This window comes from Haliotis rufescens, unplaced genomic scaffold, assembly GCF_023055435.1.
Source record: "Haliotis rufescens isolate VD_foot unplaced genomic scaffold, xgHalRufe1.0.p SCAF_10, whole genome shotgun sequence".
Taxonomy (NCBI): domain Eukaryota; kingdom Metazoa; phylum Mollusca; class Gastropoda; order Lepetellida; family Haliotidae; genus Haliotis; species Haliotis rufescens.
The window spans coordinates 30,794,507-30,938,685 of record NW_025963780.1 but is presented as its reverse complement, the minus strand read 5'-3'; the positions used below and the strand labels follow the sequence as shown (position 1 = coordinate 30,938,685).

Here is a 144,179-nt window from a genome sequence, read left to right as displayed (position 1 = left end):
AGGTTAAAGTACCGTAAAATTATTGTCCCCCTGTGTGACACGTAATTCTTACCATAATCGATGTAACTATCATCAACCAGTGTTTGTTTAATATTGGCTAGTACTGTGCACAACAACCAGTGGTTAAAGTGATGACGTAAATCCGGCTTGGGTATTGTACAGGACGCTGAGGTACCGTAAGTCAACATGATTTCCCAATAATACCGCCTAGTTTTGGTTGCTGGTGGCTAATAGCCCGTGTTTTAAACAGTTGTAAATGATATTGTTTTTCAAAAATAATTTTGATAAATTTGCATTTAAATATCACTTTGTATTCATGACGAATTTGTATATATATCAACTTGTTCTCGTCGCTATATGGACGGAATAATCCCAATTCGACGTTAGAATTTAACCCACTCACTAAAAAAGTGAAACAAACACATGCAAAGGCAAGTCCATTATTCACTAAAATACACGGGAACATATGTTACAAGACAAAATAGGGAAATGTATCAGACATCATGCTTGTCACTGATTTGGAGCCTTATATTCAATATTAGGATATAAAATAGGGAGAGTAGTTTGAGCCTGATACTCAAGAATCGGATATAGGATAGGGGGAGTAGTTTGAGCCTGATATTAAAGAATCGGATGTAGAATTGGGGGAGTAGTTTGGGCCTCATACCCAAGAATCGGATATAGAATAAGGGGCGTAGTTTGAGCCTGATACTCAAGAATTTCATATAGAATAGAGGTATTAGTATGAGCCTGATTTCAAAGAATTTCATATAGAATAGGGGGAGTAGTTTGAGCCTGATATTAAAGAATCGGTTATAGAATAGGGGGAGTAGTTTAAGCCTGATATTGAAGAATCGGATGTAGAACAGGGAGAGTAGGTTGAGCCTGATATCAAATAATTGGATATAGAATAGGGGAGAAGTTTGAGCCTGGTACTCAAGAATGGGATATAGATATAAGCTGCAAAAACTTATTGAACGCCCCTCGTACCAAGCGTCACATTTTTCAAAAACCTTAAGCCATTCAGGTTTACATGTGACTGATTAATAATTACACCATTTTATGAAAATGGCTTTCAATCTTCCTTTATATTGGCAATGAAAAACAACACAGCACATATCAAGCATATTTTAATAAGAATAAGTAATCATTCAATAATAATGGTACGAAACCTAACATGAATTTTCTGTAGACCATGTCACAATTATATATATATACTGGAATCGGACTCCGTGAAGATCCGGGTAAGCGTTGGTCTTCAGGAACCATTGTTTGTCGCAAGAGGCGACTAACAGGATCGGGTGGTAAGGCTCGCTGACTTGGTTGATGCAATCATCGTATTGTGTAGAACCATCCTTATGATGTCAATCACTGGATTGTCTGGTCCAGACTCGTTTATTTCCATCATGTAGGTGGGATATAGGGTGCGGCATTAGACATCAAACAAACAATTAAAAAAACACCTGGACTTTGTTTCTCAGTTATGATGTACATGTACGGTTAGGCATTACAAGGCTTTTTCGCAGATGAATGATTGTTCCGAATCACAGCCTTGCTCCTTGAACACCAGCCCATCCCTGTATTTGATTTCCAAACATTCGGCATTGTCATCTTCTATGTCCGTAGCCCAGGAAATAGATGAATTGTCGTTGACCCATCTCCATGAGCCAATACCATTGTAGTCCACACCGCCAAGGAACCAGTCATTATTCCTATCACCTGGCAAACATACGGTTGAATTAAGAATTAAGTTTCACTTTGTGTGAGTTCACTGGAGTATGAACTTTCATAAAGCGAGGGCTTACGACAACGTTCATACAATGTTTGGCCCTCACTCTGTGAAGGTTCATACTCCAATGAACTCACACAAAGTGAAAGTCAATTCTTATAATTTTTTATAGGAATATTTGTTACCGCAAAGGATGTAGGCCTAGATCTATACACTATTTAGTACGTGTGACTTCATGTTTACACTGACAGCCATACAACAACCAGATGTATCGCGGAATAAAATTATATCACCATTACATGAGAAAAGTCTGTTTAGAGCTACCTCAGAAAGTCAGTCACAGTGACAACTCGTCATAATACATTTACATCAACTAAAAGACGTCAAAATTCAAAACGTGATGGGAGAGATTTCCGAAGTTGTTAATGAACCTGTGGCGGTTACATGTTACAGTCACTATTGATCAGTTGGACGATCATTGATAGGTGATTAAATATGCGTCAAATAGACACAAAGGTAAATTCATAGATTGCTGTAGACGGTCACTGTCTGTCTAGACACGGATCGAGTCGACACTACGATAGTTTTGATATGTATTGTTTTCGTTTTGTTCACTCGAATGGGTCGTAGCGAGGATATCCGTGATCAATCATGCAGCCAAACTCTCTGACGTTTCTCACTGTATACTAAATATTGAAGATTCAAGGGTCTAAATGATCATAAAGAGACGACTGTATGTTTTCGTGCTTGGGAATTCCCAGGGTTTTCCCCAGGAATGTGAAAGCAGTCCGTCCGTGTTTACGTCATTTTAAGAACACGGTCTCGTTAAAAACGTATGAACGTCAAAATATGTCGTTCATACACTTATGAACGTCAATTTCGTGGTCATGTGACCGACCTCTCGTTCAATGGAAAAGCCGAATATCGTGTAAAATTAAAATTAAAAAAATATTTTAAAATGAAGAATGAACCACAACTATAACCTCCCGTCAATATTCAACGAGTGACTGTTGTTTGACGGCACGGTGAATACTATAAAAGCCTATCCAGCGTTACAGTCCAGGAGTACGTTCCACAAAGATATCTTTGCGATAAGATGATCGTAAGTCCTATACTTTAACATGGGCTTAGGATAAAATCGCTTTGTGGAACAGGATCCTAAAACCCTTTTGCATAGAGCAATAATAGCGCTGATAATACGAGTAAAACTTATTTCAAGAACACAGTAAACCTACAATCAGAATTAAATTTACAATTTGACCTAACCAATTTTAAGTAGCTAAGATAATTGTAGTACCTTATGATATGGACAAAGTGGTGTGCTTTAGAAGAAAAAGACTCACATCTAAAACATTATGTTTAAGTTTTTTACACTGCGTAATGCATATGGGACCTTTGAACACACGCAAAACGAATTACACTCAACTGAGAAATATCAATCAGTGCAATAGTGACACAGACAAGACTGAAGTAGAATCGATTGCAAAGGTATATTTGGATGCCAAAGGTAGTGTAAATACCTTATCGTTAATTTGGAAAGATAAAATACTAAAAGTGTCTGTAAGCTATCGTAATGATCGTTACCTGTTTAGTTGCTCTGGGACAGCTACGTGTATTTGTCATCTGAATCCCAGGTGACCTGGGTTAGAATGCCTTCCCAGGGATCTTCAATAAGGCAAGGGAGTTCACTTACTATAAAAGTCCAGTTTCCACCCTTGCCGAACTAGGCAACAATTATGGTGTTATATTTTGGCTGGACAAACGAGTCCAATCAAATGTGCATAGTCTAATCAAAATCGCTTTTCGAAATCGACATTCGATTTCGTAAACGACATGGATTTCAAGATACAGATTTCGGGCGAGTTTTCCCGCCCCTTTTAGCACTATTCCAGCAATATCACGGCGAGTGACACCAGAAATGGGATTCACACATTGTACAAACGTGGGGAATATAAATCCAGGATTTCGGCGTGATGAACGATCACTTTAACCACCAGGCTACGACACCGCCCGTACGTTTTAAAAGGACGTCTACAAAATGGATACGGTGGCTATGATAATGCATTTGACAGGAAAAGACGCATGATGAGGCATTTGAATTTGATGAAATGAATATAGTTTAGCTCTAACAGAGATCATATAAGTTGTAGGCTTATCAACGAGGGGAATACGGGTTGATGTAAACTCTTCGTTATCATATACCCCGAGCCGACAGAGGGTAGAGTAAAACTTATAAACCCATGTTTCATGGTGGCTAAAAATGAAACAAAGAAATGATGTAGCGATGGTAATGTGTTGATTCTGGTATCATAATTGACCTTACGTTTGCACTGTTTCGGCGACTTTTTGAGACTTTGCAACGCTTTGATAATGTTTCTAATTGTTTGGTCAAACCCAATTTTCTAGTCGTATACATGTACTTTCTATTGCCAGGCAGTTTCTATCAACCCATGGTGTTGATATTTTGATATAATGAATTCGATTTATGGATATGACAAACTCTGGATTATGGTATTAGTAGGTATATTCTCACAGACCCATTGATCAAATTACTTTGTGATATTAATAATTCATTTATCAATGTAAAAAAATGCTGATAGATATCTTAAGATAAGGATTACATAGTTAAACGGCACCTCATTGTAAAGAAACGTACATCGACTTAATGGTAGAACTACTCTGACGGTTTGAGGGTTAATTTGCTTAAAGGAGAACTTAATAAGTATTACTCATTACTTCCTATTACTTCCTCTATAGTCAAGAAGGATGGAACTTTTTCAAGGGACGGAATATTCGTAATACTAGATCATGCTGACTTCTATCCAGGACGATCTTTCACGTGTCAGAAGTAGTATGAGAACAGAAGATGATGAAGGTCAGTCAACAACCACATTGTCGGCTCTGGAGGTCCTGTGCTATGTAAGCAGGTAGCAAGGACAGAGATTGTGAGGCTTTACAGAAGGAGGAGGACGATACTGTTATGGTCAATCATATTGAGATATTAATTGCCGTGTATTGTACTCGGTTCAACCAGAATCCTCAATTTATCTTACCATATTTATCTATTAAACTGACAGTGAGTAGTTTGGAACTGAATGTACCTGCCAGCTAGAAACAAACTTTCAATGGCGTTCTTCTTTGCGGCTGTTTCCAGGGTTCCGAGTTCAGCGTTCTCGCTGTGACAAACGTCACGAGCGTCATTCCAGTTCTGCCCCTCCGTATGGACCTTGTAGCACAGATGGGCAGCCCTGAACATGACATACCCATCTGTACCTCTACATCCTGTGGGATCTGAAATACATGTAATACATGTCCCACGCATCAATTCGTCTAACACTGTTTCCCTAATCAAATACAAAGGACATTTCCTATCCCGTAATTTATAAATACACCATGCGCACTTAAAACGTGCACTTATAAAACCTTTTAAAAAAGTCTAGTCAATAGTCAATACTTGTTTTCTAAATGTATAGCAAGGGTCAGTTTATGAAATCATCCCTATTTTCTGTACTTTTTGTGAGATATTTGATAGTGCATCAGTTCATTTTGTAGGCTCCGGTTGTAATTGAAACGATGGGTAAAAGCTGTGCAAGGGCTTTAAGGGAGTTTGTACCCCTTTCTCATGCGTTTTCAAGCAAGGGAGCCGAAGACACGAAGAATGAAAATAAACGCATAATTCGGGGTATTCTTGTTGATTTTAATGCGTTCACATTTTCAGTTGCAGTTATTTTCCACACACAAAAACAACGAGGAGCACTGCGAAGTGGTTTGATGTCGAATATTACATTAAGGTTGAGGTAACTGTCATAGACATAACGAAAGCCACAAACATTCTCATCAAAAGCCATCAAAAGTTTTTGCAGCAAGCAAGTTTTGAAGCAGAAATGTTTTTTTCGAGGACAAGAATTTATGTTTTCGATACATGGTCAGATGGTCGGTCCCTTACCTGGCACATCATACCCGATCCAGTCGGTATGACCATCAGCCTTCTCGCAAACAACAGACAATCCTGTATGATGTAGCCGACACTCCCTGGTGATGAGGTTGAAGAAGAAGCAGGCACAGTTCCACAAGCGCGCACAGGAAGATGCACAGTCCGCAAGGTCATCAGAGGCATTATCCCGAATAAGGCTTTCTTCTGTAGTCTCACAGTCAAGCTCTGGGAACTTCAGTGTAACGTTTTGACACATGGAATTTGACAGAATCATCTGTGGTAATAGCAGACATATGAACACAGCGGAAAACACCATGGCTATCTTCAGTGAGGTACAATTGCCGAATGAATGCATATTAACTTCTCGCATGTGTTACTGGTACCATGTGATCCATCTCTTATTTTGACATGACAAACAAGGCCTCAACAGTTTTTAATTTGGTTTTCGGAATAGCAATATGAATACATTCTTTGATGACAAAAACTTGTTCATATTTATTTATTATTTATAGATCAACTACATGGCGTACCTTGAGTAACATTGAGTGGCATAACACGAATTGGGCTCTTAACGCATAACAGGAATAACACAATCACAGATTCAATACGTTGTAACATTGATCAATGAATAAGCAATCAAGTGAAGAATTTGTTACATCAGATTAGAAAAAAATATTTTCTTTAGTTATCGCATGAAATTTGTAGATTATGTTTACGTTCCATTTCTAGTAAATATGAATCATAAATAAGAAACAAATGATTGATTTGTTGTGACATTATTTGATTTTGGCGTAACTACGATACTATATTTACCTGGTCGTGTATCTTCTTGATGTTTTGTTTGGGTTATACGGTTTTTACAAAGGATCATTTCTTGTAAGGATTTGCTGCATTCAACCAACACAGAGTGTTCAGTTTCTACATAAATAGTGACCAGCCTTGTTTGGAGGACATGTTGAGCGTTAAGTGTTCATTCGCTTCCTCGTAGATCTGATCAACTAATATTAGTTTGCACGCGGTAGAAGCTTATCAATAGTGTCAGAGGACCTACTTAAGTCGATTTCAAGTTATTTCAAGCATACGCGATGCTTGATAAGCATTGAAAATATGACGAAGTCCAGGCGAGAACAGTTTCTGTACATATATACACTTTGAAAACGCATAATCGATTTTTTGTATTATATGACAAAATGGCAAGAAAATTCAAATTAAATTGTTCTGTGTGAAAGAATCAAACAGAACAATGCCATTTTGTCCCACAGTCGTCATTCCGTGTCATGCGAATAAATATTTTCTGCTAAAATCATTTTCTGCTCCCTCGACGTTGTGTAATAGAACATGTGCTCACCTTCTCGCGATCACCTGATATCATCACTGATCATGATGGATAGTGATTCACACACACATGCCTGTACATCGTACTTGGCTTTTAGTAGAGATTAATTCTCATGATTATGGAAATGGTTCAATATGAAATATGATTATCCAAGGTGTTCACGAAAAGGTGTGCGCGTCCTCCTTCATCGGTGGCACCTTTAACAAACAAGCCGAAATACGGAATTGCCTCAGACATAATTGTTTTCACTGTATCAAATTTGGAAATGTCCTCCGCATGCTTACCACAAGCTTTAATGATCAAATAACCTTTAAGCAAGAGTCGTATGAAGCTCTTTGAAATCAAGGTATAAAGAACCTGCCTGCTTTTACCCCAAAAGTTGGAAATGTTAGACACCAATGGCTGGAGCTGCTTGAATTTTGTTCAACATAAAGCCGAAACCAATAATGGCAGTTCTTTCGGGGTACGCTACGCTACTTTGTAAATAAAGACCCAGGTGTTCGCGAAAAGGTGTGCGCGTCCTCCTTCATCGCAGGCACCTTTCATAAACAAGCCGAAATACGGAAGTGCCTCAGACATAATTGTTTTCACTGTATCAAATTTGGATATATTCTCCGCATACTTACCACAAGCTTTACTGATCAAATAACCTTTGAGCAAGAGTAGTATGAAGCTCTTTGAAATCAACGTATAAAGAACCTACCTGCTTTAACCCAAACTATTGGGAGCTGCTTGAATTTTGTTCAACATAACCAATAATGGCAGTACTTTCGGGGTACGCTACGCTACTTTGTAAGTAAGGCAACGAAACCCTTTCCATTTAACGATTCTGACTACACCAAAAGTAGACGAGTAGGCTATTACATGCACGGCTCTCATAGTCAGCTCATATGCTTGACCAGATATATATGTGGAGATATTTACAGTGTACGTCAGAAAAAAAATCAATAACACATCCCGCATTATGGTTTGATCATATGTGTGTATGTTTGTGTGCGTTTGTGTCTATGGTATGTGTGTGTGTGTGTGTGTGTGTGTGTGTGTGTGTGTGTGTGTGTGTGTGTGTGTGTGTGTGTGTGTGTGTGTGTGTGTGTGTGTGTGTGTGTGTGTGTGTATGTGTGTGTATGTGTGTGTGTGTGTGTGTGTGTTCATGAGTGCGTGTGCATATAAACATTTCCAAATGGTGTCCGAATTATATGTACATTGCTTTATAGATTTATGTAAACATTTCAATATGTTGTCCTAACCAGATGTACATGTTTGGACGTTACATTACATGTGCATGTATACATTTCAATATGTTGTCCTTAACAGATGTACATGTATGGACGTTACATTACATGTGCGTGTATACATTTCAATATGTTGTCCTAACCAGATGTACATGTTTGGACGTTACATTACATGTGCATGTATACATTTCAATATGTTGTCCTTAACAGATGTACATGTTTGGACGTTACATTACATGTGCATGTATACATTTCAATATGTTGTCCTTAACAGATGTACATGTATGGACGTTACATTACATGTGCGTGTATACATTTCAATATGTTGTCCTAACCAGATGTACATGTTTGGACGTTACATTACATGTGCATGTATACATTTCAATATGTTGTCCTTAACAGATGTACATGTATGGACGTTACATTACATGTGCGTGTATACATTTCAATATGTTGTCCTAACCAGATGTACATGTTTGGACGTTACATTACATGTGCATGTATACATTTCAATATGTTGTCCTTAACAGATGCACATGTATGGACGTTACATTACATGTGCGTGTATACATTTCAATATGTTGTCCTAACCAGATGTACATGTTTGGACGTTACATTACATGTGCATGTATACATTTCAATATGTTGTCCTTAACAGATGTACATGTTTGGACGTTACATTACATGTGCATGTAAACATTTCAATATGTTGTCCTTAACAGATGTACATGTATGGACGTTACATTACATGTGCGTGTATACATTTCAATATGTTGTCCTAACCAGATGTACATGTTTGGACGTTACATTACATGTGCATGTATACATTTCAATATGTTGTCCTAACCAGATGTACATGTTTGGACGTTACATTACATGTGCATGTATACATTTCAATATGTTGTCCTAACCAGATGTACATGTTTGGACGTTACATTACATGTGCATGTATACATTTCAATATGTTGTCCTTAACAGATGCACATGTATGGACGTTACATCACATGTGCATGTATACATTTCAATATGTTTTCCTAACCAGATGTACATGTTTGGACGTTACATTACATGTGCATGCATACCTTTCAATATGTTGTCCTGATCAGATGTACATGTGTACGCGTTTCATTACAGATGCATGTATACATACATGTACGTGATCATACACTTGTACTTGACAAGAGTTTCAGGAGATAACGATGCGTGTACATTATGGCAGGGTTGTCAGTGTGGTTTGATCCGAATCTATTGGAAAACACTCTGGGACAGCCCGTAAGCCAAAATCAAGATCGTTTATTGGCAGCAGCACATCGATACGGTTACCGCCGCTGGATCACAAAACAGTTGCTGTATTTGTCTGTATTATAAATATGTTTAACCTTTGTGTGATTCTTTTGAAGGCCCTGTCAAGGAGGTTAAAGTACCGTAAAATTATTGTCCCCCTATGTGACACGTAATTCTTATCATAATCGATGTATCTATCATCAACCAGTGTTATAAGCCAATAGTTAATATTGGCTAGTACTGTGCACAACAACCAGGGGGGTATCATGCAGAAAGCAGAGGCACCATATGTTACAAGTAAAAATTGGGAAGTGTATGAGACATCATTCTTGTCACTGATGCGTCATGCCGGCTTGAATAGAGTGCCGGATTAGACAGTGTCCTATGTACGTAATTATTTCTTGTTGATAACATTGGAGATAACTCTTACAAACATCATACTACAAACATAGTGGGCTGGTTCAGTACAAAAAAAGAGGTAAAACTACCTAAATATTTACCATTGCAGTGACCTTGGCCTTCAATAAAGGTCAGTCGCAACCTTACCACTTCAATGGCCAATCATACGGATATTTCTTACAATTATGAATATAAAATATACGTGTATGACCTTGAGAGTGCTAAAAATATGATGCCCGACGTGGCCGAGAAAATATGGCAACTGAAAGTAGGTTATATAGGTATATGAAAGTAGGTCATCGTGATCGAGGAAATATAGCATATGAAAGTAGGTCATCTTGATCGAGCAAATATAGCATATGAAAGTAGGTCATCTTGATCGAGCAAATATAGCATATGAAAGTAGGATATCGTGACCGAGCAAATATAGCATATGAAAGTAGGTTATCGTGACCGAGCAAATATAGCATATGAAAGTAGGATATCGTGACCGAGCAAATATAGCATATGAGAGTAGGTCATCGTGACCTAGAAAATATAGCATATGAAAGTAGGTTATCATGACCGAGCAAATATAGCATATGAAAGTAGGTTATCGTGACCGAGCAAATAAAGCATATGAAAGTAGGTTATCGTGACCGAGCAAATATAGCATATGAAAGTAGGATATCGTGACCGAGCAAATATAGCATATGAAAGTAGGTTATCGTGACCGAGGAAATATAGCATATGAAAGTAGGTTATCGTGACCAAGGAAATATAGCATATGAAAGTAGGTTATCGTGATCGAGGAAATATAGCATATGAAAGTAGGTTATCGTGACCGAGGAAATATAGCATATGAAAGTAGGTTATCGTGACCGAGCAAATATAGCATATGAAAGTAGGTTATCGTGACCGAGCAAATATAGCATATGAAAGTAGGTTATCGTGACTGAGCAAATATAGCATATGAAAGTAGGTTATCGTGACCGAGGAAACATAGCATATGAAAGTAGGTTATCGTGACCGAGGAAATATAGCATATGAAAGTAGGTTATCGTGACCGAGGAAATATAGCATATGAAAGTAGGTTATCGTGACCCAGAAAATATAGCATATTAAAGTAGGTTATCATGACCGAGGAAATATAGCATATGAAAGTAGGTTATCGTGACGGAAGAAATATAGCATATTGAAGTAGGTTATCATGACCGAGCAAATATAGCATATGAAAGTAGGTTATCCCGACGGAAGAAATATAGCATATGAAAGTAGGTTATCGTGACCGAGACTGTCATCAGTTGTCAAACATAAGTATTAGATGATTATAATGCAAAATATTTAAAGCAAACTGCAGAAATAGTCTTCACAGTGACCGTCACGTCACGCCTCGGTCACTTACGACTTTTCCCGATCTCGGCCTCGACCAAAGAATGACATGTTTCAAATTTAATTTACATACACTAAATCCATCTCGGCGATAGACACAGTTTTGTTCAGGTTGTGACTTTAAGGATGAACTATACTTTTGACATGGTTGATCAATGTGTCAAAGAATGTCCCTATTCCAATGAAAGAGATACACGCGATAGGATACCCTACGATTAAAAAACGAAGGACATAGGTACCAAGGTTCACATTTTTCAAAAAACCTTAAGCCATTCCGATTAACATGTGACTGCTTAATAATTACACCATTTTATGAAAATGGCTTTCAATCTTCCTTTAGATTGGCAATAAAAAACAACACAGCGCATATCAAGCATATTTTAATAAGAATAATTAATCATTCAATAATAATGGTACGAAACCTAACATGAATTTTTTGTAGACCATGTCACAATTTTATACTGGAATCGGACTCCGTGAAGATCCGGGTAAGAGTTGGTCTTCAGAAACCAATGTTTGTCGTAAGAGGCGACTAACAGGATCGGGTGGTTAGGCTCGCTGACTTGGTTGATGCATGTCATCATATTGCGTAGAACTATCATCATGATGTCAATCACTGGATCGTCTGGTCTAGACTCGTTTATTTCCATCATATAGCTGGAAATATTGCTGTGTGTGGCGTTACACATAACAAAACCAAAACACCCCCCAACGTTTCTCAGTTATACATTACAAGGCTTTTTCGCAGATGAATGATTGTTCCGAATCACAGTCTTCCTCCTCGTACACCAGGCCACCCGGTTCATCCCTGAATATGATTTCCAAACAATGGGCATTGTCATCTTCAATGTCCGGTGCCCAGGAAATAGATGAATTGTCACTGACCCATCTCCACGAGCCAATACCATTGTAGTCCACACCGCCAAGGAACCAGCCATTATCCTCATCGCCTGGCAAACATACGGTTTAATTTATTTTTAAAATATTTTAAAATGAAGAATTAACCACAACTATAACCTCCCGTCAATATTAAGCGAGTGAATGTTGTTTGACGGCACAGCGAATACTGTTACAGCCTGTCTAAGCGTTACAGTCCAGGAGTCCGTTCTACAAAGACATCTTTGCGATAAGATGATGGCAAGTCCAATACTTTAACATGGACTTACGATAGGCGTAGCGCTAAGATCGCTTTGTGGAACAGGATCCTAAAACCCTTTTGCATTGAGAAGTATTAGTGCTGAGAATACTGTACGTCAATGCCACGAGTAAAACCTATGTCAAGAACACAGTAAACCTACAATCAGAATTAAATTTACAATTTGTCTTGACAAAATTAGCTGAGATAATTGTAGTACCTTATGATATGGACAAGATAGCGTGCTTTAGAAGAAAAAGACTCACATCTAAAACATCTAAACATCTAAAATACCTTATCGTTAATTTGGAAAGATAAAATACTAAAAGTGTCTGTAAGCTATCTTAATGATCGTTACCTGTTTAGCAATTATGGAGTTATATTTTGGCTGGACCAACGTGTCTATGCATAGTCCAATCAAAATTCCCTTTTGAAATCGACATACGGTTCGTAAACAACATGGACGTACAGATTTCGGTCGACTGCGGGATTTGCAAAGGATATGTACCGTCAACTTGGCGTCAACTGATATTTTTCATCAAGATGCTGACGTGATTTGATGTACCTCGCGAAATAACACCCGTTTTATCACAATATGTACCTTGATCATCGATCAGATCGTCTTGACTGGGCGCAGCCATTTTGTTTGAAATAAATGCATGTGATATTAGAGGTGGAATCTGATTGGTGAATAGGAGGGACATAGAAGGGACATAACTCGTAATAGCCACTGGTGGCGCTACGATCGTGCCCAGAAATTCCGGCAAGGGTTGAAACTGGACTTTTAGAGTCAGTGAAGTCACTTGCCTCGGGAAGATGAACGATCTGTCCTTGTGAGTAAGGGAGTGAGTGAAGGAGGGAGCTAGTGAGCAAGCTTTCCCGCCAATTTTAGCACTATTCTAGCAATATCACGGCGGGTGACACCAGAAATGGGATTCACACATTGTACAAACGTGGGGAATCGAACCCAGGACTTCGGCGTGATGTGCGATCACTTTAACCACCAGGCTACGACACCGCCCGTACGTTTTAAAAGGACGTCTACAGAATGGATGGGGTGGCTATGATAATGCATTTGACAGGAATAGACACATGATGAGGCATTTGAATTTGATGAAATGAATATAGTTTAGCTCTAACAGAGATCATATAAGTTGTAGGCTTATCAACGAGGGGAATACGGGTTGATGTAAACTCTGCGTTAACGTGTACCCCGAGCCAACAGAGGGTAGGGGAAAACTTATGTTTCATGGTGGCTAAAAATGAAACAAACAAGAAATGATGATGCGATGGTAATGTGTTGATCCTCGTATCATAATTGTGTTTTGGACCTTAAGTTTGCACTGTTTCGGTGACTTTTTGAGGCCTTGCAACGTTTTCATAACGTTTCTAATTGTTTGGTCAAACCCAATTTTCTAGTGTATACATGTACTTTCTATTGCCAGGCAGTTTCTATCAACCCACGGATATAATGAATTCGATTTATTGATATGGCAAACTCTAGATTATGATATTAATATATATATATATATATATATTCTCGCGCACACATTGAACAAATTATTTTGTGACATTAATAATTCATCTATCGATGTCATCAAAATGCTGCTTGCTATCTGACGATATTACATAGTTAAACGGCACCTCATTGTTAAGAACCGTACATCGACTTGATGGAAGAACTACATGTACATAATCTGACGGCTGAGTTATACTTGTCGGTTTGTGATGCAAGAATTGGGGTAGGGTTGAGGGTTCATTTGCTTAAAAGACTTAATCATTACTACTCGTTACTTCTTATTACTTCCTCTATAGTCACGATGGATGGGAGCGGGGGGGGGGGGGGGGGGATATTCATCATTCTTGACTGAACGTCCGGCTAGCTAGACCATGCTGACTTCTATCCAGGACGATTTATCACCTGTCAGAAGTAGTATGAGAATAGAAGACCATGGCCTAGATTTTCGAAACGATCGTAGCCCTAAAATTATCGTAAAGTTATGGTAAGAAAATCGTAGGCAATCGTTGCCCATTTTCGAAACTATCGTAGCCTTAAGATATTGTAAGATTGTCATAAATCTAAGACAGCCCCACACCTGTCGTAAGGTCATTTTATCTTCTTCCAAGATGGCGGCATACTTTGCCATAGATATTTTCAAACAAATAATCTGCCTTACGTTCAAACATTGACATTTCATTTTGTAAAATTGTGTGATTCAAACAGACACTTCGAAAACACGAAGAACGCATAAAAGATTTCACGTCAGATATGTTCTTAATCGCAACAGCGATCCACATAACTATTGAGTCGATAGCTTACAATATATTTCTATCCGAGTCCATGCTGAAAAAGTGTGAAACAACATACCTTTTCGATAATTTTGGGAAGGATAAAAAGGGAAGGTGTCGGCAGGATATAGTTCTGACCGTGACCTTATTGATTAGTCTGTGGCAGTTAATCTTAGTTCATACTCTAACTGAGAGTGGTTTCCCTTTCTATTCGTCCCGCGAGACTTTGCTCAATGTTACAGTTTTCATAAAGCCGGTTCATCTGTTATATTTTCTGTAGTGTGGTATTTATTTATTTAACAAGGAAATACATGCGATCAAATATGTGTATATAGTATATTTGCATAAAGAGTCTATAAAAAGTAATTGTATTTTGTTTCGTTTTAAAAACAACACCTAGGTTATCTATATTATTGAAAGAAAAATATTTGATAACAAGTGACTAAATATTGTCTGTTGCATAATTGCATTCTTTAAAAACATGTGATTAACGGCGTAGATGTATTACATTAAATAGAGCAATTTATTGATCATTTGACAGCAAACGTTAAGCACATATTTTTGTATCCTATTTTCGAGATTGGCGATTTGAAAAATCAAGTAACAACTGGGTTCCCTTGGTCGTTTGGGTTTAAAATGACGTCAAAAAGTAACATACATTAACCTTCGGTTATAACGAACACGCTTATAACGAACTGACGGATATAACGAACTTACTCTTTAGTCCCGATTATTTGCTGTAGTTATGCTGTATATATGCTTATAACGAACTACGGTTATAACGAACTAAAAATAGTAGTCCCTTTGAGTTTGTTATAACCGTAGTTTACTGTAAATTCCTTTTCCAGTATATTTTTGCAAAAAACATTCATTGAATGAAATTTACTGTTCTATTTAAAATAGACATTTGCATTCAATGAACCGATTATTAAAAAATTGTGTACATTTCCCCGTATTATTATTTTTTTTAAATTAGATACTTGACAATAAAATTATTGTAAAGAATAGGGTCACCGGACAAATACTTTCAAATGACCCTCAGCAATACTGTAAGACAAGCCTAACGTCATCGAACTACGTTCGGTAATAGATTTCACACATTTACAATGTAGATATTTCGCTCCTCAGCCAGATTAAATTCAAATCAGACTAACCAGTTTATCAGCTCTACTTAGTTTAAAAGGATAGAAAAGGACAAAATGTTACGTATGTTCACGTTAACTTGTGGCGTGTTTCATGAGACAACACAACTTGACAATTCCTAAGTTATTTCCCCTTGTGAACGAAAATTAGTGTTACTTTCAAATTTTAAAAATAATTATGGATGTAGATAGATAAAAAAATACATCTAGCTTGATATCGTATTTGAGTCCTTGGTTTATTCGTGAAAGATATTAGATATATAAATAACAAACAAAATTAAGCTTACATTGTCATTACAACTCGCTCGTGTATGCGCTGCTTCTTGAACAATATTTATTTTGAGTGTTTCCAGGTATAATGTTGGTTTTTCTATGTAAACTTTTGACGTTTGACATAAACACAAAAGAGCAACCAGTATTGTGAAACTGACCCAGTATACATCACATAACAACAGACTTGAACACGCATCTTTAATGCTGAACGCCTACTGTTCGATCATAGGTCTCGGCATTGCCATTTAGAATAACGTCCGTTACTTTCGTCCTTGATTTTGTACGCGATGTGGTTAAATAATGTTCTGCGCGCTCGCGAGAGGATCATTTTAAGGGAAATATAGTGAAGTATCTTTTTTGCACGTTATTTCAATTCTAATAACTATATTGTGGTAACACTACACTTATTGATTATAACATTCATTGGGTTTGAACGCTATTTGTGTTCGGGTTGTCATCTTTTATCATAAGAACGAAACATCTACATGTAGGACATATAAAGGATTGTACGGAATGTCACTCAAATAGGTGCGTGTTAAACAGTGTGACCTGACAATATGATCATGAATTCCGTGTCACTACTCCATGTTGTTATTGCTAGCGGCTGGCAAATCCCCGAGACGTCACTGGGAAACACCCCGCTTTTTCAATCTCTAACAAAAATGAGATCTCTGTCAGAGCTACGATAGGTATCGTAGCTCTGTACGATCTGAGACAGGTACCTTCGAAAATCTACCTTATCTTAAACTTAAGATATCTTATCTTTGAACGTAAGTTGTTAAGATTAATCGTAGCTAAGATCGTTTCGGAATTCTAGGCCCAGGTGATGAAGGTCAGTCAACAACCACATTGTCGGCTCTGGAGGTCCTGTACTATGAAAGCAGGTGGCATGGACAGAGATTGTGAGGCTTTACAGAAGGAGGAGGACGATACTGTAATGGTCAATTATATTGAGATATTAATTGCCGTGTATTGTACTCCGTTCAACCAGAATCCTCAATGTATCTCACCATTTTTATGTATTAAACTGAAAGTGAGCACTTTGGAACTGAATGTACTTACCAGCTAGAAACAAACTTTCAATGGCGTTCTTCTTTGCGGCTGTTTCCAGGGTAACGAGTTCAGCGTTCTCGCTGTGACAAACGTCACGAGCGTCATTCCAGTTCTGCCCCTCCGTATGGACCTTGTAGCACAGATGGGCAGCCCTGAACATGACATACCCATCTGTACCTCTACATCCTGTGGGATCTGAAATACATGTAATACATGTCCCACGCATCAATTCGTCTAACACTGTTTCCCTAATCAAATACATTCCTATCCTGTAATTTATAAATACACCATGCGCGGTTAAAACGTGCACGAATAAGCTTTTTTAAAAAGTCGAGTCAATATTCAATATATGTTTACTAAATGTATAGCAAGGGTGATCAGTTTATAAAATCCTCTCTATTTTCAGTACTTTTTGTGAGATATTTTATAGTGCATCAGTTCATTTTGTAGGCTCCGGTTGTAATTGAAACGATGGGTAAAAGCTGTGCAAGGGCTTTAAGGGGGTTTGTACCCCTTTCTCATGCATTTTCAAGCAAGGGAGCCGAAGACACGAAGAATGAAAATAAACGCACATAATTCGGGGTATTCTTGTTGATTTTAATGCGTTCACATTTTCAGTTGCAGTTATTTTCCACACAAAAACAACATGGAGCACTACGAAGTGGTTTGATGTCGAATATTACATTAAGGTTGAGGAAACTGTCATGGACATAACGAAAGCCACAAACATTCTCATCAAAATCCATCAAAAGTTTATGCAGCAAGCAAGTTTTGAAGCAGAAATGTTTTTTCGAGGACAACAATTTATTTTTTCGATACAATCAAAATCCACCCCCGGCCCCATCAAATGGTCGATCCCTTACCTGGCACATCATACCCGATCCAGTCGGTATGATCATCAGCCTTTTCGCAAACTACAGACAATCCTGTATAATGTAGCCGACACTCCCTGGTGATGAGGTGGAAGAAGAAGCAGGCACAGTTCCACGAGCGCACACAGGCAGATGCACAGTCCGCAAGGTCATCAGAGGCATAATCCTGTATAAGGCTTTCTTCTGAAGTCTCACAGTCAAGCTCTGGTAACTTCAGTGTAACGTTTTGACACATGGAATTTGACAGAATCATCTGTGGTAAAAGCAGACATATAAACGCAGCGGAAAAGTCCATGGTATTCTTCATTGAGTCCGGACAAAATAACGAGGTTCACGGTACACTCCCGTATGATTGCGCGTTAACTAGTGTACTACGATGTGATCCACCCCTTATTATGACATGACAAACAAGGCCTCAACAGTTTTTATTTTGGTTTTCAGAATAGCAATATGTTCACATTCTGTGATAAAACAAACTGTTCATATTTATATATTTATTTATAGATCAACTAAAAGACGTGCCTTGAGTAAAAATGGGCGGCATAACACGAATTGGGCTCTTAACGCATAAAAAGAATAACACAATCACAGATTCAATACTTTGTAATATTAGCAATTAATGAAAAAGCAAGTGAAGAATTTGTTACATTGGACTTAAAATAAATATTTTTTAAGTTATCGCGTGTAATTTGTAGATTATGTTTATGTTCACTTTCAAGTAAATAAGAATGATAAATAATAAATAAATGATTAATTTGTTGTGACATTATTTGACTTAGTCGTAACTAAGATACTATATTGACCTGGTCGTGTATCGTCTTGATGTTTTATTTGGGTTATACGGTTTCCACCAAGGATCATTTCTTGTAACGATTTGCTGCATTTATAACCAACACAGTATGTTTAGTTTCTACATAAATACTAACCAGCCTGGTTTGGAGGATATGTTGAGCGTTAAGTGTTCATTTGCTTCATCGTAGATCTAATCAACTAATATTGGTTTGCACGCGGTTGAAGCTGATCTAAAGTCTCAGAGGACCTACTCAAGTCGATTTCAAGTTATTTCAAGCATACTTGATAAGCACTGAAAATATTTCGAAGCCCGGGCGGGGTAAGGATAAACAAATATATAGTTTCAAACTGTTTCTGTATATATATATATATCAAAGTGTTTCTGTATATATATACGAGAGTCGTATGACGCTCTTTGAAATCTTCGTACAAAGAACTTGCCTTGGTTTACCACAAAAGTTGTGAAATGTAGACACTAAAGGCTGAAGCTGCTTGAATTTTGTTCAAGGTAAAGCCTAAACCAATAATGGCAATACTTACGGAGTACGGTACGCTACTTTGTAAATTAAGGCAAAAAAGCATTTCCATTTAACGATTCCGACTACATCATGACTAGAACAGTAGGCTATTACACGCACGGCTCTCATAGTCAGCTATTATGCTTGACTAGATATATATGTGGAGATATTTACAGTGTTCATCAGGAAAATCAATAACACATCCCGCGTTACGGTTTGATCGTGTGTGCATATGTATATATGTGTGTGTGTCTATGTTATGTGTATGTGTGTGTGTGTCTATGTTATGTGTATGTGTGTGTGTGTCTATGTTATGTGTATGTGTGTGTGTCTATGTTATGTATATATGTGTGTGTCTATGTTATGTATATATGTGTGTCTATGTTATGTATATATGTGTGTGTGTGTGTGTGTGTCTATGTTATGTATATATGTGTGTGTCTATGTTATGTATATATGTGTGTCTATGTTATGTATATGTGTGTGTGTGTGTCTATGTTATGTGTATGTGTGTGTATCTGTGAATGTTTGTGTATATATGTGTGTGTGTGTGTGTGTGTGTATGTATCTGTGAATGTTTGTGTATATATGTGTGTGTGTGTCTATGTTATGTGTATGTGTGTATCTGTGAATGTTTGTGTATATGTGTGTGTGTGTACCTGTGAATGTTTGTGTATATATGTGTGTGTGTCTATGTTATGTGTATGTGTGTGTGTATCTGTGAATGTTTGTGTATATATGTGTTTGTTCATGTATGTGTGTGCGTGCGTGTGTAAGGAGGTGTGTGTGTGTGATGGGGTGTGTCCATGCGTGCGTGTGCATATATACATTTCAAATTGGTGTCCTAATCAGATGTGCCTGTATTAACGTTGCATTATAGATTGATGTATACATTTGAATATGTTGTCCTAATCAGATGTACATATGTACACGTTTAATTATAGATGCATGTATGCATGATATCAAAATGTCCTAAACCGATGTACCTGTATACACGTTTCATTATTTAAGAATTGACTTTCACATTTCTTCGTTTGTTCATAAGGATAGGCCGTAGCGAGGATATTCGTGAACAATAATGCAGTCAGGCTCTCTGACATTTCTCAATGTATACTGAAACGCTGCGACCAAGAATAAAGGTTCTAAATGATCAGAAAGAACGCTTATGTATGTTTTCGTGATGGGGAATTCCCAGGGATTTCCGTAGGATTGTGGAAGTAGTCCGTCAGTGTTTTACGTCATTTCAAGACCACGGTCTCGTGAAAAACGTATGAACGTCAGATTGTGTCGTTCATACACTTATGACCTCTCGTCCAATGGAAAAGCCGTATATCGTGTAAACTTCAAATTAAAAAATTATATAATTTTATGCATGTATACCTTGTTCAATCATTCACATGGATGCAGAACGGAAAGGAATAAGTGATATGTTTTGCCGTACTTCAAAGCTCTATAAAGCTTCTATCAAGTTTCCAAGCAACCATTGCTGTTCTGGTACATCGTAGAACATAATACATGTTGGTTGGTTGGTTGGTTGGTTGGTTTGCTCTTTTACGCCGCACTCAGCAATATTCCAGCCATATGACGGCGGTCTGTAAATAATCGAGTCTGAACCAGACAATCCATTGATTGACATCATGAGCATCATAATAGATGTATAGTAATTAAGTGTGCATATTCACTTCGCACATACTAATCAACTATCAAGTGAAACGTGTTATTGCAGAATATTTATAACAATATCAAGGTCACTTACTCAGAAGCAACTAGAAAGGTGATTGAACACAGACTGACCTACCCCTTCCTTCACCCGAATGCTAAAGTGATGACGTAAATCCTGCTGGGGTATCATGCAGGAAGCAGAGGTACTGTAAGTCCCCATGATCCCCAGCGAGGTGGCCTAGCTTTGGTTACTTGTGGCCTATAGCCCGTGTTTTAAAACTGTATATATAATATTGTTATGCTCAAATATGTTTCATAAATTGTTTCATAAGTTGTTTTTAAATAAAACTTTGCATAAAAAAACTAAATTGTAAATATATTAACTTAGTCTCGTCGCTATATGGCTGAAATAATGCCGATGCGACGTTAAATTTTAACTCACTCACTCCGAATACAACCAAATTACCATCAGCAACCATTTTGTCTTTGCAAATCAGGTGACAGCAGTCCTCGCGAGTACATGTCTTTCAAAACGAAGGCTGATAACATCTCCGGTTTAATATGATGAATACAACCAATGCAGTATATCTTTAAAACAGGAAGTTGCAATATAGTTTTTATTAATAATAAAGGTTTTCGCAATATAGAACACTGGATTGTCTGGTCCAGACTCGATTATTTACACGCCGACGCCATATAGCTGGAGAATTGCCGAGTACGGCAAAAACAACAACCCCAAAACCCGAAACAAATATGCACTTACGGTATTAATAGCGTCCCTTCATGTATCTGTGTAACAATACTCATTGTAGCCCCCCAAAAAAATTTTAAACAAAGGTATAAACACTTTCGGTTGGATAACATTACTTCCGGTTCGGGAAAGCATATGCCCTATAAAGTGCATGATCTACCACGAACATTTCAAACTGAAAGCATATGTGGTGTTACAAATGTAAAATCACTGTACACATAGCTAGTATATTGTAAATACAAATATTGTGAGAGACGACTAACGGGATCGGGTGGTCAGGCTCGCTGGTTTGGTTGATGCATGTCATCGATCCCAATTGCGTAGATCGATGCTCATGATGTCAATCACTGGATTGTATGGTCCAGACTCGATTATTTACAGACCGCCGTCATATAGCTGGACTATTGCTGAGTGCGGCGTTAAACAAAAAAAATAAAAAATGTAAATACATATATAATTGTAATACAAACAAGGAGCAGCCTTATCCCCAACTTTTCCTGTATCCCCCAAAACATTTGCACAATAAATTTATATCATGAACCATATAAACTGCCAAACGCAGTACAACAGTCCTGTGCTCATATGACCCTAACATACTCATGGTTTAAAGGCATTACTAAGTATACCGGCTAGGGAAAACATATGATCAGTGCGAGATAAATTATTGAAAAAGGTTCTAACTATCTAAATCAGAAATATTTATTTGCATATGCGGTTAAATGGCATTGTCCCTTAATTTCAGACTATCACATATCTTATTATGTCTCGTTACAAACAGGGTTTGGTTCAGTACACCCCAAAAACCCAGACCTACATTAAGAATGACAATTCCAGTGATCTTGACCTTCCATGATGACCGGTGTAAATCTTACCATTTCAGTGCCCAAAACATGATATGACCCAAATGTTATCCAAATGAACACTTCTTGAGTAACTGTGAACACAAATGTATTTAAGAATTGAACGTCAGTTTGGATGGGTTCATTGAAGTGTGAACGATTGAAAAGCGATGGTTAAACTGTGTGAACCTCCGAGCTTGCGAACATGATGTCCCTGGATGGAATTCAAAGTAACAACGGGGGGCACGGGTGGCCCAGTCGTATAAGGCGCCGCGATTCGCTGTGCAGAGTTGCGTCCCTTGAATATGCCAGAAACCTATGATTGTGGGTTCGAATCCCCAATTATGTTTCTAGGTTTGTCAGCACCATACCCGTGCTCGTGGATTTCACCGAAGTGGTAAACGTCTTAGACCTGCTTCGGGCTTTCCTCCCACATTAAGCTGACACACCGTTATATAACTGGAATAATGTTAAAACCGGCGTTAAACCCAACTCACTCACTCACTCACTCAAAGTAACAACGCAAATAGCATACGTTACTTATGGAAAGTAGGTCACTGTGGCCCGTCATACACATGAATTCAAATAACATAACTCCGTGCAAAAGCATGATAAAGCGTGTGCAAATCTGCACAAATAGTAATTTTGATAAAAATGGCAAACATTGTTTGGCGAATGACCTTCACCGAGACCTCGACCTTTTGCATAATTATACTCACTATCTTTGCCGGTCTCAGCCCGCCCTAACGGAGATGTGTACAAAGGTTTATAGACCTACAGTATTTACTTCTCGAGTTAGGCGGTAATACCCCAAGGATGACCATGATACTTGCCATGACACATTACAAAAATTGAACATACTTCACGAAGGAATTTCACTTGACCTTGATTTGCAGATCAGATCTCCTAAGGAAGACATGTAATTTTGTTTCATTGACTTACAGTTAATCCTTTTCGACGTTCTTTCAGGTGATTGTCTTGATATGACTTATCACAGTTGGCTATTATGAAGATATACATGAGATGATATCCTTTGGATGCCGAATAACAGCGACATAACCCTTTCCATATTCATAAAAAACGACTCATAAGTCGATTGTACGATTCCGGCTATATATTAAGCATGTCTTCATGACTCGCTCTCATATTGGGGGCACGGGTGGCCCAGTCGTCTAAGGCGACGCGATTCGCTGTGCGGAGTGGCGTCCCTTGGGCACGCCTGAAACCTATGATTGTAGATTCGAATCCCGGTTCGCCCCGATTATATTTCTAGGTTTGTCAGCACCATACCCGTGCTCGTGGGTTTCACCGAAGTGGTAAACGTCTTAGACCTGCTTCGGGCTTTCCTCCCACATTAAGCTGACACACCGTTATATAACTGGAATAATGTTAAAACCGGCGTTAAACCCAACTCACTCACTCACTCACTCAAAGTAACAACGCAAATAGCATACGTTACTTATGGAAAGTAGGTCACTGTGGCCCGTCATACACATGAATTCAAATAACATAACTCCGTGCAAAAGCATGATAAAGCGTGTGCAAATCTGCACAAATAGTAATTTTGATAAAAATGGCAAACATTGTTTGGCGAATGACCTTCACCGAGACCTCGACCTTTTGCATAATTATACTCACTATCTTTGCCGGTCTCAGCCCGCCCTAACGGAGATGTGTACAAAGGTTTATAGACCTACAGTATTTACTTCTCGAGTTAGGCGGTAATACCCCAAGGATGACCATGATACTTGCCATGACACATTACAAAAATTGAACATACTTCACGAAGGAATTTCACTTGACCTTGATTTGCAGATCAGATCTCCTAAGGAAGACATGTAATTTTGTTTCATTGACTTACAGTTAATCCTTTTCGACGTTCTTTCAGGTGATTGTCTTGATATGACTTATCACAGTTGGCTATTATGAAGATATACATGAGATGATATCCTTTGGATGCCGAATAACAGCGACATAACCCTTTCCATATTCATAAAAAACGACTCATAAGTCGATTGTACGATTCCGGCTATATATTAAGCATGTCTTCATGACTCGCTCTCATATTGGGGGCACGGGTGGCCCAGTCGTCTAAGGCGACGCGATTCGCTGTGCGGAGTGGCGTCCCTTGGGCACGCCTGAAACCTATGATTGTAGATTCGAATCCCGGTTCGCCCCGATTATATTTCTAGGTTTGTCAGCACCATACCCGTGCTCGTGGGTTTCACCGATGTGGTAAACGTCTGAGACCTGCATCACTTCGGGCTTTCCTCCCACATTGAGCTGACACTCCGTGATATAACTGGAATTCTGTTAAAAGCGGCGTTAAATCCAACTCACTCACTCTCATATTGTCATGAAACCAGGTGTTAGGGGATAGGTGAGCCTACAGGTGGCACCCGTCACAAACACATGCAAAGTCAATGTTGAAGAAAGACAAGTTCTATGGATGAACAACTTCTTTATTACAATTAGTGCGTCGTTTCGGTGTAGATCCTAACACCTTTATAAAGCAAGTGATGGATAGTGCTGAACAACAAAGGTGTATATACTTATTAACATCAATGTTTATACAGTGATTGATGGACACAGAGAGCGGATTAAGATAATTGGAAGCCAGTGAATGACTAATGGGATAGGGTAAACAACCACGGAAGCTGATAGAGATGATGGAAGCCAGTGGATTAATTGGATGGACATAGGGATTTAGCAATTAGGTGATGGTAAGCAGGCGGGATGTAGTAGCCTTGATCTCTATTCATTGCTGGCTTGATCCTTTTGATGTAGATGGCTTCTAGGAGTTTTCTGAATATTTATAAATATAAATATAAAACAGACGAGATGCCTTACTGGCTCAAACTGGGGGGCCTCCAAAGACACCCTCCTCTCACTCTATATATCACTAATTAGATCTAAAATAGACTACGGATGTGCCATATACGACACCCTAAACCAATCCCTAAGCAAAAAACTAGACTCAATCCAATATCAGGCTCTAAAACTAATAACACGCACTCAACATGGCACCTCCTACACTTCACTCCAGGCCTTAACAGGAGAAATGCCACTAAGTCTACGTAGGGAACAATTAACCCTAAATTGCTGGGCCGCGTCTCAATCCAACCCCCTAATTCAAAGCCTAATAAACAAAGATATAAGCCCAAAAAACCAAGCCCTAGCTCGAAAACACCATCTACTTACTCCAATATCCCAAAGAATAACCAATTACTTAAATGAACACCAAAAAACAATCTTAAACAAAACTGTAAAAAATCAAATATCTTCACCCCAAAACTTAAAACACCCAAAATAAACATAACACTAGCTAGCACAATCAATAAACAAACCGACCCAAACATAGCCAAAACCACCACACTAGCATACATACATGAAAATTGGCCAAACTGGTGTCACATTTACACAGACGGATCCTCAGATCCGATCTCCAAACACACAGGTTTCGGAGTCCACATCACACAACCAACTAAAGCCACACAATCCTACCGACTCCCAAACAATCAATCAATATTCACGGCCGAACTAATGGGCATGGCCTCAGCCCTTCATAATCAACAATCTAAAAAACAACAAAAAAAACAACTCGCTCAGTGGACTACAAGCCCTCCAAAATAAAAACACCAAAAACCGCCCTGAACTAGTAAATCAGATACTAAAAAGCTCAAACGATTTAACTAAGGCAGGCAAACAAATAGTATTCATTTGGATCCCCGCCCACGTAGGAATATACGGCAAAGAAAACGCCGAAAAAGCAGCTAAACTATCCCTTAAAATCCCAGAAATAAGCTTAAACCTACCCAACTCCAAATCAGAAATTAAAAGTGTTAACAAACAAAAAATCACCAAAAAATTGCATAACCTATATCAAAACTCAAATAGCCAAATCAAAAAGGTTCTAAAAAAAACCTAACCAAACCAAAAATTCTACATCCTTCTTACTCTAGAAGCAATCCTAAACCCACAAAATAAAATAGAAAAATTCAAAGCCTTAGGCGTATACTTAATCAAAACAGGACTAATAAATCGCATTTAAAACCCCAATAAACTACCAAAACCAGACCACATAATCAAACTAACAAACTTCCATACTCAGGTCCCTTAGTTCGTCCCCCAAACCCTCTTGGCATTTTTTCAAAATTTCAAAATTTCCAAAATTCTATATAAGCAACCACTAAAACACCCCTACTGGATTGCCAAACAACTTTTTCCCCTTTTCGGAAACTCATTAAATGGCTTGGCCGGGCCCGTGTGCGAAATACGCTGCAGTCGGAATGCGCACGTAAAATCTCCAATATAAGTAAGTAAGCAAGACGAGGTGGTCTCACTGCTGTCTTTCATTTCTGGTTCAGGTGGGTAAATCGCAGAGTAGGTCTTCAGCAGCCCATGTTTGCTGTAAAAGGCGACTATATATGCTTGTCGTAGTAGGCGACTGACGGGATCATGTAGTCTGGTTCGCTGACTTGGTTGATGCATGCCATCGTATCCCAATTGCGTGGGTCGATGCTCATGTTGTCAATCACTGGATTGTCTGCTTCTGACTCGATTAGTCAGCTGGAATATTGATGAGTGCGGCGTTAAACAACCAACCAAACTATAAAGTCTTCTTGCAGGGCAGCCAGGCTTAGGGGCTGTATACTGTTCTCATATACGGTTTCTAAAAGTCCTTAATTGGGCGAAAATACTTAAACATTGATTATTTTAAGAATAAAACATCAGACTCTGATGATGCAATTTGTATTCCTCATTAATGCCGTATTCATGATACGGAAACACACACAGCTATAATCTATTTATTGCAAACAAAGGTGGTGTTCCAAATCTGAAGCTTTTGATAAAATGTGATCTTGAACTGGTTCCTATTGTACCAGCTACAACATAACTGCACTGTTAAAGTTGCTCACGCTGACTGTAAAGACTCATCGTACAGCAAACCTGACAGAAACAGAAAAATATCATTAAACATGAATATGAGTTTATGTTTGTTGGTTAGTTGTTTAACGCCGCACTCAGCAATATTCCAGCTATATGACGGCGGTCTGTAAATAATCGAGTCTGGATCAGACAATCCAGTGACTAATATCACGAGCATCGATCCACGCAATTGGGATCGATGACATGCATCAACCAAGTCAGCGAGCCTGACCACGCGATCCCGTTAGTCGCCTTTTACGACAAGTATAGTCGCCTTTTACGACAAGCATAGTCGCCTTTTACGGCAAGCATGGGTTGGGATACGATGATATGCATCAACCAAATACCGTGAGTCGCCTCTTACGACAAGCATAGTCACCTGTTATGGCAAGCATGTGTTGCTGTAGATCTATTCTAACCCGGAATAAACATGAATGAGTGAATATGGTTTTAAGTCGCATTTAGCAATTTTCCAAACATATGACAGCGGGGGAAAACTATAAATGGGCTTCAGGCAATGTACCACTGTGGGGAATCGAACGCTTTAACCACTATATAAACATGGATTGTCTGGTCCAGACTCGATTATTTACAGACCGCCGTCATGTAGCTGGAATATTGCTGAATGCGGCGTTAAACAACAAGCAAACAAACAACATAAACATGGCCAAATCTCTTTAAATACAAATTGAAAACAAATTTCAATTGATTATACTGACGTTGAGGTTAAAACTTTCGCTCCTCCCGCCGAAGTCTCAAGTTCAAGTTAGATACAGGGATTCAATGTGTCAAGCCCGTTTATGGTGCCACTGCTGCACGCACTCGCAGACTCACTGTAAGAGCTGTTCTATAACATCAAGACACTTCGAGCAGCTTCCCAGGGCGTCGCCATTCGATGTGTGACACACACACACACACACACACACCCACACACACACCCACACCCCTCACCCCATCCCCCCATCCCCCAACGTGCCAGGACACTTTGGTAGTGGGTTCGAATCCCAGATTCGTGGGCTTGTGGGTTGCACCAAATATAAACGTCTTACATTTGTTCGGGCTTTTCTAAGACGTGGTGATACAACTGATATACTGTTTAAACAGTAAACTCACTCACTCACTCTTTAACTCATTCACTCACTCATTACGACTCAAATAGCCGTAAGCGGAAGGATGTAGATATCGTTTGCTTTTCAGACATTGAAAACAATTGTGTAGAAGTTTGAAGCCAAATCATTCGTTTATTCAATCCATTAATGGTACCGAAAATAGACAGAAACCTCACTCACATATTTCACCCACTTCCACTTGCTCACCTGCGATGCATGCTGTCATAAAACAGGCCATCTGCCCAGTCACGTTCGCCCTCAGTACATATTTGGTGATAGTTGTCCTCCGTTTGGGGCAAAGCGCGATCAACGTTCCTATGGCAACACCAATAGCTCCTATATGGTTGAGTCCACATAAGGCATATGTACCAAGCACCTCAGAACGTCTCTGAAACAAAATGATGGAATTATCGCGTATGACTAAAATATACGAATATATAAATATCAACTGATTCACGTCTCATACGACAGGGGGACCAATCAGAATGCGTAATTCTTGATCGTCAAAAATGGCATTATCAAAAGTCTGTCTCATGTGTCAACATTTCACAACTTTTGAGATACAACTGAGCATGCTCTTTCCACGAAGATTCCAAAGACCGTCATGCGTCTTTTGCTCAAAAGCTGTTCGATTAAGGTTACAAGCCTTTTCTAGTAGACATGTGGAGGTCGTTTCTCATTTTACTCATCAGTGGTTGGTTGGTTGGTTGGTTGGTTTGTTGTTTAACGCCGCACTCAGCAATATTCCAGCTATATGACGGCAGTCTGTAAATAATAGAGTCTTGACCAGACAATCCAGTGATTTACATCACGAGCATCGATCCACGCCATCGGGATACGATGACTTGCATCAACCAAGTCAGCGAGACTGAACACCGGATCCCGTCAGTCGCCTCATACGACAAACATAGTCGCCCTTTTACGGCAAGCATGGGTAGCTGAAGACATATTCTACCCCGGATCTCATCCGTGACATATATTGCCGTGTTTTTGTCAGCTGAACAATTGACTTGACTTTGCATGTGTTTGTGATGGGTGCCACAGGTGGGACAGGGTACGCTCACCATTTTATTACCACCGTTTTACCACCGTTTTACCGTGATTCACAAACACGTGCTAATGATATGGTCGGAATCGTACAATCGAAAGAGATTTCATATGAATATAGAAAGGGTTTTGTCGGTATGTAATTACAAAACAAACAACAGAACTGAACAAGAACATTGCTTCCTTACAGTCTGATATGTTCCAGTCTAACACAAGGACGGGTATGAGAAAAAACGTTTTTTTACTGAAAAAAATTTCATATGCCCAATGCATAAAAAATAATGTATGGCACAGTTCATAGGTTCAAATAGAATGACACCTACGCTTATTAATGCTAAATCGCCTACAGATTATGAGAGACTGTAATGGCTTGACAGGATTTTACAGGCCATGATAGTGATTAGTTTAATATCACCGGAAGATTGATTGATTGTTTGTTGTTTAACGCCGCACTAAGCAAAATTACAGCTATATGACGGCGGTCTGTAAATAATCGAGTCGGGACAAGACAATCCAGTGTTTGACATCATGAGCATAGATCCACGCAATTTGGACATTTGATATGTATCAACCAAGTCAGCGAGCCTGTCACCGGAAGATGATAATCTCCTATCTGAAAAAAGGTGATGATCTCCTATATGAATCCTTTAACAATATTTATGTTACAATTGTACAATACCAACTTTGTTGTTTACACAAATATTATATAAAGGTCAGTTTCCACTTGATTGACTGGTGCTTTTATTGTACCGTTACATAGAGAGCAGGTGTCAATGAACCTAGCTACTCACGAGATATTTCATTGCTGAATACTATATTTGGTTGGTTTGGTTGGTTTGTAGTTTAACGCCGCACTCAGCAATATTCCAGCTATATGACGGCGGTCTGTAAATAATCGAGTCTGGACCAGACAATCCAGTGATTGATATCATGAACATCGATCCACGCAACCAAGTCAGCGAGTCTGACCACCCGATCCCGTTAGTCGCCTAGCTTTACGACAAGCCTAGTCACCTTTTACGGCAAGCATGGGTTGCTGAAGACCTACATGTATTTACCCCGGGAATCTTCACGGGTCGCTGAATACTATAAGTAATTAACTTCTATTTTATGCAAGAGAATTGAATATGTAAATGAAAGCTCTAATTTTATTGGTGGGTACCAAAGTAAATTTAGAAAACACCACTCTACATTAGAGATAACAAACTTGTGGTCCCTTTGAGCTCCTTGTCTTCTGTAATAGATTCATATTAGAGTCTATGATTTAATAACACACCACTCGGAAGAAAGGTAAACGTTACTGCGCTTTCGTAGATTTTTAGAAAGCATTCGACATTGTTAATAGGAATAAGTTGTTTTATCTTCTTTTGGAGAACGATTTTCAAGGTACTTCAAAGTCTGTATGATAATGGTAAATCTGCTGTTGTCATTGAGCAGGGAAGATGTGCGTGTCACACTATTTTGAATTACATTTAGCCTTATCGTTTCCTCAACACGTATCAAAGGAGTGCTTGAATCTATGAACGCATGTACAAATGAAGGAATCTGATGCTATGTATAATATTCCAGCACTCTTGTTTGCGGATGAGGTAATATTAGTTCCAGACATACCCGCAGAGACAGTTCCACTTTCTCCATGGTTACGTTATTAAATGGGGTATGGAGGCACATCTACAAGACAGCCCTACAAACTAACCTGAAGAATTCCACCGACCAATGTTACATTGGTTGCGTCCAAAATAACGTTGCCATCTTGCCAGTGCCAGGTGCCATTGTGAACCAGCTGGTACTGCTCGAGATCCTTTCTGTTAAGGACCAGCCTGCCAAACTCCATAAATCCAACAAAAGAATTGGCGAAGATTTTGATGCCCATCAGTTCCCCTATCTTGAAGAGGTCGACCTTGGGGAAGCCCATTATATAGGCCAGAGGATAGAACATATAGGAACAGAGGAGCTGCGGAGGAGAGAACATGGACACGTTTCAATGGAAACATGAATGGGTGTAGCCGCAACACATTCGTAACGCATTGTGAAACTATTTCTGGATGTTTACTTCACAATTGTGAAATTGTTCAAAATTACCGACCTTGCCTACGAGCAACATTCCTGAGGCAAGTGACTTCCTTTCCAATAATATTTAGCTGTTTAGCTCAGACACAAAATCAATAGTGTGCAACAACAAAAAATACTGTGACGTGTTTTTCGACTCAATGCACGACACTAACGTCGACGCACACTCCTTGCAAACGGGAAAACAACGGGTCTCAGTATATTGTCCTGATAGTTCTGTCCACAATATGGAGTGGGGATCGGTCAGTTGGAACCATGTGTTCTAACCCTAAGGAGTTTTGTTTTGTTTGTTTGTTGTTTTATAGCACACAAAGAGACAATACATTATTAACATCATGCGCATCAATCTTCGCAACTTGGAGACGGTGATATCAACCAAGTCACAGAGCCTGACCTGCCAATCCTGTCAGTCGTCTCTTACAACAAACATAAGGCAAACTCATTTAAATCAGATCTAAGTTCTCGCTACCGCTAAACAATGATCTGAAGACATCCCATTAGGGGTCACGTCAGAACGACCTTCATCCGACCAATCAGTGCGTCGCTTACCGGACTATGAAAGTGACAGTCGGAATGTGATTTCTAATCGTGCAATCTCGAAAACTTTAACATTGGGTATTCCGAACGATCGTTATGGGTTTAACGACTGAATCCTTACAATCCAAACCGTCTATTAGCCATTCCATGATGTTTTTTGTTCAGGTTTCAAATTTGTAATCGAGAATTTGATGAAATATGTTTCGAAGCGTAGTTGCCAATTTGAAATTTGTGCCGTAAAGCACGAGAAAGCTGCCTTCTGATTGGTCATTCCATTGGTCGGTCAAAGTTCGCGCAAGGTCGGTCTGACGTGACCCGTAATGGGATGTCCTCAGATCTTTGTTTAGCGGTAGCGAGAACTTAGATCTGATTTTAATGAGATTGAACATAAGGTAAACTAGGCTAGGTGAGACGCCTCAGCGATTTGCCAGGGAACGTCAATGCACTACATCAACCAGCTTTACTATTTCCCCACAATAGACATACCGAAAATGTCACGTGATGCATCCCAACCCTGTCACCAAACCATTGAAGTCCTGTGTCTATAAATTCAATGGCAGCGATGAAGACGATCTGGTTGACAACGACGGTGGACGCCAATGTGATGCCGTCAACTGCGCCGACAGATATAGCTTCTAATACGCTCTGAAATTTTCTGGAAGATGAGTAAGTTCATATCAAAACCCGCTTAGTGACAAAATAGAAGACAGAGTCTTGATTTTGGTCCAGTTTTCAGGTTATTTGTTGAACCTTGCAGGCAATAGGGTTCCAAAGAGGCCTGCATTCATTACATCAGGTGACTATTCGTCCCAGATACACAGTAGACACGTGTATTTACAATTTACTTAGATTTGTGTGCATGAATTTTGGGGTAACATGTTCCTTATGTGGGTTTACAATATATTGTGCCTGACAGTTGATGACATTATGCAATCATGTAAAAACTGAAAATATCCACTTTGTCAGGACACTCGATGGGATAAACAGATTGGGTGACAAATAAATACATCCTCTACTTTATTTACCACACCTTGTGTGTATGCATGGACACTACAGCACATTCCTTATTGCAACTCACGCCATTCTTATATTGTAAGCATCCTCTGGTTGGACCCTTGTCCTTCTTGTCTCCGGCATGGTCAGTTTGGCCATGGCAAGGGCGGCGGGGGCAGACATCACAGACGCTGTGAGAAGGTGGTTGGCCGGGGCCTGCAAGGGAATACTCATAACAGGAAACACAACACAAGAAACCTTTCTGAGCAAGTGATTGAGTGAATATGATTGTTACGCTGCTTTTAGCAATATTCAAGCTGTATCCCTGAGGGGGACACAATAATTGGACTTGTACCCATGTGGGGAATTGAACCCAGGTACTCTGAGGGACACACAACAATTGGACTTTGTACCCATGTGGGGAACTGAACCCGGGTACTTGGCGCAAAGATCGAAGGCCTAAATCACTGGGCTACCCGACCCATTCTGAGCGGTACAACCAATAAACATCAAGGTAGATATTCAGTACATGTCTTTGAACAACCATATCATGTATGTCAAGTTTTGAGGACAACAGGGCTGTTCAGCCTATTTGAGGAATGGGTAATATTCGTGATGTCACTGTGATGATATTTGTTTTGCTTATCAAACAATAGGCAAGCTGAATTAAATTATGTACACAATACATCAATCAATATGTTTTACACAAACAAAACAATGAGGAAGCAACATACACGCAGAAGAGCAAAAGATTAAAGCGGTGATGTCACATCCTGTGAGCTTTCCCATGACATCGAATTTAAAAGTTACTTTCGCTCACGACTGACATAACTGACACAGAAAGTTAATATTACTGTCCAAGATAGCAGTATTGTATTGCACACGCTACTTCTAATCAAGGAACGTAATACACACTGAAAATTGCCAGCGATAGCGACAAGATAGGGAGTCAGACTAGATAGGGGTCTACCAGATGGGAGTGTCAGATTAGATGGAGTAGACTAGAGAGGGGTCTAAGACTAAATGGGGTAGGTCCACCGACAAGGTACGTCATTATCTTCTGTCTAATAAATTATGAAGGCTTGCTCTAATTATATGTATATAGAGAGATAAAGAGATGGATATGGGCATATTACTTACTCCAAAGTTCACAAGCATTCCAAAAACACTTCCAGAAATACTGGCGAATGTTGCCACCATGATGGCATGCATCTCGGATGCAGTCAGTAGTGGCAGGAAGGGTTTAATAGCCATTGGAGCCTCGGACTGAAGTGGGAACATGACAAGAATCACGTAATACATCACTACGTGGTCAACATGTACAAGTGATCATAATGATGACATTTACTGTTAATATAATATATTTTTATCTTCACTTAGTTGAGATCATTTTCATGTGAGTCCACCTACAATGAGGGTTAAGCTGCAGGAAAACGTTAAATGTTGATATACAAGGAGTGCTTGAAAATGGGTAGTTGAAAACTATCACACAATCACACTAGAGTTCGTTGCTACTTAGTTTTCAACATAATTATCCGCAAGGTCCATACATATCTGCCAATGACACCATCTCCGCGTGGATGGCTGTAGAAGTTGGCTCTTTCAATTTGAGATATTTGGTCATCATGATACCAATTTTGTCCATTTTCATCAACAGTTACTGTAGTTTGACCGCCTCCGTGGTCTAGTGGTTAGTCGTCCGCCCGAAAAGTCTGAGATTACATCCCTGGCCGTGTCATACCATAATACGTTAGATGGTACTTGTTGTTACGCTGTCTGGCGCTCGCCATTAAGGGTCTAAAAGAAGGACTGGTCGTCTCGAGTCAGTATACTGTTTCTTTGCAGGATATTCATGTTCAGCTGTGACATGGTATCCCAGTGGGCTAGCACTACAAAATCGGCATTAGTCCGGACCAGTACGAGCGCACACACACGCCCACACACACACACACACACACACACATACGTGGCACGTCGCTATATAAGTGAAATAATCTTGGACGCAACGTGAAAGACCATTTCATTTCACTTCACCTCCTTTCTAGTTAGGCTAAGAACTAGCCACCACGTACAAGGAAGGTTGATGCAGGTTATGCAGGTTATAACCCCCATTCCACTAGGCGACACTCTTCTGCGCTCTACGCGCTCTTAGGGAGCGCCATGGGTCTCCTCATTTTTCGGCTGTCTAGGGGCACTTATGATCTGATGACGATCAGATAGCGCTCCTGTTGCGATCAAATAGCGACTTGAAGACCCTTGATCGTAACCAAACAACCAAAAATGTGGCGATCTTACACGATCAGTTCCCACTCCTTTTTCGATCCATGGCGATCAGGATGCGATCCAATGACGCTCTATTTGCGCTCCGATGGCTATCGTTTCGATCTAATGCGATTTACTTCGATCCGAGAGCGATCGAGGCGACCTATGGAGATCCATTGATACTCAATTAGCGTGTGACCCGATCGCCGAATTTTGGGTCTGATCCTACACAAACTCGTAGGGTTCTGAGTCGGTCATCAGTTCTACGCTTGGTAGTAGAGGGGTAGGTCCTAGTCTTTCGTGGCGATTGGCGGCGCTCTGAGGTGATACGATAGCGCTTTGATTACGACCTTGGCGATCACGTAGCGCTCTGATTACGACCTTGGCGATCACATAGCGCTCTGGTTACGACCTTGGCGATCAAGTAGCGCTCCGATGGCGATCTCGGCGATCAAGTAACGATCTGACAGCATTCTGTGCAGAGTGCCATGGATCTTTGTGCAGGGAAGTCGACAGGCGGCGACCTTGACGATCATGGAGATCAGTTAGAGATCAGATAGCGATCCATTAACACTTTTGGAGATCTTAGAGCTCTATATGGCGATCTATGGCGATGTGTAGAAGTGCCACAAAGCGCCGCTTAGTGGAATGGCGGTATTACCACCTGCAGCAATTACTTACCCATGGTTCAAGGTCATCCGATCGTTTCTAACTTCATTATCAGTTTATTATTAGTTCAAGGGTAAACCTATTATGCCTACAGAACTTAGGACCATGTTAATCCCAACCTTAAAGACATAAAATCGTACGGTTTGGCATTATAGAATGGCGACTGGTTACGTTTCGTGTGATGGTATGCATTGTGTGTACTCACGGGTCCAAGGAACATGTTGAAGGCAGCGTTCACAGATTCAATAGCGCTCGTACCCATACAGAAGTAGAGGAACTTCCCGAAGTTCTTGACGAAAGCTTGGAGCACCCCATAGTGGTACAGCATGTTGACTGTGGAACTCATGAAAATAATCAGTGGCATTGTCTGAAATGATAAAACAATTTTAAAGCGGTGTCACCATTACACTGCTTTTTTTTTTGGGGGGGGGGGGGGGGGGGGATGATGTACATGTAGAATATTTACCATAGGTGCGTGGCAAGAATATGCGATAAATTAGCCTCAGCTTACAGCGTTGTTCATTTAGTTCAGAGATGTCAATGGTGAACCAAGTTTTCTGTCATGATTCACGTTGTTTGAATTTTGAAATGATCATTTGCGTTTCAACGTGTTAAGACGTCTGCCTTTGCAAAAAAAACATTGCTGTTAAGTTCGTTTCATATAGTCGTGTCTTGACGTTAGGACGAGAGTAGTCATCGACAAACAGATGGTCATCGCCACATTGATGTGCAGAAATTGGTCGAAGTGAGTGATGAGTGAGTGAGTTGGGTTAATGGCGCTTTTAACAGTATTCCAGTTATATCACGTCGTGTCAGCTTAATGTTGGAGGAAAGCCCGAAGTGATGCAGTTCTCAGACGTTTACCAGTTCGGTGAAACCAACGAGCACGGGTATGGTGCTGACAAACCTAGAAACATAATCGGGGCGAACCGGGATTCGAACCCACAATCATAGGTTTCTGGCGTGACCAAGGGATGCAACTCTGCACAGCGAATCGCGGCGCCTTGGACGACTGGGCCACCCGTGCCCCCAGGAAGTGATCGGAATGGCTACTGTCCACTACATGTACAGTACATTATTATAATGATGCCATACACCGGCCACCTCGAGGTGCACGTGTCTACAGGAAGAGATGGGGATGGCTGATGTCAGCACAAAGACAAACGCACCACAAATACAAACTGGTGATCTCTGAAGCTGTCCCCAAACACAAATTGAGAGCCTTTGTCTGTGTGCCTCATGTACTCTTCGAGTCTCGCCCCCAGCCAGTTGAAAACACTGTATCCAAATCTGGACCTGAGGATGAACAGCGCAAACAGGAACTGTGTGGTAATCCCCCAAAACACTGCATGCCAGTTTACCTGTAGGAAATGAGAGATTTCTCAATACAGATTGGGATTGCTTTCTGAAATTGCGATTTTAAGTGGTTTGTGCATTTAGATATATTAGCTGATGATCCATTATTAAGTTTGTTAATGAGTGAGGTTTTGGTTATAGAGGTGAATACAATTAAAAATGCATACGACTTCAAACATTTATATAACTGAATTTGATCATGAAGTCTTCATGACTGCTGAGTGAGCTGTGTTTAAAGCTTCAGTTATGTCACGGTGTATCAGCTTAATGCCCCAAAATACCCAAAGTTTAATAGGTCCTAAACGGTTATCAATTATGCGATAAACACGATCATGAGTATGGTGCTGACAAACCAAGAATTATATCATGGCGGATGCAAGATTCGAATCACGATCCTTGGATTCTGGCACGGCTGGGGCAACTATGCACATAGTGTTGTGACGCACTAGAAGACTAGGCCAAACCTCTTTAGGTTTATTAAATGATGTCATTGACATAATTTAATGTATAACCTTATTACCAACTCTCCCCTTGAAGATCAGGGTTAGAAATGGTCTTCAGCAACCCATGCATGTCGTAAGAAGCGACAAATGTGATCGTCTGGTCAGGCTCGCTGACGTGATTGAAGCATGTCATCGTATCCCAGTTGCAAAGATCGAATGTTCATGATGACCGCCGTCATATAGCTGGAATAATATTCAGTGCAGCGTTAAACAACAAACAAATATTACCAGGTCTGGGTGTTTGGAGAACATGTAACCGATACTTATGAAGAAGACCAGTCCTGCGAGGGAGAGGAAGTTCTCTGGACTTGTTTGTAGAATAGTTAGACACAGGTAAGCGATAATAAACCCAAGTATGGACAGGTAAAGGAACCTGAAACAAAAGCACACAAGGGTAGGAAAATCGGATATAACAGATGTAATACAGCTTCTTATCACATAATAATGTAATAATTAAACAGCAAATCACTTCAGGCGCTATTGTTCCATGAGAACCAATTGTCTTTTTGAGTATTAGGTAGATGAGATTTTTTTTTTAAATATAGGATGAATAAGTGTGTGGCTTTATTCATCTCAAAACAATAATAGAGAGTTATCATTTCAAACAGAATTAAAATATTGGGATATGTATAAAAAGGAAAGAATATAAATGTGTTGCACTAAAATAAGAAGTTCCAATAAAATACACTTATAACAAAAAAGTGTATAATTTCCTCTACAAATACGGTATAAATCTCACCATCTTATTCCCTTCCTAACCACGGGCCTTCTCAGCGTCCGGCATCTGCAAACACCTCCAATCTTTTTGAAGATTTTCTCGCTGAAGTTGCTGTACCCAATAATAAACAAAACAAAACACGTCCCCCAGACAAGCCGGATTGAGCCTTCATCTCCAAATGCGTAGTCCATGCAGAACCCAAGGTACACAAGATAGACTATTAATATAACTGACCCTACAACGCGACCGATAATCGTTTTGTGTTGACTCAATTTGTGTAAGATTGCGGCTCTCGTTTTAGCCACCCTTCCTCCACATTTCAAGTAGTACTCTCGAAACTCCTCCTCATCTTCTCTCTCTTCTTCTCTTTCCTCCTCCTCGACCGACAGGTCATCCAAATGTGTCAGAAGTCCATTTTCCTCGAAGTCCGCTTTGTCCCTCTTTATCATTTACAAATGGAGAAATGGATTATGATATAATAGTTGATAAATGTTTTGCTCATGTGGGGAAAATGGTTATTTACCGTTCCATGTTCTTTATTAATAAACCAGCAATATGTTTCTTGTATATACAATATTTTGTAAACCCTGTGTTTGAGTGTTGACAGAATGAATAAAATTGGCAGACCTCCGTTAACAATTTTATTTGCAATACAATGGCATAGATTAATATCCAACAAAAAGAAAGTCGTTAATTTCCATTATGTCGAATTACACACTGTAGACAAATTGAATGTGAACCAATAGTCTTCCGTGAACAGACGAGCCCTGAGGTCCGCTCCAAACAGCGATCATAGCTCTGAGGCGATGATCATAACTCCCACACTTTAACATCGACTTATGACTCTCGGAGTGCTACAGTCTCTTTGTGCAACGAATCCTGATCTGGGTCCACTTGCACAAAGCGATCGTAGCGCTTAGATGATCTTAACTCCCACACTTTAACATCGACTTATGACTCTCGGAGTGCTACAGTCTCTTTGTGCAACGAATCCTGATGTGGGTCCACTTGCACAAAGCGATCGTAGCGCTGAGATGATCTTAACTCCCATACTTTAACATCGACTTATGCCTCTCGGAGTGCTACAGTCTCTTTGTGCAACGAATCCTGATCTGGGTCCACTTGCATAAAGCGATCGTAGCGCTAAGATGATCTTAACTCCCACACTTTAACATCGACTTATGACTCTCGGAGTGCTACAGTCTCTTTGTGCAACGAACCCTGATCTGGGTCCACTTGCACAAAGCGATCTTAGCGCTAGGATGATCTTAACTCCCATACTTTAACATAGGCTTACACTATTCGTAGCGCTAAGATCGCTTTGTGCAAGTGGGCCCTGAACTAACTGAACTTTCATCTTTGAAACATATGACTCTACTCACATCTGACTTTCCAGTCTCTAAAAGAGCAAACACCCCGGTGTCGTCTTTGATTAGTTCCTTCTCACCTGACATCATTCATGCAACGGAACCTGTGACAAAAAAACGACCATAAACCAAAAGAAGTACGACATATCTCTATTTCCTCGTAGAAGTATTCAACCGTCAGATAAAGCAGCTAGATAAGAGGTGTGAATTGGGTTTAATATGGTATACGAGTGTGGCATGGTGTGGGGGAAACAATGGTCTTTGTTTGATGGTCATTTAGAACAATTAAAATATGATCACATAAGAGAACATAATTTGCTGAATCGATAACAGAAGACACCATTCTCCCCCACAAACTAGTTGAGTCTTTAATCTAGCTCTTGTATTAACGCTTCCAAACAGAACCTGCAGATGGAATCGGGCATTTTATGAGGATCAGTCAGTAAATGAGCATCAACTTCAGTTATATTTTGCAAGTAAACGCATTATAAGTTGTGATTACATCTTTTAGGGCAAACTTGAGTCCCTTATAACCTTTGCAGAACACTGTGATGCGCATATTAACGAATGAGTGCGTGAGGTTTAACGCCGTTTTGAACAGTATTGCGGTTCTATAAGGGCGTATCAGCTTGATGTGGGAGGAAACTCAGAGTGTGAATTAGAATTTACCATCACATCGTCAATAGTTCCGCAATATAACGATGAGAACAAGTTAATACGTATACAATTGAGTCTGGAATTGAAAGTTGTATCTAAAAACAAAATTGTCAGACACAATCAATCATAACAATATTTTTTACAACTGTTCAAAACGGGTTATAAGCAAAAGCTATGCCACTTCGCTTGGGATCATGGGGACTTACAGTGTCTCAGCTTTCTGCACAATACCCCATCAAGAATTACTTCATCACTTTAGCTACTGGTGGTTGTGCACAATACTAGCCAATATTAAAAAATTCTAAGCAATGAGTAGACTTAAAACACTGGTTGATGACAGTAAGGGCCAAGTAACAGATTCAGGATGTTTACTGCCGTTCTTGATAGGACCATTCCCGATTAAAGTTTGTCAAAAGTCTGATCAAGATCCTGTGATTCGTGGCGAGAAATTCACAAATCAGATATTGTTCAGGAAGCGTCCCGATTCAGCCGTTTCCAGCCGAATTCGTCCCGATTCTCCCGTTCTCAGTCCGAATCTGATCCGATTTGTATCTTCCGCATGGAAAAAAAGACCGAATCTGTCCCGACAGCGTCACGATTCTCCCGAATGGAATCCGACAAAGATCCGACAGTGACCGGACAGTGAACCGACAAAGACGGTTCGCATTCGGCAACAGTTTGTTGACAAGGGATTCTTTAAAAAATCATTCTAAACGCACCAAATGGTCCATGGTACTTGCTGGATGTCACCGAGTTGAATATTGGTCTCCAAGTACTAGACTAATCGATTGTTGAACATACGCTCCATGGTTTTACAAACTAGTTAATTATATTGGACGGTAATTGGATGGTTCAGTATGATACCAGCCACAGCTTGGTATAGAAATTATGATGGCATTATGCCACGAAGGAGGGAAAATCAAATATATTGAGCAGTGTTTTAGGAGTTTATAATGAATGGTGTAGTGCCATGACCGAGGACAGTATGTAATTCATGGAGTGAAAACATGGATGGAACAAGGTTTTTGTTGATGCCCTGCCTCACCAGGATAGAACAATCTCCTGAAGCCTTATCGAGTGGTAAGAACTGTTTCTTGGAGACAAAAAGCATACGCTTTTAAATATTGAAACATGTGTATTTCATTAAAATTCTTCTTAAGGCCTCTGCAATTCCATTGTGTAATGTTTTGTGGATTTACGGTACCTCGACATGAGATACATCAGGCGAATGCGAGGAAGACTTTGCATCACTCCTATTTGGGTCATGTTGAGATGGAGTCCAGAGGACCAAAGGTGAGATCGCCTTCCTAAAATACCAGCGATACCGTTGGAGATTGCAAACGAATTCAGTTTGATGGGTTTCCTGTCACAAGCTTCAAAAATACAAAACGTGGCCAATAGTGAGATTAGTTGGGGGTAGTTTCGTCAGATGTCCATATGTCTTCATTTCGAGACGACCGCCTCCGTGGTCTTGTGGTAGAGCGTCCGCCCGGAGAGCGGAAGGTCCGGGGTTCGATCCCCGGCCGCGTCACACCAAAAGACGTTAAAAGATGGTACTTGTTGTTACCCTGTCTGGCGCTCGGCATTAAGTGGCTAAAACAAGGACTGGTCGGCTCGGAGTCAGTATACTGTGTCTGAGTGGGGTATTCATGTTGAACTGCGGCATGGTATCTCAGTGAGCTAGCACTATAAATCGGCATCAGTCCGGACTAGTACAAGCAGCCACACAAACACATACACGTACATGCACGTCGCTATATAAGTGCAATAACCTTGGACGCGACGTTAAACCCAATTTCACCTCACCTCACCTCATTTCGAGACAGGGTGTTGGGAAGGCATGTCGCAAAGAGAAAGATTCAGCACCCCTTTTTCCCACCCACCTTTGAGTGTCAAACAAGGACATTTATATGCTGCAGCGGATCTCCAAGCTGCAAAAATAAGAATAAAGGGGTGTCCAGTAAATTTGACAAATTTGAAAACTTAGAGCTATCTACCGATGAAAAGTCAGGCTGGCCCATGACAGTCAGTTGGAGACGTACATAATTCGGAGGTCAGCATCACCAGATTGGCGCATGAGCCTTCTGGGCATAGGGCTCTAAACGAGTTTATAGATTGATACATATAAAATAGACATTTAGAATGAATGAGTTTTAGAAAATCCAAACATGTATGCACACGGCCTGACATGACCAGCCGATTGATAGAATCGGGCCCCTTCTACCACTCGTCTGGGCAAAGCGGTGTATTGGACAAAGGAACATCCGGCCGCGTCATACAAAAAGACGTTATAAATGGTGCTTGTTGTTACCTTCGGCATTAAGGGTCTAAAACAAGGACTATTCGGCTTGGAGTCAGCATACTGTGTCTGAGTGTCAGCATTAACCCTCCGGACTAGTACAAGCAGCCACACACACACACACACGTTCGGGGAAAGATATTAAATGCTTATGGATATTGGTTGTCGCTTATAATTACTTCATCTTCATGGAGTCAGAACGTATGAAGCATCATATCGTTTGTATGTGCCAGTACATTTACACAGAGAAATATCAATTGAAAAATGATGATATGTATACTTGTACAACGCGAAAATATTATTGTGCAGCCTCCTTAACAAATAGTTTTGCTGTCACCCATTCATCACTCCGGCTTTGCATACCCATTTTACTTCCTTGGTAGACCCGTGAAGATTCCGGGGTAGAATAGGTCTTCAGCAACCCATACTTGCCGTAAAAGGCGGCTATGCTTGTCGTAAAAGGCGACTAACGGGATCGAGTGTTCAGGCTCGCTGACTTGGTTGATACATGTCATCGATCCCAATTGCGTAGATCTATGTTCATAATATTAATCACTAGAATGTCTGGCCCAGACTCGATTATTTACAGACCGCCGTCATATAGCTGGAATATTGCTGATTGCGGCGTTAAACAACAAACCAACCAACTATTATCAGACCCATCTTCTACTAAAACATTACATTATGCCGTTGTCTTTAAACACATATACAAAATAAGTATAGTACGTTTTATATACATTTCTAAACAAGTATGGTCTCCTCCGAATTACTGTCAATGAGTGAGTGAGTGAGTGAGTGAGTTGGGTTTAACGCCGCTTTTAACAGTTTTCCAGGTATATCACGGCTTGTCAGCTTAAGTGGGAGGAAAGCCCGAAGTCATGGAGGTCTCAGTCGTTTACCTACGAGCACGGGTATTGTGCTGACAAACCCAGAAACATAATCGGGGCGAACCGGGAATCGAACCCACAGACATAGGTTTCTGGCATGCCCAAGGGACGCAACTCTGCACAGCAAATTGCGGCGCCTTAATCATGTCGGGAATCGAACCCGGGTCTCGGCGTGGCGAGCGAACGCTTTAACCACTAGGCTATCCGACCGCCCCATCAGTTAAAGAAATAGCGTAAAGTATGCAATACACAATTAAGCCAGATTAATTAACCTACCTGAGGTACACATCCTTGCAGGGGGACAGTAACCAGCTGCACGGCGATGATCACTTATAATCTGCTGATCACACGTCATTCCTACTCGACGTGCATCTAATGACGTGGGTGACTAATGGGATAATACAGAATAAGGCACATGTGATGCGGGGCAGTCACACTACTCAATTGGTAGGCGTTAGCACAAAAAACAAACTGTTCAAATGTGTCTCTGCATGTATATACTATGTTATTCATATACACGAATCCTCTGTTATCCATTTACATGAAGCGTTGCAATTAAGGGACACATTCTCACTGGATCATGTTGCTAAATGTTTTGGTTGGGTTAGGGTCCTGTTTTAGGACTGGGAATTATCAACAAGATTGAATTGTCCTCCCACATCATACTTGTTTGTTGTAAACGCCGCAATATTTCAGCTATATGATGGCGGCCTCTAAATAATTGATTCTTGAGACTTTAAAATATGGTACTTTTTGTGACCCTACCTGTCTGTTATGTCTCTTCTTTGCGTGGGATCTGGTGTCCCCTGCCGTGATATTGCTAAAACCATACTCAGTCTTTTTGTGGGTAGAACCGGCGCTTTTTCTAACATAGTATTAAATAAAGCAGGGTTCGTTTCCTGATCATGATTTACAAGTGTGTGTACATACACCAGTATTTTGTTGAAAGGGACTTGTGCTATTTAAGATATTTAAAACATCCTTTTTGGTTTCGAAGCAATTGGTGCTTGTCGAAAGAGGTTTGGTTCATTTCCGGAGCATGATTCATCAGCTGTTTCCTTATGAAAATATATAAAAATGAGTTAAATTTTGCGTCATGATACTAGAAAGAAATACATTTATGTATTTGCGAAACAAAAACATGAGTTTTGAGCAAAGGAAAATATTCTCGCCCATGGGCCAGACCTTTTTCTCGCCCATTTGCGAAATATTTCAATATCGATATAAAATAGTTGAATTAAGTTAAAATGACGAGAAAGACACAATTTTATGGATAACAACTTCTTTAATACTGTGAAAAGCGACGTTTCGGTATAGATCCTTATACCGTTGTCAAGCAGGACTGAATGAGGGACATAGTGCAGAATATATATAGTAGGTGGAGGATTAACAGTAGAGGATAAACAGTAACAACAAAAAGCATACATGAGTGACAGGTGATTATTGTTTGATGAGTTCATAATAGGCGGGTGGAATGAAATAGCCTTAATCTCTGTTGATTGATGGCTTGTGGCGGCGAATGTGGACTGCTTCTGTTAGTTTTCTTTTCGTGAAAAGCCGTAACACAGCCGGAGCAAGATTCAGACGATGACCAAGACGAGCAGCCCCTCCAACCCACTACAGTCACTCACAAGCAAGCTTGTGCTTGTGAAGAGACCTTGATTACATATTACGAGAACACAGGCTATCTGGACAATTTGGAATTATTGTTTAATTCAAACCTAAAAATGTGGTAAAGTTCAAACTTCCATGACAGATTTTTTGAAACGTGTATGTCTTGAATAAAGATTGAGTGGATGTATCTGTTTGCTCTGTCATCTGTCATGAGTTGCATAATTGAAGGGAAGTAACTCTTCCAGTAAGAAGCTGGTTTCAATTATACGGAAATTCGTTTATACGGACGAATTGTGAAATGACGCAAGTGTCCGTATAAACGAGGCACGACTGTATATCATCTGCATACTAGCTGTAGACACAGCAGAGCATTGTATTTTAACTTTGCTGCAATTTTTTAGAGCATGAAACAATAGCTTGTCATTCTATATCATAGAGAAAAACCGAGAAGAGCAGAGGTTATAATGGGGACACTGCAATTATTCTTTATTTATATTGAAAAAAATATTATAAGAACAGATTATTTGGACAATGAAAGTGATGAGTCAAGTGCTAAGATCGCCAATCTGTTGTAACCGTTTAGTGTTGTTTTAACGAAAGCTCGTGCACCACGTGCAACAGCATGCGTATCGGTGCAGTTATTAACAATTTTAAAAGTTGTAATTGTCAGACAATGTTACACAGACCAGTGTCCTTCTGTGCATCTAATATAACAATTAATGTTTAGTGTGATGCAATTTATGTCCATGTTCGTTTGAAATGACAAAGTGACTTATCAGTGCTTGACACCGACTTCTTTCAAGGAAGTCTCTAATTGACGTAATACATATCAAGTCACGTGTGTGTTTCAACTGACTGGTTTCAGGTTGCCTTTGAAAGTTTCTTCAATAAAAATGTACACCCACTGTCTCCCAGTTTTACCTTCGTGCAGTGATTTGCATACGAACGAGACAATCATTTGCATACGAACGAGACAATCATTTGCATACCAACGAGACAATCATTTGCATACCAACGAGACAATCATTTGCATACCAACGAGACAATCATTTGCATACCAACGAGACAATCATTTGCATACCAACGAGACAATCATTTGCATACCAACGAGACAATCATTTGCATACGAACGAGACAATCATTTGCATACGAACGAGACAATCATTTGCATACCAACGAGACAATCATTTGCATACCAACGAGACAATCATTTGCGTGAGTGAGTGTGTTTATGCTTTACGTCACATCGGCAACAATCATTTGCATACAAATGAGACGACTGTCTGGAAGAACCAGTGGCAGAATTTTGAAGGACAATTAGCTTATTACCACAGACAAATTTGATAGGAAATCACTTTTGGGGGGACTATTAATTTGAGATAAATAAACGAATTACCTTCTCACGCTGAAGAGTAATATAAGAAACGCCTGGTCGTTGCCGTGCTTTTACGTAAAATGACCTGCAGTTCCGAAGTGTCCACCCCTCCTTCCATCGAATGCGTCTTCTAGATTTGGTTCCAGGACAAAAACAGAATTGTGGCAAAAAAGTTCAAAATAACCAGGCAAACTTAAAATTACGAGAGACAAAAAATCGAAAATTAGGAGGAAATAATCGAAGTGACGAGAATTTTTTTCTGGAAATATAGAGTTTTTGAAATAAAGTTGAAATAACTTGTACCATGACATTGTGTTCCCGTGTTTTTTTCAGGTGAACAATTGACTTGCCTTTGCATGTGTTTTGTGGTTCTCTGTTTTTTAACGCCGCACTCACCAATATTCCAGCTATATGACGGGGGTCTGTAAATAATACTTGACCGAAGTATTTCTCGTTCTTCAAAATTTCCATAACGAATGGATTGACATAACTGTGGAAAGAGTGCCAAATTTTTTTTTTAAATATTGAGAATCAATATTTTAGCTAGTTCAAACGTAATCACTGTCAATTTGTTAAACAGCTTCCATCTCTCTCAGAGCGATTTCTTACCCCAGTCTTAGATACTTAACTACTAATCTTAGTCCACCTGTTGAAACAGGCCGCTTGCATGCGGTACCGAGAAAACTTAGAACTTATACATCATGTAAATTACCAGCTATTGTCGACGAATTCCGTTAATTTTTTCTTTGTGAGGTATTCATCATCAAGACAGAAATTTGTACATATGTAAATATACTCGAAATATGTAATACATTGCTGTTATGGAGAAATAAAAAGTTCAAAATTCAAATTAAGGGTCACGGTTTAGGGAGGTGGAGGTGTGCGTGCGTTTGTGCTGGTGACTAATTGAGATTAATTGTGTTTTCAGTGGATCGAGGAAAGAAGGCAACATAACACGTTTTTCAACATCCTATTAATAATAAAACCGCAAAACTGGCCATATCCTTGTTGTCAGAAGACATTTGGCGTGTAAACGTTTTAAAGACATCATTTATATAACCGCAAATGAAAGTAACTTTTGTTTCACATTTACAAGCACAAAATTCACATATGTGTCTCTGTTTAGTGTGCGATAATATTATATTCACTGGAATGTCTATTTCCCATTTCGCAACTATGTTCAGAAAACAAGAATATCATTGTTAAAACTTTCGAGAGGAAACATAATAAACTCTTATAATATCGCTCAAACGCTCAGGTACAGCTGTCAGTCAAACCGTCAGTAGTGTGCAATAACCATTCATACAGCGAGGAAGCGACGCGGTGATTTGTTCCGCAACCCTTTCGTGACGTCAAAGGCCGCGGATTCACAAGATAAATCATATAGTACATAGACGCTTTTACCAAGTCTTTATATCAGCCATTGAAACATTTTCACGTTCCCTCCTGCGTTGCGCCGATAGCTTTAGGCTACGTCCCCGATCACACAGTCTCCGTAGATTACAGCACTTTCACTTGGACATTTAAATAAAGCGACAAAACCCTTTCCATATCCAATAGAAATCTGGATTGTACGATTCCAACTATCTCATGAGCATGTGTTTATGAATCAATGTTAAAGAGTAGTGACACCAGGTGTTCCCCAAAAGGTGAGAGTATCCTGTCCCACCGGTGGCACCTGTCACAAACACATGCAAAGGCAAGTCAAATGTTCACTTAAAAAAACACGGGAACATATGGTACAAGTAAAAAATAGGGAATTGCATCGGACGTCATTTTTGGATATGTCGCCCACATGCCGACCATAAAACGAATGTAATGATCTTTGGAGAAATAACTTCCAAAAAAGCTATATCCCAGGACTCACATTTGACCAACACTTAACTCGGTCACCCCATTTTAATAATTGGTCAATTCTCGTCAAAAAGACCTTTACCTCATAATCCATAAGCGGCTCTGATTGGGAGCCGACAAAGACTTCTGAACATATACAAAACACTTATCCAATTTAAACTGGATTATGTTGCTCCGGTATTAAACTCCATTGCAAATTATGCAGAACTTAACTCCATCCAATATAAAGCATTAAAAATAGACCTTAGGACAAGACCTTGCACCACCCTTAATAACCTCTCAAAGAAATACTATCAGGCATAACATCCATCCCATTTGGCAGACAGCAAATCAATCTCAACTGCTGGGCTGGGACACAGCATAACCCCATGAAACAAACAATCTAAAAATAATACCACAACATTAATAAATTATTACTATACACATTCAGCACTAACCCCTCATAAGCCTCATTTCTAACGCACCTCTCAAAGCTTATACACGAACATAACTAGACAATATAACACATGCGCTACGACCAGACAAATACACACAAGAACAAAACAACACCAGAAGCAGACACGTCGTTCCAGACTACTCTCCAAACAAACTCAAAACTAACAAAAGTAGAAAAATCATCACTGACACTCAATTACATTCAACCCGTGATGATCCTGGGTAGAATAGGTCTTCAGCAACCCATGCTTGTCGTAAGAGGCGACTTACGGGATCGGGTGGTCAGGCTCGCTGACTTAGTTGATGCATGTAATCGATCCCAATTGCGTGGATTGATGCTCATGAGGTCAATGGCTGGATTGTCTGGTCCAGACTCGATTATTTACAGACCGCCGTCATATACATGTAGCTGGAACATTGCGGCGTTAAACTACAAACAAACAAATAAACAAACAACCAAACTGGCCCAATCACACCCCACACATGTACATGTATATACACCCGTGAAGATCCGGGGTAGAATAGCTCTTCAGCAACCCATGCTTGTTGTAAAAGGCGACTATGCATGTCGTAAGAGGCGACTTACGGGATCGGGTGGTTTGAGGCATGTCATCGATCGAAGGTGCGCAGATCGATGCTCATGATATCAATCACTGGATTGTCTGGTCCAGACTCGATTATTTACAGACCACCGTCATATAGCTGTAACATTGCGGAGTGTGGCGTAAAACAACCAACCAACCAACCAACCAACCAACCAACATGTATATACAGATTCATGTGTGAACACAAACAAAACAACAGGGCTACGTATGCATGTTACCCAACCAAAATCAGTCCCAAATAAGTCAATTATATAAAGTTTAACTATACACATACTAATACGGCGAAACTTTTGGCAATATCTACTGCCCTTCATCTTATGCAAAAGTCTTAATCACAAAAATGTTCTCATCATTTCGTATTCTTTTATAGGCTGTATCCAACAAAGTTTTAAAAAACCTATTCAAAACCCGCTCGGACCTAATAGATAATATTACTCACTTTTAACTAATTTAATCATCAGATAAAACAACAACTATATGATGGCTATATACACATCCTTGGAAATAACTCAGCTGACTTGGTTGCCAAACAAGCATCCTTAATTCCTCCCACCAACTTAAATTTAGTACCAGCAAGACCGAAATAAAAACTCTAATAAAAAAAAGAACATCAAAATTCGATTTTATTTTTTTTAAATTGTAAATCTTTATGGATAAAATCACATTATGAAAAAAGTTACAAAGTGACAAAATTTCTCCACCTCGACCCGATGAGACAAAATACTTACCCGAATTCATAGAGGCGCCCCAAATTAAATTCCTATGCACCGCAAACACGATAACGTCGTTGCTTTCCGTATATGGTCATTAGACCAAAAATGACGTTTTCTGGACGCTTTCTAACCATTGGTTTTCCATCCAAATAACGTCGTAATTTGACTTCGACGGAGCGATGTTATAATGCTAATCCCGTTTCTTGAGTGACATTGTCAGTCTAGCAGCAGCCTCTACCGTTATTTCTATTTCTCCGCTTTCATTGGTCAGCTCTCGCATTCAGGCTGGAGTTTGGTGCGGTGCTCGTGGTTCTCAGCGGAGAGCTAACTATTACCGTTCTACGCATGCGGATTGTTTTATACCTTGCTCATTTTTTTCCATTCTGTGCATTCCCGATTTCGTGGAGTGTTTAATTTACAGCACGTAGTTGTAACAATTCGCAACTGCTGAAGGCTGTTATGCGCATTTCGCATCAAATAACGTACTGGTAATTTTACTCAAAATTATGAAATTGCAATGCTCAGGAAAGATTAAAGTATAGAAAATAGATATCAATTTTGCAGTGAAATACATCCAACAAATATGCGCACTTATAGATAAGTAATCAACTATAAATTACGTTTTGAATGTGGTATGTAGCCATTATGCAGGGCCATTACGTAAGCCCCACTCGAACACGAGCTTTTATATATATAATTTTTCTTAGCATTTTCTGTTTAGTTTGTTTTCGTATGATAGATATGTTATTAGCTCTTACATTACCCATGAAGGGAGCTTAGATTCTTTCGGCATCTGAAGAAATTATGTGACCTTACGCTATTTGATAATTTACTTGACACTTCTATCAATTGACTTCATCAATCGTTTTCATGTTTACTTTTCGTTTGAAGGACAATAAAGCTCTCCGAAACTGAATAATGTGTAACTGTGTTTAGTGTATTTCAAGGAGTACATTATCGGAATATTATTGCACTACACGGGACTCAGATGACAAATCTCCTGGACCAGAGCATTTATTAGTCGGCCTCACAGTCCCTCAACCACACTAGACCCCTTTCCGCCCAGCCTTAACTGTAATGTTATAACTCTAAACGAAACAAGTCTAGATTTTCTACGGTTCTGAATCTCCAACCCCGATCGCAGTAAAACCTGTTTCAAAACCCAAATTCCTCGACAAAACTGAAGAGAAGTGAAAGCTATATATATATATACATGTTTAAACTAACAAAGCAAATTTTAGTTAAACACAAACCCTTAGGGTAGATCTTTCATCTTTCTCATCATTCTATGATATTTCGAGAAAGGAAAATTAATTTGCAAAGTTGTAATATACGTGAACAGCTTAAATAGTGCTAATTTAAGCGTAAATATAAACTCTCAGGATCGACCGATTTATATACGTTGTGCTGTACAGAACTAACGGGATACTGTGACAACGTATTTTATAATTGAAATAGCTGAATAATGCATGTTTACATAATACACCTGTTTTGTATACAGTTGTAACGAAGTTAGGGCAACCTGACACACCTGAACACAATATGTGCCTCCACTAAATGAAAGCCAAGGTTGAACTCAGTCATGTGTGACACAAAGACGTCTAGACATCTGAACAACTTCCTTGTCGAATCGCATTATTAAAGTCCACGAGGCAGCATATACATTCATATATATTTGTTGAGCACAAAACCATGAAGCGTAGCCCGGACAATCATGGGCGGCCATGTAGCTTCAACAACTCAATTAGTTTTATCACTGGACATCGGTCAATGCTTTTTGTTAGTAAACAAAGATCTGGGCAGACAGAGGGCTGCAATTCGTTCATCGAACACACACTACGCTGATCACAGTTGGTGACTTTCTAATCTCTGTTGCAACACTGCAGATGTTAGGCCTATTAAGGAACTAACACTTGTTTGGCAGGTAGGTTTCGTTAAAAAGTGTTATCTCGTCTCTTGCTACACTCTCTCCTTCCTTATTCACAAGTCAACACCTAAATGGCCTATTGGGATTTAACATTGTCAGCTACTTTAGACCCTCTATTTCTGAATGTAAATGGGCACATATTCTGTAATGTTTACATATCTCATAAGAATAAGTCATCAATATAGTCGAAAGTGTCTGACATGTTTTTTAATTAACAGTTTATGAAGCTACACACTGTCCAAGTGTTTAACGCACACAATGAATTTTGGATATAAGGTGAGGTGAGGTGAGGTGAGGTGAGGTGAGGTGAGGTGAGGTGAAATTGGGTTTTAACGTCGCATCCAAGATTATTGCACTTATATAGCGACGTGCATGCACGTGTGTGTGGCTGCTTGTACTAGTCCGGACTGATGCCGATTTATAGTGCTAGCTCACTGAGATACCATGAGGCAGTTTAACATGAATACCCCACTCAGACACAGTATACTGACTCCGAGCCGACTAGTCCTTGTTTTAGTCCCTTAATGCCGAGCGCCAGACAGGGTAACAGGGTATGACGCGGCTGGGGATCGATACCCGAACCTTCCCCTTTCCGGGCGGACGCTCTACCACCAGACCACGGAGGCGGTCCTTTTGGATATGAAGTTTGCATATGTCTTTCCCCCTCCCTGTTCTGAAACATCTTTGTAAATAATACCTATGATATAATTTACCTCAGGATAAATTAATATACGGTTACAGAATATCTTCTGTTGCAACAATCGCTATATCAAACTCATGCTTGGTGTCCTTGGGATATTTAATCACAGTGCAATAAATTCAAGCATGTCAGGAGAGCATGTTAATCGTTGTGGGACACCATTTAAATCTGTAAATGATCAATCACATATTTATATTTGATAATATCGTCAAACCCAAACACATTTAGACATTAAATATACTTGATTATCTGAATATTGTATCATCGATATCGTTCTAAACAATTCAAACAAACTTAGGATATAAACATATTTAGGTATAAAAACGCGTTTAAATTATCGGACAAGGATAAAACACTTTTTACGACGTTGTTAACAATTGGACGTCTTCTTGGGAGAGGAAGTGCCCCTACTGATATAAAAAAAGAGATAATATTAGATTATTAATCATTACATGAGATGGTGATAAGGCTTGACAGGTCATGAAACAATTTGAACTCAGTCTTGAATTACCACACAACACACTGCCTGAGGCGCGAGCTACAATGAGCAAATATAAATTATTGGCAAATGATATATACTGTTAGATTTAGACTTTTCTGGTCATTAGTTTTTTAAATGCATGACGTAGCAGTCCCAATGGGAACTCAATATATGCTATTTCAGTATCCCAGTATCTCTGGGGACATTTCACTGACATCGAAAAATAATCATCGTCATTCCAACACAATGTATACATGCAATTGAGGATGAGAGACAAACAAATTCACTTGTAAGGACATATCCATTTTTTTTAAGAATACACGTAGTTCCCCCGGATATTACCATACACGTGTGAGTCTCACATTTGTACATTCTGCCAGAAAGTTTTAAAAAAGGTGTTATTCTGAAGAAACTCGAGAAAGGTCATAGAATAAAAACTATAGACTTGTTATAGTAGTCATCAACCTTCCAAAAGCTTGCATGAAATTGTATCGGTCATGGTGACTTTTTCAATTCCAGCAGATTATGTAAGATTATGTATTTTCAAACACTAGGTCTTAAACAAACTACTTGTCCACCTAAAATTAAAATTCATGACCCTGAATTTACGTAGAAATAGACTGTTTGATATTCTGAGGGTAGCGTATGTCGCGGGGAGGAGTAATTGAGTGTTTATGGAAACATACTTAAATGGATCATTTCCTTAAAGCAAAGTTTAACATATTTATGTATACACCAACGGTATAGTCATTAGATTATATAAAACGGTTCAAAACATTTGCTCATTGCTCACTGTAGCCCATGCACATAAACGTATGGGATAGTTTACCCACAAGTGTAGCATGTTTAATGTACCACGTCATTTTCACAACCGTTACATTATATTCCATGTAGCAATTGTTAAATTAGAACCTGAAAGTAATTCAATAGCGTGCGACGATGAAGTCTGGGTTAACAAGTCCACAGCGTGCACGGGGAACTTCAATTGTCAGGGATAAAGAAGATCTCCTTGCTGTATGTCACTATTTACCTCATTACTTCACTGCGTGGTTGGTTGCTGCGAGCCATAGCTGACAATATAATGCATCAAAACTCTTAATTTCAGAGCTGGAAACTGGTATATAGGCTGAGAAGAGGATGAGAGTGAGATTGGGGTGAATGTTTTATTAAATAGAAACTGCCTTCTCTGTCCACCTTACAAGTGTTCAGCTTTCACTTCTTACTGTTTGGAATAAGGGTTCATAACATGATCTCTTTTATCTGCCGGTACCATTAACAAAACTGCCCCCAGCTCCCTGAAGTTTTTAGTCCCATATTGCCAAGCTGGTTCCCCACAATGAGCCATGTGGTTGCTGATGAGCGAGGGGAAGGGTTCCCTGGCCCTCCCTCAGTCCAGTTATACTGTTCCCAGCACAATATGTTTGGAATGAGTAGCTTTGCTGTGGCTCTAAACAATTGTCACAATTTAGTAAACAGCAAATATAATTAATATAAAATTAATTAATTATTTTATGTCATCTTAAAAGATCAGTTGATTTGTTTGTTTGTTGTTTAACGCCGGACTCAATATTCCAGCTATATGACAGCGGTCTGTAAATAATCGAGTCTAGACAAGACAATCCAGTGATTGACATCATGAACATTGATTCACGCAATTGGGATATGATGACATGCATCAACCAAGTCAGCGAGCCTGACCACCCGATCCCGTTAGTCGCCTCTTACGACAAGCATAGTCGCCTTTTACGGCAAGCATGGGTTGCTGAAGACCAATTCTTCCCCGGATCTTCACGGGTCCCATAATCTAGTACCCACAATTGCTACCATGAATATTCAAATGTTTATCCGTGGATGGTGTGTATGATGGAGCGCGCGCGCTTTGGATTAAGAATGTATGCGTGTATGCCTTGTACTGATATATGTTTTTACATCTGAGTTATTGTATATGTGTATTGATGTATAAATGCGGAATAGGTTCACTTCTGTCTGTATGTCATCTTTGTGCAAATGTGTCTGTGTGTACATATACTGAACAACAAAAGTTCCTGTGACATTGAATAAGATTTAATGCAAATTAAAGTTATGTTTTTTACCAAATCTGAAACAATTTCGGTTTTCAACAGATAAAAGACTCCTGTAAGTGTTCAAATGGTTAAATTGGCCATACTGGCTTCAGAGAATGCGTGATTTCATAATAATAAAAACATGAACATGCCAAAATGTCAATTTACAAATCAATAGCGTGTGTGTCCACCTCTGGTTGCGATGCAAGCAACACATCTTCGTCTCATGGAATAGGCCAGGCGTCGCACAAAGTCAAGTGGGATATCTGTCCATATCTGCTGGAGCATGTTTCGAAGTTCCTGGAGTGTCTTTGGAACACGTGGTTGACGTCGAAGGCGCCGATCCATCTCATCCCACATGTGCTCGATTGGTGAGAGATCAGGGGAGCGAGCCGGATGACATTCACGTTGTTTTGTTGAAGAGAATCCTGAACAAGTCGAGCAATATGAGGCCGGGCGTTGTCATGTTGTAAGGTAATGCCTGGGCCATGACGACGCAAACACGGTAGAACAACAGGGCCGATGATCTCGTCGCGGTAGCGCTGTCCATTGAGATTTTCCTCTACCACTATCAAACGGGTCCTCTGTCTTGCTGTAATCCCACCCCATACCATAACGTTGCCGCCCCCGAACAGATCTTCTTCCATGACACAATGATTGACGTAACGTTCACCTCGACGTCGGTACACCCGAATCCGTCCATCGCTGTGGCTGAGGTGAAACGAGACTCGTCGGTGAATAGAACTTGTCCCCACTGCATGGCCGTCCAGCGTAGACACTCTCTCCACCACTGTAGATGTGATTGACAGTGGTCTCCTGCCAAAATGGGACGTCTGGCGGGTCTTCTGGCGACATCTGAGGCGGCGACGTACGGTTTGTGAAGATATTCGTTGAAGACCAGTGATGCTTCTTGCAGTCACGGTTGCTGGCTGGAATCGATTTCGTAGGTGTGTTGTTCGAATCCAGCTGTCTTGTCGATTATTGGTTACGCGGGGCCTGCCACTCCGAGAATGGTCTCTGACTGCATTCGTCTGTTGCCAACGTTGCCATAAACACCAAATGGTGTTTCTGTGGACGTTAAATTGTCTTGCAACATCACGTTGACTCGATCCTGCTTCAAGCATACCAATAGCGCAGACGCTCATTTTCGGACAGGCGTGGCATTTCGTAATGTTGAATAATTGCGTAATTTTGTTGTTTTTCTGAGTGGTTGTTGTCAGCACGATGCTAAACAATTCATATGGAATCCCGTTAACGCACATATTTTTATACCAATTCTTGGGTAGTGAAATGCATAGGACTTGCATAAAAGTCAACTTTTGCATGGAATGCATGCTTTTCTGTAGAAGATGCGTTTTTGTGACTTGATTCAATACATATGCTACAATATTTTAAAACCAAACTTCACTTGTTTGAAAAATACACTAAAATATTGGTGTCACATGAACTTTTGTTGTTCTGTATAAAATCGTGGTGGGGTGGGGTGTGGGAGGTAGCAGGGTGATTGTGCGTGTGTCTGCAGGAATCTATGTCCGTACTCAGGTGTTGTTTGCTGAGCAGATAATGTTATCTTTCTGTTTCATATTCTGATATGTACAATACCATTACTTTGTATATTCTATCCTGTTAACTTCTTGTGCCTGGCATAACCCTCTCGGGGTGGCATTTGCACACCATGTATTATGTTTTTTTAATGTATGGACTGTACAAATACCGAGACTGTTATAAACTATTTTGTATTGTAATGAACTCTGCCTGGGCGAGTCCACATTGCAGGGATAAACTTGAAATAACATAAATCACTTGTGCATAAAAGTGTGTTGATCACACCGAAGGCGAACTGCACTGTATGCGAAAGTAGCCGAGGCACTGGTGCAACCGAATAAAGTTCTGCATAAAGTTGTTTTAATCACATTGTATGGGAACTGCACTGTTGGCGAAAGTAGACGGTGTCTTCTGTATGTTTCCCCTGTCCACAGTAGGGAAATTTGGCTTTATAGTTACACATGTCAAGGTCTGGAACAATTTTCGAATGCAGCATGTCACGTGGGTAGGGCGGAGAGTGGTCAGATTGGTCGGTTGGTTTGTTGTTTTACGCCGCACTCAGCAATATTCAAGCTATATGACGGCGGTCTGTAAATAATCGAGTCTGGACAAGACAATCCAGTGATTAATATCATGAGCATCGGTCCACGCAATTGGGACCGATGACATGCATCAACCAAGTCAGCGAGCCTGACCACCCGATCCCGTTAGTCGCCTTTTACGACAAGCATAGTCGCCTTTTACGGCAAGCATGGGTTGCTGAAGACCTATTCTACCCCGGATGTTCACGGGTCGAGAGTGGTCAGAGGGCTGCACAGAGTGGTTGGTATATTTGATCTTGAGAACAATTACAAACAATAACAAAGACAATGTTGAGTGAAAGTAGCTAAAAGATTCAATTAATAATAATCCATCCTTATCGCTATAAGCAACATCTCATAATTCTTAAAATTTACTTTCATGAACTCTTATAACCAAATAATACACAGCTGACTTCCGATAGAGGTAACATTGCATGGCGGATGGATATGTGACCTCAATAAACCTGGTAACATGATTTAGTTCGACTTCTTGCGCGTGTCGGAATTACATTAACAGGTTTTATATCCTAAAACTTACTTATCAGCAAATATTACTGCACTGCACCTGACAGATACTAGATCAAGGCATGCCAGAAATACGAAACCTACTGCATCCTAAAGGAGGACTTAGGTATCACGTGATTTAACCCACACAACCCTCCTGAAGTTCTTATAGCTATCACCACTTTTGTTAAAAATGCCAAACTGTTAAACACATTTAAGACCATCCCAGACAGACTTATTTTAAAAAAACATCATTTATAAAGAACCTTTCTTATTTCGGATCGGGATTGAAATTCTCAGCGCGGACTGTCTTCTACGACGTCCGCGCGCTGAAACTACACTAAGCAGCCGATACAATATCATATCGTTCGATTATCCAGCCTACCGCCAAGGTCAAGGTCAGCAACACACTTATCATGTAACCCCAAACCCCACCCCAGTCTGTAAATAATCGAGTCTAGACCATGTTACACTGGTTGAGGATAAGGTTGCACATGTATGATCTGAATATAAACTAGAACCACACACGCGAATGAACAGTATTTATGCTAGGAAATGAAGGTGTCATTCGGAGTCACATGGCAAACGTTTGCAGTAGGTATATAATTAAGCCACCAAAGTTACACATATTAACCCAGGCCTTGAAATTAAAGTGTATGCAGGTGACTATGAACATTATATTACAGAGCTCATCGTTTTCATGCATTTTCTAATGGGTGCAGTAATCATAAATAGTGTGAATATATGGTCATAAATCGTGAAAAGAATCCCTCAGGAACTGCCTCAAGCAGAGCTAGATTATAATGAGACATGTTTTGCCTGGTGCGTTTTTTAAATTTTAATCTTAAAAGATATCATGTTGGAGAAAATATACATGCACCCAATATTCTTTAATGCTTTTGTTTGTTTGTTTGTTTTTTTGTTGTTTAACGCTGCACTCAGCAATATTCCAGCTATATGACGGCGATCTGTAAATAATAATTTATGACTACTGTTCTGTAAATATAAAATGACTTTTATGTTCATAGAAACTAAAGGTGCAGAAAACAATGCCTAGATTTTTACAGCTGATAATTGACACAGTCAACACGTAATAGGTAGACAGGTCCTATCATCTTGGCATGTGTGTAACGATGTCCGATGCAGTCCCCTATTTTGACTCGAACCATATGTTCACGTGCTTTTGCAAGTGAATAACAGATTTGCCTTTGCATGTGTTTGTGAGGGGTGCCACCAGTGGGGCAGGTACAAACACCCGGTATCATCAGTCTTTGACAATGATTCATAAACACATGTTCATGATATAGTCGGAATCGTACAATCAAATCTGCTTTCAGCAGAGATTTCTTGTTGCTATCTAAAGGGTTGTGTGTCTCTCTCTCTCTCGCTCTCTCTCTCTCTCTCTCTCTCTCTCTCTCTCTATATATATATATATATATATATATATATATATATATATACACAGATTTCTTGTTGCTATCTAAAGGGTTGTGTCTCTTATATATATATATATATGGTGTAACATATTCTCCTGGACACTATGGTCCCTATGATAATAAAGGTTGATTGATAACTATTCACACTGACCGCCTATAAGCTGGTACAGTGGTGCGATTAGGTATGATGTTGTACATGGAAACCATGTATTTAAATATGTTTTGAGTAACTTTGAAATGCACAATGATCCTAAAAAAAGCCTTAATATTTAAAGCAGTTTACCTTTCTGCCACGAAATTCACAGCGAGACAATGAGTAAACAGTGACTATGATTTACTGGATGAGGTGAGGTGAAATCGGGTTTAACGTCGCATCCAAGATATTGCACTTATATAGCAAGTCCCTGCACGTGTGTGTGTGGCTGCTTGTACTTGTCCGGGCGGATGCCGATTTATAGTGCTAGCCTACTGAGATACCATGCCGCAGTTTAACATGAATACCCCACTCAGACACAGTATACTGACTCCGAGCCAACCAGTCCTTGTTTTTGTCCCTTAATGCCGAGCGCCAGACAGGGTAACAACAAGTACCATCTTTTAACGTCTTTAAGTATGACGCGGCCGGGGATCGAACCCGGGACTTTTAGCTCTCCTGGCGGACGCTCTACCACTAGACCACGGAGTCGGTCTCTTACTGGATGAATATGAATATACGAGTGTGAAGATGTCGAGAAACAGATAAATATTATAATAACTATACACTTAAAATGAACATGAACGATTTGTGAGAACATATGTTTTATCTTTTTCTTTAGATTAAGAGAGAAATTTGTTCAAGCTTTCGTTTTCAATAAAAATGATCTATATATCTAGTTACCTTAACTTGCTTCCATTTTTCTTCTTGACTGTAACAACTCGCTGGAACAGATCGGTATCATTGCTAAATCTTGAGATCGAGGTGAGACTGAAGTACTTCAACATGCGACAACTGCGACATGTGGAGACGCAGCCAAACTAAAACGTTACTCTGTTGCACCGTCATCCAACAACGGTCGTTTACCCCTGAATATTTGTAACTAGTAATTATTAGTTCAAACGTGCCATAAAAAGTTATATTGACACGGCATTTTCTACGCCAGAAAACAGCGAGGCATTCATTCAGTCATTGGTAACGGTGTTCTATTTATCAGCCTTTGTGGTATTTCCCACAACAAGTCCATAAGTACTGCACCATTCACATATAACAAATACTGATGCAGGCCTCAGACGTTTACCACCTTGGTGAAACCCACGAGCACGGGTATGGTGCGGACAAACCTAGAAACATAATTGGAGCGAACCGGGATTCGAACCCACACTCATAGGTTCCTTGCGTGTCCAAGGGATGCAACTCTGCACAGAGAATCGTGACGCTATTAGACGACTGGGCCACCCGTGCCCCCAATAAAATTGGAGATATGCCTACATATGCAGCGCACGGACGTCTTTGACAGGCCTTCACCACGGACCTATAGTTATTTACACATCCGTGCCTTCATTAATAATTGAAGAATAAATACTGTTCAGAATAACAAAAAGATTTTAAATTTTACTTTTATATCAGCCTCTTACATCTGACTTCATGTTTTATTTTTCATTCTGACAATATGTTTTAGAAATATTCCAAATGAAAATCTACCATGCATCAAACAACCAATCAGTTACTCAGTTGCAATATGCACACCTATCATCATATTTGGAAATAAAAGATTTAGCCACAGTATTCTGCCCCTTGTAATATGTGTCCCGTCATTTATAATAAGTGGTTTGAGTCATCACGTGTGTCAATTTATTGATCCATCATTTCGTACATAATTCTGACACTCATGCTTTCAAAAAAGTAGTAGTATTTTGTCTCAACAAACAACAAATCATACTGACTACCCCACAAGATGTGTATGACACGTAAATAGATGTTAACGATAGTTGTATCTTCTTATTTTGGCAACAAATATGTTGAAAAGTTATTCTCCTTACAACCCATGCACCATCCGGCTATTGCTATATATCCTGATTTTCATTTAACAGTACTTTAAGACACTTGTAGTATTAAGTATATTTATCAGATATTATGATATAGCAAATAATCAAATATTTTTTATCATAACCTCTTTATCATTCCATGGAGATATGTTTAAATGCATTTATCTATGTTATTTGTTTTTATATAAAACAGAAAATACTCATATAATATGACTGCTAAAATGTCATGCATGTGTAATCTAATACTAGTTCACATGCACAGGTATACAAAGATATCAAATAAATAAACATTGTGAAATGCAGATATCTATTGATGTAAAGAGAATAAAGAATAACATTATTGGTTTTTGTGTGTGTGAATTTGAAACATCAGTTTATAATAATAAAACGTAAAAAGCAAGGTCTATTGGAATTAAGAATGCGCTCTATCAATTAATGTCATCTCATCATGTTAAAGCAAACTCGATGTAGACACGGCGATGTTTATACAATCATCCTTATACAGATTGAAATTGAATATAAATATATTGTTTTTATTTTATAAGATAAAAAATTGTAGTTCCTTTAGGTACCCATGAATATACATATTTAAAATTAATGGGTAGCCTCTTCTGTGTCTTCCTGTTATGTCATAATGATATCTATCTTTTATTTATCATAAATGAAATGTAATCAATGTTACTACTTGGTTATAACAGCCATCATTCATCCATAAACTCTATTCGTACACCACGCATCAATTAGCCAATACAAATATTCAAATGGGTTTCAGTGATTTACATTTCTTTTATTTTGAACATTGAACTATGATATGCAATGTCTTCCAGATCATAGTCCCACCATGGAGGCTGACTACTATCACACTTATGTTATATAGATTTATAGTGTTTATAGATTGTTTTAGAATATTCTGCAGCATTATAGAAAATGGTTACTATATTTTCAATTGCCAGAGCAAATTTGTGTCAACTAAAGTGTCACTTTGGCTTTCAATCAGAAAATGATGTTTCTTTTTCAAAATGAGTTCACTTGCATTGAGTTCCATATTAACTTTATCCAATCGAGGCAGTTGCTATCTGAATGGTCATGACAAAATAGTTGATCGGTTTGTTCATGCCAATCTTTCCGAGGCAAGGGCGTTAACTGACTATAAAGGTCCAGTTTCCACCCTTGCCGAACAAGGCTGGAAGTTCTGAGTTACATTTTGGCCGGACTAATGAGTCTTTTTATAGTCCTTTCAAAATCGCGTAACGAGGTAGTCATCCGTGTTAACCGAACTTAACTATGCCATGACTTGAAGTAAGGTGAGGTGGTGAAACTGGGTTGAACGTCGCATCCAAGATTATTGCACTTATATAGCGACGTGCATGCACGTGTGTGTTTGTGTGTGTGTGAGGCTGCTTGTACTAGTCCAGACTGATGCCGATTTATAGTGCTAGCCCACTGAGATACCATGCCGCAGTTTAACATAAATACCCCACACAGACACAGTATACTGACTTCGAGCCGACCAGTCCTTGCTTTAGCCCCTTAATGCCGAGTGCCAGGCAGGGTGACAAAAAGTATCATCTTTGAAGGTCTTTTGGTATGACGCGGCCGGGGATCGAACCCCGGACTCACCGGGCGGATGCTCTACCACTAGACCACGGAGGCGGTCCCATGACTTGAATCTGCAACACGCAATATTATCTGGGTGCTGCATTTACGTGATCGGACCGTCACGGCCAAACATACAACTGCCAACGGGACAGGACTATGAAGGATATCCGCTCAGACTGTACGGAATCGTCATCGTCTCAGCCAGGTTGGATTGAGAGCCAGGAGACCTTACTTTGGCTACATCTTACGACGTCATCACCGTCTTCAACGCGTTCGTTTGTGCACTAACGTCCTCTTCTGGAATTGGAGACGAATATGTTTCAGTGATGAATCACATTTTCTCTTACAAAAACATGGTGGCCGATTTCGTGTGTACAGAAGTGTTAACGAATGTTTTGCTCGTAATTGTGTACGTGAAGTGGACAGGTTTGGTCTAGGAAGTGTCATAATAGTGGCGATATCAAAGACAACGTACGAATCTTGTTCACATGCAGGGACTTCTGACGACATTTACGAAATTCTGCAACACCTCCTTCCAGCCACTGACGTTCAACGTGATATTTTCCAACATGACAACGCCAGGATGCACACGGCCCGCGCCATGGGAACTTTTCTAGCCAATATCAACGTAAATATGCTTCCTTAGCCAACCATGTCGCCAGATGTAAACCCACTTGAGCCTCATTGGGATGAACTTGGCCGATTCGTCAACCACATCCTGCAACACTTCATGTACTGGCTCGAACCCTGCAGGAGACTAATGCAGTCAATGCCAAGACGTTGCCATGCGGTTATGCAAGCACAGATAGTGAACTTGACGTCAGTACTGACCATCTGCATTACATCCTTGTGATATGAAATCTGGAACATGATATAGACAAATCTTGCTGCTCCAATTATGTGAAATTTCATGTTTTACAGAACAGGTGTTCATTCCCAATCATGCTTTGAGTGAGTGAATATGGCTTTACGCCGCTTTTAGCAATATTCCAGCAATATCACGGAGAGGGACACCGTGAAGTACATAAATATGTAACCAGTGCTTTCCCTAAGGGATATGAGTGAATAAAGTTTGGTCTCATAGCCACTGGAGACTGAGGAAAAACACTTGAAAATGATGATGTTTTAAGGACTTATTGTTGCAAGTATTGTATGTAAGTCTCAATTCCATTATGTTCAGCTGGGCCATGTGAATATCACATTAAACTAAAAAGCTAAATATATGTTATGGGGTTCAATTTATTTTTACTCCCTATACTTGTCTCTGTTTACTGGTCATTTATATTCTTATATATCGCAAAGATGATCGTAACTCGCATATTCTACCCTAAAAGGACTATTTCACGTCAAAACATATTTCAGTTGTTTACACTGTAATCCGTATGAGCACTTTGAAAACAAGCAGCACGAAGTACGCTGAACTAAGAATTACTTTTCCACTATTTATAACCCATTCTGGAGAGAGGCTTACTCCTCGTGGAAGAGATATACATGAAGATCGCACTTGAAAACTAATCTAATATATTACTTGAACCACTCTGGCGTCACCATTTTTCAAACCCACATCTTATTATTTACGGGGCGGTCGGGTAGCCTAGTAGTTAAAGCGTTTGCTCGTCACGCCGAAGACCCGGGTTCGATTCCCGACATGGGTACAATGTGTGAAGCCCATTTCTGGTGTCCCCCGCCGTGATATTGCTGGAATATTGCTAAAAGCGGCGTAAAACCATACTCAGTCAGTCTTATTATTCACAATTAGCATAAAAAGGGTATTCACACAATTAGCATAATAAGGGTATTCTCACGATTAGCCTAAAATGGGTATTCAAACAATCAGCATAATAAGGGTATTCACAAAATCAGCATAATAAGGGTATTCACACAATTAAAGATCTTTGCAATGATGAAGGTATACTCCCCTTTACCGTATGTAAGAAAAAATACGTCATGGGCACTTTTCTAGACTATGAAAAATGTTTTAAGAATATTCCTAGATCCATGAGGAAAGCTGTTTACGGTGCAAATACTGTGATACAGAATATGAGAATTAATAAGGTGCAGAAAAGTTTGATTACGCCTTCAAAAGGTTGCCGAATATTTTATGATACACTCATGAAAGCTGAATCAGATCACCCAGGTTGCTATACATGGGCAAACCTGATAAATGTCAGTGTACCATGGAATAATATATGTCCTGATTATAGAAGATGCACAAAAGACACTAAGTTGCTAGACTTTCAATATAGTCAATTCATCAAATAGTATACACCAAACGGGAACTGCAACAGATGAAGATAACCAATAAAAATGTCTGTACTTTCTGGGGGAATGAGCCTGGAAATAGGAAACATCTCTTTGTGTCCTGTGATCATGTGAAGGGATTTTGGAGTGAGTTGTCATTATATGTTAAAACACAATTGGATATATACAGACATTACTGCATACTGGTTACGATTTGATGAATTGTATCATTTTTTCTGCTAAAAGAAAAATCTACAGTTCAAGTATTAAAGCCAGTAAACTCCACCTAGATGCATTCTTGAGACTTCTAGGGATACTATAGTAGTGGAAAAATACGTGGCAAAAAAAAAAGAGTCTTGCAAAATTTGAGCGAAAATGGATTTAACAAAATACAATGTATTTTTTAGATATGAATTTCTTCATACCATGACACTCTGTACAACATGCTTTTGAAATGGGAATTACATTGTATATCACTGATGTATGCTGTATACACTTACTGAGATGAATAAAATATTTTTGGAGATGTTGCTCCTTCCTTTGCGATTGTAAAGGGGTGGGCAGCGGAGTTAAAGAGGGGAAGTGAGAACCTCAAAGATGATCCAAGATCAGGACGACCAACCGTCACATAGCCAATAAACCGGACACCTCTCATAGGAGTGGTAAGACAATTCTAAGTAATGAAATGGGCATGATGACAAAGGTTTCAGCACGCTGTGGTGTTCCAATGCTTCTGACTCCAGATCAGAAACGCCCCAATTCACTATCATTCGAGAGAATCAACAAGTTTCGAAGAAGACCGAGCTCATTTTGTTGAGTGATTTGAAACCATGGGTTCCCCACTATGAGAGACTAAACAGTCAAAACATCTAACGGCACCTCCGACGAAGAAGGCAAAGTCTGTTCTACCTGCTGGCAAAGTGATGGTTTCGGTTTTCTGATATTCTAAGGAGATCCTGATGGCAGATTACCCCCGAATCGTAAGACCATTAAGGGCCAATATGGTATTCATGATACGGAAACACACTCAGCTATAATCCGTTTATTGCAAACATGGGTGGTGTTCCAAATCTGAAACGTAATGATAAAATGTGATATTGAACTGGTCCCCATTGCACCAGCTACAACACAACCGCACTGTTAAAGTTGTTCACGCTGACTGTAAAGATTCATCGTATAGCAAACCTGAGAGAAACAGAAAAAAAGTTCATTAAACATAAACACGAGTGAGTGAATATGGATTTATGGATTTTTGCAATATTCCAACCACACCACAGCAGAGTAACGCCATCAATGGCCTTCACGCTTGTAGGTTGCACCAAAATGTAAACATCGCATACCTGAATCAGTTCGGGCTTTTCTCACACTTGGTGGAATAACTGATGTATACTGTGTAAATCAGCGTCAAACATAACTAAATCACTCCTTGGTTGGTATGGTTTGTTGTTTAACGTCGCACTCAGCAATATTCCAGCTATATGACGGCGGTCTGTAACCAGACAATCCAGTGATTAAAAACATGAGCATCGATCCACGCAATTGGGATACGATGACATGCATCAACCAAGTCAGCGAGCCTTACCACTCGATCCCGTTGGTCGCCTCCTACGACAAGCATAGTCGCCTTTTACGGCAAGCATGGGTTGCTGAAGACTTATTCTACCCCGCATCTTCACGTTTCGTTTTCACAATTGGGCTTCAGACGTGACAATTGGGGCTAGGATGGGTCTTCAGCAACCCATGCTTGTCATAAGAGGCGACTAACGGGATCGTATCACATATTTCACCCACTTCTACTTGCTCACCTGCGATGCATGCTGTCATAAAACAGGCCATCTGCCCAGTCACGTTCGCCCTCAGGACATATTTGGTGATAGTGGTCCTCCGTTCAGGGCAAAGAGCGATCAACGTTCCCATGGCAACACCAACAGCTCCTATATGGTTGAGTCCACATAAGGCATACGTACCAAGCACCTCAGAACGTTTCTGAAATTAAATGTTGGACAAGACAACCATTACGATACATGCCATTTTGACCATTTAGAATCCCGCATTCTGATCGGCGGTCTTTAACGTGATTTAGTTGATGACATCACCGCAAAAAAGTACTTATTTGTAAGAAAAGATATCTCAAACCTGATCAATAGATAGTAACAAATGCTGATTTTAAGTTGCGAAATGTCACGTAAACGATAACAGTGAGTGGTTTGGATTTTGTGCCGCTTGTAGCCATATCCGAGCACTGTCACAGCGGGTGACACCAGAAATAGGGTTCACACTTTGTCCGATGTGAAACGATTCCGGATTTTTGTGACATAATGACACAACCTTATTTGACACAGTAAGACCTGGCGTCCCTTCATAATGCATTGCAGTAACGACAAGCAGACTACCTTTTAATTCTTCGACTTTTAGCTAACATTACGACGTCATACCACTTTAGAAATACATGTTGCAAGTGTCGCTTCATCTTTTGGGAGTCCTTAATTATATTTGATAGCTTCTCGTTGAAGTATCATGATGAAAGCCTCAGTTTGACAATATGAAAGGAAAATACGCAGATTAATGCCGACGCTGACCGACACCTGAATTCACACATCCAACCTACTGGTAATATGCACATGCGCCGAACAGGTCGGACCTTGTTTTAGGAGCACACGTGTCTACCCTCTTTATCTACCAAATAGCCACACAGACTTGAAAGTTTGAAATTTGCTTGTAAATTCAAGTATTTGGGATAATGTTGGAACTGTGGAGATAGAGGATTGGATGGTTTTCTACTCAACGCGGTCGGACTGAGAGAAGGGCATGGACAACCGGCAGTCTTCCGGACTGTGTTTTCCAACTTTTTGGACATGTCGGTGAGTTAATCCAACGATCTGCTGCCGTATTTTCATACGCATTTCCGTTTATGAAAAAAAGGAAACGACGTGACAGTGACGAACTTTAGACATTGGACGCAGAACACGCAGCCTCAGGATATTGTACTACTGGTCCAGTTATGGGTCGACAAAGAGTTTACATGCATTCTATCTTGCGCTGGAGACATGGGAAGAAATGCCGAATCGACTGATGTGCCACAAACCCGTCAAACAACAAAGTGTAGGCATCTGGCCTTGACCTTGACAACTCTACATCAGATACATCCTCCTCATACTGGGACATCAACGGGCTATACAGCTATCATGGTCTTTTAGATATTTTAAAGATTAATAAATCACCGTAAGATGATCGTCTCTCATCTGAATTCTTTTAAAATATTAAAGATCCAATTGTACTATACCTTGCTCGGTTGTTACAGAAATTATAACGGTCAGTTTCCACATGCTTGGGCTGGTGCTATTATTGTACCGTTACTAAAGAAAGATGTTGATCGTCTTTTGTAGAATAGTCTATGTAGAATGATTTTAAAGGTGCTTCAAATTTTGCATGCTAATGTTAAATCTGTTGTAGTCATTGAGCAGGGAATAAAACTATCTATTTTGACTGTTCTACCGGTTCTCAGACAAGGGTGTACACTGAGCCCTATCATTTTCCTAACATTTATGAAAGAAATGGTTGAATCTATGAACGCCAGTACCAAAAAAGGCATTCTAGCACACCTGTTTGCAGATATCTGATATCGGTTACAGACAGACTCGATACACCTGCAGAAACAGGTTGACTTTCCCCATGGTTTACATGACAGCCCTACCTTCTAACCTGACACTGTGAAGATCCGGGGTAGAATAGGTGTTCAACAACCCATGTTTGCCGTAAATGGCGACTATGCTTATCGTAAGAGACGACTAACGGGATCGGGTGGTCAGACTCGCTGACTTGGTTGATACATGTCATCGGATCCCAATTGCGTAGACCCGAGAAGATCCGGGCTAGGATAGGTCTTCAGCAACCCATGCTTGCCGTAAAAGGCGACTATGCTTGTCGTAAAAGGCGACTAACGGGATCGGGTGGTCAGGATCGCTGACTTGGTTGATGCATGTCATCGATCCCAATTGCGTGGATCGATGTTCATGATGTAATTCACTTGATTGTCTGGTCCAGACTCGATTATTTACAGACCGCCGTCATGTAGCTGGAATATTGCTGAGTGAGGCGTAAAACAACAAACTAAACCAAACCAAACCGAAACCCAATTGCGTAGATCGATTCTCATGATGTCAGTCACTGGATTGTTTGCTCGTTAAACAACAAACAAACTACTAACCTCAAGAATTCCACCGACCAATGTTACATTGGTTGCGTCCAATATAACGTTGCCATCTTGCCAGTGCCAGGTGCCATTGTGAACCAGCTGGTACTGCTCGAGATCCTTTCTGTTAAGGACCAGCCTGCCAAACTCCATAAATCCAACAAAAGAATTGGCGAAGATTTTGATGCCCATCAGTTCCCCTATCTTGAAGAGGTCGACCTTGGGGAAGCCCATAATATAGGCCAGAGGATAGAACATATAGGAACAGAGGAGCTGCGGAGAAGAGAAGAGAGACAACTTTCAGCACATGGCAAACATGAATGAGCGTGACACCTTCAATTCATATTGTGTAACAATCTCTGGATGGTTTATTCTCAATTATTTAATCGGATCAAAATGACCGAGCTTGCATACGAGCAACGTTTCAGAGTCGAATGACCTCCATTCGAATACTATTTAGCTGTTGAGCACAGACACAGAGTCAGAGTCGAACCCAAGCGACACATGCTCCATAGAATAGGAAAAACTACCCTTAGCTTATGTTGTCTTTGGCTTTATCAGGAAATGATATCTATGATCCAATTTGGTCAGCTCATGCGACATAACGAATAAAAAGACATCAAACAAATACACACATTCTGCATCATTTTGTTTTTTAACGCATGATATATGGACATGCATTGTATATGAAGGCGCCGCAATTCTCTGTGCAGAGTTGCGTCCCTTGGACACGCCAGAAACTTATGAGTGTGGGTTCGAATCCCGGTTCGCCCCGATTATGTTTCTAGGTTTGTCAGCACCATACCCGTGATCGTGGGTTTTACAGAAGTGGTAAACGTGTGAGACCTGCATCACTTCGGGCTCTGCTCCCACATTAAGCTGACACGCCGCGATATAACTGGAATACTGTTAAAAGCGGTGTTAAACCCAACTCACTCTCCATGCCTAAGGTGTACAATAATAGGTGTTTGAAATGTATGGCTAGGCGAGACGCCTCAGCGTTTCGCTAGGTTACGTCAATACACTACGTCAACCTCTACAAAAGTCTGACAATAGACATACCGAAAACGTCACGCCAGGCACTCCAACCCTGACACCAAACCATTGAAATGCGGTGTCTATACATTCAATAGCAGCGATGAAGACGATCTGGTTGACAACGACTGTGGACGCCAGTGCGATGCCGTCAACCGCGCCGATAGATATCGCTTCTAGTACGCTCTGAAATTTGCTGGAAGATTAATAATAAGTTCCTATGAACCCCGTTTAGAGACACAAATATTAGAGAGAGGCTTGCTTTTGTTACAGTTTTCAGGTTTCAGGCATCGTATGTTTGATCCAGCAGACAATAGGGTTCCAAAGGCCTGACATCCACTACATGTGATGATACCCCAAATACACAATAAACGAATACGTCTCAATTTACTAAGATTTCTGTGCGTGTTTGTGGGGAAACACATGTGTTCCTCATGTGGGATTACAATTTGTTACGTCTGACATTTCCGAAGTATATTTGTGTACTTTGTTTATTGTGTACTTGACATTATGACATTATGTATTATGTGAAAACTGAAGATATCAACTTTGTCAGGTCACACGATGTGCTAATTATGTTGGTTGGCAAATAAATACAACATCCTCTATTTTTTTTACAACAAATCGTGTGCCTGCATGAACATTAGCGCCAGTTTAATGGTCGGTTTAATTATGGGCGGTACCATGTCGAGTGCAATACATTCCTTATTGCAACTCACGCCATTCTTATATTGTAAGCATCCTCTGGTTGGACCCTTGTCCTTCTTGTCTCCGGCATGGTCAGTTTGGCCATGGCGAGCGCGGCGGGGGCAGACATCACAGACGCTGTGAGAAGGTGGTTGGCTGGTGCCTGCAAGGGAATACTTATGACAGGAAACATCACACAGAAACCCCATTTAAGTGTGAGGGAGTGGGTTTATTTTACGCCAGAAAAAGACTTCACATGAATCAAACCTGGGTCTTCAGTGTGATGAGCGAACTCTTTAACCACTATGCTACATGGTGTCAGCCAAAATGTGATCAGCAGGCCATGGAATCGATACCAGACGTTTGGATCAGCTAACCAACGACATGCACGTGGTCGACATCGTTCCACAACACAGAGATAAGACACGTTTCATCTGATTGCAACAAGACGTCATCACTGCGTGACTGCCACCACACTCAGAAATGACCTGCGGAAAGTGGCAATGACGTTTCTACTTAGACAGTGCATAATCATCTCCTTGAGGCTGGTCTCCGGTCATGGAGAGCATGATTTTGCATCCCACTAACCCGACATTTTAGGCAGGCACTTTTGAATTGGGCTGAAGATGACGTCAATTAGACAGACCAGGACTGGGCTCCAGAGCTTTTCACTGATGAATCGAAATACTGGCTAGCTCAATCATGATTTGGGGTGGTGTCAGACCTGGAAGATCTCCATGCCCTACAGCAGGGCAAGGTGACAGGTGTGCGCCACAGGGATGCCATTCTGGATGTGAACATGAGACCATCTGCTGGTGCAATCGGACCAAACTTCATCCTCATGGACGATAACAATAATGACCTATCGTGCCAGGGTCGTTGATGCCTACTTAGTGCAGATGACCAGTGTCTGCATGGAGTGGCCAGCCCGGTCACTAGACCTCAACCCTTTCGAAGACATGTGGAACGAACTCCATATCTCCTGTCTCGCCATGTACTTCCAGCTAATCGACAGGAACTCGGCAATGATCTAATTAAGAGAGGAACAAACTTCCCTTGGCAACCATGATGAATGGATCCAGACACTTATTGGGAGCATGAGACATGGTGCCAGGGTATTATCGCATCACGTGCATCACATACGCGCTTCTCGGAATTTGTTTTCACTGTTACACTGGTTTGGTCAGAGACTCTCATTTTGACGGGTGATCTGACTGATTATTGGTCATATGGTGTGTTATGGCATTGTGTGGAAAATGACAACGGAATTTTGTTAACATTTATTCACGCAATATTGCCTTTGGCTATTTCAACAGATGCGCACAATTTGACGTATTACCTTTCAAAGTTATGAACACACAATGCCATTTAGAAAGTGGTCAAATGTAACAAATGTTATATTTAAGATAACACTTTGTGTGCTGGCGATTAGGTGCCTCACTCTGGCGGTGCGGGTTCCAATCCCGGACGGACCTCAGCCCAAAAAAGTACGTGAATCTTTACTTTTCTCGGAAAGTGTTATCAACATTTGTTACATTTGACCACTTTCTTAATGGCATTGTGTGTTCATAGCTTTCGGCCATGGGAGCCGTGCCAATTTACACTTGTCAGAGGGGTACACAAAGTATGTGATCTAGACTACCAGTTGTCGAACTTTCATTTTGTGGAAGCCTCGGTGGCTGAGTGGGATAGATCGCTGACTTTGTGTGCTGGCGATTAGGTGCCTCATTCTGGCAGTGTGGGTTCGAATCCCGGACGGGACTCAAACCAAAAAAGTACGAGAATCTGTACTTTACTCAGAAAGTGTTATCCCAAATATAACATGTGTTATCCTTTAAAGTTGTTATCCTCAGCAAATTGTAGTAGTATATAGTTAATACATACATGTACAACATGTCTGGGACCTAACTAACAGCAAATATACAACAATATTACTGACTGCATTGTCCTGTTATTGATTTAGATGACTTCAGTATTGTTACAATTACTTATCCTCAAACAGAGCTGTTATGCTGGTTTGAAGAATGTAATTTGTTTACTGTGATAAAAGTCGTTTCAATATTTCAATATTTTTTACTCCAACAAAACATTAAGGCAGCAGCATACACGCAGAAACGTTAACGTTTTAAGCGGTGTTATTTTATTCTGAGATTCCTATATATGACAGCGAATTTAGTTTCGCTCACGTCTGACATAAATGAGAAACTGAAAGTTAATGTTACTGTAAAACAAAAATCAGTGTTGTGCTGTACTCACGTTACCTCTTATCAAGGAGCGTAATACACCCTGGACATTGCCAGAAATATCGACCAGATGGGGTGTCAGACGAGATGGGGTTAGACAAGTTGATGGAGAGTCAGACTAGATGGGGTGTCAGACAAGATGGGGGTAGACCAGACGGGTAGATAAGAGTATATGTTTACCTTCAACGGTTCTGTTGCACACATGCTACCTCTAGTCAAGGAGTTTAATGCACACAGGAAATTGCCAGAACTATTGACTAGATGGGGTGTCAGACTAGATTGGGTAGATTAGATGGGGGATCATATTAGATGGGGTAGACTAGATTTGGAGGGGGCTGCCGGATGGGGAGGGAGGTGACTAGATATGGGTTGATCCACCGACAAAGAACGGCACTATCTGCATTATGAAGTCTCCCGACATCTAGCCGCTAAGTATGTGTATGTGGATGAAGAGACAATGATAAGATATTACTTACTCCAAAGTTCACAAGCATTCCAAAAACACTTCCAGAAATACTGGCGAATGTTGCCACCATGATGGCGTGCATCTCGGATGCAGTCAGTAGTGGCAGGAAGGGTTTAATAGCCATTGGAGCCTCGGACTGAAGTGGGAACATCCGAAGAATCAGGCAATACACACCACAGCTTGGTAAACAAATACAATTCTGATTATTACATTTAACATTTGATGTTCACTTAGTTTCATTTTCATGTGAGTATACCTACAAAGAGGGCCAATCTGCATAAGGATGAGTGATGTCGATATACACAGGGCGGTTGAAAAGATCTGGGTCCAGCTATGATTGCCTGAGTTGATGGAGTTGGTTGCTGATTATTTTCAACATAAAATCTCAATGGTCCGTACACTTCTGACAATGACACCATATCTGCCTGCATATTTTCATTTGGAGATGTTGGTCATCCTCATACCAATTTTGTCCATTTTCATAAACAGGGAATACCAAGTCACTTTGATGCCTTCAGAAAAGGCATCGGTCTGTAAATAATCGAGTCTGGACCAGACAATCCAGTGATTGACATCATGAGCATCGATCCACGCAATTTGGATCGATGATATCATCAACCAAGTCAGCGAGCCTGACCACCCGATCCCGTTAGTCGCCTTTTACGACAAGCATAGTCACCTTTTACGGCAAGCATGGGTTGCTGAAGACCTATTCTACCCCGGAATCTTCACGGGTCCCTCTTATCATGAAACCAGATATGAGAGTACTATACATCCTTTGTAGTTAGGCTCAGAACGTGCCACGCTGTACAAGAAAGGTTAGGCTTGAGACAATGGAGAAGATTCTAGTCACAGTAAGCATTTTGTGTACTCACAGGTCCAAGAAACATGTTGAAGGCAGCGTTCACAGATTCAATAGCGCTCGTACCCATACAGAAGTAGAGAAACTTCCCGAAGTTCTTGACAATAGCTTGGAGCACCCCATAGTGGTACAGCATGTTGACTGTGGAACTCATGAAAATAATCAGTGGCATTGTCTGAAATGATAAAACAAATCACATCTGAAACGATGTCACCATTACAATTCTTCTTTGATGGTACACAAGAACATTTACCATCAGTGTTTGGCAAGATTCAAAGATCAAATATAAATAAGATAAGTGTCAGCTAAAATTGGTCTGTTGCTTAACGCCGCACTCAGCAATATTCAATCTATATGCCGGCGGTCTTTAAATAATCGAGTCTGGACCAGACAATCCAGTGATTCACATCATGAGCATCGATCCTCGCAATTGGGATCGATGACATCATCAACCAAGTCAGCGAGCCTGACCACCCAATCCCGTTAGTCGCCTTTTACGACAAGCATAGTCACCTTTTTCGGCAAGTATGGGTTGCTGAAGAGCTAGTCAACTAAAAGAATTGTTCATTTACTACAAAAGTCGTCAATGGTTTACCCAGTTTTCTGTCAAGATTCACGTTATTTGAACTTTGAAATGATCATTCGATTTGTTCTTCGACGTATGAAGATGTCTTTCTTTGCATAAAATTTTCAGATGGTTTCATACAATCCTGTCTTGCCATTATGACGAGAGTGGTTATCGACAACCATATGGTCACCAAAATACCATATACCCACCACATCTACATGTAGTGATGCTGACTGCTTTTGTCAGCTACAAGACAAAAAAAGAAACCATATACCGGACACCTCGAGGGGCATGTATCTACAGGAGTGAGTGAGTTGGGTTAACGCTGCTTTTAACAGTATTCCAGTTATATCACGGCGTGTCAGCTTAATGTGGGAGGAAAGCCCGAAGTGATGCAGGCCTCAGACGTTTATCACTTCGGTGAAACCCACGAGCACGGGTATGGTGCTAACAAACGTAGAAACATAATCGGGGCGAACCGGGATTCGAACCCACAATCATAGGTTTTTTGCGGGCCCAAGGGACGCAACTCTGTCAGCGAATCACGGTGCCTAAGACGACTGGGACGTTTGGCTGATGGCTTTTGTCTACATGGTCACCACGAAGGCTTATATCGGCCACCTCCAGGTACAGACATACATTTTGGTTGGTTTGTTGTTTAACGCCGCACTCAGCAATATCCCAGCTATATGACGGCGGTCTGTAAATAATCGAGTCTGGACCAGACAATCCAGTGATTAATGTCATGAGCATCGATCCGCGCAATTGGGATCGATGACACGATCAACCAAGTCAGCGAGTCTGACCACCCGATCCCGTAAGTCGCCTTTTATGACAAGCATCGTCACCTTTTACGGCAAGCATGGGTTGCTGAAGACCTATTCTACCCCGGAATCTTCACGGGTCCATAATGATAATGATACTACATACCGACCACATTCATGTATTTAAAGGGAGGGGTGGGGACGGCTGTCAACTACAAAAAGACAAACGCACCACAAATATAAACTGGTGATCTCTGAAGCTGTCCCCAAACACAAATTGAGAGCCTTTGTCTGTGTGCCTCATGTACCCTTCGAGTCTCGCCCCCAGCCAGTTGAAAACACTGTATCCAAATCTGGACCTGAGGATGAACAGCGCAAACAGGAACTGGGTGGTAATCCCCCAAAACACTGCATGCCAGTTTACCTGAAGGAAATGAAAGATTTCTCAATACAGATTTGGATTGCTATTTCAAATTGTGATTTTAAGTGGGGTTTTTTGCATTTAATGTATATTAACTTATCATCCGTAATTAAATTTGTCATTGAGTTTTTGGTAATATTGATTGATAAATATGAAATGGAATTCAAACATCAAGACAACTGAATCATAAGTCTTCATGCATAGCTTCATAACTGACAAGACCGCCTCCGTGGTCTAGTGGTAGAGTGTCCGCCCGGAGAGCGGAAAGTCCGGGGTTCGATCCCCGGCCGCGTCATACCAAAATACGTTTAAAGATGGTACTTGTTGTTACCATGTCTGGCGCTCGGCATTAAAGGGTTAAAGCAAGGACTGGTCGGCTCGGAGTCAGTATACTGTGTCTGAGTGAGGTACATGTTAAACTGCGGCATGATATCTCAGTGAGCTAGCACTATAAATCGGCATCAGTCCGTTCTAGTACAAGCAGCCACACACACACACACACGTGCATGCACGTCACTCTATAAGTGCAATAATCTTGGACGCGACGTTAAACCCAATTTCACCTCACCTCACCTCATAACTGACAGCCAGTCGAGACTTAATGGGTGTTGAGTATGTGAGTTTAAAGCTATATTTCAGTTATGTCACAGGGTTTCGGCTTAATGTTGAATAAAACACCAAGTCATGTTGGTCTCAGACGGTTATCACTTTGGTGAAACCCATGATCACTAACACAGGTTTGGTGCTGAAAGACCAAGAATAATGATCATTGCAGATGCGAGATTGGAGCCACGATCTTAGGATTCTGACATGCCAAGGGCATCTCTGGACATAGAATTGTGATGCATTAGAAACTAGGCCAACCCTGCATTAAGTTTATTAAAAGTTTGTTTGTTTGTTGTTTAACACCGCAGTCAGCAATCGCCTCTTACGACAAGCATAGTCGCCTTTTACGGCAAGCATGAGTTGCTGAAGACCTATTCTAACCTGATTTATTAAATGATATAATTGACATAATTGTAATGAATAAACTTATTACCAGATCTCTCTTGAAGATTCTTAGTTCCTATCCCGAATATTTCTGTGATCGCCGTCATACAGCTGGATTATTGTTCAGTGCGCCGTTAAACACATCTTCCGGAGGCAAGAGAGTGAACTGACTTTAAAAGTCCAGTTTCCACCCTTGCCGAACTAGGCTGGGCTGGATCGTAGCGCCACCAGTGGCTATTACCAGTTATGTCCCTTCTAAGCCTCTCCTATGGACCAATCAGATTCCACCTCTCGTATCACTTGCATTCACTTCACGCAAAATGGATGCGCCCAGTCAAAACGATCTGATCGATAATCAAGATATATATTGTGATAAAACGGGTCTTACATCGCGAAATGCATCAAATCACGTAAGCACCTTGATTAAAAGCTTGAAAAGATTTGGAAAATATCTGCTGACAAGGAGTTGGCGGTGCACATGCTTTGCAAACCCTGCAATCGACCGAAATCTGCACGACAGTTTACGAACCGGATTTCGATTTCGGTGCGCGAATTTGATTGGATTATGCATAGACTCGTTAGTCCAGCCAAAATGTAACTCCATAATACCAGTCCATTTCGGCAAGGGTGGAAACTGGACCTTTATAGTCAGTTAACTCTCTTGCCTCGGGAAGATGGGTTAAACAAGAAACAAAACAAAGACATATTACCAGGTCTGGGCGTTTGGAGAAAATGTAACCAATAATTATGAAGAAGACCAGTCCTGCGAGGGAGATGAAGTTCTCTGGACTTGTTTGGAGAATGGTTAGACACAGGTAAGTGATAATCAACGCAAGTATGGACAGGTAGAGGAACCTGAAACAGCAGCAGAAAATGGTATGAGAAACGGTTTTTACAGATGTGATACAGCTTCTTATCACATTACAATGTAATAATAACATCATATGCCAGCACATATACATGTACAATGATAAAAACCATCACAATCACTTGTGAACTGTTTCGGCAATTTCAGACAATATAAGTGGTTGGTTGGTTGGTTGGTTGGTTGGTTGTTTAACGCCGCACTCAGCAATATTCCAGCTATATGACGACGGTCTGTAAATAATCGAGTCTGGACCAGACAATCCAGTGATTGATATCATGAGCATCGATCCACGCAATTGGGATCGATGACATGCATCAACCAAATAATCGAGCCTGACCACCCGATCCCGTTAGTCGTCTTTTACGACAAGCATAGTCACCTTTTACGGCAAGCATGGGTTGCTGAAGACCTATTCTACCCCGGAATCTTCACGGGTCAGATGTGATACAGCTTCTTATCACATTGCAAGGTAATAATTAAACATCATATGCCAGCACATATACAATGATTAAAACCATCACAATCACTTGTGAACTGTTTCGGCAATTTCAGACAATATTAGTGAGAGAGTTTGGTTTGGTTGATATTTAACGCCGCACTAAGCAACATTCAAGCAACATGACGGCAGTTTGTAAATAATCGAGTCTGAACAGTTGGTCCAGTTTGTTTGTTGTTTAATGCCGCACTCAGGAACATTCAAGTTATGTGACAGTGGTCTGCAAATAATAGTCTGGACCAGAAAATTGAATTGAAATGCATCAACCAAGTCACCGAGCCTGACAACCTCATCCCGATATTCGCCTTTTATGGCAAGCATGGGTTGCTGGAGACCAATTCTAACCCGGAATCTTCAAGGGACAGTGTGTGAGGGAGTGAGCATGCTGGTGTTACAACATTCCATAAATTCACTGACTCCTGATAATATGTTAAGGACCACCCGATTCTTTCATATTACCATAGGTAATCTGCCATGATAGTAAAATGAAAGAATCGGATGGTCCATATATTTTGAGTAGTATAGACAAAGAATATATGGACCATCCGATTCTTTCATATTACGATGGCAAATTCCTTTTTAGAAGTATATAAAGGCGACTATGCTTGTCGTTAGAGGCGACTAACGGGATCGAGTGGTCAGGCTCGCTGACTTGACTGATGCAGGTCATCGATCCCAATTACGTGGATCGATGCTCATTATACTGGATTGTCTGTTCCAGACTCGATTATTTACAGACCGCCGTCATATAGCTGGAATATTGCTGAGTGCGGCGTTAAACAACAAACAAACAAAAACAAAACAATAGTAGTACATAGAACAAAAAGTGAATAATATCCATCTCAAAGACGGTATAAATCTCACCATCTGATTCCCTTCCGAACCACGGGCCTTCTCAGCGTCTGGCATCTGCAAACACCTCCAATCTTTTTGAAGATTTTCTCGCTGAAGTTGCTGTACCCAATAATAAACAAGACAAAACACGTCCCCCAGACAAGCCGGATTGAGCCTTCATCTCCAAATGCGTAGTCCATGCAGAACCCAAGGTACACAAGATAGACTATTAATATAACTGACCCTACAACGCGTCCGATGATCGTTTTGTGTTGACTCAATTTGTGTAAGATTGCGGCTCTCGTTTTAGCCACATTTCCTCCACATTTCAAGTAGAACTCTCGAAACTCCTCCTCATCTTCTCTCTCTTCTTCTCTTTCCTCCTCTTCGACTGACAGGTCATCCAAATGTGTCAGAAGTCCATTTTCCTCGAAGTCCGCTTTGTCCGTCTTTATCATTTACAAATGGAGAAATGGATATATTTTATGATATTATAATACACGATTTGCACTTTTGCAGATCCTGTTGAGCAAAATTTCAGGTTCTTTATCAAATAACTAGCTAAAGGTGTCCTGTTGCAACTAACTACGGCATATCTAAAGGAGAGTGAGTTACAGTGCCCGTGTAGATCCGGTGTAGATTAGGTCTTCAGCAACCAATGCTTGCCGTAAAAGGCGAATATGCTTGTCATAAGAGGCGACTAACATGATCGGGTGGTCAGGCTCGCTGACTTGGTTGATGCATGTCACTGTATCCCATTTGCGTGGATCGATGCTCATGACATCCATCACTACATTGTCTGGTCCAGACTCGATTATTTACAGACCGCCGTCATATAGCTGGAATATTACTATACAAGGATAGTGCTTCAGTCGTTGGACTGAACTTTGTTTGTTTGTTAGTTATCACCGCATTCAGCAATAGTTCAGCTTTATGACGACTGTGTGTAAATAATAGAGTGTGGACTACCCGGTCGCCTTAGTCGCTTCGTACGACAAACATAGGTTGCTGAAGGTCAATTCTAGCCAGGCATCGGGTCTCGTGACGCGAACACAGAAAGACTTACGTTAAGTTTCATACTGTAGCATTGCACCCAGTAGTCAAATGGTAATCCAATAGTCTTCCATGACAAGACCAGTCTTGATCTGAACTAACTGAACTTTCATCATAAAACATGACCCGTGAAGATCCGGGGTAGAATAGGTCTTCAGCAACCCATGCTTGCCGTAAAAGGCAACTATGCTTGTCGTAAAGGCGACTAACGGGATCGGGTGGTCAGGCTCGCTGACTTGCTTGATGCATGTCATCGTGTCCCAATTGCGTGGATCGATGCCCATGATGTCAATCACTGGAATGTCTGGTCCAGACTCAATTATTTACCGACCGCCGTCATATAGCTGGAATATTGCTGAGTGCGGCGTTAAACAACAAACAAACAAACATAGAAACATCAGTCTACTCACATCTGACTTGCCAGTCTCTACAAGAGCAAAGGCCCCGGCGTCGAGTAGTCCCTTCTCAGCTGACATCTTTATTATAGCGGACCCTGTGACAAGAAAACCCTTTTCACAATCCCAAAGAAGAACAACATATCCCTATTTACCTCGTAGAAGTGTTCAAGCTTCTGATGGTTGGTTGGCTGGTTTGGTTGGTTTGTTGTTTAACGCCGTTGGGCCTTTTAGTTATGCCCACGAGCACGGATATGGAAACAAACGGAGCGAACCGGAATTATACCAACAATAAAAGTTTTCTGGCGTGTCCACGGATCGTAGCTCTGCTCATGTGTCAGTACATTTCTACATAGATAATGATGCTATGTATATTTGTATAACGCGAATATGTTATTGTGCAACCCGTGAAGATTCCGGGCTAGAATAGGTCTTCAGAAACCCATGCTTGCCGTAAAAGGCGGCTAACGGGATCGGGTGGTCAGGCTCGCTGACTTGCTTGATGCATGTCATCGTGTCCCAATTGCGAGGATCGATGCCCATGATGTCAATCACTGGAATGTCTGGTCCATACTCTATTATTTACAGACCGCCGTCACATAGCTGGAATATTGCTGAATTCGGCGTTAAACAACAAACAAACAAACAAAAGTATTGTGCAATCCAGTGGTTGACATCATGAGCATTGATCCATGCAATTGGGATCGATGACGTGCCACCCGATCACGTTAGTCGCCTCTAATGGGATAAGTAAACACAGACTAGAGATGAACAATTCCACTGGGCGACCAAACTCACCTGTAGTTGTAGGAGCCATAGGTGTTTCTCAGTAGTCACACACGTCCGACTTGTGTGGATCAGCTTGAAGGAAACTGATGCAAGTCGGCCCCATGGCCCCTGGTGGTTGGTGAAAACAAGAGTCATTTTACAGTTTGTATTTATACATATCTTGTATAAAATAACATCTAATTTGTTTTACAAATGCATTTAGTGGGATTGTTGACAGTTGACGTTGTTTCCAGGGTTTGACAGTATTCTGTATTCCGATTTATTCACGTATCTAATATAAATAATTCAAAAACCGCCTGGGGTTATTTTGTGGCTCATAAATAAAACTGACATTAAATATTTTCTCTCCTTTTTTAATGTTTTGAATTTATGTTTTCAATTATCTTTTAAACTAGAAAGTGGCATATTAAGCAATTTCACTCATTTTCATCTGAATAAGTGGGCCTTCGTTGATTCGGACTGAAGGTTTGTGATACGATTACTTGTGTAATAATTATAGGCCAGTTATACTGCGCTATACTCCCACAACACACAGGGGAATGCTCAAGTACACCATTAGTACCCCGGTCAGTGGATCAGTGTGCACTCGATTTCGTTCTCAACTTCCTTTGGAGTATACAGCCTAAGGTACTTGAGAGGCGCTAGAATGTTAACAGTCATTTCTGTTTTAACTACACACGAGTGAAAGGCATGTTGTTTAAAACAAGCAAAAAAATTGAATAATAGAGTTAACTTATTATAATTATGATTTATCCTCCACAGTGAGACTTACAGAAAAGCATAACCCCGTCTATCCGTCTACCACTATTTGCCACAGTGTAGGTTGGGGCGGTCGGGTAGCCTAGTGGTTAAAGCGTTTGCTCGTCACGCCGAAGACCCGGGTTCGATTCCCGACATGGGTACAATGTGTGAAGCCCATTTTCTGGTGTCCCCCGCCGCGATATTGCTGGAATATTGCTAAAAGCGGCGTAAAACCATACTCACTCACTCACTCACAGTGTAGATTACAGAGGTTCGGGACTGCAATTGATCAGTAAACTACGGTTAAAACGAACTGAAAGGGGACACTAATTGTAATTCGTTATAACCGTAGTTCCTTATAAGCACATTTATATAGCAAATGCCCGGGACCAAAATAACAGTACGTTATATCCGTCAGTTTGTTATAAACGTAGTTCAGTATAAGCACATATATATAGCAAATGCCCGGGACCAAAATAACAGTACGTTATATCCGTCAGTTTGTTATAAACGTAGTTCAGTATAAGCACATATATATAGCAAATGCCCGGGACCAAAATAACAGTACGTTATATCCGTCAGTTTGTTATAAACGTACTTTACTGTACATGTATTGACGATGACACCGTTGAAAGTTCAAGACGAGGGTGAGGGTTGAGATAATCGTCAAAGAAGATCCATAATCAATTCGCTGTACAGAGCTGTATCTCTTAGGCATGACCTAATCCGATGGCTGTAGATTCGAATCCCATATTTGCCCTGATAACAGTTAAAACTCATAAAAGTTAAAAAGTTAAAAGGAGTACCAGTCATTGATGTTCTGTAATTAACAGTCCTGAGTGTTTCCTTGTTTGTTGATTAACGCACTTAGCAGTGCCCCAACCATATGAGGGTAGCACGGGTTGTCAAGTCATCTAAGTCGCTGTGTGCCCCTTGGGTACGCCACAAACCTATGATTGTTGGTTCAAATCCCGGTTCGCCCTGATTATGTTACTAGGTTAGTCCGTACCTTCCACGTGATTGTGGGTTTCACCAAAACCAACATTTGAGACCTGCACCATTTAGAGCTTTCCTTCCACATTAAGCGGACACGGTGTGATATAACTGGAAAACTTATCAAAGCGGCGTTAAACCCAACTCACTCACACAACTTTATGACGGCGGTCTCTGTCCATACAATACAGCGAATGAGTCTCGTTCCTGCAATTGGGATACAACAATATACAATTAACCGCGTTACCGAGCCTATCCACCCGATCCATTTGGTATCTTCTTACGACAAGCTTAAGTTGCTGCGAACCTGTATGTATCCGCAATATTGAGGTGCTGAGTTAGATAACATACAGGGGGCACGGGTGGCCCAGTCGTCTAAGGCGCCGCAATTCGCTGTGCAGAGTTGGGTCCCTTGGGCACGCCAGAAACCTATGATTGTGGGTTCGAATCCCGGTTCGCCCCGATGTTTCTACGTTTGTTAGCACCATACCCGTGCTCGTGGGTTTCACCGAAATGATAAACGTCTGAGGCCTGCATCACTTCGGGCTTTCCTCCCACATTAAGCTGACACGCCGTGATATAACTGGAATACTGTTAAAAGCGGGGTTAAACTCAACTCACTCACTGATCACTCACTAGATAACATACATATGTACATTCTGTCTGTCACGATTATCGATCAGCCCTTACTATGCATAGACTAATCCACAACAAAGAATGTCCTTAATGTCGCAATGTCGGGTGTCACCAATGGTCTATTACGAGTTATGTCTTCTCAGGTTCGACCTCTCATATCACGGAGCTCGAGTTTCAAGGTTCCACTGTATATATTTACCATTCGACATATACCTACATCTAGCTGAGCATTGCCGAGTGCGGCGTTAAACAACATTCAATACAATACAATCTATACCTGCATCCTCCGAGACTTGTCAGGCCGTTAGTTGCTGTTCTACTGAACATTCACTGAGAAACTGGCCATTTCGTACTGGCGACCCATTGGCATAACCAGATTTTAGTGACATGCAAGCTGAAGGCATATCGTCATATCGCTGGGAGCACTGGTGGCCCAATCGACTAAGGTGACCCAATTCGTTGTGCAACACTGCACGCGTCCCACACTCATTCTATTCTAAGTTTGCCAGTACCATACCCCTACTCGTGAGTTGACCAAACTGGTAAGCGTCTACACCTGCACTTTGGGCTTCTTCTACACCTGCACTTTGGGCTTCTTCTACACCTGCACTTTGGGCTTCTTCCAACATCAGACCCGTGAAGATCCGGGGAAGAATAGGTCTTCAGCAACCCATGCTTGCAGTAAAAGGCGACTAGTCTTGTCGTAAAAGGCGACTAACAGGATTGGGTGGTCAGGCCCGCTGACTTGGTTGATGCATGTCATCGATCCCAATTGGGTGGATCGATGCCCAAGATGTCTATCACTGGATTGTCTGGTCCATTCTCGATTATTTACAGACCGCCGTCATATAGCTGGAATATTGCTGAGTGCGGCGTAAAGGAACCAACCAACCAAACATCTTCCAACATCAAGCTCACTAGCCGCGATATGACTGAAGTGCGGTTCAAAGAGGAGGTTAATCCAACTCACTCATATTGCTGGTAAAGGGAAATTCCAGTATTATCTGTTTGAGGCAATAGTACCATGTGCTTCTCAATAACGTCGACTAAAACTGGAATCGGCTTGCGGGTGTGTCATCCCCATACCCCAGAGGTAGCAGTCATTACTTTGCCTGGACTTTCTTATTTAGCGGGACCCGTGAAGATCCGATGTGGAACAGTTCTTCCGTAACACATGCTCACCGTAAAAGGCGACTATGCTTGTCGTAAGAGGCGACTAACGGGATCGGGTGGTCAGGCTCGCTGACTTGGTTGATGCATACCATCGTATTTCAATTGCGTGGATCGATGCTCATGATGTCAATCACAGGACTGTCTGGTGAAGATGTAGCTGGAATATTGTTGAATGCGGCGTTTAACAACAAACACACAAACAAATCTTATTTAGTGGTGATATGGCCAGAAACGGGGGGACCTAAACGGCAGAGGCGCAGAGGCAGGGGTGCCGCTTTCCCCCGGCTGGAGGAAACAGGCATTGACTATGTCCAGAATACTGCTGACTGCGGCGTTCAACAACATTCGCGCACCCACTCAACTTAGGGGATCATAACACGCGTTAAGACTGCAGTTTATTCGCAAGATCTTTTTCAGGTACACCGTTTGGATTGCATCTTTGGATGACAGTGCTTTGCATCTTTGGACAACAGTGCTGACTTCTCAGAATGAAATGCTGAAAAGGAAAAAAGTAAGTTTGACGAAAAGTAAAGGGCTCTTACAAATCATGTGCACATGTCGAAACCGTCTCTCTCATCTACACTGCAGTAGAAATATTTCAGCAGCGAACAAACGTTATCATCATCGTCGTTGTCGTCCCCGTTACCCTCATTACAAAAATTATTACAATCATTAATACCATCATTTCAATTAAATAATTACTATAATTTATGTCGTTATTATCATCATTAATACCCCCATTTTTGTCATTAATATCATCAATTCAATTAAAATAATTACCATAATTAATGTCTTCATTATCATCATTATTACCCCAATCGTTGGCATTAAAATTATCATTACCATCATTAGTACTATTACCGTCATTAATATTAGCATCACCTTCCTTACAAGTATCATTAATTTACCATTATTAAGACACTCTAACATCAATGATCGATATCTTCATTCCCATCAAGTAATAATCAGTATCAACATAAATATTCCCTTACATAATTACTATCATCATCGTCATCTTATAATTGTCCTCGTTGTTATATTATCATCGTCATGGTATCATCCTTTATGTAAGAGGTGAGGTGAAGTGGGGTTTAACGTCGCGTCTAAGATTATTGCACCAATATAGCAAGTGCATGCACGTGTGTGTGTGTGTGTGTGTGTGTGTGTGTGTGTGTGTGTGTGTCTGCTTGTACTAGTCCGGACTGTTGCCGATTTATAGTGCTAGCCCACTGAGATACCATGTCGCAGTTTATCATGAATACCCTACTCAGACACAGTATACTGACTCCGAACCGACCAGTCCTTGTGTTGTTAGCCCCTTAATGCCGAGCTTCTGACAGGGTAACAACAACTACCATCTGATAACGTCTTTTGGTATGACGCGGCCGGGGATCGAACCCCCGACCTTCCGCTCTCCGGGCGGACGCTCTACCACAAGACCACGGAGGCGGCCTCTTATATGTAAGAGAGGGAGAAAGACGCGTACGACGAATCTTGACGGTAAAGGTGTTTAGAGTTACACGTGTGCTGGGAAGCTGGTTTGATTAATTCTGTTTCTTTGTTGTTTAACGCCGCACTCAGCAATATTTCAGCTATATGACGGCTGTCTGTAAATAATAGAGTCTGGACCAATCAATCCAGTGACTGACATCATGAGCATCGATCCACGCAATTGGGATACGATGACATGCACCAACCAAGTCAGCGAGCCTGACCACCCGATACCGTTAGTCACCTCTTATACGACAAGCATAGTCACCTTTCACGGCAAGCATGGGTTGCTGAAGACCTATTCTACCCCGGATCTTCACGGTTGGTTTGAGCAATGATGAGCATCACATCTCGTGCTCGGATGGATACGGATATGAATATATGTTTATTGTATGTATTTCACATCTGATATTAACATAATGAGGCATCATAAAATGTGACATCCCGTCATAAATAAGATATTTGATATCCGCTTGTCAACTGTTATCGGCCAATATCAGTTTCTGATATGAATATAACATTACGACTAAAGGTCATCTCGGGCAGGATGAGTGAAATATTATAGTTTTTGTTCAACTAATGTATGTTAACGGATGTATTTTTTAGAGTTTATGAAATGCACATGTGTGACCACAAAAAGCGTGATAATAAAACATGAACGGCATTAATTTTAAAATGTGTCTGAAACATGTTCTGTCAAACATGTTTAATGTGCAAAATATAGCCATGCAGGTCGGTATAAGTTGTCCTTAATATTTAATATTTAATAATTTATAGTTGAAATCAATAAGTATCAGCTCTAATCGTCATATTTATTTACGACCCGTGAAGATTCCGGGGTAGAATTGGTCTTCAGCAACCCATGCTTGCCGTAAAAGGTGACTATGCTTGTCGTATAAGAGGTGACTAACGGGATCGGGTGGTCAGGCTCGCTGACTTGGTTGGTGCATGTCATCGTATCCCAATTGCGTGGATCGATGCTCATGATGTCAATCACTGGATTGTCTGGTCCAGACTCGATTATTTACAGACCGCCGTCATATAGCTGGAATATTGCTGAGTGCGGCGTTAAACAACAAACCAACCAAACCAAACCATATTTATATACACTGAGAAATATCACAACATCATTAGAGGTATCGATGATTGCAACGTGCAACAGAATGGAATAGATACAATTTATAACGTTCGAATGTATGGGTATTTACGGGTTATTCAGAGTCCGGTGGAACGTTTATCATCGTATTTACGTGAATCTGTATTTGTTACATTAATCATTTCATTCAAATTTATTTGGTATGATTATGTCTTATAATTATTTTAGGATGGAAGGTACAGTTACCAAATAAAATATGCTGAAATATCAATTCATTATGACCATATTTCATAATCTATTTTTTAAAGCAACCCTCCTTAAATTAAAGATAACTATTTAAAGAATATAGCACTTGAAGACATTGCAACAAACCGAATAATCAGGGGGGAGACTTTATACTGAGGGGGGCGCGAAAAATATCCGCCCGGGGGAGATTTTATTTCAAAATCTCCGGGGGGAGAATTTGTACGGGGGAGAGTTTATACCGGGACACCGGCATCAACGAGTATTCATTGAGGAGCAAAAATCAATTTTTTTCTCTCAGTTGGTTTTATCATGTGTTTGATTTTCAATTGAAAATATCTTAAGTGAGCGACATTATATCATCTACTTTGATCGCGATTGGTCAGAGCATAGTATGCTCTCAAAGAATACTTCTACATGATTTCATATGTAATATTAGTTTTAGATTTAAAGCTTTCTAAACTTTAAAAAATATATTTCGCATAATACTCGAAACACTTCAACCCATCCGCCTACTATGAACCCTCTAAGCAGCAGTCACCCCACTTATGTATACTTATTCTGTTTATTTGTCTTCCTCATCGTGTGTTCTTCGTCCATCATGTTGTTACAGTATTATCCTTCTATTAATATTAGTTAACCTCCTCATGTTAATCTCTCTCATGTTAATCTCTCTCATGTATGCAACTGTTGTCACTATTAATCCTCCACCTACCATATATATTCTGTACCGTGTTTATTATTCATTGTTACTAGAATGTCAAGACCATGCCCCAGCCCGGGCTAGGTTAAAACAAGAATTGCAGTTTGATCCGCTATCTGTCATAGGTCTCCTAAAGCCAAGAGATGCAACCGCAAAGGCCAAACTTACTCTATTTCTGAGAGATGGACAGCTACTCGAACGTATATAAACAGAGCAGCCAAGGATAAAAATGAAATTATACCAATATAAGAAAATAGAAATCATTTCAATACACAAACTGAAATTATGTGAATACCAAACTCACAATAGATATGTGTACCCTTCTCACACACAGGAGTCCCAAAGAGGGACAGGTCAGCCGAAATTGCTGAGGCAGAAGGCGACATCTTAAACACTTAATGCAACAACAACAACAACATCATCATTATTCAAGGATCTATAACGGAATGTCGCCATTACATTAAAGTAAAGACTTTGCTGTTTCTACATTGTCATCCGGCAACTTCTAAGTTATGCCAATCAAACGAATTACGATTACTCGCAGAAATAAAAATGTTCGGTATGGAGCAATAACAAAGGCTACGTGTCCTAGTCTCTGTTTCAATCGTGTCTGTGGATATATATCACTAACGAGTATTAGCACAAATCCAAACTAACATCTGGAATTTGTTTTCGACTTAAATCGTTTGTAAGTGTGAAGGTTCTATACAAACAGGCAAATGTTTCCAAATATGTTCGATGTACATGTCGTTAGCTACGTATAGCAACGGTCTACATGATAAATAGACAATAGAGTAATTAACGTACGTATGGTTGAGCTGGGCTGTCATCAACAACTTGGAATATACCTTCTTCGGTCAGGTCACATATGAGCTGGATAATCGAAATGCTGAAACAGTATATTTGCAAGGTGTCTAACGGTTCATCTTAAATTCATAACGACAGCACTGACAAAGTTAATATGCATAATGACGATTTTTTAAATATAATGCGTTTTTGAATTTGATCACTATTTTTTGTTGCGTTGTTGCTGCAATTGTTATTTGTTGTTTTATTAATCTGCTTTTACTACCCCCGAAATGTATTTCAAAACTCTTAAAGCAAATAAAATGTATGTGATATATATAAACAGTTCTGTTATAAACCGTATTTGTTCCTGAATTATTTGTTGCTTAACCCCGCACTCAGCAATATTCTAGCTATGCAATCCAGTGATTGACATTATAAGCATCGATCTACACAATTGGTATACAATGACATGCATCAACCAAGTCAGGGTGACTGACCACCCGATTCCGTGGGTCGCCTCTTACGACACGCATGGGTTGTTGAAGACAATTCTCACCCGGATCATCACGTTTATAGGTAAACATTATAAAACAGGCTAAAAATCACCAGCAACTAAAGTTAGACACCATACTAGGGACAACGGGGACTGTATCTGCTTCTTATACATTTTGTACATCTCCGCCCCCCCCCCCCCCCCCCCCCCCCCCCCCCTCTCTCTCTCTCTCTCATGTGTTCGATCCCCGGCCGCGTCATTCTAAAATACGTTAAAATATGGTACTTGTTGGTGCCTTGTCTGGCGTTAGGAATTTAGGGGCTAAAACAAGGACTGATCGGTTTGGAGTCAGTAAACTGGGTCTGTGTGGGCTATTCATGTTAAACTCAGGCATGGTATAACACTCAAACATCGGCATTACTTCGGACTAGTACAAGCGGTCTCTCTCTCTCTCTCTCTCTCTCTCTCTCTCTCTCTCTCTCTCTCTCTCATGAAGCTATGTTGAAGTATGGGAGTTTCGATCATCTTGGCGCTAGCATTGCTTTGTGGAACGGGGCCCTCAAGTAGAGATTTAGTGTGGTCCACGCCAGCGACATCACCAGTTGTTTCACCTTCTGTCGTAGATGTCAGAAGCGTTGTAAGCTAGGATAAGACCGAAACTGGGGTCGTGTATAAATCTGGCCTGTGACGAATTCCCAAGGTTGTAGCTGAGGTCAAAGTGCGGAGTCAATGCGCACAACTGAAAGGTAAATATCACATTGATGAGCATGCGTGTCAAAGTTTGTCGATCCGGGTTATTTCTCCGAGGTTAGAGTGTCCACTAGCCTCTACAAAAGTCTAGTTTTCACCCTTGCCATTTCAAGCCTACATTTCGTGTCCATTGTGATTAAAATGCGATATCCAATCAGATCCCTGTTCTCATTTCAAATGGCTTTACAATGATCACTAACTACCATATAAGATGACCTGGTCGATAAAGAAACTTATTGATGGCGCATTTCGCTCTTACAATTATAGAGGCTCATGGACTACACAGTGTTAAGTAACACTGCACATCGCAGGAATATGGAAACCTGAGCACGGATCGCCTAAAAACAGCACTGCTTCTCAATCACTGAGTTAAGCTTTCAGTTGTCCGAGTTAAAGTACAATGAAGATTGCACTCAAATAAATAAAAGGAACTAAGTACTTGGTACAGTTAATGAAAATCTTGAAAATATTTCGAAAATATTTCTTCGCTTAATGCTTGGAATATTTTCTGCGCAAATTCGACACGCGGATGCTGATTTTGTAAAACGTTCTCTGATTCGTTGGTTGGTTTGTTGTTTTACGCCGCACTCAGCAATATTCCAGCAATGACGGCGGTCTGTTAATAATCGAGTCTGGACCAGACAACCCAGTGTTAAATATCATGAGCATCGATCGACGCAATTGGGATCGATGACATGCATCAACCAAGTCAGCGAGCCTGACCACCCGACCCCGTTAGTCGCCTCTTACGGCAAGCATGGGTTGCTGAAGACCTATTCTTTTCCGGTTCTTCACGGGTCCCATCGTCCCGAGGCAAGGGAGTTAACTTACCATGAAAGTCCAGTTTCCACCCTTGCCGAACTAGGCTGGTATTATGGAGTTACATTTTGGCTAGACTAACGTGTCTATGCATAGTCCTATCAAATCGCGCACCGAAATCGAAATCCGGTTCGTAAACTGTCGTGCAGATTTCAATCGATTGCAGGATTTGCAAAACATGTGCACCACCAACTCGTTGTCAGCAGATATTTTCCGAATCTTTTCATGTTTCTAATCAAGGTGCTTACGTGATTTGATGCATTTCGCGATGTAAGACTCGTCACAATACAGATCTTGATTATCGACTGGGCGCCGCCATTTTGCGTGAAGCAAACGCAAGTGATGGAATCTGATTGGTCCATAGGAGAGGCTTAAAAGGGACATAACTGGTAATAGCCGCCGGTGGCGCTACGATCGAGCCCAGTAATTCAAGCCTAGTTCGGCAAGGGTGGAAACTGGACTTTTAAAGTCAGTTAACTCTCTTGCCTCGGGAAGATTCACGGGTCCAAGAGGTGACCATATTAGGAGGCCGTGTGCAATAACACCAGAATTGGTCCCTATCAACGTTTGCTGGTAGGAGGATGGTCAGGCTCGGTGACTTTGTCGAAGGCGTGTCAACGTTACCCGATGGCGTGGATCGTAGCTCACAATATCAATCACTATATTATTTACAGGCCGCCGTCATATGGCTGGACTATTGTGCAGCGTTAAAAGTTAAATGGCCTACTTAATCGAAGACTAAGAGTACATAGGTTTGAAAATACAACCTCCGCTTGATGGCAGCCTTGTTCGTCAAAGTTGAAACATGGGTTCCAAGAAAATCGCAATGTTGATTCTTTGTCTTTCGTGACATCCACGAACCTGGAAAAGACAGAACCACTTTCCATGTGTATAATGCAGCACTATCGGTGTGCCAAACATATATTATAAGTCCAGCCTGATTGAACACGCAAATTATGTGAGTGGCGGATGTTATCGATTGGGCAAGACATGCTCATCCTTTTCGCGAACGCCTGGTGCCATCATTGATTTTCAGTGAACCATTGATGTATTTCATACGACCAATAACATCTATTTCTTCGGATAATCGAGATTGGTTATTCTCTGGCATTGCGTTGGCGTTGGCGTTGATCGTTATGATTGCCAAATATCAAAGCATATTTAAATGTTTGGGTTCGTAGCACTCTAAAACGCCTTCGAAATATTTGATACCAGTTTGGTTGCGGTGACGTCATCAAACAATAAATGACCAAATATGTGCCCATGCCACGTCAAGGTAGTGAAAATCAAGAGAAACATTGATCACAAGAACCTGTTTCATATCAAATTAAGTATATTAACTTATCCACATCCACAAACAAATTAGCAACTTCAGATAATTTTCATACATAGTGTTTTTTCGAGTATTTCCTGGTACTGAAACCATTTTAACTTATTTTATTAACCAGCCCCATTGTTATCTGCATGGTGTATGCCTATCTATTCAAAAAATCATAGACACACGTGACTGTTGACAACAACATTGAACCCAAAGTAATAACTCACCAGTATGGATGTTGTTTGTTTGTTTGTTTGTTTGTTTGTTGTTCCTCGCCGCACTCACCAATATTCCAGCTATATGACGGCGGTCTGTAAATAATAGAGTATGGACCAGACAATCCAGTGATTGATATCATGAGAATCGATCCACGCAATTGGGATTGATGACATGCATCAACCAAGTCAGCGAGCCTGACCACCCGATCCCGTTAGTCGCCTTTTACGACAAACATAGTCGCCTTTTACGGCAAGCATGTGTTGCTGAAGACCTGTTCTACCCCGAATCTTCACGGGTCGCCAGTATGGATGTAAAAAAGGAGCAAAAGACGCCACACCTCTCAGTTGATTGTATCATATGTTTGATGTAAACTGAAAATATCGTAGCAACATTATATTTTTTTTAATTAACCGTGCTTGCGCTTGGTCTGTACTCAAAGAATACATGATTTAAACCTTAAAAAAATATTTTAAAAAATCGCTGCTGATTGGTATCTTGGACATCTTTCCTTTGAAAATCTATAAATTTTGGGGTTTCTCGTCACAAATTTACAACATGTCATGGTATAAGGAGTCACGTGGTTGCAAATTCCTTTCTTATCTCAGTCCTCATTGAATCAATCAATTTACACAAAATTACCCAGCCACAGATTACTTTTTACAAACTGTGGCAGGAATGAGTGATGGTTGAATAGACGCAATTCAAAAAATCAAATTTTACAACAGTTCTTTCAATAACATAAAACACAAACTCGGTATACTTTCTGTTGCCCCCCAGTTTATATTGCTTGAAGCGGCGTATACCACTACTCGCCCACTCACTGTACGGAGTACACTACCTTGGTGAGCTGTCATTGTTAGCCAGAGGTCGCAGATCTATAACGCCTTCGTCTGTGACGGCTGTGCACGAGTTTTTGTTCACAACAGCTTGCTCTGCTACGAGGAATGACACCATCAACAGGAGCCATGTCGCCAGGTACATAAGTATACATTTCATTCCACAATGAGCCAGCTTGAACTGAATAAATCAATAGTACTAGTGCAGAAAAGCCAAACATATAGCTTAGCTGGTGTGGCTTTCTGCTGGTCTGTAGATAAGATAAGGCCACATTTGATCAGCTTTGTTTTATCAAAGATCTCAAGCATATGTTTGGTCATGTGTACTTTCATGACCTAATCTCATTAAAATCATATCTTAGTTCTCGCTACCGCTAAGCAAAGATCTGAGGACACCCAATTGCGGGTAACGTTAGTAAGACCTTTCATCCGACTAATCAGAGCGTCGTTTACCAGATCAGGAATGTGTTTTCTAATTATGCAACCTCGACAACGTTAACACGAGGAACATGTATTTCGAGCGACAGTTACGGGCTGTACGACTGATTCCGGTACAATCATCTTTCGCTTCAATGAGATAAACATTTGATCGGAAAAGACTTTGAATAGCTCGTAGGAAGTTCTGCTATACAATTCCGCCATCTATTAGACATTCCAGTTTTCAAATTCAAAGCGTAGTCTTGAATAATGGAAACTGGTCCCGTATAGCTAAAAAATGCTGCTTTCTGATTGGCTAATGTTGACTTCTCGTTAGTAAATTCATTGGTCGGCCAAAGTTCGCGAAAGGTCGTTCTGAAGAGACCTGTAACGGGATGTCCTCAGATCTTTGTTAAGCGGTAGCGAGGACTAAGATGTGTTTGTTATGAGATTGTTCACGCATTATAATACTTTGGATATATTATACAATGTTATCAGCAAGTGGTTACCTTCAAAAAGTTAGAGCTGATCACAGAACTATTATTTAGCTATTATCGACCAATCTGATATACTTGATTGGAAAAGACGTCTCGAAATTCTTAAGTATGAAGTACATTTCAGAAACCATTTCATTAAAATTATATTGAAAAATGACTTTGCAATCAGCCAAATCACTGAGTCAGATCACCCGATCCATTAACTCCTAACCGGCCTTACATCACAATCGCTGAAGGCATTACTTTTTGTTTCACACTTCAACTTCTGAACTAGAGACCTCTTTAAATTATGATGTCATTATTGAAAATAAGGGATGGAGAATATTTATTATATTGAACAATAAGGGACAATGAGATTTTTGATAATGGTTCGCAAACTGGGTTTACTACAACACCTACAATTCATATAATGAGTGTCTTTCTTCTCTAACCCGTGAAGATCCGGGGTAGAATAGGTCTTCAGCAACCGATGCTTGCCTTAAAAGGCTTGTTGCGAAAGGCAACTAACGGGATCGGGTGGTCAAGCTCGCTGACTTGGTTGATGCATGTCATCGATCCCAATTGCGCGGATCGATGTTCATGATATCAATCACTGGATTGTCTGGTTTTATTGTCTCGATTATATACAGACCGCCGTCATAAAGCTATTGCTGAGTGCGGCGTAAAACAACAAACCAGCCAATTCTGAACTGTTTTATGTTATCCGATCTGGAACTCGGCACTATTAAGTACAATTTATACAAAACTTACATTAATACGATAAATTAATATTGCCATTTTGGAAATGAGTTTTGCCGGTTATTGTCAGATTGGAAATGTTTTTGTGTGTTTTCATTACAGATCGTATAAAAGCAAAACTCGTTTGTTTTAATTAAATGCAATATGTTCACCAACATACACATTTGTCTGTGCTGACGGACTTATTAGCTCTGAATACATCACAGAGAAAATAAAGTACATACAGTTCAGATAATTGATACTAAATAATAATCAACAATGTTGTTGCTCATAAATATTATTAAGGCTTGTATTGTGTCCTCTGTTGTACTTTGTTCTGTCCGCAATGTTAATATTTCTCAATAAGGTTTGTATCTTGTGTGCATAGATACCACACATATCTTTTTTATTTTAAACTGTGTAAGGCTCCGGGGCAATTTTTCAAAATTATGAAAAACGAAAGATCTCTCCTCATCCAGGCCTACAACAGTTGCTCAGCAAATATCCGTGAAAATGCGGGTAAGAATAGGTCTTCAGCGACTATGCTTGTCGTAAGAGGCGACTAACTTGATCGGATGGTCAGATTCGCTGACTTGGTTGATGCTTGTAATCGTATCCTAATTGCATGGATCGATGCTCATATCAACCACTGGATCGGGTGGTCCAGACTCGATTATTTACAGAAATATAAGTCCGTTCCTCAACTGAGAGATGAAAGAAGGGTGACTACATGTACACCTATCTACTATTGTACCTGGGTCTTCAAGAAAAGGGGCGGTCGGGTAGGCTGGTAGTTAAAGCGTTCGCTCGCCACGCCGAAGACCTAGGTTCGATTCCTGACATGGGTACATTGCGTGAAGCCCATTTCTGGTGTCCCCGCCGTGATATTGCTGGAATATAGTTAAAAGCGGCGTAAAACCATACTCACTCTTCTAGAATAAAAAAGTGCCTTCACCCATCCACGTGTGTAGTGTCAGCGGTGAAATGTGATGTTTAAAATAACACAATGGCTTGTTTAACTGATTGGTTATCTATAATTAAACCACTATATCTTGCTCGCGCTCATACGTGAATATATAACACAATTGTACCTACTTATTAATAGAGAGTAGCGGAATCGCTCCTGGTTATGCTGACATATGGCGGAGTGCCAGATCGAAGAAGAGATGGATCTCGTCAAAATGGCTGATACACCCAATGTGAGTTTGCTTCTCATAAAACAAATTAATTAATAATGATCACATTTTATAACATCATTCGTATTTGCTGATGACATTAATACCTCTCACTGAACTATTAGCTATATGTACCATGCGCCTTTAACAACTTTCCTTTGACTGTGGTCGTGGGTTGCAAGAACGCAAATCACCTTGGGTTATTAGCTATTATGCCTTTATCAAGCTGAAATACTTTAATTTCAAAACGTCGTGACATCCACTGGACTATTCGATTCAATAGTAACTACTACTGATATAACATGGCGAGATGGAGTAGCCTAGTGGTTAAAGCGTTCTCGCATCACGCCGAAGACCCAGGTTCGATTTCCCACATTGTTCCAAAATATGTGAAGGCCATTTCTCGTGTCCCCAATCTTGAAATTGCTGGAATATTGCTCAAAGCGGCGTAAAACCATACTCACTCACTCATATAACATACTTTTTCACGTCAGTCGCCTCCTACGACAACGAATTGCTGAAGTCCAATTCTATCCTGGATCTTTACGGGTTTATATGACATTCTAATTAAAGAACGAAACTGGGCTTGTTTTCAGGAGGCGCTATTTGCAGTACAAAATTGTCCAAAGGCAACATTCGACTCTGAAGAAGAAGATGTATCCAAGAACACGCATGGTGAAGAACGTGACTATATGGAACATTATCTACCATGCGGTGAAGTGGTCACAAGGACAAGGGCGTCTGTCTGGAGAATGATAGTCCGCAATAAGAAACCAATTGGAATGATGAGTTCACTGGTGCTTTTGACTGTCTATATCGTATACTTTGGATTCTGCATGAGGTTTTCTTTCGGAGATGAGGGCTCTCTGCGACTAATGGTTGGAACTGTTTTCTTAGTTTTCATTTATGGCAAAATAAAACTCGAAGCTCAGGTGCAGAACGTTTTCCGCCCATTGTCGAAGAGGATAAAGAAGTTAACTTCATTAAGGAGAATAATCAGATGGTAAATTCTTTATTTTCGTAACACTGCATATTTTTAATCATAACCTGTAATGTGAACTGGATGTTTTCCGAACAATTGAAATTGAAGTTTCTTAACTGAACATTAGATTACCTGGTGTGAGACCCGTGAAGATCCGGGGTAGAATAGGTCTTCAGGAACCAATGCTTGCCGTAAAAGGCGACGATGCTTGTCGTAAAAGGTGACTAACGGGATCGGGTGGTCAGGCTCGCTGACTTGGTTGATGCATGTCATCATATCCCAAATGCGTGGATCAATGCTCATGTCGGCAACTACTGGATTGTCTGGTCCAGACTCGTTAACTTACAGACCGCCGTCATAAAGCTGGAATATTGCTGAGTGAGGCGTTATAATTAAACAAACAAACAAACAAACGAACGAACGAGAACATTAGATTCACTGGTGGTGACGTTGCTGTTAACAGGCTGCTGTATGTTGCTCTGGTGGTGTTCATCGTTGTCTACTTGACAACCAGCAACCTGACCGCTGACAACTTCGTGTCCCTTGCTGGCCTCACGTTCTTTATTCTGCTAGGATATCTGATATCGGAACACCCTGCCAGGGTAATGTATTTGATTCAAACCCTTGATTATATCGAGTGCAGTGAGCGAGTCACGTCGGCAGTATTTTAGCAATACTGTGACTAGATAAAGTAATGCATTCACAGTTTCTAAAACTCATCATGGGACAGAGTGTTTGTTTGTTGGTTCACGCCGCACTCAGCTATACACCAGCTATATGACGGCAGTCTGTAAATGATCGAGTCTGGACCAGAGAATCCAGTGATTGACATCATGAGCATCGATCCACGCAATTGTGATACGATGACATGCATCAACCAAGTCAGCGAGCCTGACCACCCGATCCTGTTAGTCGCCTCGTACGACAAGCATAGTCGCCTTTTACGGCAAGCATGGGTTGCTGAAGACCTGTTCTACCCCGGATGCTCACGGGTCTCATGGGACAGTACAATGACCAGTAACATTGCAGATTTGTATTTGAATAATTATAACAGACGCTTAAACAACGACATGAAACTCAAGCTATAAAATAACAGCCACCTTAGTAGGCCACTTTATGGCGTGGATCGATGCTCATGATATCAATCACATGATTGTCTGATCCAGACTCTATTATTTACAGACCGTCGTCATATAGCTGTTATATTGCTGAGAGCGACGTTAAAGAACAAGCTAACCAATCAACCAACTAGGGACCATACAGACTTACGGTGCCTCTGCTAACTGCATGGTACCTCAGCGGGATTGATTAATCGATTTATAACATCTCCATACAAGATTCCTATGAACGTACACTCGTTTGCATTACGATATATGAAATAAATGAAATTTACAAGTTAGTTCTTATGTGTTTTCGTTGAATCAACTAGGGACACGATAGCCTCTGCTTTAAAAGACGCCGCAATGTTCTGTGCAGATTTGCTTCCTTGATCCGTTGGTTGATGATCAAACCTACGAAATGCCTCGATTATGTACCTTGGTCAGCCAGCTCCAAACCCGTACGAACGTCGAGTAGGGTACACAACCCCCTTATTCGTGCCTCAGCTGGGTACCGGTTACTCTGTCCTTAGACAATGGGGAAATATATTATCAGTTGTCCACCGGTTTCGAGGAGAATATGGTGTAATGTACCTTCTGTGTCCGACTATGTAATTCCAACCGGTAGATTCCGGGATAAAATAGGTCTTCAGCAACCCATGCTTGCCGTAAAAGGTGACTATGCTTGTCGTAAAAGGTGACTAACGGGATCGGGTGGTCAGGCTCGCTGACTTGGTTGATGCATGTCATCGATCTCAATTGCGTGGATCGATGCTCATGATATCAATCACTGGATAATCTGGTCCAGACTCGATTATTTACAGACCGCCGTCATATAGCTGGAATATTGCTGTTAAACAACAAACATACATAACATCCTTTACCAAGGGAGACCGGTAGACAACAAGTTTATTTTGGAAGCATAATAAAGTTGCGTCCGCTTATCTAAAATGACTTCATCAGTATGGCTACCGAACACATGTTTAACAATATCAATACATTGCTAATTTTCGTCCAACCGATGTGCTTATTTAATGGTCTAATCATAATACAACATGTGTGATCATTTCAGGTAAATTGGCATGCGGTGTTCTGGGGAATTGGTACTCAGGTTTTGTTCGCCTTGCTAATACTGAGAACTAATTTTGGCTACGAAATCTTCCGATGGCTTGGAGACAGGATAGAAGAGTTCCTGGAGCATACAGACAAAGGCTCGGAATTTGTTTTTGGCAAGAGTTACAGAGACCACATGTTTGTGTTCAGGGTATGCGTGGTGTTTCTTCCCAGTAACAAGTAAATCTGTAAAACAAATAGAACTACCATGTCGATATAAACGCTTGGAAAATACTCAAACACCCTTTACAATTTATTTCCACATAGTATTGTAGTATTGGTATTGGTATTGGTTTTGAAGCTGCTTATACTTATATTTCTGACAAAACACATTTGTTGTTTGTTTACAATGTCATATACTCATTGACATAAAGAAAGAAAATATATAACGTAATTACATGTTTCACATGCTTACACTTTTGTTTTGAACACCTGGTGAAATCCTTGACATCCATGCCCCATTCATAAATTGTTCACTGCTGTTTTTCCTTTCACACCCAGTGGAATTTGTTTCTTCTCTGGCGTGGACGTATTATATTTACTGATTTCATAGAAACCTTTTTTCGAGTTAAATCGTTGTTTGTTTTTATTTAGAGACATACATCACAAGTGAGTGAAGTTGTAAACTGGTCATGGCTTTGGTTGGTTTGTTATGTAACGCCGCACTCAGCAATTTCCCAGCTACATGACGGTGGTCTGTAAATAATCAAGTCTGGACCAGACAATCCAGTTATTGACATCATACGCATAGATTCACGCAATTGAGTTCGATGACATGCATCAAACCAAGTCAGCGAGCCTGACCACCCGATCCCGTTAGTCGCCTCTTACGACAAGCAGTCTAGTTATTGCTGTAAGGGTTTAAGCGTTCATATATGTTTTGCGTACATCTTGTTCTCAAAGTATCTTGTATGTTTTCAGATCATGCCATTAGTGATGATGTTCTGTTCCACTATAAACGTGTTGTACTACTACGGGATTCTCCAAGCGTTTGTGGCCAATTTCGGATGGTTCCTTACCTTCTGCCTTGGTACAAGTCCAGTTGAATCCGTCAACACAGCACTCAACATTCTCTTTGGCCCAGTAAGAATATTGTTCGTTCTTGAAAATGTGTTCACATATAGTTACTTTAAAAAGGAAAATCTTATTAGTTTGCCAACCTAAAATCAACCAATGATTGAGGATACCATCATTCCGAGAGAAGAGTGTCCACAAGCCTATATCAAGTTCTAGTTTTCATCCTAACTCTTTTAGTGAGTGAGTGAGTGAGTTGGGTTTAACGCCGCTTTTTAACAGTACTCCAGTCATATCGCGGCGTGTCAGCTTAATGTGGGAGGAAAGCCCGAAGTGATGCAGGTCTCAGACGTTTGCCACTTCGGTGAAACCCACGAGCACGGGTATGGTGCTGACATCCTAACTCTTTTAAGTCGAATTCGTGATGATGATCTGGGTTAGAATTGGTATTCAACAACCATTGTACGATTCCGACTATATCACAAGCATATATGTATGCATCGCTATCAATCAGTGTTGATACCAGGTGTTCGTGAAACGGTGAGCGTATACTGCCTAATGGCAACCGTCACAAACACATGCAAAGGCAAGTCAATTGTTCACCTGAAAACAAATGTTGCAAGTCAAAATAAGGAATTGCATCGGACACTGATGCGTCACATTTAAAAGTACACTCCACGTGTACACTTCACATGAAAGCCTTACTAAGGCCTTGAATGTTATAACCATGATTAACCAACTATTGAGCAAGGGTCTGATGACGCTTTCTGAAATGTACTTTGGAAGAGCATGCACGGTTGTACCTCAAAAGGTTGTGAAATGAAGACACCAAAGGCTGAAGTTGCTGGAATATTGCTTGATAAAAGGGAATGTTCACAATTGAAAAGTTGAAGTCATCGATCCTGTCGATCTAAATATGAAATAGATGAGGCGATTTCACTGTGGCCATTGATAAATGTGGAAGGGACTTGGCTACTTAACAGACCATCTTAACACATGAACCTTAAGTTAAACTTGGCCCTTTTTTTGTTTTTGTTATGAGCAGAAATCATCAGGAAACTAGTGAAACCATAACAAGGACCATAACATTGTAACATCCCTTCTGAAATCGACCCGTGAAGATCCGGGGTAGAATTGGTCTTCAGCAACCCATGCTTTTCGTAACAGATGAACCTTAAGTTAAACTTGGCCCTTATTTTGTTTTTGTTATTATGAGCAGAAATCATCAGGAAACTAGGGGAGCCTTTTAGGACCATTTCCCAAAAAAAAATTCATATCCCTTTTTACTGGAAATTTCCACTTAGTATATGGAAATTTCCACTAAGTATCTGGAAAATTCCACTAAGCATCTGGAAATTTCCACTTAGTATCTGGAAATTCCCACTTAGTATCTGGAAATTTCCAGATACTAAGTGGAAACTCAGTGGAATTTTCCAGATACTAAGTGGAATTTTCCAGTTACTAGGGATATGATTTTTTTTTTGACATGGCCCTAAAAGGCTTCCGTAAAAAGGCTTCCCTACATTTGCTTTCATTTTTGACGAATAAGTCAGTATTTAAAACAATGCAATATAATATGTTTAAGTTGTATATCATTCCCAGGCTGAATCTCCTATTGCCATCAAACCATTCCTGCCGTTGTTGACCCCTTCTGAGCTGCATGCGGTGATGGCGGCGGGATTTGCGAGTATTGCAGGCTCAGTGTTTGGGATGCTCACATCCTTCGGGGTAGGTAGTTCAGGCGTACCACTCACCCCGGTGTTGCTTCATGGTGGTAACAGTGCCACATGTACCACATGTATCTTCTCCATAGCAATGTCTACATTCACTCGAGCCGTACCATCGACGGTACGTACGGTCGACAGCTGGAATATTGCTGAGTACAGTGTTAAACAACAAACAATTATACCAAGCCAAATATTGCCACTTCCCGACAATTGTTTCCAACTTTTTGGGTCACTAACTGCACTTTTAAGATCACATTAATACACTCCGTAAATTGCAACACAAGATTATATTATAGTAAACTTGTTTGGAAATGCTTGGAAACAATTTCCATCAATTATTCATCAAATCATAACAACGACCATAACATTGTAACATCCCTTCTGAAATCGACCCGTGAAGATCCGGGGTAGAATTGGTCTTCAGCAACCCATGGTTGTCGTAAAAGGCGACTATGCTTGTCGTAAGAGGGGTGAGTGAGTGAGGTTTTACGCCGCTTTTAGCAATATTCCAGCAATATCAGGGCGGGGGTCACCAGTAATGGGCTTCACACATTGTACCCATGTCGGGAAGCGGACCCGGGTCTTCGGCGTGACGAGCGAACGCTTTAACTACTAGGCTACCCGACCGCCCTGTCGTAAGAGGAGACTAACGGGATCGGGTGGTCAGGCTCACTGAAGTGGTTGATGCATGTCATCGATCCCAATTACGTGGATCGATGCTCATGATATTAATCACTGGATTGTCCAGTCCAGGCTCGAGTGTTTACACACCGCCGTCATATAGCTGGAATATTGCGTAGTGCGGGGTTAAACAACAAAGCAACCAACCAACCAAACCTTTTGAAATTCCATTCCATATACATTCCTCGTCATCCGTTTGATGAAATAACATTACGTTCGTGACCAATATTTACCAATACCGTTGAAGTTGTTTTTCCAGTTAACACCATTTGCCAAGATTCAGTTTTATTTTTGAATTGTTTTTACTGTAAATTCTGATTAGTAAAGGCTGTTGATACAATCAATGCCTGCGAGGTACATTTCCTGTCTCGCGAACGTTGCGATAAGCTGCAACTGCTAAATTCATTCGTTTGCTTAACACCGCAGTCAGCAATATTCCAGTTGTATTCAAGTCTCTTCTGCGCATGTTGCATGGCCCCTAGGCTCCAGCCAATCACCTGCTAGCTGCCAGCGTCATGTCTGCCCCAGCTGCCCTGGCCATGTCCAAGCTGATCGTTCCGGAAACACAGTGGACCAAGATCAAACCAAGAGACGCATACAACATCCCCGTCCCGTCAGTAACGTATCACATCAAACTCGTCACTTTATGAGATCTGTAAGGAGGGGTGTCCTGTGATTTAAAAAAGATACCCATCTCACCCGGGACTTACTGGAACTAAATTACCCCTGTGTTTTACGAAAGAAACAAAATTGTGTTGAGAACAAATGTTCGGGTCCTTTCAGAGATACAATGTGTGTGTTTTGAAGCAGTGATCCACAAGGTACCGTGTCTCTAACAAAATTCCCCCATGCCTAATAGTGCAATAATATAAGACAGTAGTGTAAAACGGGAAACACAATTTAGAATGGGTTTTCATTGAAATGGTTACCGTATTAACTGCATTGCCGTAAGTGGGTTCCTTCTTGGTTTCGACTTTTACCAAAGTTTGTACTGCTGATAGTACCTGACCCGCATTAACTGGGAGGTTCGTCATTGAAATAACATAATCACATCAAACACAATTATGATCTGCAGAAAATTCAACAACATTCTGGAAGCGGTGTCTGAAGGTGCTAGAGAATCTCTGCCAATTCTGACAAGTATCATTGCTAACCAGATCATCTACATAGCCATCGTCCAGTTCGTGGACTCGGCGCTCATCTGGTTTGGTAACAGAGTTGGGGTGTCAGGACTGTCCTTTGCGGTAATTTCAACATTATTGTTAAAATCTTAAACACTGTTAAGTTAAAATTGTGAATCGCATCCACCCGAACAAAAACGGTTTAAATATGTGAAAGACATAATTATTGAAACCTCGTTATTCTGAAGGGGCGGTGAGTTAGCCTAGTTGTTAAAGCGTTTGCTCGGCATCCCGAAGGCCAAGGTTCGATTCCCATCATGGTACAGTATGTGAAGCCCAATTATCTTAAGTCCCCCGCCGTCATATTGAATATTGCTGATAAAAGCGGCGTGACACCGTACTCACTCACTCACTCTTTTTTGCTGGAGGGAAGCGTTAACAGGAGGGCAGGATACGCTAACCTTTTCGCGAACACCAGTATCATTGGGGTGAGTGAGTTGGGTTTAACGCCGCTTTTAACAGTATTCCTGTTATATCACGGCGTGTCAGCTTCATGTAGGAGGAAAGCCCGAAGTGATGCAGGTCTCAGACGTTTACCACTTCGGTGAAACCCACGAGCACGGGTATGGTGTTGACAAACCTAGAACCATAATCGGGGCGAACCGGGATTCGAACCCACAATCATAGGTTTGTGGCGTACCCAAGGGACGCAACACTGCACAGCGAAAACATCAGTTTCATCACCGTTTGATAGTGATCAACAAACATATGCTTTATCATTTAGTTAGAATCGTACAATGGACTCTGCATTTAGCAGAGATTTCTTATGATTGTGGAAATGGTTTTGTCTCGTATTTATCGTTATGAAATTGTCCGCATTAACAAATTAACCAATCACGAGTGAAATGTTCAATTGTATACAAACGAATATTGTCTGTAGCTCCGCGACCAAGTGAGGTGGTTGTCCGCGCTATCCAGGTCCGTACTATCGAGCTTTCAATGTATGTCATCATACGAAAACACTTTTCATAATATATGTTTCAGTTCCTGTGTTCCTACTGCTTCTACCCGTTAATTTATATCATGGGCTTCTCGAGGTCAGATATCCTGAAGATTGGTGAGCTGTTAGGAATTAAGACGTTTGCAAATTCCTTCTATGGTTACCATCTATTCGGGAAACTCATCAAGAACCGCGAGGTGCTAGAAAACTACGTGGCGTCCACTAATGGAACGTGGCACTGGGAAGGAAGTGACGTCATATTAGACTGGACCAATAGGACACTTCCTGGAGGGATACTAACGGTAAGTGATGGAGTAGGTGATCATGAGTTATGCGTAGTCGGACCGCTTCTATTCGTCAGCTCGGTCAACACAAATGACACATAACACGAAAACAGGAGACACAGGTGAACGTGTACCCGCAGTTGGATTTATTTTCAGGGTTAAATGAAAGAGGTTATTAAGTGATGATTGATTTAGAGTTTTGTCGACGTCAGTCAGATATGTCATGTCAGCCGGACCACTGAAGCCTTTACGTAATCGAGCCTAGGCTGGTAACAGCGGTTAATTGGTAAAAGTCCCAAATCTGACTAGTCAAGCCAGGTCACGAAACCTGACATCTTCCCGAGTCAAGCGTGTCCATAGCCTCTATCAAAGCCTAGTTGCTACCCTTACCACATCAAGGCCACTTTTCTTGGCTCGACCGTGGCGTCACCTCGCGTACATCACGAGTTGTGCCCCTTAGGAAACGCGATATCCAATCAGATCGCTGTTCACAAACCATAGATGACGACCTTGTCGATCAGATTATGAATACATTCGCCATTTCATCCCTGACAAAAAAACATAGGCAATTGTTGTGGGGTTTAAAGGTGAAAAAGACCTATTCGTGTCAACAAAGACAGACAGCGTTAAATCACGTCATACGAGGGTGTGCTAGTCGTGCAAGTTGAATTTGTGAAACATTCTCTGATAGGACTATCGATATGAGCGATAGTCCAATCATATGTAGCACAGGAAAGTAGGCTTGATGTGGCAAGGGTGGAAACAAGACTTTGATAAAAACGCTACTGGTCGCCCATGCCTCCGGAAGACAGGAACCTGATGACCCGATCCCAAATTTACTTTTCTTTTAGCATGACGAAATTGAAACGATTGTAACCCGACCTCCACTATGTTATATATACGAGAAAATGGGTTTTCTTTCGATCTAAGAGCCACACTTCTAATTTCAGAAACGATCGGAGGTGATTGGAACCTATGCGTTCTGTGGACAGAACCATCTCGCTGCTCTTGGAGTCGCCATCGGAGTCTTCAATACTTTAATTCCACAGAGAAAATACACCATTACAAAATACATCATCCGTGCTAATATAACCGGGCAGTTGGCATGCTACATGACCGCATGTATAGCAGGTGAGTTGTAAATGACATTATCTTAAAGCATTCACATACCAACTTTCAAGTGGACTCCCGTTAGTCGCCTCTTACGACAATGAGTCATCAGCAACCCATGCTTGCCGTAAATGGTGACTATGCTTGTCGTAAAAGGCAACTAACGGGATCGGGTGGTCAGGCTCGCTGACTTGGTTGATGCATGTCATCGATCCCAATTGCGTGGATCGATGCTCATGATATCAATCACTGGATTGTCTGGTCCAGGCTCGATTATTTACATTTATATAACCGCTGTCATATAGCTGGAATATTGCTTGGTGCGGCGTTAAACAACAAACGAAACCAAACCAAAACAACCATAGTCGCCTTTTACGGCAATACAACCAATTATTGAATACTTGCCTATGATCACAGGTATGCTGTATGACGAAACACTAACGTAACAAATGATTTGGATTTGACTGGCCAGCTTCAGACGCAAGGATCCAAGCATCAGCTCGCATTCTCATTACAGTCTTCGTGTAAGTCGACAATCGTTTGTGATCACTTATCTTTACCGATTCCGAGAAGGGCTAAATAATAAACAACTGAGATAATAAACATGGTCTTGGGAGCTGTTATTCTGTTGACTTCCTAAATACTGTGGTGATCATGCTCTCTGACTTGGTTGATGCATGTCATCGTATACCAATTACGTGGCTCAATGCTCCTGGTGCCAGTCACTTGATTGTCTGTTCCAGATACGATTATATACAGACCACCGTCATAAAGCTGGAATAATCCAGGTCTATATAAAGCGCCAAGCACGGAATTGAAACTTGTAGCGTATTTACTCTTCGTTGTGAACAAGGTATACATATCTATACTGAACCGCAACAGAAACGTCACCATGGGCAGATATATGAGAAGCCTCATTTGTCAAAACACTGTAAATATACTTTGAGACATATTAAGAAGATGAAACTTGGCAAAACTGCTCATCATGGTTGAAATTAAAGTGTCAAATGTTCTTAAAGTGAAACACAACACTAGTCTCTGACTAAGAAAATGGCATCACAAGTCAGTATCTCGTGTGTCCGCCATGTGCATTGATGACTGCCGTGCAACGTCGATACATGGAATGGATGAGGCGGTTGATGAAGGCCATAGGCACTTGAGCCCACTTGAGTCAGGAACGTCTGACGCAGTTCAGCTGCAGTTGTCGGCCTTGGTCGGACGTCATTCAGCCGTCTTTGAATCTCGTCCCACAGGTGCTCAATGGGATTTAAATCGGGACTGAGGGCGGGCCATTGCATGGTTCTGATTCTATTCTGCTAGAGGAAGTCACTTGTAGCTCTCGTCAATCGTCGACGCACGGTGTCCGCACTAATGTGTCGCTGGGGTATCCCTTTGGTCTGTCGAGCAGTTTCCGCAGCAGTAACAAAGCGATCTTGAAGATGCTGTCGCACAATCTGAATTGAAATGCATTGGCTACTTGCCGGGCGGTTTGTCCAGCTTGCAATCGTCCAAGGGCTTGGTGTCGCTGTGGTAGCAAGAAAATAATGAATGAATGTTATCCGATCTGGGTGGATTTTTATAGGGAAAGAAATGGGGGAACCCATTTGCATTTCAATTTGCACGGAACTCCATGGCCGTTGCCGTGATGCGTTTGGGCGATCGGTTTTATTGTCATCTGCTTTGGTTTTTTAGCATCAAATTTCATTTTTCCGGACAAGGTAATGTTAAATTTTAGAAACTTTGACAAAAATTACCCAGACATTTAAATGACAACTTTTCATGCAATGTTACTTTGGGTGACGTTTCTTTTGCGGTTCAGTATATTTCAGGTGAGTGTTGTGTTGACAGCGTAAGTATTCGTTTAAAACCCTGATACAAAAGTGTATTCCAGTAAATATTGATGTACAGCGACGAAAACCTGTAGTGAGGTAATGTATGTCCAAGTGATCACCAGCTGGTGATGTATAATACACCATTAGGGGCGGTCGGGTAGCCTAGTGGTTAAAGCGTTCGCTCGTCACGCCGAAGACCCGGGTTCGATTCCCGACATGGGTACAATGTGTGAAGCCCATTTCTGGTGTCCCCCGCCGTGATATTGCTGGAATATTGCTAAAAGCGGCGTAAAACCATACTCACTCACTCACTCACTAATACACCATTAATATTTATTACCGTGTTATCAGTTGCCTCCCATTCGTTTTTACTCTGATGTTTGGGGGCACGGATGGCCCATTCGTCTTCGGCACACCAAAATCATGATTGTCAGACAGACAGACAGACAGACAGACATGTTTATTCAGTAAAAGGCCAATGGCCCAAAATACAGACATGTGAGCATGACATTTACAGGGCACAGAATTTATCATTAATTATTTTGTGAGCATAATATAAGAATTTACAAACTAGAAATAATGTTTGCTCATTATAATTACTAAGAATATTTATTACATGAGAATTACTGTAATGAGTAGGCATAGGGAGATTAACAAGGTATTTTTGTCTTAGGGCAGAATATAAATTACAATTAAAGAGTACATGAAATTCATCCTCAATGACATTAACTCCCTTACTACTGCAATAGTTACAAAATCTGAGTGAACGGTCTGTATTATACGAAAGCCTATTAGGGCCAAATTCATTGATAACATTCTTTATTTAAGAGGTGTAATTACAAGTTGTAAAGGTGTATTTACAAGATTCTCAAGGTGTAATTACAACTTGTAAAGGTGTTATTACAAGTTTCTAAAGGTGTAATTACAGAACTTCAAGTGTTTCGATCATTCAGTGAAATTTCACATTTCTTACTCATAATTACACCTTTTCAAACCTGTAATTACACCTTTCAAAACTTGTTATTTCCATTTCTAAACTTGTTATTACGCCTTTAAATCTATTTATTACACCTTTAAAAACTTGTATTTTCATCTTTTAAACTTGAAATTACACCTTAAAAACATGTAACTATAACTTTTTATAAGTCGTTATTAAACCTTTTTAACTTGTAATTACACCTTTACAACTTGTAATTACACCTTTACAACTTGTAATTACAACTTTTAAATAAAAAAATGTTATCAATTAATTTGGCCCTAATAGGCTTTCGTAGTTTTACTATATCTGCCAGTTTCTAAAGCTATTTTAAAATTTGAACATCTGAATTTAGTAAAAACAATTCTTAAATGGGTAGGGAGTGGACATGACAAGTACCTTTCAACATTTAACATGGATTTAAAATGCTTATAAAGATCACATTTTGGAGAAGAGTTTACAGAAGCACTCCAGAATTGCTGTAAATTATCTTTAAGCCTTTGCTTAAAATGGAGAATAAAAGCTTTAGAGTCACCCACCTCTTGATTGAGCCATACAAAACCAAACCCAAATTGGAATAAAATATTTAGTATGAAATATAAAAATACTTAAGTCGCCCAAGTTACCCGCCCAACATCATCTAAAGATTTAAGCATTAAATAGCATTGAGAAGGTAATCTGTGGGGTTGAAGATGTAAGAGCCTGCACCAATATTTAATTACTTTAGTCATGTAAGTGAGTTGTAAAGGAAACTTCCCACAGTCCCCTAAAACCATATTTTAGCAGGTTGATTTTTTTACTTTTAAATAATGCTTACAAGAGGCGATTTGGACAGATTCGATTTTTTTACAATAGCAAGTACCCCAAATTTCAGAGCCATAGGTTAAGATGGGGGTGACCATAGAGTCAAAAACCTTAAACAGATCTGTGCAAGTGATATTACCAATTTTCCTTTGAAAAGAGTTAATGGCTAAAATTGCTTTGGTGGCTTGGGATGCTTGAGTAGTTTGTGCCTTACTCCATACAAGCTTAGGTGTAAACATTAAGCCAAGATATCTATAACTTGAAACAGTTTCAATAGGTTCACCATGATAAAACCACTTTTCATAACTGCGAAGATGGCCACCTTGCCTAAATACAATTACTTTTGGTTGTTTTAAGTTAATTTGCATGCCTGTTTTATTACAAAATATTTCCAAAGAATTAATTTTCTTTTGAAGCTGGGCACAACTATTTGAGAGAGCAGAAACATCATCAGCAAAAAGAAGAGCACATAAATTATCTATATCAGGAGAAAAATATGAATACCTTTACCACCTAATTCCTCAAATACTGTGGACAAATTATTAATAAAAATTAGGAACATTTGTGGGCTTAAGACACAACCTTGGAAACACTTGGAAACACTTGAGATAAACCTTTGGCTGATCTTACACAGGCTGATAAACCACTGAACATGGAAACATTATAAATGGGACCCGATATACCTTTTTTCTTTATTGAATCTAACAGAACATCATGTTTTACAGTGTTGAAAGCTTTCGAAAAATCAATAAAGAGGCAGTAAAATCTTCCCTTCTTTTTGCCAGAATATTTTGTTGTAATAGCTTGTAATGTAAAAATATGGTCAATAGTAAAATAGTCAGTTCTAAAACCAGCCCGAGCTTCACTAAGGATGTTAATGGTGTCACACCATTGCTGTAATCTGCTGTTTGGGATAGATATAAAAACCTTGCATAAAGTATCTATAAGAGATATTCCTCTTTAGATGTCTCTATTTGATTTATCACCAGATTTATGTAATGGACAGATTATACTCTTACCCCATGAAGATGGGAAGGAACCAGTAGAGAATATTTGATTAAAAATCTTGGTGAGAGAATAGGTGCAAGAAGGTTACTGCAGGATTTAATAAATTCATTTGGTATGCCATCTGGACCTGGGGATTTGTTAGTAGGTAGATTTTTTATGTGGGATAATATTTCTTGTTCAGAGATGGGATGGTTTAAACTATCGGAGGCAGAGGGGGCAGAATCATCATAGAGTGGATACTGGGTGCTATTGTCAATGGATAAAAGTGATCTAAAATGGTCAAACCATTGCTGGCATGAAATATTTTCAGAAATTGTGTTACCAAATTTGTTTTCTTTAATGATTTTCCAGAAAAAACTTGGGCCAGATCTAGCTGCGACTAATTTGTCCCTCTGAGTTTGTAGATACTGCTGTTTTTTGGAATTGAAACTTTTCTTAAACAAGCGTCTAAAATATCTAAAGCGGTCTAGATCAGCATTGTGGTGTCTATGGGCTCTGAGAGCAGCATACTTATCATGTTTCAAGTTTTCAAGATCTTGTCCCACCATGGTGGCTGACATAATGTTAATGGTTTGCGGAATTGTGTATAAAGTTTTTTGGTATGGTCAGCAGCACATTGGATATATATAGCACATTAACTATATGAACTAGGGCACTCTCTACATTAGTATCAATCATATCACATAGTGCAGATGTAATATCATAAAAGCCAGCTTTAAAATTATCAAAGAAAGAGTTACCAGAGTCTCTACTCCAGACATACCTATACCATTTACATGGCTCAGTACTGACATCTTGCGGAAGATCATTTTGTGGCAATTTACAATCAGGTTCATATAAACAGTTAAAATCTAGATTAAGACTGCAGTATAATGGAAAGTGGCATGAATTATCTCTTGTACCAATACCAAAGTCAGTTACATGGGCAAACAGGGATGATGAAGCTAACATATAATCAACAACACTTGCTCAATTGTGTGTTACACAAGTGAACTCTCCTCTCTGATCATTAAAGAACCTGCCATTAAAGACGTGAAGATTAAAAGAACGACAAAGTTCTGCTAGCTTAACACCATGATTGTGGGTTCACCAAAGTGCTTAACGTGCTCACTCACTCACTACTCTCATTTTGATCTTGTGATTTATAACACATCGACCGCATGCACGTACATAGCGTTAGTACCTTTCGTTATTCCTGTACATCTGCTTCATAATCAATAGTTTAGTTTTGGGCCTTTTATTCGAATGTGAAGCAAACAAATACAACCCCATTTCTCATCGGACACTGTATTGGTTTTAGTGATGAATCACGAAATATGTTAAAAGAGCAACAGAATTGCCCGTAATGCAATCAATGGTTTCTACTAATTAATGTACTTGAAAGACATTCGCTTTGTTATCTCAACCAACAAGTCTGCTTTTATCGGAAGGGTAAGACAAACTTTCCCTTTCCTCGAACACTTGCTTTTCAGTGATCCATTCATATAATGTGTTATGTAAACTAATATTTTGTCTAGTTATCCTTTGGCGTTGACGTTTACATACACAATCAAAGTTGAGCTATGCCTTATTTTCGAATGTTTAGCAAACACAGACCTAATTTGCTCTGCACAATGTCGTGAGGACACTGTATTGTGTTTGGCATGATTCTCTAAAATTGGTTTAAAGAAACACATAGTAAACATAATATAATAAAGGATAGAGTTGCTACTAATGACTCGTCCGTTGATGTACTTAGGGACTGGCCTTTTTATATTGTGCTGGGAGGATGAGTGTTGGGGGTCAGGGCGATGGGATTTTTTATGGGTATTATTTATTATAATAAATTATACATATGAATGAAATACTGGAACTTATCAGAGACGATAGATCAAGTTATCAGTCACTAGTGACTGATACCGGAACTACTTTCTCCTGAATCAAAACATTAAAGAGTTATCCATTTTAAACAGGAATGTTTAATTATGACAAACAAAAATATCCACGAAACTTAATACTCGATATGAAATAAAATATTTCGCATAACATATATTACCAGGGCTAATTTTCTTCACGAACTATATTCTTTTCGCAAAACCCTTTATACGCGGTGGTAAAGGGGCGACAGGGAGAACTTAGTAATTTATCAGAAACTGTTTTCGAAAAAAATATATAAATTGCAAGTAATAAAAATAAAACATGTATATATTAAATAGAAAATTCAATGTGTTTTCTCAAATACCACTTTTATCTCATCTCGTGAAGTGGGGAGAGTCTATGTAAATATTAGACTCTCCCCTCTTCACTCGAAGACGCACCCAGCAATATTCCAGCTATATGAAGGCGGTCTGTAAATAGTCGAGTCTGGACCAGACAATCCAGTGCTTGACATCATGAGCATCGATCCACGTAATTGGCATACGATGACATGTATCAACCAAGTCAGCGGGCCTGACCACCCGATCCCGTACCAATCTTTGAGCATGCTCCATTATTGATCGAGTCATCTCAAACGTTTTATTCTTGACTACACGCCCCTGTCGTCTTTCGTGGTTGCTTACAGCCTTACAATACACATGTTCAACTGATTGCCATGTCAAACCGAGTCCTTCTTCTCTCATATCCATCCATAACCATCACTTGAAACCTCTTTGTATTTCTGTAATTATATGGTATTTTCGAGGGGCATCTAATATAAGGCGCCGCAATTCGCTGTGCAAAGTTGTGTTCCTTGTGCACGCCAGAAACCTTTGATCGTGCGTTCGAATCCCGGTTGGCCCGATTTCTTGGTTTATGTGCTCAAGGATTTCCCCCAAGAGATTAACGTCTAAGATCTGCATCACAGCACGCCGTGATATGACTGGAATACTGTTCAAAGCGACGTTTAACCTAATCCACTCACTGCTGTTTTTGAACAGCCCCACTCATTTTGGAGGGTAGAGCTGGTTTAACTGTAGTATGTAACTGGCAGAACATGAAACACTTTTTTCCACACGCTTCCACCCTCGGCTGTTTTGAACCCGCTTCGAACAACGTTGTAATAAAGAAAGCACTTCCTAGTGACTTGATCATGGGCAAGGTATGAACACCCCGGCACCCTCAAGCACATGTCCGAGCACTCCAAGAGGTTGGTGTCTTGAGCCGAGTCCAGGATCCCAACTCTGTCCACTGACGTAGACCAACGAGAAAAAAATGCTTTCACTTGAACCGGGCAAGGTACCAGGAGACTTGAATCTGTAAATTGGAGCATCAGTGCCAGTGATATATACTATCCAAAAAGAAACGCATAGGTGTTACTGATATGTCAAAACGAAAGTAATACCTTTTGTATTCATATTATCGTCAAAATATGTATAAATATTGGTAAGAGCATCAATTGACACATTCAGTTTGCAACAAATCCATTTGGCTTGAAAATGTTGCCTTTGATGTGATTTTTTTAGAATGAGTAAGAAATGCATCGCCACGACGTAACAAGTGGCATCTTGCACGTTGACATTGAGCAGGAAAAGCATGCAGTGTTTGGCATTAAAAAACAAGCTTGCTTTCGGAAATAGGCATTCGTTCAGAAGGTGTTTCCAAGCCAAATGAACATGCCGCGTCTTGATGCTGCCACAAGGAACATCGCAATTGGAAGACTGCAGGCTGGAGAGTCCCAATCTTCTGTTGCCCGACGTCTGAATGTTAGCCAAAGCACAATTTCACGGCTTGCAGCTCGCTACAACCAAACAGGCACAACAAATGACCGTCCCCGTACAGGAAGACCTAGAGTCACCACACCAGCCCAGGATCGCTACATCCGGGTCCTCCATTTGCGTGACCGTACTGCTACGGATGAGAGCACTGCAGCCAGGGTGCCAGGACTTAGGAGGGTATCAGGCCAGACTGTACGAAACAGGCTGAGAGAACATGGACTGAGAGCCAGGAGACCCTACGTCGGGAACGTGCTACGTCGTCACCATCGTGCTCATCGTCTCCGTTGGTGTAACAACGTGACTGCCTGGAACCTTCGCAACTGGCGACGCATTTGGTTTAACGATGAGTCCAGATTCCTGTTGCAGAGACGTTGTGGTAGGAACCGGGTCTACAGACGTGAATCATGAACGTTATGGCCCTAACTGCGTGCGTCAAGTGGACAGATTTGGTGGAGGGAGTGTGATGATGTGGGCGGCAATATACTACACTGATCGTACCGATCTTGTCCACGTGCAGGGAAAGCTGTAGGCTGTACACTACAGAGACACCATCCTGCTACCACACCTCCTGCCAGCCATTGACGTCCAACGTGAGAGTTTCCAGCAGGACAACGCCCGGCCCCACACGGCACGTGTCACAAAGACCTTTCTCGCTGCTAAGAAAGTCAACGCGCTCCCCTGGCCGTCCCGTTCCCCGGATCTTAACCCAATAGCGCAACTGGGGGATGAACTTGATCGCCGTCAGCGTCAACATCAACCCCAAACTCTCCAGGCACTAGCTGCATTTCTGCAGGAGGAGTGGCGGAGGATTCCCCAGGCCGTTATTCAGCGTCTCATCCAGTCCATGAAAAGGCGTGTGAGAGCTGCTATTAGTGCACGTAGTGGGCACAACAGATATTGATACTCCATTCACGTCTGAGGAATATTGTGAATGCCTAAACTCAAGTTATGGACATGATTGTATAGACATTGATCTCTCCTAAACGGATGTAAAATTTCATGTACTCAAGTTCATTTCCTACCAAGTTATTCATGTTTGAATATACACCATTTTCTCAGCAAATACGGGTTATGCTTCTCTTTTTTTGAATAGTATATTTAGGTCAGGCGAGGTGAAACTGGGTTTACCGTCGCGTCTACGATTATTGCACTTATATAGCGACATGCATGCTTGTCCTGACTAATGTCGGTCTTATAGTGCTAGCCCACTGAGATGCCATGCCGTAGATTCACATGAATACCCCACTCAACTCAGTATACTGACTCTGTGCCGACCAGTCCTTGTTTTACCACACTAATGCCGAGCGCCAGGCAAGGTAACAACAAGTACCAACTTTTATCGTCTTTTTGGTATGACACCAAACGTTCCGTTCTCCGGGCAGATCCACTAGATCACGGTGGCGGTAAACCCATCTCACTCACAAAACACATTCACTTGATATTGATAACTCACGTTTTCAATTATACATTTTACAAATTAATGAAAGGAGCAACATATATGTGCATACTGGTAAATTTAATTTATCTTGTCAGTTTGATATTGTGATACATCTCATGGGTGCATACCAATCAGCGTCCAAACATGGATATGAATTATACGCGGATGTGTCAAACGTTTATAGATTACAACAAGCGTCATCAGAAGATGACTAATCCCCTCGGCCCCCACAAATTCGAGAAAGAAAAAATCATCTGACTGTTACTTAAAGTCCAACTTGATGAGACAATTTCTATCTAATCTGTCTGTCCGTACAGAAGAGCAGTTATTGAGCATTAAAGACCATGGATTTGGGATTCGGAACTTTGTATTTCTATGTCAGTCGCACACCACTATGAACAGAGTCAAAGTCAAACATTTTGCTGTGGAAACAGTAAAAATGTAGATTTTAAAAGTCCCTTAATAGCAAAAGGCATCAGCTGCTGGCAACCTCGTCTTTGTGATGGCACAGTTTCAAGAAAGAGTACCTATTAGGTTTAGAGAGATGGTCCGGACAAACACACCACTATGAACAGTCAAAGTCAAACTTGTTGTCATGAAAATGGAAAAAATATAAATTCTAGACACCCCTAAGTAGCAAAAGGAACCATTGACAACAGGGTCTTTTTGTGTGCAAAGTGTCATGAAAGAATACCAATTAGTTTTAGAGATATGGTCCGTTCAAACACGCCACGATGAAGAGTCAAGGTCAAACTTCTTCCCTCTAAATAGAAAAAACATCACATCAGCCCTTGATTCTCCCGTGTTTCCATGGAAACAGAAAAAACAAACACATTTCTGAACAATACCTTGACAGCAAAAGGCACCTCTTCAGCCCTCGGTTAATACATACACCTAACCCCACCCCACACCCACACCCACCCCACACCCACCCCACCCGTGTGGGGGGGGGGGGGGGGGGGTAAGCTAGACTTCGTGACCTGATAAAAGAGAGTGTCGAAGTATTCCTTTTCCATTCTACAATCGGTTGGAAACGTGCGGCTACTCACCATAAGTACAAATCGGTGGTTGACCCTCTTCCCTCCATATCCCTGATGCGTCACACACCCGAAGCCCGACGTCTCCATCGTTACGGTATCCATGGCGACATATGTACGTCACTCGATCAAGGTATCTCCGCCGACCAACAGGTATAGCGTTTGGATAGGGTTCATGAGGGGGGCACGTGACAGCTGTAAAATGTATTGAACACATGTGAGCGAGTGAGTGACTGGGTTTAACGACGCTTTTAACAGTATTCCAGTTATCTAACGGTGACCACTTAGTTGAAACCCGTGAGCACGAAGATGTAGCAGACAAATTCAGAAACGAAGTTGGGTCAAAAGGAGGATCGAACCCACAATAATAGGACTTGGCGTGCCCAAGGGACGCATCTATGCATGGTGAATTGCGGCGCCTTAATCGACTGGGTCAGCCGTGACCCTTGTAAACATGTAATAACTAGTATATATTCAGTATGGTCAAAGTGAAGAATAACTGTTATTATGCTCTTTTTCATCATTCTGCTATATTTAGAAACCTATACAATTAAGCAAAAAAAGTTTTTTATGAATATCATAGGAAAAGTGTTTCATGATTTTAACATGTTATCAATTTATAAAAATCAACAATCTTACAAAGTTTCCATTAGAGGGTCATAAATAACAATTATATTGTCAAACACCTTTTTTAAATGGTAACTCAATGGATGTAACTGAGAAAGGGTGTACATTTACTCTGAACACGAGCTATGGAGGCATACGACGGTGACACTTACTGTGTCTTAGGGAACAATATGTGTGGATGCATATGGCGGTGACACTTACTCTGATGGAACAACAGGTGTGGAGGCACATGACGGTGACACTTACTCTGAGGGAACAACCGGTGTGGAGGCATATGACGGTGACACTTACTGTGTCTTAGGGAACAATATGTGTGGATGCATATGGCGGTGACACTTACTCTGATGGAACAACAGGTGTGGAGGCACATGACGGTAACACTTACTATGTCTTAGGGAACAATATGTGTGGATGCATATGGCGGTGACACTTACTCTGATGGAACAACAGGTGTGGAGGCATATGAAGGTAACACTTACTGTGTCTTAGGGAACAACAGGTGTGGAGGCATATGATGGTGACACTTACTCTGAGGGAACAACAGGTGTGGAGGCACGTGACGGTGACACTTGCTCTGATTGAACAACAGGTGTGGTGGCATATGACGGTGACACTTACTCTGAGGGAACAACAGGTGTGGAGGCATATGACGGTGACACTTACTCTGAGGGAACAACAGGTGTGGAGGCATATGACGGTGACACTTACTCTGACTGAACAACAGGTGTGGAGGCATATGACGGTGACACTTACTCTGACTGAACAACAGTTGTGGAGCATATGACGGTGACACTTACCCTGAGGGAACAACAGGTGTGGAGGCATATGACGTTGACACTTACTCTGTCTGAGCGAACATGTATGAGGACACGTTGTAGCTAGGTCTTTGGTCTCACAGAATCCCCTCGATGCATTGAAGGAACACTGGCAGTGTGTGTCAGCACCTTCACCTGCAGCTGAATGCCAATCAACACTATAGGTCATGATGTTCTTTGAAATAACTGGCTCAGAAAGGCATGCATACAACACATAGTGTGGTAACTTCAGTAACTAAGTGCCGCTGAAGTGATTCAACAAGTACCGTATTCGACGTAATAAGCGCCCAGGGCGCTCTCAAAATTAGAAATAGGGGGCTCTTATTAGAATATAATTTTGGTGAAAAAAAGAGAGTTGAAAGATAAATTTCGTGGTTTATGCTGACAACCTGAAACGTTTATATGCGACAGATATATTTTTTTCCAGAATTTAATTGCCCATAATTAAGGGTGTATATAACACACGAGTGCGTATTATACGCGAATAAATAAGTCTTTTGTACATTGATCAATCGGAAGGGGTGCTAATTGGGATAGTTCACTAACCAATATATTAGCAAATATCGCCGTGGGCGCTTATTAAAGCGAGGCGCTTATTACGTCGAATACGGTAATCGCGATTGTAAGTACAACACCCGAAGGGCCGAGGCTTCATACCATTTTCAGCAACATACGGAGGCGAGGACCTTCTCGAAAATTTACACAACATTCCCGAAATCGGTTTTTTTTACTGTGTGAGTCGCTGCTGCACGTGGAGTATTTCCTCTATTGCTGCTAAAAGTGCAGCAAGGTCGGACGCGTGTTTTGCTTTTTTCATGCATGGTGCGATGATGTTTATACTATAGTGGGGTTCAAAGCGAATATTCTGTCAAAAATATTTTGTTAAGAACATGTTAACGTGGATTATTTGAAATATTGAGCCCTTAACAACGATACATATGATTCTCCTGTTTTTCATTTTTTCTGTTCATTCAGTGAGCGAGGGAGATGGGTTCAACGCCGCTTTGAACAGTATTCCATTTACATCACGGCGTGTCAGCTTAATGTCGTATTTAAAGCGCGAAGTGATGCAGGTCTTAGACGTTTACCACTTTGGTGAAACCCATGAACACGGGTATTGTGTTGACATACCTAAAATCATAATCGGGGCGAATCGATATTTGAACAATCATCGGTTTCTGGCATGCCCAAGGGACGCAACCCTGCACAGCGAATTAGGGTGCCTTAGACGAAGTGGTCGTCTGTGTGCCCAACGCTGCTTTGAACAGTAATTTAGTTATAACATGAAATGTTAGCTTGATATAAAGGGAAAGACCAAAATGATACAAGCCTTAGACGTTTGTCACTTTTGTGAAACCCCGATCACGAGTCTGGTACAAACAAATCCTAGAAACATACTACGAGCGAATTATAATAGGTAGCATGAGAGAAGTGCATTAGAGATTTTATTTATGCTTGTCGTAAGAGGTGACTAACGGTTTCGAACATGATTGATTGTTTGTTGTATAACGCCGCCCTCGGCAATATTCCGGCTGTATGATGGCGGTTTGTAAATAATCGAGTCTGTGACAGACAATCAAGTGATTCATATCATGAGCATAGATCCACGCGATTGGGATACGATGACATGCATCACCAAATCAGCGAGCCTGACCACCCGATCCCGTTAGTTGCCTCTTACGACGAGCATAGTCGCCTTTCACGGCAAGCATGGGTTGCTGAAGTCCTATTCTACCCTGGATCTCGGGACTTGCTACATGGTGCACCAGCAGGGTTTCCTTTGTCGCTGGCGACAGTTAGTATTTTAGCCAAAAATTATAACGGCAAATATTCTACGTTTAAACCGTTCTTATAATGGCATGGACCTACGATAGTAACCATGACATTATGAGTGAGTGAGTATGGTTTTACGCCGCTTTTAGCAATATTCCAGCAACATCACGGCGGGGGACACCAGAAATGGGCTTCACACATTGTACCCATGTCGGGAATCGAACCTTGGTCTTCGGCGTGACGAGCGAACGCTTTAACCACTAGGCTACCCGACCGCCCCCATGTCATTATGAGCCAAATACATTGAAAAATAGATGGCCATAGAAAACCGTCAAGGTTGTACATTTCAAAATTGGCCCTTCTCATACCTCGCCCTTTCCAGTCACAATAATAGCACAAGAAGATCATCACCTGAGCACTCGGAGGCGGTGTTGCAGGACATAGCACAGGAACACATCATGGAGTTCGGATTGAGGACGCACTCGTGTATCCCTTTCCAGAAGTTGCATAGAGAATAGTCATCTGTGCACCCCGCTGATGCTGAAACACATACAGTAATTAGTGAAGGTTTGTTTGCTTGTCTAACGCCGCACTCAGCAGTCTTACAGCTATATGACGGCGGTCTGTAAATAATCGAGTCTGGACCAGACAATCCAGTGATTGACATCATGAGCATCGATCCACGCAATTGGGTACGATGACATGCTTCAACCAAGTCAGCGAGCCTGACCACCCGATCCCGTTAGTCACCTCTTACAAGCACAGTCGCCTTTTACGGCAAGCATGGGTTGTTGAAGATGTATTCTACCCCGGATCTTCGCCAGTGAGTACAGGAATGTGAAAACTCATAGTATCGGACAGTAACGCGCGCCATGTTGACACGCTCTTAAATTCCTTCTGAATGTCTACCAGGAAATCTCATGAATAACTTAATAAGACCGTTGCGAATTTCCGTTGTTCTGAGCAGTATTTCAGTTCTCTCACGGTATGTCATCTAATATTGGAAGAAAGCCCGAAACATCGCATTTCTACGCATGCGTAGTGGGGCCACGATGAATTTTATTTTTGTCTAAGTATCTCCTACGTAGGACTTAGTATCTTCTACTTAGGACTTAGTATCTTCTATGTAGGACTTAGTATCTCCCACGTAAGACTTACTATCTCCTACGTAGGACTTAATCTCTCCCACGTAAGACTTACTATCTCCAACGTAGGACTTATTATCTCCTACGTAGGACTTAGTATCTCCTACGTAGGACTTAGTATCTCTTACGTAGGAATTTCTATCTCCTACGTAGGATATACTAAGTCCGACGTAGTAGGGCCACAGTGAATTTGTTTTTGTCTAAGAATCTCCTACGTAGGACTTAGTATCTCCTACGTAGGACTTAGTATCTCCTACGTAGGACTTAGTATCTCTTACGTAGGAATTACTATCTCCTACGTAGGAGATACTTAGTCCGACGTGGGAGATACTAAGTCCTACGTAGAAGATCCTAAGTCCTACGTAGGAGATTCTTAGACAAAAAAAGATCCGCCGTGGTCCTACTACGCTTCCGTACATTTCCTTGACATTTACCAATATTGTTGATATGTTGTTGACAAACTTACGATCAGCTGATACTTGAACAGTGCGGGACACAAACCAGCACAACGAACTTTGCATATACTGCAGTAATTACCGTACATAGTTGGTACGTTAACCTGGAACAAGCCATCACGTACGAAATAATGAGCAAGGTTAAGGATGTGTATTTAAGAGTCTCAACGAGCAGATTCTGTCATGTAAAGAACACAGCGATTAGCCTTTGCTTTTGTTTCATAAATATTTCCATCCCACTTTCAACCTAACTCTCTTTGTTATTGTACAGTAAACTTTGTAATCAATGTAAGACCAGTTTTTCTCCACCACAATTTTAATCGTAGAATATATGTTCATTTAACTTTGGCTAAATTTGTCAATAATCGCCAACAACTGAAGGGATGATGGAAATCCTGCTGGGGTCAATGCAGCTAGCTCAGTTTCTGTAAGTCGCCAAGTATGTGGCCTACCTTCAGTTGCTGGCGATCTATAGCCCTTTTTTGATATTGTACAGTTACATATAGTGATATATTTTTATGGTTGTATGCTAGTTTCAAAAAAACAACCTGGGATATTCTAGTTATTTTACTGTCCATCGATGACATTTAGTTTGGTTTGTTGTGTTACGCCGCACTCAGCAACATTCCAGCTATATGACGGCGGTCTGTTATTAGTCCACTCTGGATCAGACAATCCTGCGATTTACCTGGGTTGCTGAAGACCTATTCTACCAGAGATCTTCACGGGTCTCCCATCCATCGATGACAGGTTTTTATTTAAACTCTCGTCACGATGTGGCTGAAATATTGCCGACGAGACTCACTCACTCACTCGTCGCTATATGGCTGAAATAATGCAGATACGACGTTAAATCACTCACTTGTAATCAATGGAACAAACATGTCACTTTTTCATGAAATCCGCTACGACTGATCAAAGTCAGACAGAGAGGGAGGCTGAATTATGTTTGCTTGTTTGTTGTTTAACGCCACATTCAGCAATATTCCCGCTATATGACGGCGGTCTGTAAATAATCGAGTCTGGACCAGACAATCCAGTGGTTGATATCATGAGCATCGTTCCACGCAATTGGTATCGATGACATGCATCAACCAAGTCAGCGAACCTGACCACCCGATCCTGTTAGTCGCATTTTACCACAAGCATAGTCACCTTTCACGGCAAGCATGGGTTGCCGAAGACCCATTCTAACCCGAATCTTCACGGGTCGGGCTGGGTTATATGTCGACACTTCTGTGCACTGGACCAGGTATGAAGAGCTGGTCTTCGCATGAAATTGAGAAATACTTGAGTGGAAGGAACAATATTCACTTTGACACAAAACATGTACAAAGATGTTAAATCCTGTTATGGTTCAAGACGATATATCACATTTTTCTATGGTAAGGAAAAAAGAAATTTTGTCCCCACTTCTGCTTTCAACATTTCTGAACGACTTAGAAATATTTTTTCATCAAAAACTTTGTAGTGATTACAACTTGAGCATATCACTGATAACCTAACATTGTATCAAAAATGTCTCGTTCTGTACACGGGTGATCCGTTCTTCTCGCAGAATGAGTCACAAATGGCCCAGTCGTCTAAGGTGCCGCTATTCGATGTGCAGAGTTGGGTCCCTTGGACAAGCCAGAAACCTATGATTTTGGGTTCAAATCCCGGTTCGCCCCGATTATGTTCCTAGGTTTGTCAGCGCCATACCCATGCTCGTGGCTTTCACCAAAGTGGTAAACGTCCGAGACCTGCATCACTTCGGGCTTTCCTCCCACATTAAGCTGACACGCCGTGATGTAACTGGAATACTGTGTAACACAACTCACTCACTTCTATTAGAAACCCATGTAAATTTACCACGTTCGATAGATTATGTTGCCAATTATAACCAAAAAAACGATGTTGACGGTAAACACTGAGAAGACCAGCCTCTACTATCTTGGACCAGTGATGTGAAATTTCTTTCTGAAGGTATATAGTATTTTATTTTTTTTAAACTACTCTTGATCGTTGTTTATCATACTGCAGCGAGAGTCAACTATGAAAGGCGCAGCCCCGAGTGGTTAATTCTCCCTGCAATGTTGTTCTGTACGATAAACAACGACCACGAGTCGTTTATTTGTTCTGATATAATAACATTTATATGCAGACTCTTTTAGGACGTTTAGTAAAAAGTACACGCTTTTAAAAATATTTACCAGTATTATAATAATGATGATTCCCTGAATACAATCAGACGACAAATCCATTTTATGAACAGGGGAGCTATGTTTGGTATTTCACGGATATTCTTACAATTCTCACAGCAATTATATGTATCGTTCACCCTAATACAGATTGCCATATCTCGCCCACTTACGGCTGAGATCGTTGGGCCATTGCGTTTTTCTGTGTTGCCCAGCTACATATGTGGACAGGAACTCACTAGACACTTCCGTCTCAAAAATAACGTGTCCAATCTACAACAATTTCTTATCGTGAAATAAACCATGTTTCGGCCTTCATTGTTCTTTGCGTACCTATCTTATATAAAGGACCCCCCCCTCTTTCGAAAATTAATTACTTCATCCAGATCACTTCTCCATACATATGCTTTATTTCAGACCAAGAAATCATATAGCCTGGAAGAGGGCTGCACCCCCCACCCCCCAACCCCCCAACCGCAGCCCCCACACTGGAACACAAAGTGTGTACTTAATGCGATTCACTCGCGTCACGAGCGAATGCTTTAACCACAAAGCTATCCCATCGCCTCTTAACAACATCTCAAACTCAAGAACCTACATGTAACCAAGTTCTTAAAGCATCTTAACGTGAATCTCAAATCACTCATTGTCATCTTGCTGAACATATTGTATAGTGATATATTCCTTTCGTACTCATGGACCGCTACTCATGGTGGTTCTCTTTCAGAAATTTACTTCAGTTATATTCAACCTGCATACTTAAAACCTAATCTATAAACACGAACGTCAACTAAAGTATCTGGCGGCATAACAGTTCTTTTGTTGAAACGGCTTCTTGTGTATTATTCAAACAGTTTTCCCATGACAACAACAAACAGTGCCTGTTTGGATTTTTTTCTAGGCTGATCTGAAAACAGTATTGTCATGAAACCAAAAAATGTTTACACAGAGCCGTGTGTAGCAATAGGCTTTGTAAAGAACCATGACATCGAAATAGCTCAGAGCTAGAGTGCCAAAGTTCGAAATGGAAAACAAACTGTTCTCCATATACACAATATGTGTTTGCCTGTCTTTGACGTAAGAGGGGCACTGATGGCCCGGTCCGCAATTCATTGTGAAGAAAACCTTTATTTGGGGTTCGGGTTTTGAGTTCGAATCCCGGTTCGCCGAGATTGTTTCTAGATTTGCCAGCACCATACCCGTGATCTTTTCAGCGAAGTGGTAAACGTCTGAGACCTGCATCTCTTTCTTCCCATATTCACACATGAGACCCGTGAAGATCCGGGGTAGAATAGGTCTTCAGCAACCCATGCTTGCCGTAGAAGGCGACTATGCTTGTCGTAAAAGGCGACTAACGGGATCGGGTGGTCAGGCTCGCTGACTTGGTTGATGCATGTTGTCGATCCCAATTGCGTGGATCGATGCTCATGATATTAATCACTGGATTGTCTGGTCCAGATTCGATTATTTACAGACTCGATTTTTTACAGACCGCCGTCATATAGCTTGAATATTGGTGAGTGCGGCGTAAAACAACAAACCAACCAAACCAACCTCCCACATTAAGCTGACAAACTATCCTCTTGTTTGTTTTTCTACGAATTCCATACAGATATTTAAATTTAGATAACAGTGGATATGCACATGAGTAACAGTTTCCCAACGATGTCGATAAGATCTATTTTAGCCTTATTACTGAAATCACAAAGTTGACGAAAGGACACGACGACTCATACGACGTCGCCAATCAGAAATGAGCACGAGAAACATACGGCCTGAAAAGATGTTGATGTTTGTTGTTTAACGCCGCACTCACCAATATTCAAGCTATATGACGGCGGTCTGTAAATAATCGAGTCTGGACAAGACAATCCAGTGATTGACATTATGAGCATCGATACACGCAATAGGGATACGATGACATGCATCAACCAAGTCAGCGAACCTGACCACCCGATCCTGTTAGTCGCCTCTTACGACAAGAATAGTCGCCTTTTACGGCAAGAATGGGTTGCTGAAGACCTAATCTAAAGGCCACACGACCAAAACATATATTTTGATAACTCTTGATGAGGGAAAAGAAAGTGTTTCAACACAGTTATGATGCGATATTAAGTATTTAACTCGGATTCCAATCATCTTGTCAAGACAAAGTCAAACGAATAGTTTGAATACGATAAGGGTTGACATTCACTAGTATGACCATCGTTAGCATTCTATTCTACCTTTAGAAGAAAAGACTATATATGTTACAGCTAACGTGCAAAAGCAGCCAATATGTGCAAATTGACTGAAATACCAGGCAGAGTATTTGACACATAGACTGAACATTGTAATTGTAACACACAAAAATCTTTATTGACATGACATATCACAGGATATGAACCGGCACTATACCTCTTTGATCTAACAACATGTACCTGCACATGTACATGTAAAAACAATAATCACATAATGGGTAGGTTTCTCGGCAGGATAAAGCCAAAGGATAAAAACGATATCCAATGAGGTCATATGCGGATAGAGATGCAAATATCAAAGGTCAAGTAGGGACTACTTTCAGTGTTTATAAACAAACATGGCGTCGCCCTTTTCATTCGGCGAACGAGTCAGCATTAACCATCGGGAATCGGTATAAACTAAAGGGATAATTGCTATCATTATCAAAAGAACAGTTTTATATACTGAAAATCAGTGTCTAACTGTGACGTAGCAAAGGCATTTTATAAGTTTTGGCAACTTTGGAGATATAAATTTCGAAGCAATTTTGCGAGGGCACTAGGCCAAGCCAAGCGGGATCAGTAGCCATATCTGTGCTTGTAGACCTCTGCAGCTTGAAACCTTAAAATAGCTTCTTCTTTTTTAAAAATTCCACAAATTTAAATAGTTGGATTTGGTCGAAATATGTTACCTTGTTTCGTTTTGACCCTGTTTGTACATGTGACTGCACTTCTTAACGTTATGACAGGACAGGCCGACTGTCAACAACGTCTGAACGTGGCCGTGACGTCCCATAGACTAGGGTTAGTGTAGCTTCCCTTTGACATAGGGCAGTTACTCAAGCGGACAGACCGATGGATTGCCGCGAAAGGCAAGTAAAAACAATTGTTGTTTTGCGTATATGTTGCTTCGCCACTGTATAAGAAAGTTCTTTATTAACAGATTTCTGTTGGAACTATATTGGCTACTGTCACTGTCCGACTGACACATCACTTACCCTGTGACGTAATAAATATCGATGCGCGCATTCCAGGAAAATTCGCAATGTTTCGGTAATGTTTGTGAGAGAGGGAAAGCGATTTTCAAGCACAGAATTAAAGAATGACATTTAATGATCAAGAGGTTATCACGCTTGTGTGTTTGGGGATGGTGAATATCCTGTATTAGACTAAGGCTCGCTAAATACAATGTTAATTCCCAATGCAGGATATTTACCATTCCCAAACACTCTCGCGTGATAACCTCTATGTACAGGATCACGGAGCACACATGAATTGGTTCTTGTTTGGACAGGCATGAAATTAGCTGTCACATTTTAGTCAAGATTGATTTTTGTTTTGTTTGTTGTTTAACGCCGCACTCTGCAGTATTCCAGCTATATGACGGCGGTCTGTAAATAATCAAGTCTGGACCAGACAATCCAGACATTGACATCATGAGCATCGATCGATACACGATGAAATGCATCAACCAAGTCAGCGGGCCTGACCACCCGATCCCGTTAGTCGCCTCTTACGACAAGCGACCCGTGAAGATTCCGGGGTAGAATAGGTCTTCAGCAACCCATGCTCGCCGTAAAAGGTAACTATGCTTGTCGTAAAAGGCGACTAACGGGATGGGTTGGTCAGGCTCGCTGACTTGGTTGAAGCATGTCATCGATCCCAATTGCGCGGATCGATGCTCATGATATAAATCACTGGATTGTCTGGTCCAGATTCGATTATTTACAGACCGCCGTCATATAGCTGGAATATTGCTGAGTGCGGCGTTAAACAACAAACCAAATCAAACCAAATCTTATGACATGCAGAAAGCGGAAGCCGAAAAGTGACAAGAATAACCAAGAAAGGTATTAAGAATGTTGTGGCTATGTTGGCATGGTGCGTTACTTATAAAAATATATATTCTGAAACACCATTAAACATTTTAACGATTCCTCAAGGGAAGTTTTATTCTATTACTCGTTTGGTGTTAACGCAATTCTTGATGCTCAAAGTCTTATACTATCACAAATGATAATTACAAATAGATCCCTTGAGGCCATGCGACAAGAAACCAATGTGGTCATGAAATGGAACTGGCCAAAGTCGTTGGTTGGCTGGTTGTTTAACGCCGCAACCAGCAACATTACAGCTATATGACGGCGGTCTATAAATAATCGCGTCTGGACCAGACAATCCAGTGATTAATATCATTAGCATCGAACTACACACTTGGGATCGACAACATGCATCAACCAAGTCAGCGAGCCTGACCATCCGATTCCCTTAGTCGCCTCTTACGATAAGAAGAGTCACCTTTAACGGCAAGCATGGGTTGCTGGAGACCTGTTCTACCCCGGAATCTTCACGGGTCCTGGCCAAAGGACAGGCCAAAGTCAAGGATATGGGGTTCATGTCGGTATGTTTTAATTATTGCTTGTTAACTTAAGTTACAGATCTATACATGAGTTGAGACCAAAATAGTTAACATTGTATCAGATGTGACAGTCCCCGTACACGGTGTCCTGATTGGTTGGTTGGTTTGTTGTTTAACGCCGCACTCAGCAATATTCAAGCTATATGACCGCGGTCTGTAAATATTTGAGTCTGGACCAGACAGTCCAGTGATTAATATCATGAGCATCGATCCACGCAATTGGGATCAATGACATGCATCAACCAAGTAAGCGAGCCTGACCACCCGATCCCGTTAGTCGCCTTTTACGACAAGCATAGTCACCTTTTACGGCAAGCATGGATTGCTGAAGACCTTTTGACGTTAGCGAAACAATACGCCATATCAACTGTCAGCTATCATGTTCCAAGCAAGGACATGACTTCGCGACATTACTGTGAATCAGCGGTGCAGAATTCATGTTGCCAGTGTCATATAATATGGACAATTAGCAGCAGATCAATGTGCAATAAATATTTAATATTATCCGGTGCTTTGTTTGTGCTCTTTCGCAGTTTCAAATCAATATTATGACATGTGCATGCGGTTGAAACGTTGAAACGTTGAAACAGACATCATAGAACATTGATGCTATCGTTGTCTGAAGTGAACTAAACTGAACTCTATTCGCTTTTGGCCGCTATCCGTGGGATAAGAGGTTTACAGGAGGAATATTTAACGGCATTAAACATCACGCTCCATACAAAACATATAACAATATATAATTATATACATGGCGAGTTTGTTTACAAACAGCATCTTCGGGGAAACGATTTGGTTATGATACAACCAACATTTGCATGTTTACGTAATACAGTAAACTACGGTTATAACGAACACGCTTATAACGAACTAACGGATATAACGAACTAACTTTTTAGTCCCGACTATATGCTGTAGTTATGCTGTATATATGCTTATAACAAATTACGGTTATAACGAACTAAAATTAGTAGTCCCTTTGAGTTCGTTATAACCGTAGTTTACTGTATTCAGAATTTGGGGTTGGAGAAAAACTCATTCAGTTTTATCATGCAAGGTCTTACTATATGGCAGGAATGTAAGTAAATATTGTCTTTCTGTTTGAAAGTGATCACATTTAAACAGGTAGTGAAACTCCTTACCTGTTACTTACATAATTTTCAAATCCTATTGCTATGTTCTACGTTTTGCCACATGCCTGTTTCAATTGGAAAGCAATGATTAGAAATCCCAAGCTGCAATATTTCACCATCTTTCTCGCAAACTGTAATTGATTTTCAAAACATAAATTATCCATAAATATTGAATATATTTAACATTTTGATGATAAGGATACTAGTATATAGAGTGTTAGAACAAACCTTATAATATTCTTAAGCAAAAAAGCACTAATATCACAATTTTAGTTGCATATACATGAAAGACAGACATAATCAGGACTAATCTAAATATACGGAATCCAACCGTTAATTAAACCATGAGAGAGAACGAGAGAAGTTTAGGTATTGTAGTTTATACATACAGTCAAGTCCCGTTAATCCGACATGGTTGGTTGCATACAATTATGTCGGATGAACGAGTATATCGGATAAACGAAATTAAATAGTTTCAATGTTCTTGATCGAAAATCGGACAATATGTATATGACACTGAAATATGCTACATTTTCTTTGCTTTAGTCAAGCCCAAAAAATATTGATCTGGCCGTGGCTGCGGTATATATATAAAAGGTCCCCTACCTAGTTCACCGTATACCATATACAATGGAGTTGGGTTTCTCAGAAAGGGTACATGGAGTGTTTGCAAAAAAAAATTCGAAACTCCATATTTCCCAGCCATACAATAAAATAGAATCAACCATTGAATGTATTACAACCAAGTGTATATCTAATGATACATTAAGCTCTTTTCTTCTTTTCAGTATGAAATACACAGCTTTTGGATGTTTGTTTTGAATTAATATTTTTGGTTTTGGTGAATTTATTAAGCATGTGAAATGTAACTCCGAAATATTTATACTCGTCAACATTTTTAATAATTTTTGTTTGACAGTGAAAATATATGTATAATATTTTTTGAACATTTTGTTTTTGAAAAATTGATCCATTGTTCACAAGAGTTTACCACTAACGTGGCTATATCCCCCACCCCTGTTGAAGAATTTATGACATAATTAAATCTAAACAAACCCATGTTGCCATGGAAACGTAAAAAATAAATATTTCTAAAATTTCCCAATAGCAAAAGCCACCAGTTCAGCATGTACCTGACAGACCTGCAAAGTTTGATGAAAACATATTGAACAGTTTATGAGTTATGCTCCGGAAACTAACCCTACCCTCACAGAACCTAAGTCCATCTTGTTGCCATGGAAACGTAAAAAATAAAAATTTATAAAATTTCTCAATAGCAAAAGGCACCAGTTCAGCATGTACCTGACAGACCTGCAAAGTTTGATGAAAAAATATTGAACGGTTTATGAGTTATGCTCCGAAAACGAAACGTGACGGACGGACGGACGGACGGACTTCGTTGGGCGGGGGATAAAAATATTGCAAGAAAATTAATGCATATTTTGATGTTTTCCTTTCGGCTTGTTTTTCCTTTCGGTAGAACGACACTATCATCTTCATGGAGCAAAAGATGATATCTCAGTACTATGTTGATACTCTCCTCGCGAATTATATTGTTACGCAATGATTTTTTTAGAGAAATGTTTCGATTATGTTACACATAACCTAAATACAACAATAGTGTATGCAGAAAATGTTAATCGTCTGTTACATGTTTGCGAGATAACACGCGAGAAAGCGAAAAACACGTGCACCACGGACAACTGCAAATGCACGTGTGGGTAAGGGTATAAAATGATTGCAACGGCAAGTCAGACATCCACAGTAATAAAAAAACACAAAAGAAATAACACGACTCACAGTCGAACAACGTGAACGAGCCTTGGGTATGGTACAGATGGGAGCCACCCACGCCCATATTGCACGAACCTTCGGTTTCTCCCGTGTTGCCGTTACCAACTGATGCAACGTTACAGACAGACAGGGCGGACCGCTGACAGCTCAAGAACAGGCAGACCCAGGGTGACCACGCCCCATGATGACCGGTACTTGCGTACCTTGCCCCTCCGAAATCGCTTCCTGACAGTGACGTCATCGGCGAAAAATGCCTTAGGTCACACGGTTAGTCGACAGACAGTGGCCAGGAGACTTAAGGCTCATGGAATCAGGGCGTTTAGACCATACAGAGGACAGTTATTGACAGCGCAACATCGTCGTCTGCGATTGAGATGGGCCCGGACTGTACGACGTTGGCAACGACGTGACTGGCAGAGGGTTGTCTTCACTGACGAAAGTCGATCTGTATGTTTAGGGCTGATGGAAGACAACGTGTTTACCGCCGAAGGGTGAACGAACGGCGGCGTGTTGCGTGCAGGAGGTCGTACCATATGGTGGTGGGATTGTCATGGTGTGGGGAGGGATCTGTGGGCAGGAGAGGACACCGCTGGTCATCGTTGACGGAAACTTGACTGCTCAGCGTTACATGGATAACGTTCTTCGTCCAGTGGTGTCATTTATCAGCATGACAACGCTAGAGCCCATACAGCCAGAATTGTCACTAACTTCCTCGCAGCCAACAACGTGAACGGCCTGCCGTGGCCTGCACGCTCACCCGACATTTCCCCCATAGAACACCTCTGGGACTTGATGGATCGTCGTGTTCGACAACGACCACACTCTCCAGCCAACCATCTTCCCGAGGCAAGTGAGTTAACTGACTATAAAAGTCCAGTTGTCACCCTTGCCGAACTAGGCAGGTATTATGGAGTTGGCTGGACTAACGAGTCTTTGCATAGTCAAATCAAAATCGCGCACCGAAATCGAAATCCGGTTCGTTAACTGTCGTGCAGATTTCGGTCGATTGCAGGATTTGCAAAACATAAGCACCGCCATCTCGTTGTCAGCAGATATTTTCCAAATCTTTTCATGTGTTTCATCAAGGTGCTCACGTGATTTGATGTGTTTCGCGATGTAAGACCCGTTTTATCACAATATAGATCTTGATTATCGATCAGATCGTCCTGACTGGGCGCCACCATTTTGGGTGACACAAACGCAAGTGATACGAGAGGTGGAATCTCATTGGTCCATAGGAGAGGCATAGAGGGGACATAACTGGTAATAGCCACCGGTGGCGCTACGATCAAGCCCAGGAATTCCAGCCTAGTTCGGCAAGGGTGGAAACTAGACTTCTAAAGTCAGTTAACTCTCTTGCTTCGGGAAGATGCAGCCAACCGGCAAGAACTGATCTTGGCCCTCCAAGAAGAATGGCGTCAAATCCCACGTGACCTCATCAGACGACTGACTTTTTCTGTGCGTCGAAGAGTTTTTGCGTGTATTGAGGCATTTGGTGGTCACACACGCTACTAATGACTTGTTATTGAACTTGAGCGATTGTTTATGTACTCTGTCTATTGTTCATGATTCTGAAAGCTGGAGTTTTGTACCACACCCAACTTTTAATTTGGGGGCTCTGACGTCATTCTCGGTCGCGGTATGATTGTCATTTTCAGTTTTGATTATGTTGATATATTGATCTTCTCAATACACTTCATGCTTGTATGTTTTGTTGTTTTTGAGCAAGAGTGATTTCAAACTCTGGTAAAGTGTCTTTTGGACGTCAGTTTATATACACAACGTAGTTTATCTTTTCTAGGTTTAAGTAATTATAGAACTGGAATACTGCGGCGCTAAACAACAAACCAACCAACTTCTGAAAGTAAGCCAATGCTGTCTTACAAGGACGTACGTTGAGTGTTTGTGACTGAAATAAATAATTTCCCAAAACACGTAAGTAGTGAGTTCATTTGTGGAAATCCAGTGCAGCCACCAAATACCAATATTTGAATATAAATCTGAAAACGTTTGATCCACTGCTTTTTCCGTTACATGAAATGTTGTGTGATTCATGAACATCATCAGCTTGTACAATGGCATTCCCCGCACACAACACTTAAATGAGACCATATTTCTGGTAAGTGCTTGTTCTTGTTTTACAGGGGGGGCACGGGTGGCCCAGTCGTCTGAGGCGCCGCGATTCGCTGTGCAGAGTTGCGTATTTTGGGCGTGCCAGAAACCTATGATTGTGGGTTCGAATCCCGGTTCGCCCCGATTATGTTTCTAGGTTCGCCCCGATTATGTTGTCAGCACCATACCCGTGCTCGTGGGTTTCACCGAAGTGGTAAACGTCTAAGACCTGCATCACTTTGGGCTTTCACGCCGCGATATAACTGGAATAGTGTTAAAAGCGGCGTTAAACCCAACTCACTCACTCACTCTTGTTTTACAGTCCCATTTGCAATTACAGCAGATGATGTCCAGGACTGCTGAAAGTGTTGAAGCCTGATCTGTCTGTATTAGTAAGCAAGTCCATCTATCCTGTGTCCCCCCCCCCCCCCCCCCCCCCCCCCCCCCCGATGGGCTGTAATGGGTTGTAATGGCGGCAGTGTTGGTGGCTCACATGTGGTAGGTTCTTTGTCACCTTCTCACAAAATCACTTGTGCCTTAAGCTATCCATTCCTTCCTCCTTACATCACATAAAGGCACAAGTTAATGTTCGCCTGTTTTGTATGTACAGAAGTGCACCCAGATCTATCCAGTTAGTCACCCAGACGTGCAATAAAGTGCTGTTTGTTTTTTGCGTTGTTCATGAATGCTTCCTTCTTCGATCGAATGACCATTTCCTGTGAAATAAACTGTCACTCCACTACAGTACTGTTCATACTTGAACTACCAGCACTGTTCCAGTAAGAACTCTGTAGTCACCCGCCAGCATTGTTTGAATTATCTGCAGGCCAGGAAGGCAACCCTTGCTGATGCTATCTGGAAAACCCTCCAAGTTAAACAACAATAACCTGGAAATGTGGCTTGGGAAAGGGTCTAGCAGTAAAGACAATCATGAATGATGCCTTGTTCTGCCATCAGGCTAAACATTTTAGCCAAACAGGGAAACTGGGGATGAAAAAGTCATCACCGAAGCAGGTGAACATATGTCTTTATCTGGCGGATATGGCGGATATAAGGTGGAAGGACTGCATAGCTTATGATACAAGCGATGTTATGGAGAAGGTGGCGAATAACTGATCACATGCAGAGCCATACACTCTGCCAGCAACCTCTGCAGTCGCAAGATACCACAGCCCCCATGTCAACTACCTGATAAAGGAGTGGAAAGGGTCCAATGTGAATCCATTTGAGCGGGGATGGCACAGGACAGATGGACGTTGCTTATCAACACAGTCAGATCAGACTGCAGCACCTTCAGCGCTCCTTGATATTATCTGCTGTAATTTCAAAGAAAGACTGTAACACGCGAAGATGCACTTTTCGGAAATATGGTCTCACTTGCAAAGTTTGTGTGCAGGGAATACCATGGTACAAGCTGTACCAATAAACAGTTACCAGACTTCTTGGGGGATGACAAACCTGTTGAGACTTTCGAGGTACATGTATATAATGAACCTGCAACGTCAAGCTGCAGCACTCACTGTGACATTTTTTCCACTGTTCATCACGTAATAATGTTCCTGGATCACACAATCATGTGACGTAATGCGCAGTGGATATGAAGTTTCAGATTTATATTCAAATATTGGTATTTGGTGGTTATATTGAATTTCAGCAACTGAACTACAAGGGAGATAACTCATCGACTTCTTGTGAAACAACTGGTTTGGGGTAAATTCTGAGAGGACCTCATATAGGTCATCCTTGTTTCCAACAAGTATTAACAGGAATGAAAACGAAACTTGTTATAGCCTTTATTGTCATGTTAATAAGTAGATTCAGACAACAACAGTCAAACATTGATATCTAAACTCGCCACAACATGTCATTTAAGAGATAAATATTGATATTTGGTGGTCATATTGGATTTATTCAAATGATTGAGTATTCTACATACATCCTTGGGTCTGTTCACCCCAATGTAGAAGTTCAAATCACTCAAATATGTCATCAGAGACCAACAATGTCTTGACATTGTATGTCTAGCCATCAAACTCTTGGCGGCCATCGTGGAATGTTGGGCCACCAGGGGGCTCTGGTGACGGTATTTCTTATCTAAAAGTGTTAACTATACTTCAGCGAGTTAGTGTGCCAAGTTATATGCATAAAAGTCCTAGCACACTGTTTTAGAGATAAACGATTCAACAGTGTAAACACACATTTAGGAAACTTGGCGGCCATCTTGAAATTGGCGGCCATCTTGAATTTTTGCAGATTTGTCAATAATCGAAAACGTTCAGGAGTTGTGAATATCATTTTAGAAACATAACATGGATATTTCGCAAGACAACACATGCTTATTTTCATCAAAACATTGACCCTCATCTGACATATTGAATATATATTGTAATTGGTGGCCATATTGGATTATGCAAATTAGACATATTTCCCAAACTGGGATTGCTTGGGACTTTTAGTATGTTGTTTTCGGGACCTTGTAGAAATGCATTATGGTAAAATAAATTCTGTTGCAATTTGTTCCAAGTTTAGTGAAAAAATGGCCTAGATTCCCCGGACTATAAGGCATTTTAGTCGTTAAGTGTTTGGTATTCATCATCCAGGCCAATGGCATTGCTGAATTTTTTAAGGAGGAATGTTGTAAGCCAGACGGGGTTGGGAAAGGTTTGGGACGTGACTGTGCATCCCATTTCATGATCACCCATACGTCCGTGACACCTGCGTGATACAATTGCTAAGATATCATGTCTGCATGAACCCTGAAAGGCAAAAGGTGAGTTTTTTTTCTGGTGTGAATGCTTGTCTGAATCTAACTGTACAGAAAGCGGTCAGATAACATACAGTAGACAATCATCTTTATAATGACAGTTTTATTTTTAAAATAACCATTACGCTAAAATCGTGTCACAGCGATTGACAAGTTGTACGGACATATTGTACCTATGTAGGGATTGCACCATCGACTTATTAGGTTACCATACCTTCCCTTTCTGATTGTGACAAGTTTGCAACCTAATAGATATTGTACTACCCGAGATTCTTCTACGATTCCAGATATGTTTCTCTGGAAGACATGTTTATTCACAAAAGCAGGGGGCACGGGTGGCTAGTCGTCTAAGGCGCCGCGATTCGCTGTGCAGAGTTGCGTCCCTTGGGCACGCCAGAAACCTATGATTGTGTGATCGAATCCCGGTTCGCCCCGATTATGTTTCTAGGTTTGTCAGCACCATACCCGTGCATGTGGGCTTCACCGAAGTGGTAAACGTCTGAGACCTGCATCACTTCGGGCTTACCTCCCATATTAAGCTAACACGCCGTGATTTAACTGGAATACTGTTAAAAGCGGCGGTAAACCCAACTCACTCACAAAAGCAGGCAACTGATATGTATTGTGATGCAAGTCCAGCTAAAAGACGAAGCTAGGATTATAGTAGATTAACAACTTGTTGTCAACATTATCAATTGTTATTTGTTTCCAACGGTAAATTATGATATACCCATTGACTACTATTGGCTATAAGAGATGGTGATCACCTCCCTGCAAAATATGTCTTTACTTGCAGCTAACGCAAAACAAACAAAGGTGAAGCAAACATCAAGAGTGTGCGACGTTCAGATCATTTATCTATCATGTCTTCAAAGTTACTCACGTCAATGGTCAATGCATCAACATCTGCAAGATATAATCCAACTAACCTCAAAGCATCCATTTATATTCCTTTTGGACAAAGTGGATCTGGATGCTATGGATCAACTCTTGGAAAACTGCATGCTGGATATACAGAGCCAATACAATCCAAAGTCTTCAAATTAGCACTGTCCATTCCTTTCGCAAATGGTTCAGTGTTCAACATAGGAGACTATGGCACAGCAGATGGTGGTACTTCTATGGTCTTTCTGGGGCAACTGATCACACTTCTGAAACAACAACATGGCTCTGACGCCCAATTCCAGATCATTTATGAAGATCAGGGCGAAAATGACTTCAACTCGCTGTTCAGGCGATTGACTGGAATTATCCCCGATCCGCCTTCCTACCTTATTGAAATGGATAACGTTTATGCTCTTGCTTGCGGGACAGACTTCTACAAACAATGTGTACCTTCACATTCCATGCATTTCATCATGTGCATGATGTCTGTACACTGGCTATCCAAACTGCCAACAGTTTATAGGGATTCTGTCTACATATCTCACGAATGCCTTGAGAAAGAAAAGGAAGCTTTGAGAAAACAGGCCCAGTTTGATTGGGAGAGATTCTTGCTGATGAGGAGTAGGGAAATGAAAGAAGGGGGTCTACTTTTTGTTTGTGCTCCTGCTGAATATGTGCATCAAAAGACTGGTCGTATAAGATTCTCTGCAGAAACCATAGTGACTCTGATGACGAACATATGGAAATCTTTCACACTCTCTGGCAAAATCACAAGACAGGAGTTCATTAATACAAATATCTCATTTTGTTTGAGAAACATGGATCAGATACGAGAACCATTTAAAACAGAGAAGTCCCAGGTCGTTGAATCGGGACTGCGTCTCTTGTCATCAGAATTGATTTTCAACAAAAACATCTTCTACTATTCCTGGAAGCAGAAAAAAGATGAGGAGGGGATTGATGACAGGGAGGGATTTGCCAGGGCGATGGTATCAGCCCACAGGAACTGGAGCAACCACAGCTTTATTGCAGGTCTCTCTGAGTCCCGCTCACTGGAAGACAAGGAGACGATTGTTGATGACTTGTACGCTAATGTCACCACGGAAATTGCAAAAATGGATCCTGAAATGTTTAAGGATGATCTTTGTACCATATATGTTTTGATCAAGAAGGTATAAGGAAATGCTCATGAATATGTTGCTGTTTGTGTTTCAGTAAATATAATACTGTCGTAAATTTTGGAAGGAGTTTTAGCTCCAGAGATTTTGAAAGAATCCGCAATTTTGTCCGTTGACTTTATGTCAAACATCAAAGAAGTTTATATGTTTATATCCAGGAGAATGGTTTGTTTATTTATACTTTTTCTGGATCCTGAAATGTTTAAGGATGATCTTTGTACCATATATGTTTTGATGAAGAAGGTGTAAGAAAATACACATATGCATGTTTGTTGTTGTAAATTAGGACACTGAATTAATTTTGCAGGATTTCTGTCTTACTCACTCAACTAACAACATAACTACTAATGACCACATTTAGATAAAATGAAAGAGTTGAGGTTACATGTAACCATTGCCTCCTGATACAATATGTTGTCTTTGGGGTTTGGCTAGGGGTCGATCGTTTATTAAGCTGAAGTAGGCCTTGGATTTGGTTTAGAGACAGGATAGTACTTCAATCCTCTAAAACATGAAATGTTTGCCCGGAATGAAGGCGTTCAAGCGATTTTGTTTACATCACATTGTTTCGGCATATCCAGCATGTCCAACGATCAATTAAAGTTTTGTACAACCAGAGTCAATGTATGTAGAACAATTGATACACGCAAAGATGGGAGGTATTATTTCAGGTGCAGTCGCCCAAACTGATCTTAACTAATGAGGATGTCAATATGAAACTGGACGTCAAGTCGGACTGATCTGATATCAGCTGACATCACTCGTTGTCCGCAAAGTGTGTTATTTATTATACAGATAAATAAAAAATATGTATATGTGGATGACCTATTATTCATGACTAATTTTATTGTTCTTGTGGGACGGAAGAATGTGTGGTTAAAACGCTCCCCCTTAAGGTAAGGTATCAATTTCTGATAAGATTAATAACAACTCAGCCTGAGACAGATGGAGTCTGTGGAAGACATGTACAGTTAACGAGAGACGTCTTTTGACATCGGTCAGCACCAGGAACAGTAAGTGTGTAGGGTGCACGAATGGTCAAGTCGTCTAAGGAGACTCAGTTCAATTTGAAGGCTTGCATCAGTGATCCATACATATATTTTGTACCACTATTTTACCTTTATAGCCCATTTTATAGAACATGTTTCAGCAGATACTCGAGACGGATCGTTCTCTGGCGTTGATGTTTTGTATTTACTGATGCCAGCATTTGCTGATCGAGGATTCCAATTCCAAATTAGCTCTTCATGGTCTTGGGGATGTCGGCGCTAACCCGTATGCGTGGGTTCCTCCACAGCGTCTCCGAACTGAGTCACATTTCTTTTTTTGACATTCTGTTGCCATCATGAAATGCATGACAAATTGTTTAAAGCTGCATCTCACTCACCCGACTGGAATCACCCAGGATAGAGCACGTCTCTGCGAACACCTGGCATCATCAATATGTGGTAGTGAGTCATAAAAGCGGGCATATGGAATCGTCGTAATTGTACCATAGACTGTTTTGTTATGATTATGGAAAAAGATGCAATGACATGCATCAGCCAAATCAGCGAGCCTGACCACCCGATCCCGTCTGTGTTGCTGAAGACCCTCCGGATCTTCACAGGTGCAATACATATTGACAGCCTGGATGTACAAATGCAAATTTAAAGCCAGATTAACGCGTGCATTGAAAGGTTGCCGTGTCGCGAAATACAGTGACACTACATATCGTTTCCTCATTTCAATGATTACACTGATTTCTTGACAAGACTTCTTTGACCAAAAGAGGTACCCACCTACACCGTACAGTATGTATGTTGGTAGTAATTCAACGTGGGTGGTGGTGTGGGACAGGGTATTTTTGGGCCGTACTACGTAAGTTACCTTTAATGTCACGTTTATTGAGATCCGATAATGTCGTACAGGTGATCTGACTATTAGAGTCAGTGAGTGAGTTGGGTTTAACGCCACTTTTAACAGTATTCCAGTTATATCACGGCGTGTCAGCTTAATGGGGGAGGAAAGCCCGAAGTGATGCAGGTCTAAGACGTTTACCACTTCGGTGAAACCCACGAGCACGGGTATGGTGCTAACAAACCTAGAAACATAATCGGGGCGAACCGGGATTCGAACCCACAATCATAGGTTTCTGGCGTGCCCAAGCGACGCAACTCTGCACAGCGAATCGCGGCGCCTTAGACGACTGGGCCACCCGTGCCCCCTCTGACTATTAGAATCCAAACGAGGCAGAAGTAGGGTAATTGTCTCATTATCGCCTTAACATGATGTATTCTTTGAGTAGGGCAACCTGTGTTACGACACACACACATACACGTACAGACGCACACACATACACGTACAGAAACACACACATACACGTACAGAAACACACATACACGTACAGACGCACACACATACACGTACAGACGCACGCACATACACGTACAGACGCACACACATACACGTACAGACGCACGCACATACACGTACAGACGCACACACATACACGTACAGAAACACACACATACACGTACAGAAACACACACATACACGTACAGACGCACACACATACACGTACAGACGCACGCACATATACGTACAGACGCACGTACAGACGCACGCACATACACGTACAGAAACACATACACGTACAGAAACACACACACGTACAGACGCACGCACATACACGTACAGACGCACACACATACACGTACAGAAACACACACATACACGTACAGAAACACACACACGTACAGATACACACACATTCACGTACAGAAACTCACACATACACGTACAGACGCACACACATACACGTACAGACGCACGCACATACACGTACAGACGCACGCACATATACGTACAGACGCACACACATACACGTACAGAAACACACACATACACGTACAGAAACACACACACATACACGTACAGACGCACACACACACACGTACAGACGCACGCACATACACGTACAGAAACACATACACGTACAGAAACACACACACGTACAGACGCACGCACATACACGTACAGACGCACACACATACACGTACAGAAACACACACATACACGTACAGAAACACACACACGTACCGATACACACACATTCACGTACAGAAACTCACACATACACGTACAGACGCAAACACATACACGTACAGACGCACGCACATACACGTACAGACGCACACACATACACGTACAGAAACACACATATACACGTACAGAAACACACACATACACGTACAGAAACACACACATACACGTACAGAAACACACATACACGTACAGAAACACACATACACGTACAGACGCACACACATACACGTACAGAAACACACATACACGTACAGAAACACACACATACACGTACAGACGCACACACATACACGTACAGAAATACACGTACAGAAACACACATACACGTACAGAAACATACACGTACAGAAACACACACATACACGTACAGAAACACACATACACGTACAGAAACACACACATACACGTACAGACGCACATACATACACGTACACACTGACGTAATCTAGGGAGGGACAATTTATTCTATAGGTTGTTTGTTGTGTAGACCGGCGGTCATCAGTATCCCACCTATTTGACGGAGGGTTAAATATCTGACTCAATTATGTCACTAGTTGTTATCTAGTTCTAGTGGCCTATAGTCAGCCATTAAATGTAAGGAAGGTAATATCTGAATGTGTTTTGATATCTCTCTTGAATATTTTAAATTAATTCTTGATATTCTTTTGTACTGCCCGTTGTTGACATACTGTTTAATGGATGGCAATGTTTTCTCACGATATCGTTCCAAGAAACCTACAGCGGTAATATTTGAATGTGGGTTTTTTGGGTGATACTGCTCTACAAATAAACATGTGCGATAAGTTGATGTATTTGGGGCGTGTTAGCTACATCAACACATTTACATACAGGTATGAGAAAGGTCTATTAAGCAGAAGCCATTAACATATCTGAATGAATGGTCACAAGCTGTTATGTGTCAGCGTTTTTTACCTAAATATGAAGACGACAATTGTATGGTAGACATGTGGAGGACATTTCCAAATTTGAAGCAACAGTGATAAAAGTGATGTCCGATGCAATTCCCTATTTTGACATGTACCATATGTTTCCGAATTGTTTAGATGAAAAATTGACTTGCCTTTGCATGTGTTTGTTACGTGTGCCACCATAGGGGTAGGACACGCTGCCCTTTTCGCGAAACCTGATATCATCACAATTCCATAATGAGACATAAACACTTGCTGATGATATAGCACAATCGTACAATCGACTCA

The 144,179-nt window shown here is 40.8% G+C and overlaps 7 protein-coding genes across 16 annotated transcripts; 2 read left to right on the top strand and 5 right to left on the bottom strand.

Annotated features, from left to right (window-relative positions):
• Positions 1 to 12,014: 12,014 nt before the first annotated feature.
• On the bottom strand, positions 12,015 to 18,302 carry LOC125374650 (snaclec subunit B-like). Its single transcript, XM_048385827.1, has 3 exons — positions 18,041 to 18,302; positions 17,187 to 17,372; positions 12,015 to 12,235 (listed from the first exon to the last, which is right to left on the bottom strand). The coding sequence occupies exons 1-3, from the start codon at positions 18,300 to 18,302 to the stop codon at positions 12,015 to 12,017; spliced, it is 669 nt and encodes a 222-aa protein (XP_048241784.1).
• An 8,938-nt stretch (positions 18,303 to 27,240) lies between these two features.
• LOC124135077 (solute carrier family 28 member 3-like) lies at positions 27,241 to 50,924 on the bottom strand. 7 transcript variants are annotated; one of them, XM_048389416.1, is made up of 14 exons: positions 50,626 to 50,924; positions 47,025 to 47,133; positions 42,712 to 42,759; positions 40,187 to 40,275; positions 38,826 to 39,244; positions 38,315 to 38,459; positions 37,397 to 37,588; positions 36,433 to 36,594; positions 34,437 to 34,562; positions 33,382 to 33,512; positions 32,790 to 32,958; positions 31,393 to 31,650; positions 28,857 to 29,037; positions 27,241 to 27,561 (listed from the first exon to the last, which is right to left on the bottom strand). In XM_048389416.1, the coding sequence occupies exons 4-14, from the start codon at positions 40,259 to 40,261 to the stop codon at positions 27,527 to 27,529; spliced, it is 1,893 nt and encodes a 630-aa protein (XP_048245373.1). In that variant the 5' UTR covers positions 40,262 to 40,275; positions 42,712 to 42,759; positions 47,025 to 47,133; positions 50,626 to 50,924; the 3' UTR covers positions 27,241 to 27,526. The 7 variants fall into 7 exon arrangements, with proteins under 7 accessions (XP_048245373.1, XP_048245366.1, XP_048245380.1 ...); XM_048389409.1 differs by lacking the exon at positions 42,712 to 42,759; XM_048389423.1 differs by lacking the exon at positions 47,025 to 47,133.
• Positions 50,925 to 66,736: 15,812 nt separating this feature from the next.
• LOC124135076 (solute carrier family 28 member 3-like) lies at positions 66,737 to 82,530 on the bottom strand. 2 transcript variants are annotated; one of them, XM_046500270.2, is made up of 12 exons: positions 82,382 to 82,492; positions 81,599 to 81,681; positions 80,166 to 80,584; positions 78,648 to 78,792; positions 76,759 to 76,950; positions 75,208 to 75,369; positions 74,343 to 74,468; positions 71,656 to 71,786; positions 70,964 to 71,132; positions 69,917 to 70,174; positions 67,515 to 67,695; positions 66,737 to 66,894 (listed from the first exon to the last, which is right to left on the bottom strand). In XM_046500270.2, exons 1-12 carry the CDS (start codon positions 82,398 to 82,400, stop codon positions 66,860 to 66,862), a joined length of 1,920 nt encoding a protein of 639 aa, XP_046356226.2. In that variant the 5' UTR covers positions 82,401 to 82,492; the 3' UTR covers positions 66,737 to 66,859. The 2 variants fall into 2 exon arrangements, with proteins under 2 accessions (XP_046356226.2, XP_048245356.1); XM_048389399.1 differs by lacking the exon at positions 81,599 to 81,681 and having other exon boundaries at positions 82,382 to 82,530.
• A 3,740-nt stretch (positions 82,531 to 86,270) lies between these two features.
• Positions 86,271 to 94,913, bottom strand: LOC124135136. Of its 3 annotated transcripts, XM_048391826.1 has the most exons (6): positions 94,675 to 94,913; positions 93,845 to 93,928; positions 93,067 to 93,160; positions 91,342 to 91,469; positions 90,256 to 90,337; positions 86,279 to 86,411 (listed from the first exon to the last, which is right to left on the bottom strand). In XM_048391826.1, the coding sequence occupies exons 1-6, from the start codon at positions 94,830 to 94,832 to the stop codon at positions 86,298 to 86,300; spliced, it is 660 nt and encodes a 219-aa protein (XP_048247783.1). In that variant the 5' UTR covers positions 94,833 to 94,913; the 3' UTR covers positions 86,279 to 86,297. The 3 variants fall into 3 exon arrangements, with proteins under 3 accessions (XP_048247784.1, XP_048247783.1, XP_046356289.2); XM_048391827.1 differs by lacking the exon at positions 90,256 to 90,337 and having other exon boundaries at positions 86,271 to 86,411; XM_046500333.2 differs by lacking the exon at positions 93,845 to 93,928 and having other exon boundaries at positions 86,282 to 86,411.
• Positions 94,914 to 97,424: 2,511 nt separating this feature from the next.
• On the top strand, positions 97,425 to 108,309 carry LOC124135107 (solute carrier family 28 member 3-like). Its single transcript, XM_046500308.2, has 11 exons — positions 97,425 to 97,502; positions 98,075 to 98,481; positions 98,924 to 99,062; positions 100,630 to 100,821; positions 101,592 to 101,753; positions 103,287 to 103,412; positions 104,575 to 104,705; positions 105,168 to 105,336; positions 106,258 to 106,515; positions 107,448 to 107,628; positions 108,025 to 108,309. The coding sequence occupies exons 1-11, from the start codon at positions 97,443 to 97,445 to the stop codon at positions 108,051 to 108,053; spliced, it is 1,854 nt and encodes a 617-aa protein (XP_046356264.2). The 5' UTR covers positions 97,425 to 97,442; the 3' UTR covers positions 108,054 to 108,309.
• A 5,110-nt stretch (positions 108,310 to 113,419) lies between these two features.
• Positions 113,420 to 122,132, bottom strand: LOC124135133. The gene is made up of 4 exons (XM_048389393.1): positions 122,003 to 122,132; positions 119,846 to 119,959; positions 118,389 to 118,571; positions 113,420 to 115,440 (listed from the first exon to the last, which is right to left on the bottom strand). Exons 1-4 carry the CDS (start codon positions 122,049 to 122,051, stop codon positions 115,154 to 115,156), a joined length of 633 nt encoding a protein of 210 aa, XP_048245350.1. The 5' UTR covers positions 122,052 to 122,132; the 3' UTR covers positions 113,420 to 115,153.
• Positions 122,133 to 137,803: 15,671 nt separating this feature from the next.
• Positions 137,804 to 140,649, top strand: LOC124135132 (farnesoic acid carboxyl-O-methyltransferase-like). Its single transcript, XM_048391825.1, has 2 exons — positions 137,804 to 137,818; positions 138,609 to 140,649. The coding sequence occupies exon 2, from the start codon at positions 138,676 to 138,678 to the stop codon at positions 139,873 to 139,875; it is 1,200 nt and encodes a 399-aa protein (XP_048247782.1). The 5' UTR covers positions 137,804 to 137,818; positions 138,609 to 138,675; the 3' UTR covers positions 139,876 to 140,649.
• The last annotated feature ends 3,530 nt before the right edge of the window (positions 140,650 to 144,179 follow it).

Coding starts and splice junctions, on each gene's coding strand:
- LOC125374650 (XM_048385827.1), bottom strand. CDS start 18,302: ATGATTCTGTCAAATTCCATGTGTCAAAACGTTACACTGAAGTTACCA. Junction 17,373..18,040: donor GATCGGGTATGATGTGCCAG/GTAAGGGATCGA, acceptor CATGTATTTCAG/ATCCCACAGGATGTAGAGGT. Junction 12,236..17,186: donor TGAAAGTTTGTTTCTAGCTG/GTAAGTACATTC, acceptor TATGTTTGCCAG/GCGATGAGGATAATGGCTGG.
- LOC124135077 (XM_048389416.1), bottom strand. CDS start 40,261: ATGATGTCAGGTGAGAAGGAACTAATCAAAGACGACACCGGGGTGTTT. Junction 36,595..37,396: donor ATCACCAGTTTGTATTTGTG/GTGCGTTTGTCT, acceptor TTATCATTTCAG/ACAATGCCACTGATTATTTT. Junction 31,651..32,789: donor TGCATCACGTGACATTTTCG/GTATGTCTATTG, acceptor TCTCCTCCGCAG/CTCCTCTGTTCCTATATGTT.
- LOC124135076 (XM_048389399.1), bottom strand. CDS start 82,507: ATGACTCTTGTTTTCACCAACCACCAGGGGCCATGGGGCCGACTTGCA. Junction 80,585..82,381: donor TATGGCTCCTACAACTACAG/GTGAGTTTGGTC, acceptor TAAATGATAAAG/ACGGACAAAGCGGACTTCGA. Junction 66,895..67,514: donor TATGACAGCATGCATCGCAG/GTGAGCAAGTAG, acceptor TGTTTCTCTCAG/GTTTGCTATACGATGAATCT.
- LOC124135136 (XM_048391826.1), bottom strand. CDS start 94,832: ATGAAATGTATACTTATGTACCTGGCGACATGGCTCCTGTTGATGGTG. Junction 93,161..93,844: donor AACAAACAACATCCATACTG/GTGAGTTATTAC, acceptor TGTCTTTTCCAG/GTTCGTGGATGTCACGAAAG. Junction 86,412..90,255: donor ACAGCCCAGCTCAACCATAC/GTACGTTAATTA, acceptor TTTCCTTTTCAG/CATTTCATTCTGAGAAGTCA.
- LOC124135107 (XM_046500308.2), top strand. CDS start 97,443: ATGGCGGAGTGCCAGATCGAAGAAGAGATGGATCTCGTCAAAATGGCT. Junction 103,413..104,574: donor GGATGCTCACATCCTTCGGG/GTAGGTAGTTCA, acceptor CATGGCCCCTAG/GCTCCAGCCAATCACCTGCT. Junction 105,337..106,257: donor TGTCAGGACTGTCCTTTGCG/GTAATTTCAACA, acceptor TATATGTTTCAG/TTCCTGTGTTCCTACTGCTT.
- LOC124135133 (XM_048389393.1), bottom strand. CDS start 122,051: ATGATGTGTTCCTGTGCTATGTCCTGCAACACCGCCTCCGAGTGCTCA. Junction 119,960..122,002: donor CACCGCCTCCGAGTGCTCAG/GTGATGATCTTC, acceptor ATTGGCATTCAG/CTGCAGGTGAAGGTGCTGAC. Junction 115,441..118,388: donor ACCACCGATTTGTACTTATG/GTGAGTAGCCGC, acceptor TCCAATTTACAG/ATTCAAGTCTCCTGGTACCT.
- LOC124135132 (XM_048391825.1), top strand. CDS start 138,676: ATGTCTTCAAAGTTACTCACGTCAATGGTCAATGCATCAACATCTGCA.